General features: G+C 39.5%; 6 protein-coding genes across 9 annotated transcripts; 3 read left to right on the top strand and 3 right to left on the bottom strand.

Annotated features, from left to right (window-relative positions):
* Positions 1-18101: 18101 nt before the first annotated feature.
* On the bottom strand, positions 18102-52748 carry LOC120731113 (sacsin-like). Of its 3 annotated transcripts, XM_040027927.1 has the most exons (10): positions 52487-52746; positions 50077-50122; positions 47874-47961; positions 42686-42797; positions 42323-42469; positions 40801-42232; positions 40529-40617; positions 40238-40418; positions 23050-25443; positions 18102-22797 (listed from the first exon to the last, which is right to left on the bottom strand). In XM_040027927.1, exons 2-9 carry the CDS (start codon positions 50103-50105, stop codon positions 25377-25379), a joined length of 2145 nt encoding a protein of 714 aa, XP_039883861.1. In that variant the 5' UTR covers positions 50106-50122; positions 52487-52746; the 3' UTR covers positions 18102-22797; positions 23050-25376. The 3 variants fall into 3 exon arrangements, with proteins under 3 accessions (XP_039883861.1, XP_039883862.1, XP_039883860.1); XM_040027928.1 differs by lacking the exons at positions 40238-40418; positions 40529-40617; XM_040027926.1 differs by lacking the exons at positions 18102-22797; positions 23050-25443 and having other exon boundaries at positions 33054-40418; positions 52487-52748.
* Positions 52749-52783: 35 nt separating this feature from the next.
* Positions 52784-54834, top strand: LOC120731120 (zinc finger protein 525-like). 2 transcript variants are annotated; one of them, XM_040027947.1, is made up of 2 exons: positions 52784-52943; positions 53283-54834. In XM_040027947.1, exon 2 carries the CDS (start codon positions 53347-53349, stop codon positions 54376-54378), a length of 1032 nt encoding a protein of 343 aa, XP_039883881.1. In that variant the 5' UTR covers positions 52784-52943; positions 53283-53346; the 3' UTR covers positions 54379-54834. The 2 variants fall into 2 exon arrangements, with proteins under 2 accessions (XP_039883881.1, XP_039883883.1); XM_040027949.1 differs by lacking the exon at positions 52784-52943 and adding an exon at positions 52953-53200.
* On the bottom strand, positions 54763-60646 carry prmt2 (protein arginine methyltransferase 2). The gene is made up of 9 exons (XM_040027945.1): positions 59599-60646; positions 59301-59498; positions 58385-58546; positions 57875-58039; positions 57555-57730; positions 55885-56014; positions 55655-55791; positions 55394-55568; positions 54763-55189 (listed from the first exon to the last, which is right to left on the bottom strand). The coding sequence occupies exons 1-9, from the start codon at positions 59683-59685 to the stop codon at positions 55157-55159; spliced, it is 1263 nt and encodes a 420-aa protein (XP_039883879.1). The 5' UTR covers positions 59686-60646; the 3' UTR covers positions 54763-55156.
* Positions 60647-61060: 414 nt separating this feature from the next.
* ercc1 (excision repair cross-complementation group 1) lies at positions 61061-66981 on the bottom strand. Its single transcript, XM_040027946.1, has 9 exons — positions 66798-66981; positions 66134-66547; positions 65367-65470; positions 65009-65108; positions 62079-62155; positions 61823-61922; positions 61541-61612; positions 61251-61319; positions 61061-61162 (listed from the first exon to the last, which is right to left on the bottom strand). The coding sequence occupies exons 1-9, from the start codon at positions 66855-66857 to the stop codon at positions 61100-61102; spliced, it is 1059 nt and encodes a 352-aa protein (XP_039883880.1). The 5' UTR covers positions 66858-66981; the 3' UTR covers positions 61061-61099.
* Positions 66982-67826: 845 nt separating this feature from the next.
* On the top strand, positions 67827-81922 carry LOC120731121 (serine/arginine repetitive matrix protein 2-like). Its single transcript, XM_040027950.1, is given in 11 exon segments — positions 67827-67994; positions 70154-70249; positions 72077-72284; positions 73472-73545; positions 73674-74544; positions 74546-75486; positions 75704-76091; positions 76246-76769; positions 76948-77435; positions 77898-77989; positions 80026-81922. Coding segments are annotated over 9 exon segments (3597 nt in total). The 5' UTR covers positions 67827-67994; positions 70154-70221; the 3' UTR covers positions 77973-77989; positions 80026-81922.
* A 25513-nt stretch (positions 81923-107435) lies between these two features.
* On the top strand, positions 107436-129890 carry LOC120731111 (neuroligin-4, X-linked-like). Its single transcript, XM_040027923.1, has 9 exons — positions 107436-107855; positions 109128-110091; positions 110849-110998; positions 113710-113895; positions 115012-115462; positions 119364-119577; positions 120782-120906; positions 123563-124172; positions 127843-129890. Exons 2-9 carry the CDS (start codon positions 109617-109619, stop codon positions 128248-128250), a joined length of 2619 nt encoding a protein of 872 aa, XP_039883857.1. The 5' UTR covers positions 107436-107855; positions 109128-109616; the 3' UTR covers positions 128251-129890.
* Positions 129891-139604: the final 9714 nt, after the last annotated feature.

Below are 139604 nucleotides of genomic sequence, written 5' to 3'. Positions count from 1 at the left end.
TGGCTATGGTGTCTTCTGTTGATCTGTTCTTCATGATGCAAATTGGTGGGAATCGAATGTGGCTGGGAGTCCTCGAATGATCTGAGTTCTGACCAGTTCTCGAGACACTTCAAGATGACTGGAGTAAGAGCCTCTGGCCGGAAATCGTTTAGGCACTGGATGGTAGTTTTCTTTAGATGTGGATGATGGTAGAGGACTTCTGGCAGGGTGGAACGGTGGCCTGTGTTAGGACAGGTTGATATTTTTAGTAAAGACTCCTGTGAATGTCAGATGTGACTTACTGAAAGGAAGTATGGCCTCTAGAAATTAAGGGGATTTGGGAACTCTGTCCCTCATTTTATTATTACATTCACTGCCCACACTTAAAACAGAAAAACACGTATACAGTGCAGTTTGTTTAGAGGTTATGTGAACATAATGAAAAAAAACCCCTCCAAATTATAATTCTTGTGAGTTTTAAAGTCTTACCAGTTTCAGAAGAGGTTTTGGCTTCTTCTTCCTCAAAATCCTCTAATTCAAACTCCCAAAGCCTTCAAAAGAAAACAACAGCATTTAAACTCCATTACAAACAGCTTTCAGGTGTGAGGTGGATGGTCTGAAAAGCTGACATTAAAGTTATTAAAAACTGCTCTTCCTCAAATGACCAATTAAGCTTACTCCGAAATCAAGTCATTTCTCCTTGTACTTCTGGGAAATATGCACAATATGACAACAGAAGTTGTCATGATTCTGGGTCTTTCACCCGTGTTTTCAGTTTTGGGCTTTCAAAATTCTGTTTGACATTCTCTGTCTAGAATATTTAGGTTATGTTCTTGACCTTTGTTGCTTTGTATTTATTCCCTTATTTCAGGTTATCAGCCTTCCCCTGTGTTCCCCTTTCCTTGTCAAGTTTCCATCCCTGTTTGTGATTTTGTTACTTTTTTTATTTTGCTAAGTCTCTTGCCTTTTGTATGTCATTTTCACTTTAACTCCCTTTTTCTAGTTAACCTTGATTTGTTCCTCTCATGTTTCCCACCTGTTCTCCCTTAGCCTCATCATGTGCTATGTATATGGGTTGAGTCCCAATCCAGCGATCTGTGTATTTAAGCCCTGTGTTTCTCTGTGTCCGTGTCGCGATCTACCATCATATATGCTGTGTGTTCTGTATGCCCGTTGTAATTAGTTATTGGAATTCTTAATTTTGTTCTGTTTGAGTTCACGTTGTCTCCGGAGTCTGCACTTGGGTCCTTTTCCTGCCTGCACACAGCCTTCACATGACACACACTGGCCTTCTGTTCTTCCTATGTCTGAGTAGGGATGGATATTAATAATAATGAATAATAATAGTAAATTCTTTTTCAATACTTACAGCGCAGGAAAGAAGATTTGCAAGTGAGCTATGTAGAAGCTTTTGTTTTGTGATTAGTTTTTTACAAATATCTACATACATAATTCAGCTTTTTGTAACCAGATACCTATTTCAACCAGCACTGCAAAATTTAAAATACACATTTATACCAGTCATCATCTATCATCGAAATTACGTCATTGATTTTTCGTGTGTACAATATACTTGTGAATATTACATCTCGGAATGAAGTCATTTATTTTATGACGATGTATGAGCTCAAATGACAGCTATGTCAAAAAAAACCCACAAACCCTTTATAGCTAAGCATGAAAACATACATTTTTGTTGACCTTATCCTTGCCATCATCACTTCATCAGCCACTTACCTCGTGTATTTGAATTTTAACCCCAGTTTAATTTTTTTCTGTTTAACTTGCTGTTTTGTTTAGTTTTTTTTTTTTTTGGAGCAACGGCGCCACCCTCATGACTACCTGAAAAATATTCTACGTCGATACCCAGACGGTGAACACATTTTAAAAGTTGTTATAATGGTCTGTAAAAACTCATTATAACAACTACTTTTATAAATGCTTCATCTTTTTTTAAATAGTTTTTTTTATACTCTCATTAATGTTGTCAATATATGGAGATTGTTCTTTTCATATGGCTTAAAAAATTTCCTGCTGCATATATAAAACTACACTCTGAGGTGACTATTTTGCCTCGATGTTATTCCTGTCCAAATGATTCCGGTTATATTTTCAAATAGGGTGATGAAGGGTCTGAATGCCTGAGCTTTTTTATTGGTGCAAAGTAGGCCAAAACTTAAGATGGCTCACCTGATGGGGCGCAAATAACTTGCGCTGTAGCTGGTTGGGAACTGAAACTTCCCTTTCAAAGTATCCACAGTGAAAGAAAAGAGAAAGAAAAAACCAACGAGAATGGTATGCGACAAAAAAGAAAAAGAAAAAAAAAAAAAAATACCTGAAACGTTCCAATTAACAATGACGGAGTGTGACAGTGTTATATCTGCTATGACATCATTGGTATTGCTAGATTAAACACTGTTAATGCAAGAGAGTGTGGGTGGATAAGAAAAGAGTGTAGTGGATTCTTATCTGGAGTTGAGTCAATCAACCACGGAGTGATGCCGGGGGTCGTGCTAGAGCTGTCCGTCCATGTAGAGTCGGTCCACAGCGATGACAGCGCGGGAGCCTTTCTGGATGAAGCTACGTCGGACTGGGAACAGGACCTTGCGTCGTTCCAGGATCTCTTTGGGGTGGTCGTTTACGCTGAAGTCCGTCCTTTCGCTCTCTGCCGCGGACTCTTCACCTGTTCCTTCTGTTTTGAAGTGCCGAATTTGGTCGCAATGGACGTGGTCTCCCAGTCGCCAACCTCATGGCCCTGATACGATGCCACTCTTCAAACGCGATGTTCTTCACGGTGTCCTCCAGGCAGCGTTCAGTGTTTTTAATGAAGCTTTTCCACCGCTATTCCGTGTCCTCCCAGCAGATCTGGAATACAAGAGAGCACAGGTATCTCTCTGCTACGGGCTTGTAAATGATAACAGTCTCTCTTTTTTTCTTCTTCCCGTTTAGCTGGGTCACATTTTCGGTATAAAAGATCTGACCGACTCCGTAGCGTGGCGTTTTCAGCGTCTCCAGGGATTCTCTCAGCGATTTAAATTCCCGGTGTGAAATCTCCACAGGGACATCCTCGCATCAAAACTGGACAATCGTTGTCGATTGACTCCAGGATGTCGCAAAGTCATTGCCGGTGTTGTGCCGAAAAGTGATTGTCTGCCAGAAAGTGATTGCAGCTGCTTAAAGCTGTGAACCCAGCATTACTTACGTAGGACAGCTACTTTCTTGCAACTGATATAAAAGTGCAAAAAAAATAATAAAACAAACATTTAAAAAAAACGTTCATGCATTTTCGTTATTAGGCCAGCTATGGCATTATGGAACTTCTTCTTGTAACCCAATATGGCACTTGTCACAGTTGTTTGCAGTTGTTCTTAGCACCTCACGAATAAATACGGCAGCATGATGTAATAATTATGAATACAGGTTTAGTATATCTACTCTCTGTTGTTTATATTTGTATATGCGACTGCAGTATAGTAGTTAAAAACAATAAAGAACGATTGTGCCAAATATCCCCATGACTCATGGGCACATATTGCTCTTGTGGACAATTGTTCCACTTCAGCAGCTCTTCCTCAGGAAATGGGCTGCAGTTTTTTCTACAGGAAAACGGAGCTGATTATTTCATTCCGATAATATGGTGTTGCACGGTAAGTAACATATTTCTCAGTACGAAGGAAGACTAATTAAATACTATGTTTATCCATGTCTGATCTTTCCTCCTGTTAGTGGAAGCTCCACATTGTTTAAAGTGAAGTACAGCTTACAGTAATTCATAGGTCGTTCCCATTTGACTAATTTTACATGTCATGGCGACTGTATTTGATACCGTAACAAAGCTGATTTGTCCATAAGCTGGAGAGATTGATTTAGCTATATCATCTATGTCAGTCCTAAAAGCTGTATCGCTCTCAAGTAAAACACAAGTCTAGTTATGTTTCTCTGAGATTTCTCCTCAGCTCTCTGTATTTATGCCTTCTTCTAGTAAATAAGTGCTGAACTTTCTGTTAATACCACCCCTATACTGAAATCAACAACAAAATTTGTAAGACTCATTGTAAACATGTGTTTCAAAAACAAATGACGACTATATGAGTGAATATATGAATCGCTAAAGCAACATCTCGTACTACTGCATGGATCTTCTACTTGTACAGGCCAAGAGATGTTGGAATCAAATGTTAGGTGACAGTAAATCCATTCATTTATCAAAGGCTATGACAGACACTGGAAATATGGAACACATATTGCTCTTGTGGACAATTGTCCCCTCAGCAGCTTTTCATCAAGAAATGGGCTGCAGTTTTTTTTGCAGGAAACGGAGCTGCTTATTTCATTCCGATAATATGGTGTTGCACAAGGTAAATAGCATTTTCTCAGGAAGAAAGAGGGCGTAGTAAAAGTAAAATCTATTTTTATCCATTCTAGTGTCCTTCCTTCCCGTGGGAATGTGGAAGCTCCCATTGTTTAAAATGACGTACAGCTTACAGTAATTCCCATTTGGCATTTTTACATGTCATGGTGACTTTATTTTATACAGTAACAAAGCTGAATTGGCCATTAGCGGGGAGATGTGATTTAGCTATATCATGTTATATCCGTCCTAAAAGCTGCATCACTCTTGAATAAACAAAGTTTTCTGAGGATGTTTCTATAGCTCTGTGTATTTTTGTTCTCTTCTAGTAAATAGGTGCTGAACTTTCTGTTTAATACCCACCTGGCAACAGAAAAGTTGCCACGGTGGGTTTCTAGTATAATACATGGTGTTCTAGCTAAACCGGTTTCATGTTGCCTCGTGATCAGCTATTAACAAAACTGCAGAGCTCGTTGATTCACATTTATAACACTCTGATGTGTCCACCTCAACCTTCACAACTAGAACCTAAGCTCCAAAACCCAAAACATGTCTTTGCGTTATGATGCGTCTCTTCAACACAAAATATACCAATGAGAGAATGTACCTATTGCAGTTCCCTCCAGGCTTGGATTGGTGTCCTTAAGGCAAGTGTCTATTGCTTGTAACACCTTGAGCTCCATTTGTATCGCACTAAACTTTGTAACAATCCTTACTTCTTTTTCTATCTTCACATCCTTCAGTTACAGGCCCCACCCTGCTGTATGTTGAGATTTAGTGTAAATTATCAGTGAAGGAGAGAAGACAGGAGGCAAAAACACACGGACCAAATCTGATATATATGTGAACTTTTTCCTACAAACCATATATGGAAACATGTATCTGCAGATATGTTGTTAAGGTGTGTCATTATATTCATAAAGACTTTACAATGAATAAAAAAATGCTTTTACTTTAACTCGTGCTTCTCTGTCACTGACACACTGAACATCTAAATGGGGTCCAATGACATTTTTTAGATTTGGTTTCATTATCTGCTAACACCCAATTAGAATTCCTTTGTGAAAACAAGATTCTCAGTGGAGACCATATGACAATGTTAGGTAGTTGGGTTGATTATACCACTTGTTGGCTTGAAGGTGGTTGGAGGTACACTTGGAATTCTAATTCAGCAAACTCCATTTACTAATAGGATGATAAGATTCACACAGACAATTTTAGAGCAATTAAGTACATTTAATGATTGGTACCATCGTTTCTTATTCCCGTCTCACTTATGTTTCTTGAGTTCAGTATATGTAAACGTAAGCTTTAAGTGAGCATCACTGTCTTTAAACTGCTCCAAAACACTTTGATTCAAGGTTTGTTCTATCATCTTGTGCGGCTGACTCTCTCTAGCATAGATGTCTTTGTATGTTCATCTCAGCCGCAGCTCCATGAATTGCAGCGCTCAAGTAATCCTGAATTGGGCAATCTTTCATTCTACATTGCCATAGATGGTGGTTTAAACTTTCAGGAGAGCGTCAAAGTAGCAAACTTCAGAGATTTTTTTGCTGTCCGATTTTACTGTATTAGTGGTACCAGTTTTATGTCACACTGGCCACTGACACATTAACATTAAATGACTACAGCGAAAAGTGACATCACATTAAACAGGACCCAGTTAAAGTAGGTAATCTTTCTTCCTTTAAGAACTCCTGAATACCAGTAATGAACAGGAATGAATGAAGTATAATCTAAACTTATTATCTACTTAACTTTTTAATTATAGTCATTTAGCTAACCCTGACCCCTTTTAGAATATGCAGGGCATTGCCATTTCTTTTCTTTCATAAGAAAACTTTATTAAATGATAATAATAGGTTGCGAGAGATTTCGCCAATTCTCTTTTGCATTTGGCACTTCCTTCCATAAATATCTCTGCAGTGCCTTTCGTCACCAAAATTTATGGTGTCAATAGTAATAACTGTCTTAAAATGTAAGAAAAATTAAGTAAGAATCTTCTACAGTAGTTGCGCTCGTTCACTCAGTAAAGTAGTCTTCACATTTTGCCTTTTCATAAATGTTATATTACAAGTAAGTATTATTGCTTCCCAGCCGGCATTTACCCCAAACAACAATGAGCGGTCCAATGACCTCCCCCAAGAGTAGTCAAACACCTCCCAACTCCAGTTGCTTACCAAAAAATACATTGATACCGGCATTTTTAAAATCAAAACAAAACACACATAATCTATCAATATCAAATGCGCACTTCACAATGAAAGCAAAGCAAAACAAGTCTATTCTAGTGATACATCTGTTCCTAGTGTAATATTCATGAAGTGCACAAAAACCTTTGTTGTTTGTACCTCCTACTAACATCTCAGTGATCATTAGCTCAACAAAAAAAAGAAAAGAAAAAATACAACTTAAATTCCTTTTCGGTTGTGAGCTAATAATTATTTCATGTTTGCACTGTGGATAAATCCTTTAAATTAGGAAAAACAGTTACACTGACCATACCATGTTTAAATCCTAATCACATATGCCTTCTTTTTATTAAGGCGCTCTGATGCCTTGTTCCGTGCCACCAGCATTTCATTCTCTGCTTGATCGTCCTGTTCGTACTTGTTGAGGAATGGATGGCACGTTGCGATATGAGTCTTTTTAGGATCCACCCCGAGTGTTGCGTATGTTTTCACATCTCGGCCATCCTCAGTTGGAGGCTTTAGCAGGGAACTTGTGCAGCCAGTGGCTGAAAGAGCTGCGTTGGGCGCGTTGTTCCTTCTTTTATAGCATGCTGCTATGACGCGACTTTTCTCCACTGCCTTGATGGACTTAAACAGACACCCACTCTGTGCTCCTCACCAGTTTGTCTTTGTGAGCTCCTGAGACTCGCCGCGGCAGCCTGTCTAACCAGCGCCTGGCCTCTTCTCTGTTCTGGCCTTGGTAACATTTTTATTGTGGGTCCAGCATGTTGTAGAATGGCAACCTCTCTAGCCTCTAGAGAACCTCTCTCGACTATTTTGTGATACCTCGCCTCTGATTCCATGTTGATAGACGCCTCTGAAATTTGTGTTTCTGCTTGAAAGGTCGAGGCCTCTGCATGTTTTGTCCTTTGCTCAGCCTCATCAATTCGATTCTCTATGGTAAATATGTTGAATGCCTCATTGGCAAGAGACTGGCAATCCAGATTTTTGTCAGGGTGCCACCTCGAGTAACAGTCTCTTGCTGGCTTTGGGCCGCTCCTCCTCAGGAAGCCTCCAGATCTTGCCACAAACATTATTCAATTTCCCTTTCAGGCTTCCTCAACCGAGGCTTGTAAAGAATTTGTTGATGATTCAGAACGAATTTGCACAGACCCGGTCAGTGGTTCCCGCTTTCCATGCAAGATTGTTTTCTTCTGTTTTTACCCTTCTTTTCTCGTTTAAACTGATGAAACAAGTATCAACCCCAAGCTGACTCAATGGGCTCATCTTCTCCTACTTCTATTTGTATTCCCATGAATATCGTTCATTGTGGACAAGGCACCCCTGTCTTCAAACAAAACAACCCCAAACACACAAAAAAAAACTTTTTGCATAAAGTACTTGTCACATGCTGTTAGCCAACATATCCCCCTCTTCAAAGTTGTTTGACGACATTCAGATCAAACACTCATGCATTCTTCTGGCGATCTCTGTCCAGGGGTGCTGGACCTTAAAAGCAGGAACTTTCAGTTCAGCACTGTCACGGATCTGATTTTTGGTACAAAAAGTTTTCCGAACATCTGCAGATCATCACACATGAGGAGTTGTCCCAGCACTGGAACGGTGACCCCAATGCCAATTCTGTTTCCTAAAGAACATTACCATACTCCTTTGTCCCGCCCCGCATCATGTCACCTGACTCACCCTAGTACCTTGTGAGCCATGTCATTCATGTTGCTTTAAGTAAAAGGTGCCTCCTTGTTGCCCTCTGTTCCCCCGATACATCTGTTTCTTCATCAGTTTTGGGAAGTGGTTGTTTATTGAGCCAGAGAGCTGTTTCCAAAGTTTTGCCCGCAGATAATCGTTTCACGCCAAAAGTCTGGCCTCACCAGTGTTAGAAGGCCCTCTTTCTTCGTGTTATTTTTTGCCTTGAGCATTCTTCTTAATAAGACAAATTAATTCCATATTAAAGGCTCCTGAGGAGAGCTGTTTAGCACCCCATCACTCACTTCACAGCCAGTCCCAAGTTCACAACGCTGCAATCTTTGATTACACACACTCTTGCCTCTGTGAACTCAGCCAGCACTCTTTGGCTGAAATTCTGAGGCAGCAGTTGCAACCCGCTGATGATGCATGTTATTGTCGTTGCACAACTAAACCTTCATGAGTTTCTGACCAGCGCAGGAACTGTTCTCCAGCGCTTCTTCCAACTTTTGGTCTCCAACACTGTGTCTTTGCTATCGAGGTGGATGATGGGTATACTTTACCATCTACTGCAGGAAGATACAGAGTCTCAACATTTTCACGAACGCGTCTGTTTCCCTGAGCACTGATTATACTTAAAACAAACTGCCTCAACACTCGTTTCCAGTTTCTCAGTGGTTCGAATGTAGTTCCTTTTATCACAGGAATCAGCGGTAAATGCTGCCCCCAAAACATTACAATATTGCTCTGCAGTAGATTCGTTCTTCACACCAATTTTCGAAAGACCGGTGCATTCCACTGCATTTCTTTTTGGAGTTTAATCTTGTACAGATATGTCTGAAGCCAGATCATACGAGAGTGACAGACCACACGTCATCAGGCCTATAACGTTTGTGTTCTTTTTTCAACCAACCCAACAGGGGAAGACCTAGCCAGCTGGTTTCCTAAATCTTTTGCTTGCAGTTAAGCGTACGCATTCTGAACCCTTAGCTCGGTTTGATCAGCTGGTCAGTTCACATGCCTTGCCTAGACAGATTGTTTCATGTACTGGTTACCACAGTTTGGAAGGTGCGTTCTTCATGAGCTCCTGCATTTTTCACTCATCCTGCATAAGTTTCTGTGCTTATTAAACTGGCAAGTGAATAATTGGCCATTGAGGTCCAATATCAATCCTGATTCCTGGATTTTTTTCAATCAACTAGCCTCTATTTTAACAGTAGTCCCTCAGAGCAAATGGTTGGTGGTAGATGGGACATTCTTTTCCGAACTATTTTAATGGAAACAATGAATTTGATGTCAGCATGCTTTCCAGCAACCTTTCGTTGTTGTCTTTGGCATCACATGCTTTTCTTCAAGGGCCTTCACTGACAGTAATGATGAATTTCCGTTCTCAGTCTTCATTCTTCCTTTCTCTTTTGCTTCTTGATTCCAGATGGTCCGCAAACATTTCTTATCTCATCGTTTTGACAACACACATGCCTTCCCTTCCAAGTTCTCTGACAAGCTTGGTTGCCTTTTCTGCGTAATCATTTCCTTTGACACCAGCTCAGTCCAAACTCTCTCAGGACCAATTCTTTGGGGCATAACACTTCGTTTGTTACAGCTCCTACCTCTCATCAAAAGAGTATGAGCATGCTCCATGTCTGACCTTGAAGAATGCCGAGATCAGTTTTCACTAAGTCTCAGTGAGGAAGAAGAATAGTATTTCTGTTTCCTTTCAAGAGTAAATAGTGACAGCAACAGATTTGAGGCTGTGAGAAGCTTTGATCGGTGTCTGTGGAGTTGGGTTGGGACAGCAGGTAGAATGAACTTCATGAAATAAGCAAATCATCCATGGAGCCGCTGAATGTTGGATGTTTCTGACAGCTGTAGTCTGTAGAGTTGTTTGGAAATTGTCAAACGGCTGTTTGGCAGAGTATTTGAACAAAATCTGGAAATATTGACTGAATAAATAGTGTTGATTTGCGTAAACACTGTTAGTGTGACATCCCCTCATCGTTCACAACTGTGTTGTTTCAAATATTGGTACAGGATGGTTGAAGTTTCCATCACTACTGATGTCTTTGCGACTTTGGACGGATAATGTCCTGGATTGCAGGCAACATACTGAAACTCTGTTTTCATATCATCTTTGAAACTGGGAAAACTCTGAATATAGATTAAAGGTTGTAAACACTGTATCCCAACACTCGACCTGATCACTCAAAATCGAGAAGTCTCTTGATCTGTAACTACTGAGATACCATATCGGGAGAGAGTCCATCAGAGCAGGATACTGATCAAAACTCATAAAACCAAGTTTATAAGGGCTATGGCCTGGATATGTCTTATTTGTGTTTTCGTGAGGCCAAACACAACCACTTGACATGGGTATGTCATTGTTTTGTCAGACAGGCTTGTCGTTCCCAACCTTTGGACACACACAGGCAAGGAATGTAGCAAGTCACTGAAGATTTCTCCCATCACTGATAAGACTGGACTGTCAGTCTCTAGATGTTGGTAGTTCAAATTTCACCTATTTTGAAACCTTCCAAAGTGAATTGTCAGGCACAAGTCATTTTTCCATGTTGGGACAGAAGACCACTTTGCGGCAATCCAAGTTCTAGGGCTCACAAGTTCCTATGACCGGGAATGTCTTTGGAGAGGGGATTTACTTTGAAGAAGTTAATGTGTTCAGATATGTGCTTGAGAGCTAGCCCAAGTATGTTGTTCTCTTACACCCTAAAGTTGTTTTATGTTAAACCCATGAGGAGAGTCAATGTCCATATTCCTGACGTATCACTTATGAAATCATGCCTGTTCAAGAAGATTGCACACTGATACCAATTGTGATTGTGACTAAAACATCTTTCGTTAGAGAAGCCGGAGCGCTTATTCGAGCCAAACTGGCATGTCACGGGGTGACCTTTTCGAGGCGAGAATCTTTAAGACAAAAACTCAAGAGCTCTGAACATCTTTTCTCATCCTTTAGATCAAAGGAGCACTTTATGGGTAAAGGTCAAATCCCTCATCTGTTGGCGTTGGATCATGTAGAGGATTTTGGCTGTGCAAAGAGTCGTGTCACAGTGAGGTGAACCTGACCTCTTTCACCTTCCAACCCAGAAGTCATGAACACTTTGAGCCAAATCTCTCTCATGTTGTGGAGATAAGGCACCAGCTTCATTCCCACGATCTTCCAAAATGTTGATTCAGCTGGAATTTCCCAGGTTTGTCAGATAAGAGTGACTCAGGTAGAGTCTGTTTACACATGACATTCGACCAGTCATAAGAGTGGTGTAATTCTTTAATGTATTTTGAATTCGTGTTATGGTCTTCATACAGGGGAATTACATCAGGACCTTTTTCTTTCAAGTTGAGCTGTATACTTTCATGGTGATCATTTCCGTGCCAGTCTGGGAAACACCTTGCACACAGTTGGCAAAACACAATATATTCTGTACTTGAAACTGCTAGTTTTCATAAGTAAGTCTTGCGTTCAGAGAAAACTTTTACTTGCTGCATGCTGCGACCTGATTAATGCATGAGATCTGCATAAAGCGGCTAGCATGAGGTGTGTTTCAAAAAGACTCATTTCCAGTCCTGACTTTCTTAATCTTCCCATCTTCTTTCCAAAGGCTGTCCGGCAGAATCAACCTCAAAGTTTCCATTGAATGTAGCTGGCCAGGTCCAGTTTTCCATGGCAAGGATGTGAACACAACAGGCTTCTCCTGTAAAATACAAGACGTTGGATTCCTTTGTTGTTCACACGTTGGCAGCTCATGATGCTTGGTGAGTTTTCTGATAGTTTTAAATTCGCAGCGTGTCTTGAAGGGCCAAATTGTTCTCGCAATCACATCCATACTTTTGTCTTTTATCTGAGGTGGAAATCACAGTTTCATAGAAAGTTCTTGTGTTGCGTAATTTGTCTGATTGCGTGCTTTTGTTAGATGTTTCACAAAGCATTCTTTTGTCTCCGAACTCTCCTGTGGGCAGATTTTTTCAACCTCAAAGTGGTTTAAGTTCTTGTGAATCTCTTATTGATGTTCATTGGACTTGATTTGCAGCATGTTTTTCAGAAATGAAATTAGGCCTCCTCAGGATCTATCGACAGAGGGCAGGAGCACCAGTTCTTTCCATGTCGCGGGTCAGTGACTCCTTTGCTGCTGATATTTTGGAGGTTTTGCATTTGTCCATTCCAGAGGTAAGTCTGGAAGCATGGGTGCCGGTTTTAGAGAACAATTGTCTGGAAGGAAGATTTGTAGCATCCGACATTCTTAAGTTCAGCGTACGCACTTTTTTTTTTTTTCTTTGAATGTCCTTGCTAGTTTTGCCCAATTACCATATCGTTTTTGGATTCTATTTGGAAGGTGATTTGTAATTATTTTTGTGGTGGTCAGAATGCAAAAGTACTGCGTCTCACTGTAGAGGATACGCAAGTGGCAGTCACGCAGATGGTAACATGAGCTGAATCCAACTCCGGTACTTGCCTATCTTCCTGGGGGTGTTGTGCTGTTCCTCCCTCTCCCAGCTGTTGAATCCTTAATGTCAGCATCAGAAACACCTTTGTGTGTGAACACACAAGAGTGCGGACCCTGGAGATTGTTCCATTTCATACCCAATGTTTTTTCTTTTCCAGTTGTCCTGGTTGTGTCCCAGGATGAAGTTGAATTTCTGTTGCTTCTGGCATCACGCATTCTGATGGCCTCTTTAAGGATATCCTTCTTTGATGGATAGGCTGAAATTATGTTTTTACATACGACAGCAGTGCTTCATGCTGTTCAAACGTCAAAGCCTAATGGTGAAATGTCATCCAGCTAGTGTGGTTTTCCAGAGCTATGAGACCGTTGTTGTTTGCTTCCAAGGTGGTGAACCATAACTGGGATTCGTTTGCGGATCAATGTGACCCTGAAATGGTGAGTGGCACCATGGGGCTGTCATTGTAAATCAGCTCACTATTGGCACGTTGCAAGACTCCATGCTCATGGAGGGTATCAAACAGTCATCCGTGCCAGAATTTTCGACAATTTGGCCCAAAATCCCTTGTTTAAAATTGTGAGACACACTAGAGATCAGCTCTTTGGAGGGGCTGGTTTCCATGTGGAACTTTTATATTCTGCAAAACAGCTTAGGAAACTGCCAGTGTTTCGTGAATTGTTTTTCAACACCTTATACATGTCCAGAGGTTCCTGAAGCTTGTGAAGGCAGCTGGGAAGACGGAAGCTAAGGGCTTTGTTCAAATTGCCGGTTCTCACTAGCCGTCAACAATTCCACAAATGTAATCCACCATCAGGAAAGGAATGAATGGAAATAACTCGCTTGTTGTGTAAATGTAACGTGGTATTATCCGAGTCCAAAAGAGCCACTGATCCTAGCACTTAGCACCAAAATGCTTTTGTAAAGTCAAGGATCGTCATGGAGTGTGCTTGTTTATGCTTCCTTCATCATAGCCTGATGGAGCACCAACCTCGTTCGCGAGTGTGTTTCACGCCCAAGATCTTTAGACTGTGACACGTGGTTTATATATGATCGATGACTTTGTTCCAAGAAGTGTCCCATCTCTCCAGTGAATCAGCATACCAAACACTGAGAGTGACTCATCTAAATGAGATCTAGCCCTGTTTTTATTAGAAATTTAGAATTCCCACATTAACATCAAAATATCTAGAGTGAAAGGAGTTTCAGATTCTGTTGTTAATATTTATCTGCTGTGTATAGTTGCACATTATTTCTTATTCTTTATTCTCCAACAATGACAACCAAAAGTGTTTTATGCTTTGTCACATGTTCATTATGTGTATTGATTTAAATCACTGGTAATAATGAAGGCTACATATATTTTATTGTTGAACTCTACTGCATTATATTTTTTCATATTTCACCTACCTGAGTGACATATGAAGGATATCTGATAAAATGTCAGCTCAGTGTGGTCAAATACTTAAGAGTATACATATTAGTATAGTACAGTATTATGTTTTTATTTACAGTCAACATCTAAGTTTCCATTTAGCTCACCAAGTCAAGTATCTAAGGAATGTTGCTTGCAATACATATGATGAAGTGCCTTGATGCAAATTTTGGGTTTGCCATTATTTTCTATATAAATAAAAAGGTATTTGTCTGGACACTGTTATAGTTTTTAAGATCTCTGAAACCAGTGCTAATGTCACTAACAAATCATTTTTGACACGTTTTTCTTTTTTCTTTTTTTTTCTTATCAACAAGCTGTTTTGCCTGATGAGAACAAGATGATGTCTAAATAAAAACTAATACATGAGGACAAAACCAATCCATCCAATCAGAAGTAAAGTAAAATGTCAACATTTGAGAGCAAGAGAAGAGTAGACATATAGACACATTTTGAATTTGATGGCAAGGAAAACAAGGTGCTTTGTAAATCATGTAGAGTAACTTTTAGAGGTGAAAACATAACAAACTTTTATACTTTTTTGTTTTACTCACCTTGATCAACTTTAGATTTATATACACCTAAACTCTCTTAGTTTTAGTCAAGACTAAAACTAAGAGAGTTTAGGTGTCTAAATGATCACAACCTAAATGAGGTTTTAGTCAAATGACTATGACTAAAACGAAATTCAAAAATCAAATCAAAATTTGCTGTCAACATGAACAAATTGAAACAATAAAAAAAGCATGTCACTTGTGCTCACATAACAGAACACAAATTTGTAGCCTCAACAGAAGACAGAGCTTCAAATATGAATGTTACTGCAAAATGTTTTTGTCACTGTAAACTACATATTTTGTTTTCTGTTCTCATGCTGACCTCCCATAAGGAACCCAGTATGAGTAGAGGTCTCTTTTTTTCCCTCTTCCACTTGCCCATTGTATTGTACATTCATTGTTTTTTCCAAATTACTACCTGTCTCTGACCTGTCTTCCCACATCATGTCTTTGCTATATATGTATGGTCCGGGGGGTCCAATTTCACTGCAGGTGTAAACATTGCATGTGACAAATAAAAGGCTTGATTGATTGATCGTTTGACTGATTGATTGATATTTGATCCTTTCATTATGAAATGTCGCTTCTTTTTAAAACTGACCAAAATTAGTTTATGAATTAAGGAGTTAAAAACATGAACATTATAACATTACTCACTGAAGTCCATCATGAGGCCTTGAGCTAAGCATATTTTGCTATCCTCATTTTGATGTTTTTTAGAAACCGCAAATGGTGGATCTCAGTAGGAAACCACACAGCTAACATTTTTTTAAACACAAGTCATTAGCCAGTTTCCACACCCGAGCCAATCATCATTTATAAAAGTTAGAATGATTATGTTTACAAAATACTTTTTAGTTAGTGTGGTCCAAAATGCTAATTAAGATCATAAACCTATAAGCATTTACTGAGGTCAGGACCAAGGGTCTGGTTCCCGCAAATTTCTAAAGAATAAGAAGTTTTTCTGCAACCCAATGAAGTATTTTGTGAAGTGGCTGATATGATGGGCTTTTGGCAGAACATTACACCAACCTTCAAAATTTGTCCACCATCTGGATATCGACGTAGAATATCTTTCAGGTAGTCAATGAAGGGTGGTGCTGTGGCCCCAAAAGAAGTCCTAAAAAAAAGCAAAATTGATGGTAAGAAACTAAAGAACATATAGTTTGAACTAAAAGTAACCCAAAATGAGTCCTCATACATTATAGGTGTAGATAATATTGTATTACTATACAAGTATGTAATTACTACCTAGTATTTAGTATTTTAGGGAATTGGTTACAAATATACTATTTCATGGAGATCATTGAAGTTGTGCACTCAAAGACTAATAAAAAACATTTCATATAGGGGTTTGAATATTTACACACTGAGCAGTAATTCACACTGTGTGGGAAAACAATTCCATGTTCAATTACAGAGATAAGACTGGAAGTGTAGGGTGTAACCATGCCCCTCCCTATAAACAGGCACACAGTCATTATCAATTGCTTTCACCACGCAATTTCAATAATACTGTCAGTCAAACACTAGAAAACCTCCATGCTTATAATTTCCTTTTACCAATACTGACATGTTTTTGTCAGACACTTTTGCATCACAGAACAATTGTCTCACATTCATGTAATGCAGCTACACTGAGTTTACATTAGGAGGTAATAAAATGTTGCAACATTGGTGAAAGCCTTTTTTTTTTTAATTACAGAAAACAAACCAGTCACCAGTAAGGCAACTGATAAATAATCTGACCTACAAGCAAACTAAAAAATAACATTAGTGACAAAATCATATCAATATCCATCACTGTTCAAGATGCAGGAAGTGCTGCATACCACATCGTCCACTTTATCTGTGAAGCACTTTTAAAACCAACAGTAATAGGGCAAACCAAAGTGCTGTACAATACCACCAAATATAAAAGACAAACACAGGCCGGAAGGTAAAAGATATAGAAACATGAAAGACCGGTAGCAGTTAAACAAACATATACATAACATTAAAATACACGAGACTTTAAGATCGCAACTGTCCCTGAAGGGCAAGGCTATACTAAAATATTGATGTTTTATCATTTTTATTTGTTTTTTTTATTACAGCTTGCTTATATCAGCCTGTTTTTTTAAACAATAAACTGATGCCTGACCTTTGATCTGGCTTCTATGAGCTGTAACAACTTGACATTTTAGGATGTATTCATGAAGTGTGTGATTTAGCAAAGTTTTATCATTGTAATGTCAAAGGTCAACTTTGATCTTGGGCATAACAATAGAGGTCAGGTCAAGGTCAAATCCTTAGCCAACCTAGGTTGTCATGTCCCCCAAGGTATAGTACATTGTTAAGTTTTGAAGGCGATCCATAAAAAATTGTGGGTATTTTCACATTTGCTCCGATCTGATAGACTGCTAACAAACACACAGACAAACAAAAGAGACTTAATACACAATCACTCCCTTGAGGGTGGGGTGATTGTAAGGAAAACTCACCGAGCTTTCTTCTTTGCTTTCAGACTCATAATTCCTGCTTTGGTCCTTGTAATAACTTCGGGGTATTGTAACACATTCTAAAAAGTTTAAAACTTCTAAAACTTTTGCAATTACCTGCAAATATTTGCAATTATCAAAGGAAACGAAAACAAAATAATTTGAAAAATTTGCAGAGAGTAACTGTTATTTAAAATAAAGCAAGCAAAACTCTGCCAAGGATTAAATTCTGCAGACTTTTCAGTACTATCCCTGATAAGCAGCCAGCCTCCTGGAAGACAGAAAAACAATCAAATATTAATCACCTAAAAAAAGTCCAAGACTGAAAGCTTGAGATTTTTTTTATTTGTACTTTAAAATTGCTTTTAGACACAAAGAAATGCCACAAAAGCTACACAATTAAGAGCCATATATTTACTTGTACATCTTTTTAGGATTATATTGCACAGAGTGGGAAACTGCTATTTACTGATGACATTAAAATATTAAAATTATAGTACCTCGCTCGTGAAAGTGAACGGTCCCATCTGTTTCAGTGATGATAGTGATACTACATTATTCTGCTTTATATAAAGACTGCAAGTGCCCAATCACGACGTCGCACGTTGGCTCCAGTCAAGTTTGGTCCCGTTTTCTCCATTATTCATTTGGAAACGAAACTAAAGAAACAAAAGGAGCCACTGAGGTATTTTTTTCTCTAATGTTCCAGTGAAACGAAACTTTCTGAGCTCCAACAGGTTAACCTACTACCTGTTGTTGTCCCGCCGCTTGCTAGATGTTGCTGCAAACCCATTTTAAAAAAAAATGGGGGCGCTTTTTCAGCTTTATTGGACAGAAGAGACGGAGCAGACACGCGGCAAACGCGGACGCTCCACGCCATGCGGCATATGTTCGTCCGCTCATCCTAGTGAACTATACCGGGCCCTCTCCTGCTCCCCTTTTTATTATTATTTTTAGTTTTTCTTTTTTTTAAATCACAAAACGGGCTGCAGCATGTTCTTGCAGGAAAACTATCAAATGTAACATTCAATCCTGCGCCGTTATTTTATGGGTTTTTTTCTTACTGCGTTTGTAAGATAAGTACTTACATTCAGTATATGCACGACTCTGATATTCGCCTGTTAGACCCACTGAGAGCCAGCATCGGCGGTCCAAAGGCGTTACTAGGTTTTTGAAACATTGGGCGCTTAGCCCAGCCCTATAATCTTCTGGTTTTTCACTAACAATGTCATTCGTTAAGTAAATTATTGAAGATAGTTTATCTGAATTTTAGGATCACACCTTTATACATGCTCATCTGGTTCTTCCACAGAAGTGGGTCGGACTGTACTTAAGTAGTTTTCAGGTATCTATATTTTACTTGAGTACTTATTAACTTTTTACTTTTACTCCCTATATTTTAACACAAATATAATTACTTTCTACTTTTCACATTTTCATAACGGACTTGTTACTTTTGGTTAAGCGGTGTCATTTATAACGGAAATGTTTGGGAATTAAAGTGGGTTGAAAGTAGTTCATATGATGTGCTTTAAGAAATTACACATTTTAGTTAGTTTGCAGGACTGTGGTGAATTCACAGTAAAGATCTGTGTTAGACTGATACACAGTGGCTGTGGTTGTGATGGTCAGACTTATGTTACATCAAGTGTAGCAGGGATAAATTTGCATTTAAACTGGTGACGCTTCGATTCATTCACTGAATTCCAACTTTATACTGTCTAGTGTAAACACTGTAGTGTCAGTTTAGGAAATGGAAATCAGTGCATTTAGGCATGTAGACATGGCCAAGATGACCCAGCTAAGTTCAAAGTGAGCATCGGCTGATCTGAGTATTTCAGAAACTGCTGATCTACTGGGATTTTCCCAGACAACCATCTCTGGAAGGACAAAAGTAGAATTAGCAAGCCTGAAAGAACTCCTCTAAAGCAGAGGAAAGCTTACAGTCTTTACTTGACTGTGTACAGAAAAAGAAAAGATGGATTTTAAGCCTGGTTACCTCATTTACCTTTTTACTCTGTACATTTTTATGCCTCAACCTGCATAATTTGTGTCTACTACATTAATGTATTGTACTGACCTCTTGTGGTAAGATCTAATCATGTAACTGCTGTGCTGTCTTATTTGTCAGTTACTGCCTTATGATGGCTCTGAATGTCTCAATGTCAGCAACCTCTATCTCTGTATTTGATCACCACTCTACAAAGGCACTATATTTTTTTTGTACTATGATCAATTTACACATGTACTCTGCATACTGCAACAGAGCATTGGTCTTTTCAGCCATTTCAGAACTGCTGTGTTTGGAGTGCAATATATGATTTTCCATTTATAATATGTTCCATACTTAATCCTTTTGGAGCTTTTTAGCTTGTTAGGCAGGATAATGGTATCACATTGAATTTAAGGTGTTAAAAATACACAGTAACTGATGCTCATGTTAACAAATAAATAAAATTTTTAATGAGGAGCCACCAAATAAAGTATTTGGAGTAATGCTCAGCAGTTATTTAAACAGGTAATAGTTGGTAGACATGTTATTAACCTTGTGAGAAAATCTGTAGCTTTTTTTTTCGGTACAGAGCCATTATTAAGGTTCCCAAATCACTTTTTTTCCAAATACAATTTCTTATCAAAATGCCTGAAAAAAGATCTGTTGCAGTATGTGAGTGCTCAGGGGTAATAAAGATCAGGTGTAAAGAATAAATTAATAAGACCTATTTATGCTTTACTTACAGGGACATTTGACTAGAACAGAGCTGGAGGCAAATCCATGACGGATAGTGTTCCAGTCTGTGTTTTTCTATCCAGGTATGAATTTATTGCACTGTCAGTGTGTTTGGGATCATTGTAAGTCTGAAAAATGAAGCTGTTGCCAATCAGACCCTTACCAGATGATACTGCATGCTGGAACAAATCTGACGGTATTTTTCTGTGTTGTTAATTCCACCAATCCTGACAAGATTGGTGCCTTGTGAGTTGCCAAAGAGTTTTGAACAGTATTGTACACCCTCACATGAATTTAAGATTATTGTCACTATTTAACTGTTCTATATAAATATGCTGGCTTTTTGTTCGAGAATCTTAAGTTTAAACCTCTTTCAAACTCCACAATCACATAATACAATCATGCATGTTTAACGTATGTAAGTTACATCCAATATTTTTCTGGTCAGGTACGACAAACCCACCTGGGTAATCTGCAGTTTCCCTGGTGGGTTTTCCTTTTCTCATTTGTGAAAGATTAAATTGCTGATATCCACAGAAAGTTTAAGTTTGGATAAAATAAAAAATTATGAATAAATGAACCAAATTCTATAGTGACTCTATTTCACACATGCTTTAGTATAAGCAATTATTAATGAATTAAACTTTAAAGTTATAAAGACATTTTTTTAAATCTAAATAGTTATTTTTGTCATGCATTCATTTATGATGGACACATTTTGAATTTGATGGCAAGGAAAATAAGGTGCTTTGTAAACCGTGTAGAGTAACTTTTAGAGGTGAAAACACAAAAAACTTTTATTATACTTTTTTTTTACTCACCTTGATCAACTTTAGATTTATATACACCTAAACTCTTTTAGTTTAACAAAGATGTGGAGTAGTGTTAATATTTATTGCAAAGCTCTTTTCTTTCTTTTTTTTCTTCCTGATTTTATGGTCATCTGACTTCTCTGTTACACTGATAACAAATACAGCTGACGGTGTAACATGGTAGACTAATGTGCCTGTATTAATTCATCTCCATATTATTGTGTGAAGTTGCACTGGGTTGGGAGTGGTTGTGTGTGTGTCACATTTCAAGGTGTTATTTTGTCTCTCTGTGCAGGCCAGGGCCTATTATATGCCACAGCCTAAAGGCAGCTGAGTTGCAGAGGCTGGAGTGACCACTGGCTATCTACTTACAGGGTGGTGGGTCTCAGAGGACAACTCCTAACTCTGTTGAAGTCAACGTGTGGAGTGCAACTGGCATTGTGGCATAGCTTGCTCTGGCCTTGGACTGTGTGTTTTTACTTGATCTGCCCATGGGACACTGGGCTGTTTAATCCTTTACCTTTTTGATTGTGTTAATAAATTATCTTTTTGAATTTTATTGACTGTCATCTTTTTGCTCACGGCTGAGGAGGTTGGTCAGACCTAGAATCTTTTTGTGTGTGTTACAGACTGAGACATGGATGAAGTTTCAGAAGGAGGTTCCTCACATGGAACATCAGTGACTGGCACTGTGACTTTCACAAACGACTTTCTCACTGGGAAGAACATCAGGCATTGACAGACTTTCGGAAGAAGGTTCTTCACTGGGAAGAACATCAGAATCAGAATCTTTTGAATGCAACCCCGTTCAGTGCAAATGAAAAGAGCGTACCTTTAAGAGGGAAAAAAGTATACATGTACAATAAATTAAACAATAAATAAATAAATATAGTGTATACAAAAGTATATAAGAATGAACAAGTGAAAATGCAGTTGTCGTACAGTGATTAGTCCTTTAGAATATATTGCACAGTTAAAAAAAAGAAAATATTGCACAGTTAAAAGTTTGTATTTTCACAGTGGTTTATCCCTGAGTATATTTGTTAATGCAACAGTCCCGGTGTATGTGCTGTTTCTCAGTCTGTTTGTTTTGGCTTTTATTGTCGTGTACCGTGTAACGACGTGTCGTGTCGTTACCTGAGGGTAACAAGTGGAATAGGTGACAGGTGGGGTGGGATGTATCCTTCAGGATGCTGCAGGCTTTCCTGTGGCAGCGGGACCTGTACAGCTCCTCCAGAGAGTGAAGAGCATAACTGATGATTCTCTGTGCTACCTTTTCCTGAGCAGTACAAAACACACTGGGATGCAATATGTCAATGTGCTTTCAATGGAGTCGCTGCTGTGCCTTTTAAATCATAGCTGTAGTGTTTGTTTTCCAGGTTAGGTCATCACCCAGGTTCAGGCCCAGGAACATAAAGGCAGAGTCCCTCTCCACACAGTCCCCATTTATGTGTATGGGCTGAGGGTCAGATTTGTTCCTTCTGAGGTCAACAATTATTTCTTTGTTTTTTGTGGCTGCACCATGATGACAGTTTTTCCACTTCGTCCCTGTATGCAGACTTATTTCCCGCCGTGATAAGCCCAATAACAGTTGTGTTATCCACAAACTTCACAATAGTGTTGTACAGGTGGATGGTGTTGCAGTATATAGGGTGTACAGCAGAGGACTTTGCACACATCCCTGAAGGGGAGCCGGTCTTGAGGCTGAGTGCTGAGGATAGGCGGGGCCCTACTTGGACTCTCTATGGGCGGTCACTGAGAAAGTCCTTGATCCAGAGGCAGAGGTCGTGCAATTCGGTTACCAGCCTGGCAGGGATTATGGCGTTAAAAGCCGAGCTGAAATCAATAAAAAGAAGCCTGACGTCACTGTCCTTTTGTTCTAAATGCATTAGGGTTGTCAGGCTGTGGCTATGGTGTCTTCTGTTGATCTGTTCTTCATGTATGCAAATTGGTGGGAATCGAATGTGGCTGGGAGTCCTCGAATGATCTGAGTTCTGACCAGTTTCTCGAGACACTTCAAGATGACTGGAGTAAGAGCCTCTGGCCGGAAATCGTTTAGGCACTGGATGGTAGTTTTCTTTAGAATGTGGATGATGGTAGAGGACTTCTGGCAGGGTGGAACGGTGGCCTGTGTTAAGGACAGGTTGAATATTTTAGTAAAGACTCCTGTGAATGTCAGATGTGACTTACTGAAAGGAAGTATGGCCTCTAGAAATTTAAGGAGGATTTGGGAACTCTGTCCCTCATTTTATTAATTACATTCACTGCCCACACTTAAAACAGAAAACACGTATACAGTGCAGTTTTGTTTAGAGGTTATGTGAACATAATGAAAAAAAACCCCTCCAAATTATAATTCTTGTGAGTTTTAAAGTCTTACCAGTTTCAGAAGAGGTTTGGCTTCTTCTTCCTCAAAATCCTCTAATTCAAACTCCCAAAGCCTTCAAAAGAAAACAACAGCATTTAAACTCCATTACAAACAGACTTTCAGGTGTGAGGTGGATGGTCTGAAAAGCTGACATTAAAGTATAAAAAACTGCTCTTCCTCAAATGACCAATTAAAGCTTACTCCGAAATCAAGTCATTTCCCTTGTACTTCTGGGAAATATGCACAATATGACAACAGAAGTTGTCATGATCCTGGGTCTTCACCCAGTGTTTTCAGTTTTGGGCTTTCAAATTCTGTTTGACATTCTCTGTCTAGAATATTTAGGTTATGTTCTTGACCTTTGTTGCTTTGTATTTATTCCCTTATTTCAGGTATCAGCCTTCCCCTGTGTTCCCCTTTCCTTGTCAAGTTTCCATCCCTGTTTGTGATTTTGTTACTTTTTTTATTTTTGCTAAGTCTCTTGCCTTTTGTATGTCATTTTCACTTTAACTCCCTTTTTCTAGTTAACCTTGATTTGTTCCTGCCATGTTTCCCACCTGTTCTCCCTTAGCCTCATCATGTGCTATGTATATATGGGTTGAGTCCCAATCCAGCGATCTGTGTATTTAAGCCCTGTGTTTCTCTGTGTCCGTGTCGCGATCTACCATCATATATGCTGTGTGTTCTGTATGCCCGTGTAAGTTATTGGAATTCTTAATTTTGTTCTGTTTGAGTTCACGTTTGTCTCCGGAGTCTGCACTTTGGGTCCTTTTCCTGCCTGCACACAGCCTTCACATGACACACACTGGCCTTCACTGTTCTTCCTATGTCTTGAGTAGGGATGGATATTAATAATAATGAATAATAATAGTAATTCTTTTTCAATACTTACAGAGCAGGAAAGAAGATTTGCAAGTGAGCTATGTAGAAGCTTTTGTTTTGTGATTAGTTTTTGACAAATATATACATACATAAATTCAGCTTTTTGTAACCAGATACCTATTTTTCAACCAGCACTGCAAAATTTAAAATACACATTTATACCAGTCATCATCTATCATCGAAATTACGTCATTGATTTTTCGTGTGTACAATATACTTGTGAATATTACATCTCGGAATGAAGTCATTTAATTTTATGACGATGTATGAGCTCAAATGACAGCTATGTCAAAAAAAACCCAAAACCCTTTATAGCTAAGCATGAAAATCAAATACATTTTTGTTGACCTTATCCTTGCCATCATCACTTCATCAGCACTTACCTCGTGTATATATGAATTTTAACCCCAGTTTAATTTTTTTCTGTTTAATCTTGCTGTTTTGTTTAGTTTTTTTTTTTTTTGGAGCAACGGCGCCACCCTTCATGACTACCTGAAAAATATTCTACGTCGATACCCAGACGGTGAACACATTTTAAAAGTTGTTATAATGGTCTGTAAAAACTCATTATAACAACTACTTTATAAAATGCTTCATCTTTTTTTAAATAGTTTTTTTTATACTCTCATTAATGTTGTCAATATATGGAGATTGTTTCTTTTCATATGGCTTAAAAAATTTCCTGCTGCATTATATAAAACTACACTCGGGTGAATATTTTGCCTCGACTGTTATATCCTGTCCAAATGATTCCGGTTATATTTTCAAATAGGGTGATGAAGGGTCTGAATGCCTGAGCTTTTTTATATGGTGCAAACGTAGGCCAAAACTTAAGATGGCTACACTGATGGGGCGCAAATAACTTGCGCTGTAGCTGGTTGGGAACTGAAACTTCCCTTTCAAAGTATCCACAGTGAAAGAAAAGAGAAAGAAAAAAACCAACGAGAATGGTATGCGACAAAAAGAAAAAGAAAAAAGAAAAATAACCTGAAACGTTCCAATTAACAATGACGGAGGGTGACAGTGTTATATCTGCTATGACATCATACTGGTATTGCTAGATTAAACACATGTTAATGCAAGAGAGTGTGAGTGGATAAGAAAAGAGTGTAGTGGATTCTTATCTGGAGTGAAGTCAATACAACCACGGAGTGATGCCGGGGTCGTGCTAGAGCTGTCCGTCCATGTAGAGTCGGTCCACAGCGATGACAGCGCGGGAGCCTTTCTGGATGAAGCTACGTCGGACTGGGAACAGGACCTTGCGTCGTTCCAGGATCTCTTTGGGGTGGTCGTTTACGCTGAAGTCCGTTCCTTTCAGCTCTCTGCCGCGACTCTTCACCTGTTCCTTCTGTTTGAAGTGGCCGAATTTGGTCGCAATTGGACGTGGTCTCCCAGTCGCCAACCTCATGGCCCTGATACGATGCACTCTTTCAAACGCGATGTTCTTCACGGTGTCCTCAGGCAGCTTCAGGTGTTTTTAATGAAGCTTTTCCACCGCTATTTCCGTGTCCTCTCCAGCAGATTCTGGAATACAAGAGAGCACAAGGTTATCTCTCATGCTACGGGCTTGTAAATGATAACAGTCTCTCTTTTTTTCTTCTTCCATGTTTAGCTGGGTCACATTTTCGGTAAAAGATCTGACCGACTCCCGTAGCGTGGCGTTTTCAGCAGTCTCCAGGGATTCTCTCAGAGATTTAAATTCCCGGTGTGAAATCTCCACCAGGGACATCCTCGCATCAAAACTGGACAATCGCTTGTCGATTGACTCCAGGATGTCTGCAAAGTCATTGCCGGTGTTGTGCCGAAAAGTGATTGTCTGCCAGAAAGTGATTGCAGCTGCTTAAAGCTGTAGAACCCAGATTACTTACGTAGACAGCTACTTTCTTGCAACTGATATAAAGTGCAAAAAAAATAAATAAACAAAACATTTTAAAAAAACGTTCATGCATTTGTTATTAGGCAAAGCTATGGAATTATGGAACTTCTTCTTGTAACCAAATTATGGCACTTGTCACAGGTTTGTTTGCAGTGTATAGCACAGTCACGAATAAATACGGCAGCATGATGTAATAATTAATGAATACAGGTTTAGTATATCTACTCTCGTTGTTTATATTTGTTATGAGACTGCAGTATAGTAGTTAAAACAATAAAGAACGATTGTGCCAATATCCCCATGACTCTATGGGCACATATTGCTCTTGTGGACAATTGTTCCACTTCAGCAGCTCTTCATCAGGAAATGGGCTGCAGTTTTTTCTTACAGGAAAACGGAGCTGATTATTTCATTCCGATAATATGGTGTTGCACAAGGTAAGTAACATATTTTCTCAGTACGAAGGAAGACTAATTAAAATCTATGTTTATCCATGTCTAGTATCTTTCCTCCTGTGGAATGTGGAAGCTCCACATTGTTTAAAGTGAAGTACAGCTTACAGTAATTCATAGGCTGTTCCCCATTTGACTAATTTTACATGTCATGGCGACTGTATTTGATACAGTAACAAAGCTGATTTGTCCATAAGCTGGAGAGATGTGATTTAGCTATATCATCTATGTCAGTCCTAAAAGCTGTATCGCTCTCAAGTAAAACAAAGTCTATGTTATGTTTCTCTGAGATTTTCTCATCAGCTCTTCTGTATTTATGCTTTCTTCTAGATAAAATAAGTGCTGAACTTTCTGTTAATACCCACCCTATTACTGAATATAATACAACAAAATTTGTAAGACTCATTGTAAACATGTGTTTCATAAAACAAATGACGACTATATGAGTGAATATATGAGTCGCTAAAGCAACATCCTCGTACTACTGCATGGATCTTCTACTTGTACAGGCAAGAGATGTTGAATCAAATGTAGGTGACAGAAAATCCATTCATTTATCAAAGGCTATGACAGACACTGGAAATATGGACACATATTGCTCTTGTGGACAATTGTTCCACTTCAGCAGCTTTTCATCAAGAAATGGGCTGCAGTTTTTTCTTGCAGGAAAACGGAGCTGCTTATTTCATTCCGATAATATGGTGTTGCACAAGGTAAATAGCATATTTTCTCAGGAAGAAAGAGGAGTAGTAAAAGTAAAATCTATTTTTATCCACTTCTAGTGTCCTTCCTTCCCGTGGAATGTGGAAGCTCCACATTGTTTAAAATGAAGTACAGCTTACAGTAATTCCCATTTGGCTAATTTTACATGTCATGGTGACTTTATTTGATACAGTAACAAAGCTGAATTGGCCATTAGCAGGGGAGATGTGATTTAGCTATATCATGTATATCCGTCCTAAAAGCTGCATCACTCTTGAATAAAACAAAGTTTTTCTGAGAGATGTTCTCATAAGCTCTGATGTATTTTTGTTCTCTTCTAGCTAAAATAGGTGCTGAACTTTCTGTTAATACCCACCTGGCAACAGAAAAGTTGCCAGGTGGGTATTCAGTAATAATACATGGTGTTCTAGCTAAACCGGTTTTCATGTTGCCTCGTGATCAGCTATTAACAAACTGCAGAGCTCGTGATTCATCACATTTATAACAACTCTGATGTGTCCACCTCAACCTTCACAACTAGAACCTAAGCTCCAAAACCCAAAACATGTCTTTGCGTTAATGAGTTGAGTCTCTTCAACACAAAATATACCAATAGAAGAATGTACCTATTGCAGTTCCCTCCAGGCTTGGATTAGATGTGTCATTAAGGCAAGTGTCTAATATGCTTGTAACACCTTGAGCTCCCATTGTATCGCACTAACTTTGTAAAGATCCTTACTTCTTTTTTCTATCTTCACATCCCTTCAGTTACAGGCGCCACCCTGCTGTATGTAGAGATTTAGTGTAAATTATCAGTTGAAGGAGGAGAGAACAGGAGGCAAAACACAAGGACCAAATCTGATATATATGTGAACTTTTTCCTTACAAACAATATATGGAAACATGTATTGGCCAGATATGTTGTTAAGGTGTCATTATATTCATAACATGACTTTACAATGAATAAAAAAAATGCTTTTAACTTTAACTCGTGCTTCTCTGTCACTGACAACTGAACATCTAAATGGGGTCCAATGACATTTTTTAGATTTAGGTTCATTATCTGCTAACACCCAATTAGAATTTCCTTTGTGAAAACAAGATTCTCATGGAGACCATATAGACATGTTAGGTAGTTGGGTTGATTATACCACTTGTTGGCTTGAAGGTGGTTGGAGGTACACTTGGAATTCTAATTCAGCAAACTCCATTTACTAATATGGATGATTAAGATTCACACAGACAATTTTTGAGAAACTTAAGTACATTTAATGATTGTGTACAATCGTTTCTTATTCCCGTCTCTAATTATGTTTCTTTGAGTTCAGTATATGTAAACGTAAGCTTTAAGTGAGCATCACTGTCTTTAAACTGCTCAAAACACTTTGATTCAATGGTTTGTCTAATCTTGTGCAGGGCTGATCTCATCTTAGCATAGATGTCTTTTGTATGTTCATCTCAGCCGCAGCTCATGAATTGCAGAGCTCAAGTAATCCTGAATTTGTGCAATCTTAATTCTACATTGCCATAGATGGTGGTTTAACTTCAGGGAGAGAGTCAAAGTCAGCAAACTTCAGAGATTTTTTGCTGTCAGATTTTACTGGTATTAGTGGGTACAGTTTTTATGTCACACTGGCCACTGACACATTAACATTAAATGATACAGCGAAAAAGTGAAATCACATTAAACAGACACAGTTAAAGTAGGTAATCTTTATTCCTTTAAGAACTCCTGAATATACAGTAAATGAACAAGGAATGAAATGAAGTAATAATCTTAAACTTATTATATACTTATACTTAATTATAGTAATATTAGCTAACCCTTGACCCCTTTTTAGAAATATGACAGGCATTGCCATTTCTTTTCTTTCATAAGAAAACTTTTATTAAATGATAATAATAGGTTGCGACAGATTTCTGCCAATTTCTTTTGCATTTGCACTTAACATAACAAAATTACATGCTGAGTGTCTTCTGTCACCAAAATTTATGGATGTCAATAGTAATAACTGTTTAAAATGTAAGAAAAATAAGTAAGAATCTTCTACAGTAGTTGCAGCTTCACTCAGTAAGTAGTCTTCACATTTGCCTTTTCATAAATGTTATATTACAGTAAGTATATTGCTTCCCAGCAGGCATTTACCAAACAACAATGAAGCGGTCCAATGACCTCCCCCCAAGAGTAGTCAAAAATCCCAACTCAGTTGCTTACAAAAAAATACTTGATATACGCATTTTCAAAATAAAACAAAACACATAATATATCAATATCAGAAATGAGCAGCTTCAAAATGAAAGCAAAGCAAAACAAAGTCATATAGTGATTACATGTTTCCTAAGTGAATATTCATGAAAGTGCACAAAAACCTTTGTTGTTTATACTTCATACTAACATCATTCAGTGATCATTACTCAAAAAAAAAAAGAAAAGAAAAAAAGAATACAACTTAAATTCCTTTTGGTTGTGATGCTAAATAATATTTCAGTTTGCACTGTGGATATAATCCTTTTAAAATTTAGAAAAACAGTTACACTGACCAATACCATGTTTTAAATCCTTAATTCACATATGCTTCTATTTTATTAAGGAGCTCTGATGCCTTGTTCAGTGCCAGCATTTCATTCTCTGATCTGAATCGTCCGTTCGGTATGTGGGGATATGGATGGCAGTTGGGATATTGAGTCTTTTTAGGATCCACCCCGAGTGTCTGCAGGTTTTTCACAATCTCAGGCAGATCTCTCAGTTGGAGGCTGTAGCAGGAAACTTGTGCAGCAGTGGCTGAAATTGAGCTGCTGTTGGGGCGTTGTCCATTTCTTTTATAGCATGCTGCTATGAGAGACTTTTCCACTGCTTGATGGACCTTAAACAGACACCACTCTGTGCTCCCTCCACCAGTGTCTTTGTGAGCTGCATTGAGATCGCAGCGAGCCTGTCTACACCAGCGCCTGGCCTCTTCTCTGTCTGGCCTTGGGACATTTTTATTATGGGTCCAGAAGTTGTAGGAATGGAAACCTCTATAGCCTCTAGAGAACCTCTCTCGACTATTTCTGTGATACCTGGCCTCCTGATTCCACTGTTGATAGAAGCCTCTGAAATTTGTGTTTCTGCTTGAAAAGGTCGAGCCTGCAGGTTTGCCTTTGCTAAGCTCATCAATTCGATTCTGTAAATATTTGAATGCCTCATTGGCAAGAGACTGGCAATCCAGATTTTTGTCAGGGTGCCACCTGAGGTACAGTCTCTTGATGGCTTTGGGCCGCTCCTCCTCAGGAAGCCTCCAGATCTCTGCCAAACATTTATCAATTTCCCTTTCAGCTTCCTCAACAGAGGCTGGTAAAGAATTTGTTGATGATTCAGAAGAATTTGGCACAGCTCCGGTCAGTGGTTCCAGCTCCATGCAAGTGTTTTCTTCTGTTTTTACCTTCTTTTCTCGTTTAAACTGAAACAGATCAACACAGCTGACTTCAATGGGCTCATCTTCTCCTACTTCTATTTTGTATCTCCATGAATATCGTCCATTGTGACCAGGCAGTTCTTCAACAATAACTGCATAAATGTACTTGTCATCAATGCTGTAGCCAACATACTCCCCCTCTTCAAAGTTGTTGAGGACATTCATGTCCAAACAATCATGCCATTCTTCTGGAACCTCTGTCCCAGGGGCTGCTGGACTAAAAGAGGAACTTTCAGTTTCAGCACTGTCACGGATCTGATTTTTAGACAAAGTTTTCCGAACATCTTGCAGATCGTCACACATGAGGAGTTGTCCCAGCACTGGAAGGTGACCCAATGCAATTCTGTTTCCTAAAAGAACATTAATCTCCTTTGTCAGTGTCATGATGACTTCATTTATTACCTTGTGAGCCATGTCATCATTGTGCTTTAAGTAAAAGGTGCATCCTTGTTGCCCTCGTTCCACAGATACATCTGTTTCTTCATCAGTTTTGGGAAGTGGTTGTTTATTGAGCCAGAGAGCTGTTTCCAAAGTTTTGCAGCAGATAATCTGTATACTGCCAAAAGTCTGCTCACATATGTTAGAAGCATCTTCTTGTGTTATTTTGCCTTGCAACTGCTCTCTAATAAGACAAATGAATCCATATTTAAAGGCTCCTGAGGAGAGATGTTTAGCAAACCATCCACTAAATTCACAGCCAGTCCCAAGTTCACAACGCTGCATCTTTGATTCCACAACTCTTTCCTCTGTGAACTCAGACAGCATCTTTGGCTGAAATTTCTGAGGCAGCAGTTGCAACAGCTGATGATGCTTGTATTTGTCGTTGCCCAAATGACATTCACTGAGTTTCTGAAGCAGCAGGAACTTGTTCTCCAGCGCTTCTTCCAACCTTTTGGTCTCAAACACTGTGTCGTTGTAGCAGAGTGTGGATGATGGGTATAATTTACCATCTACTGCAGGAAGATACAGAGTCTCCACATTTTCAAGAAGCGTCTGGTTTCCCTGAGCACTGATTAACTTAAACAACTGCTCAACAGCTCGTTTCACAGTTATCAGCTGGTTTGAATGTAGTTTCTGTTTATCACAGGAATCAGCGTAAACTGCTGCCAAAACATTACAATATTGCTCTGCAGTAGCTTCGTTCTTCACACCAATTTTCTGAAAGAACGGTGCATACATTGCATCTTCTGGAGTAATCTTGTACAGATATGGTCTGAAGTCCAGATCATACAAGAGTGACAGACACATGTCATCAGGCCTCATAAGTTTTGTGTCTTTTTCAACCAACACAACAGGAAGACCAGCCAGCTGGTTTCCTTCAAATCTTTTTGCTTGCAGGTAAGCGTACGAATTTCTGAACACTTTAGCTCGTGTTTTGATCAGCTGGTCAGTTTCACATGGTGACTGACAGATGTTTCTTATGTTACTGGTTACACAGTTTGGAGGTGGTTCTTCATGAGCTCCTGCATTTTTCATCATCTGCATAAGTTTCTGTGTTGTATAAACTGGTAGGTCTATAATTGGCATTGAGGACCAAATCAAATCCTGATGTCCTGGATTTTTTTCAATCAACGAGCCTCTAATTTTAACAGTAGTTCCTTCAGCTGCAAATGGTTGGTGGTAGTTGGACAGTTCTTTTCGAATCATAACTGGAAAAATGAATTTGATGTCGGCAATGCTTTCCAGCAACCTTTCCTTGTTGTCTTTGGGATCACATGCTTTATTTAAGGCTTCACTGAAAAGTAATGATGATTTCAGTTTCAGGTCTTTAATTTTTCCTTTTCCTTTTGCTTCTGATTCCAGCTGGTACGCAAAATTTATTATCTCATCGTTTGACACAACATGCTTCATTCCAAGTTCTCTGACCAGCTGGTTTGCCTTTTCTGCGTAATCATTTCCTTTACACAGCTCAGTCCAAAATCTCTCAGGTACAAATTTCTCGTGGGGTAACATTTGTTTGTACAGCTCCACTCTCTCATCAAAGTAGTATGATGCAGGCTCCAGTCTACCTTGAGAACTGCGAATCAGTTTCACTGTCTTCAGTGAAGAGATGATAGTTGTCTTGTCCTCTGAAGAGTAATGTAGTGACAGCAACAGTTTGAGGCTGTGAAGAATCTGTGACTCTGTGAGTTGGTGCACAACAGGTAGAATGAACTTCATGAAATACTGCAAATCATCCAGGACCTGAATGTTGAGTGTTTGTGACAGTGTGTAGTTCTCAGAGCTGAACTTGAGAAAAATGCTGTTGCTGTTGGGCAGGTTGAACAAATCTGGAAATTTCACTGAATAAATGCTGTTGAGAACATAAACCTTTTTAGTTCCATCAATCCTCACTCGTTCACCATGTGTTGTTTCAAATATTGGTAAGGATTTGAGTTTCCTCACATACTCCTGATTGTCTTTGGACTTGGATAATCCCGATTGCAGGAACATCTGAAACTCATTCATATCATCATTTGAAAGCTGGGAAAACTCTGAGCGATTAATGTTGTACACTTGATCCAACACTGAGCTTTGATCATCTACATCAAGAAGTTCATCTTGTAGACATGAACGTACCTCTCGGTCCATCTCAGAGAAGAAAACATGATCAAACTTCATAAAACCAAGTTTGAAGAGGATGCCTGATATGTCTTTGTGTTTCTGTGAGGCAAACACAACACTTGACATGTGTTTCATTGTTTGCAGGAAGTGCTTGTTGTTCAACCTTGGACACACAACAGGTAAAATGTAGCAGTCACTGAAGAGTTTCCTCACATCACTTAGTGTCAGGCTTGACTTGTTCATCAACTCTAGAGGTTGGTAGTTTAATTTCACTTGTTATGAACATCCAAAGTGATTTCAGCCACTCCAACATTGTCTCATTTGGGACATGAAGACCACAGAGTGGATCAACATAGCAGTTCTTAAGAAGATGCTGAACAAATGGTTTCAGATATTTCTCTGAGCAGGTCAATGTCATTTTTTGGATGAGTTTTAAACTTTGAAGAAGTTTAATGTGGTCTTTGTTTGTCTGATAGTCTGCAAATTTGTTCTCGTAGTGAAAGAAGAGATCTTCATATCCTGATATCCACTTGAGTGACTGGGAGTTGAAAACTGTCAATACTTTATCTTTTGTGAGAAGAAGCGGAAGCTGTTCGAGCAAACTGGCATTGTCCTGGTTGACCTTTTCTGAGGAGAAATCTTTTAAACAAAAACTCAAGAGCTCCGAACATCTTTTCTCATCTTTGATCAAAGTGGCACTTATGGGTAAAGGTAAATCCTTATCTGTTTGGGTTGGATCATTGAGAGGCTTTGCTCGTAGGAAAGTCTGCACAGAGGAGGGACTGACCTCTTTCACTTCAACCCCAGCATCTGTGAAACTTTTCCAAATCCTCTGCATGTTTGTGGAATAAGGAACCAGCTTCATTCCAAGATCTTCCAAAATGTTGTTCAGCTTGAAATTTCCTGAGGTTGTCAGATAAGGTGACTCAGTAGAGTCTGTTTCACTGACATTACACCAGTCAAATGAGTATTCTTTAATTTTTTTATCTGCAATTTTCCGTGTTGAGCTCTTCATCACAGGGATTACATCAAGGCCTTTTTCTTTCAGTGATCTGTATACTCCATGTATCATTTCATGCCAGTCTGGGCAAACATCCTTGGACACAGTTGGCCAAAAACACAAGTATTCTGTACTGAAACATGAGTCAATAAATGCAAGGGAAACTTTCTTGACTGCAATGCTGCGCCTGATGTAATACAGGAGATCTGCATAAAGCGGAGCAATGATGTTCTGTTTCAAAATCTCATTCCAGTTTGATTTCTTACTCTCCCCATCTTCTTTCCAAAGGCTTCTCCTGGCAGAATCAACCTCAAAGTTTCCATTTACATGTACTGGCAGTCCAGTTTTCCCTGGCAAAGGAAGTGAACAAAAGGCTTCTCCTTTAAAATCCATGATGCTGGATCCTTTTGTGTTCACACGTGCAGCTAATGATGCTTGGGGAATTTTGTCTGATAGTTTTAATTCAAAGCTGTCTTTGAAGGAGCCAAACTGTTCTGCAACAATCCACTTACTTTGTCTTTTATCTGAGGTGGAAATTGTGGTTTCATAGAAAGTCTTTTGTGTTGCTAATTTGTCTGATTGCAGTGCATTTTGTAGATGTTTCACAAAAGCATCTTTCTCGTCCCGACTTTTCTGTGGCAGATTTTTTTCAACCTCAAAGATGGTTTTAAGTCCTCCTGAATCTTCACTGATTTCATGGACTTTGATTTTGCAGATGTTTTTCAGAAAGAGAATTAGTCCTTCAGGATCTTCAGACAGGGCAGAGCACAGTTCTTTCATGTCGCAGTCAGTGACTCCTTGCTGTGATATTTTGGAGGTATTTGCATTTGTACCCATCCTCAGAGGTAATCTGAACATGGTGCCCTCTTTAAGAGAAAATTTGTCTGGAAGAAAGGATTTGTAGACATCTACGTACATTTCTTTGAAAGTGTCAGCGAGTTTATAGCCAATGCCATATCGTTGGTTATTTGAGTGATTTTTAATGTATTTTTGATTGGGGTCAGAAATGCAAAGTACTTCATCTCCTGTAAGGATCGAAGGGCAGTCAGTCAGATGGTAAACAGAGTTGAATCCAACTCCGTACTTGCCTATCTTCCCTGGGGTGTTGTGCTTTCCTCCCTCTCCCAGCTGTTGAATTCCCTTAATGTCAGCATCAGAAAACACTTTGTTGTTGAACACACAAAGTGCTGGACCCTGGAGATTGTTCCATTTCTTCCCAAATGTTTTTACTTTCCCATGTTGTCTTTTGTCCCAGATGAAGTTAATTTCTGTTGCTTCTGCATCATCAGCATTTTGGATAAGCTCTTTAAGGATATCCTTCTTTGATGGATAGGCTGAAATTATGTTTTTAATACGAACAGTCAGCTGTTCCTGCTGTTCAAACTCAAAAGCTAATGGTGTCATTTCATCAACTATGTGGTTTTCCAGAGAATGATGCCTTGTTGTTTTGATTCCAAGGTGGCGAGCCATAACACGTGGGATATTCTCGTGACATAATGTGACACCTGAAGTGAGTGGCATCCATGGGCTGTCATTGTAAAATAGCTCACTAGCAAACTGCAAAACTCCATGCTCATTGGGTATCAGACAGTCATCCGTGATTTCGACTTTGGCCTCAAATATCCCTTTGTTTAAAATTGTGAGGCAAACTAAGAGATCCCTCTTTGGTAGGGGCTGGTTTCCATGTTGAACTTTTAATTCCTGCAAAACAGTTAGAAACTGAGTGATCGTGAATTGTTTTTCAACACCTATACATGTCCAGAGGTTCGTGAAGCTTGTGAAGGCAGCTGGAAGTACGTGGAGATAGGGCTTTGTTTCAAATTGCCCGTTCTCAGCTACACGGTCAACATTCACAAATGTATCACCAATGAGGATGAATGGAAATGAACTCGCTTGTTGTGAAATGTAAGTGGCATTTCCAGAGTCACAGATCCACTGATCCAGACACTTATAGCACTCAAATGCTATTTTGTAAAGCATGGATCTGTCAATGGAGTGTGCTTGTTTGCTTCCTTCATGAAGCTGCTGGAGCACCACCTCTGGCTTCGGAGTGCTGTTCACGCCCAAGATCTTTAGGACTGGATCACTGTGGTGTATTTTCAAATTACTATTATCCAACACTGGTTGTGTCATGTTAACGAGAAGGGAGCATTTGTCACTAAAAACATCAGTGGGCTTTTTAAGTGTTACATTTCCTTCCATTTTTGCATCACCAGGTGAATATGCTGGAAGAAATGCAGTTGTCCTCAGTGTTTTCCAGTGGTGAGAGTCTTCATCATAAATGTGATTCTTCATCATTTCAAATAGGCACTTCAAGTGGACAAATGCTTTCTTTTTGTCAATGCTCCAGGTTTTATTAATTGTGCCTGCTTTCTCTGTGATATCTTCCAATGGGAGATGGTCATCTGCCATACCGAGTTCCAACAAACGCTGAATCCTTTTTGCAGATCTGAAGTCATTTTTGGATCCACCAAGCAAGCGTCCCTCGTTTGGTTCAAAAAGACAGGCCACTTTCCCTGTAGGATTCACAAGTTTCCTGACATGTTGGAGCTGTCCACCCTTTGTGGGTATGCATGGATAGCAGAGCAGCAGATTGTCAATTTCTTTGATATGAAGATCAATAGCATGCAGCACAAGGGTATCTCTACTCTTCGAGTCCATTGTAGTTAGGTTACTGAACACTGCTTCTCTATAGAACTTCTCCCAGTTCCAGGTCCTGTTTTGTAAAACCTTTTCAAGGCCAGCCTGTTTGAAGCTATTTCTCAGCCACAGTGGAAGAGGAACAACATGATTGGGTCCGTTTGCATATTTCTGACAAACTTGAACTGCAAGGTCACCAATCTTTTTATTATTTTCAATGCCCTCATGAAGAAATATGGCATTGTTCATTGAGAACCATTGTTCTCCATCACTAAAGAGCTCTGGACCAACAGAGTCATCAACAATGGTTGAGTAAAGTGCATCCACTAAAGGCTTGAAAGTTTTACTCACTTTCTCTCTATCAGGCCAAAAGGTGTGATAACAGTAACTCACCAGCTCCTTATTTTCTGACATTTTCTTTAGTGCCTTGAGTACAGTAACATATGCTGTCACTACTGGATCCTGAAGGAGAGCTTTGTTCCAGTCATTTTTCACTCCAGTTTCCCACAGACCTTTTCGGTTGCTTGTCACCGCAAATGTGCCATTTACATTGACAGGAAGACCCGTGTGAATGGGAAGAGGAAGGAAGCAAAAGGCCTGTCCAACAAGATCTGTTTGTAATGTGGTGAATTTTCCAGTTTCTGGATCATTTTGCAAGGGCACAGCAATCCCTCCAATGGGCAAAGAGAAACTGGCCTGCTTGTTTTTGTGAATGGCCATTTTCAAAGACTTGTGTGTCCCAAAGCAGTTGTACAGGAGCCAGAGCTGAACTTCATTTTCATTAGACTGCTGACTGGATATTTGGATAATTCTGACTGTGCAAGATTCAATTAGTCCTTTGCATTTACCATCAAGTTTCATCAGTGATTTCTCAGCATTACGTTGCTTGGACACACTGGTGTCATCAGGAATCTCCATTGCACTCACAGTGGTTTTGGACACAGAGAAGATGGTCTCTATTTCGTTTTCTGTTGGTGGAGTTGATCCATTGTGTGGGATATTTTGGAGGGATAATGTAATGATGTTCTTTAAAAAAAGCAGATGGGTTTGTGAATTCTTAAAAAAGTGATGTTGAAAATCAAGGATATGGGGTTTTTGATACACATTTGTGCTTATTTCTGATTTGACAGCTTCTTCTTCACTTCGGAAAGGTAGTTTGATCAGAGTGCCTGGATAGGGTTCAGGAGGACTTTTTGTAGTGAAATTACAGTCAAAAATGTTTTCATATGATCCAAACTGACCAGGAAAACAATGAAAGAATCGCTGTTGAGAGAGATCCAGCTTGATTCCAGGATTTGATTTATGTTTGATATGTTTTGTGAGATGAGTAACATTTGGATCAAGTATGAGAAGAATGTTGCCACTAAGGATGGAGGGGACATCTGTCACATGATACACAGTGTTGAATCCAAGTCCAAACTTTCCAATTTTTTCCACTTTGTTTTCCTTCGAGGCTGAGCCAACTCTGACAATATTTTTCCAATCCTCTGCTGTGAACTGCTCATTATTGAAAGCCCAAAGACAAGGTCCCTGACAAAGAGCCATGTCAGGGTCAATCAGGCTTTCGGGGGCATCTCTGTGTACTCTGAAATCCACCAAGAACTTGCAAACATCTGCCCCAGCATCCTCTGCATTCTGGATGAGCTCTTTGAAGATGTCACTGTCTTCATCATACTCTTTAAGAATGTTTTTTATTCTCATTGTTATTGGTTCAGATTGTCCACACTGCTCTATTCCTATCTCCTCTGGATCAAGGATGTGGGTACTGAGAAAACGAATTTCCAGCCATTCAGCCGCTGCTTTTGGAATTTCCTCATGTATGACATAAATTTCCTCTTCTCTGCAGTTTAGTTCTTTCAGTCCATTTTTGCTTACATCACAGAAAAGAGCTGTTGATCGTGGTTTAAGGGTACATTTTCTTCCATCAGCAATAACTGGCACTGGAATGTCATCCTGAACTGTTTTCTTCTCTTTCCAGAGCCAGTTGAGAATTTCTATTGACACTTTGACTTCAGAGGAACTTGCAATCGGCTGTTGTCTTGCTTCAATTGTTTGCTGGATGGAGTACAGAATGCCTAAAATGTCTTCATTGGAAAGTACTTTTCTCAGGCCAAACCTCTGGAACAATGTTCTGTATGGCAAAAATTCCTTCGGCACCTTCCCAATGTAAGAACTCAGATCTAGATTATTTGGGTATTCAAGAACCAGATCCTGGGGTGCAACAAACTGGTTGTGAGTCCATAGACAGCATGTCTCCTTGTCCATCATTGTAACAAATACAGAGACATTGTCTTGCATGTGTTTGTAAATGCTGTGCAGCTGTCTTTTGAGGTCTACATCTGTGTCAGGATTAACCATTTCCAGTGCTTTTGATTTCAAGACTGACAGATTCTCAGTCACTTTTTCAGGTGGTGGTAGGTCTTTGAGACCAAGTCTGTTGCTAACTCTGTCACTGAGCTTCCCTGTTAGTGGCATTACATGTCCAACAATGTCCTTATACACAGAATGTCTTATTTCATTTGGGCAAAACAAACAATACTTCTGAGATTTATCACTGAATTGTTTCTCACTTCCAGGTTGTTCACATGGGATCCATTTCAGCATTTTGAGGCAATGAATCTGTTTGTGAGAAAACTTTGTCAGTAGATCATTACTTTCCAATATTTCCAGGAGAACCTGAGCTCTTCTTAGAGCCTCGATTTGTGAGTTCATGCATAGTTTGTCAGTCAGGGTGACAGCATGCACCAAATATTCAGGTGAGACATCCATCTCTTTATTCAGTAATCCGATTTCTGTTAAGCTTTCCAGCATCTGCAGTGAATGAGTGTATGAAGGCGGTGGAAAGAAGTCTGACTCAAAGATGACTTTAAAAGTCGGAATTCTTGGATCAAAAAAGTCAGATGCCTTTTTCAGCTGTCCATTCACCTCAATGAAGCTCAAGTCCTTACAGCTGCATTTCAGGGATTCGTTTTGTGAGAAAAGCACCTTACCATGCTGTAAAACCCAAGTCATTGTTTTTTTAGTGTCTTCATTGCCACAAGCGCCTTTGCTTATGCTGTCAACAAGAACATTGGCTGCTTCGGCGGTGTCCAAGAGATGAACTTTGAGCAGCTGTAACAGTCTGCGGTCAGTCTCAGTAGAACACTGGATTATGGAATCAGGCATAGGGAGCTCTGTTGGTACTGTTAGGCCTGAGATCAGAAGCACAGCTTGTTTCGATTGAGCTGCAACACTGAATCCTTTCATGGTTTGAAACAAAGGCAACTTCAAGAGAAAATCTTTCTCTGCTTTTGAGAGAGAATCCAGATGAGAGAGATAATCTTTCAGTTCTTCTCGTGCTGTGTGAGAGGCGGATTTGAGTTCTGTGACAAGATGCTGGAAATCTAAATTCATCAGGACCTTCAAAACACTCCTTGGAGATGGGCACAGCACATACGAGTCAACGTCTTCATGCTTGAGCCACTCATTTCCTCTCACCACTGTCCCACCAACTTTGTTCACCAGCTGAGCTATTCGGTCTGGCAAATTTAGCTGTTTACTTTTCTGAAAAATCAGAGTTGTGTTCTGCTGTAGTTTTGCTACTGATACAGTCTGACTGCCAGACAGAGGACTAACTGGTATTAGAGGTATGCCAGTGAAAGGACTTAACTCATTAAAATGACTGTTGAGAAACCTCCAGAATTCTTGAAACCAGTCTAAAGGTGGATGCTGACTGTTGTTGTTGTCCCATGTAACAAGGTTCTTCCCTGTCTGCTTCCAGTCTGGTGGCAAATACCTTCTTGTATATTCAGCCACATGGGATGCATCAATGTTGGTGACCTTGAAGAAATCTGAAGAGCAGATTAAAAAGATTTTTTTTAAAGTTAAGAATAAATGTGTGTACTAAAATGTGTAGCTGTGTACAAATGACTCTGCATTGTTTAAAATTACTTTGACTTACTTCTTCTGGCCAGTTCTTTCAGATGTGCACTGCAGGCTGGAGTCAGATCATTTGGGATGAAGAAGGGTTTACAGAATGGCAGCAAGACTCTATAAAAAAGTGCAATGGATTCTGTCAATCAAACTGTTAGGAGTACATTCAGTATAGAAACATTCCTGAACCTTCCAAATATTCAGTTACAATCAACATGTGAATAACACATAAAAATGGCAACTTTAGTCATGATAAATATAACATTATTTTAAATATTGATAGATGTATGGAAACCCTACCTTGGACATTCATGGCTGTCAATCAAAGCAGTGTCTTCTTCTTTGTATGTGAAATATCTGAAAGAGCCATCACTGAGTGGAAGGAGCTGAAGACCCTCAAGTTCTTTGTATTGTTCATCACCTAAAATGTACTCCAAAAGACTGAGTTTGTCGTCTTTAGTGATGTTATCCACACCGGTCCTGTGGAGAATGGCCCTGAGGAATGCTGGAGTCACATGTTTTAGGGTAGCAGGGTTTGGGCAGGCCTCATTTATGGCCCTCGCAACACTAGCTGATAAAGTGACAAGATTTTCTCCACACGACACTAAAGTCCTTTTAATGGCAGACAATATGTTGGTGCTTGTTGGGCCATTGCAGGGGAAAACAGCTTCTGATGGAGAGATAAACTGTCTTTCATCTTTAGCAAGAGAGAGGATGGCCACATTCTGTCTGAATAAGTGATGAAAAACATCCAGAGTGAGAGCATGCCATTTTTCTTTGTGTTGTATCTGAGTGAGATCTGGCCACAGATTGTACACAGAGGAAACAGGGAGGATAGATTTTTGGGCAAGTTTAATGGCATCTTGAATGATCTTGATGTATGCTTGTGGAAACACCTTCTTCATCAGCATTTCATTCCACAAAGCATGTTCATCATGTCTCTGGTCTTCCTCTTGCCATTTGATGTGTCTTCTATTGTCTGTGAGGCCAAAGCATGCATTGACATAAACTGGGAGTCCTGTCTTATTGGATTCATTGTTTGGAAGGGGGAGAAAGCAGCTCAGTCTGCTCTGGCTACAGTCTCTCTTCTCACCACAGGGGAATGCCAGGTCAACTTGAGGTAAAAAGCTCAACTTCTTTGTAAGCAAATCAAGATCTTCTGCAACGCCCTCTTTCATGGTACATGTTGTCAGAAGCCACTTTGTCTCTTTTTGGTCTTTTGAACTCACAGTTATAACTTTGAACCTTGTTAGACCCTCAATGACTGACTCCTCTTCTGGCTCTAAAACATCATCTGTGGGGACTGAGGATTTCACTTTAAGTCTGGTGTTAACAGCTCCATCTTCACTAATATGTAACAAGGACACGGAGGTGACATTTTTCAAGAAGAGGAGGCTCAAATCTGCATCTGCAATGAAGCTATCAAAAAGCTCAACCACTTTATCTGAGTCATACAGATTATCAGAAATTTCTGATGCTTCATTGCGTAAAGGAAATCTAAAAATTGTCCCATTGAAGTGCTGATCCTCCATGACAACTTTTGACCATCCATGTTCACACACAAGTGAGACTATATCTCTAAATGGTTGAAATTGATCACTCATATTCAACAGAACTTCTTGGTCTTCAGCATCATCCAAAGACCACCAAAATCCTCCATTTCTCTCTCCAAATATTTTTTCTTGGGGATCCATCATGCCAAGATGCTCTGAACTGAATATACTTGGTACATCTGTGGACAAAGTAAAGATATGCTACTGTCAATTGTTTATTTAAAAAAAACATTACTCTTATCAAGTATGATAACTATACATAGTTTCACCTGTTGTGTGATAAACGGAGTTGAAGCCGATTCCAAACCTCCCGACTTTGTTTGGGTCATCACGCTTGACACTCCTTCCAGCCATCTGAATTCCTCCCCAGTCGTCCTCAGTGAATGCGGCATTGTTGTAGGCATAGAGAGCAGGACCTTCGTAAAAATAAAACATTCTCATGGCTTGGTGATAATACATAAAAAAAGAAAAAGAAAGATTGAAAAAAAAGAGTTACCCCCCCCCAAAAAAATCTATTTTCCTTATTGTCTATTTTTGTTCTTTTTAACATTTTTTCATGTAAAAGTAAAAGAAACGTTAGAAACATATGTTTTAGAGAAAAGGTTTTTTATTTATTGTTAATCAATAAATACCTTGAAATTTTCCCAGTTCTTCAGTCCAAAGGCTCTCAGTCCCATAGCTTCGCTCATCATGGATGAAAACCACTTTTGTGGCTTGAGCATCATCTGCATTTTGAATCAGTTCCTGATTGACCAACAAAACCAACTATTAACATTAGACAGCCAATGGAAGCTAGTAGGGCTGCAAAAATTCATCAAGTAATTTAATTCTAAAAAACATTCGACACAAATTCTTCTATGCTGTGTTTAACGCACGGCTCTGTAGCGCGCTCATTTGCCAAACAACGTAAATGCTAGCTTTTCAAAAACACTGATAACACAATAGCAGCAGTGATGTTGATGCTGGCACAGTTTAATGTGGAGCCAGAGTCTGTTTACACAGAACAAAGAGTCAGAGCCATTACCAAGAACGGTGAGGTCAGGATGAGCGTCCAAAACAGCAGGGCTGTTCCTGTAATTACCATTAGAACCTTTACTGGAAAAAAGCTCCTGGGAGTTTAGTCTGACACCAGACTGGTAAAATCATCATTTAATTTCATAAAAGCGATACCTTCAGCAAACAGGGGTGAGGCTAAAGGGGGAGATGGGGTGTACCTGACCTGAGGGTTTTTAAACTTACCTTTTAATGATGTCAGAAAATCTTACAACAAGACAGAGAAAAGGTACATTTTTATTCCTTAGTTTAGTTTGTGATTGAGATTTGAGATTTTTATATATCTTTTGCATTTAAGAAACTGTTTTCTTTAAAAGCTAAAATTTCAATATAGATTTTATTTTATTTATTTATTTTTTTACAGATCTTGTATGCAGTTAAACTTTAAAACATTGCAGTATGTAAAATTGAAACCAATGCACTGCTGGTTCTTTCTCTTTTGATTATTTATTATTGCTCATTAATAAGACAAAAGTATTTCTTATCAATTACTCGAATAATCAATTGAATAATCGATAGATTACTTGATCCCTAAAATAATTGATAGCCGCACCCCTACAAGCAATTTTTCCTTACTTTAGCAGGAGAGGTGATGTGAACAATGGTTTTGTTCCAAGAAGCGTCCCATCTTTCCTGTGAACCAGCATACTAAACCCTGAAAGTGACTCGTTTAAATGGGATCTAGCCCTGCTTTAATTAGCCATTTAGGTTTCCTACTGTAACATCATATATTTTGAATTATTTAAAAAACAAGAATTGGATGCACAAGGTTGAATTTATTTTAGATTTTCTCTAATCCACAGAAGGCCAAAATATAACATATAATATATATATTATATACATACAGTAACTTAAATCTTTTAAGTGCTACTGAAGGTTCTACAGTGTCTTTTACAATGCCAAGGCCTATTAAATTCTTATCATCATTATTAAATCATGACTGGCTACAACTGAAAGTTTACAGGATTTACATTTATTTCTTACAGACCTTGGTCTGTGAGAAGACCCAAAGACCCATTTTTGCCTCGCCCTGGACTTAGAGGGTGCTAACAAAGAAAAAAAGCACCTGCTCCAAAATTGGCACCTTCTGCGCAACTAAAATTTGCAGCTTCCCACAAGGACAAGCCAAATACATTCAGGAGAAAAGTTTTATAGTCAGACGAAAACAAAGATTCTGGTATTTGGCCACAATGAAAAGCAGTCAAGCTGAGTCTTTCAAACCTAAGAACAGTGTGCCAGTTTGTCAAGCATGATGTCAATAGCATCATGCTTTGGGGCTGTTTTGCTATGGTACTGGTACATTACACGAAGGGGATGGAATATTGAAAATTGACTACTTTAAAAATTCTTCAACTTTACATCCAATCAACAGTCAGACAGTTACAATTTAAACACCATTGAGTGTTCTAACATGACAATGATCCTAAACGCACATCAAAACCGGTTTTGAGATGGATAAAGAAGGCTAACTTAATATATATCTTTGACCCTTGGTGGATTAGGGGAAATCCAAAATAAATCCAAACTTGTGCATACAATTCTTAGTTTTCAAAGAAAAAATTATCCTGACATTCATGCCCCTGTGTATGTAAACTTCTGAACACAACTGTATACTATTAGTGTTGAATTGTACTGTATTATATTTTCACATTTTCTTCCAACATTAAAGCACACAAAAAAGGCAACTGAGTATGCAGAAGAACCCTAATGTACATGGTGCTTATGTGGTGCAAGTGGTGCAAAACCTCAGAAAAAACAGAATTATAGTAATGCTTGCAGTCAGTTTGCAGTTTACATCCATGTTTCCAATAATCCACTAATTTGATCCCTATCCAAGTCAAGCATCTAGGATAGAGAATGTTGTTTGCGGTACAGATCTTGAAGCTCAAAAAACATGTGCTCACGTTTGACCTGTAAAGCTGATTCCACACACAAGTTTATAGCTATGATAGCCAAAAGAGTTTTAAATATATTTGTGACTACAAAGAAACTGTATCCAAGCAGCAAAAAAGATCAAATAGTCAGACAATACTCACAAGGTACACATCCAGGATTAGTGTTGCAGTATTAAACAATGGCCAGAAAAGTGTTTTTTATAAAATATTATGTTACTGTAAACCAGAAATTTGACCCTTTAGATATAAAATATCATCATTTCCTAAAACGTATCCATTTGTGTAAAATTTGGTCAAAATTAGTTTATGAGTTCTTCACACTATGAAAGTTGGACACAAGGGCGTAAATTTGGTTTTGGCATTGGTGGGGACGGATGATTCAACCGCCGAACACTGCCCTGTTTCTTTTTTTTTTCCTTTTTGTTTTTGCTTCTTAATAAAAAGAGGAGAAATATACTTGCCTACATATGCTATTCTATGTGCTTTTAAACCATTTAAAATCACAATTCATAGTTTTATATGTGAATTATATAATGTTAAATTACTATTAAACAAATGACTGACTAAGTATTTTAGGCTTTAGTTTACTTCAGCCATAATCATATAAATCAGGTATCATACAAAAATAAAAATAGCTTCAAATACAGTCATGACAATAAAAGAATATGACTTTAAGGACTTATCATTAGTTCAGTTATAGTACACCAACATCTCTGATACATTAGCACTAAGGGAACACTGAATGACCTGGTGGTTTTTGTCCATAAAACTACTCATCTAAGATTACCACAAAGTAAAAGATCTCTCAGCAAAATTATGCAACAGTTTAGGCACTATTGCCCCGATCAAATCAGTGAGCTGAGATTTTCTATTCTAAACATGAGCTACTGTTACAGCAACAGACATGGACTACTGGTGCCCCACACAACAACTCAATGTCCACTATGTGAAGGAGCCAAACACATGCCTTCTCCTCTCGTTAACTGAGATAAACTGCTGGCATATTGGTTTTACATCTATACTGTCCAGTCTCTCCTGGTGGACATGGCATACAGCAGCATTGTTTAATCTCATTTGAGTCATTGTTGACCTTAGCCATCTTTTTAGTCTTCTGAGAGCACTGAAGCTTCTTTCAGCCTCAGTACATGTGTTTTATCCTCAGATTACAATTATTATTCTGTGCTTGACATGCCTCATGTTTGGCCCTGGCTCTTCCCCTCTGACTGCACCAGGACATATTGCCACCTGATAAAATAACACATTGATTCGTGCCATATAAAAAGTGAGACATGTCAATTCAGATTCTTTGCCAAATATACACTAATGAAACAATTTACATCAGCAGCCTAACAACTGTCATGATAATAAATACTAGTTAATCTATAGCACCAAAACATCAGTCAGTCACCTGTGACCTCGCCTCTTCACCTCTGTCTGAGCTACAACATGGCAGAGCTGCCTCTGTCACCTGATAAATAACAGCGAGACATTCCAAATACATGCAGTCACACATGTGCTTCAAATACAGTAATGAACCAACAAGTCATCATCCAATTTCACCTGTGATCTTGTATCACAAATAGGACATACATGACAATAAGAATAAAATGTGGAGCTGCTTCAGTGTTTCTGTCACTTTGTGCAGATCTTGACTCATCAGTAATGTTTGTAGGATGAGTGCATTTTTTTAAAACAATTTGTGCAAACTGCACTACAAGGTGGATATTTGCAAAATCATGACTACCTCATGACATTTTGTCTCAAAAATTAACCTATGAATATGTCAGTACCATTAGGATGAAATTATTGTGTCACCAACATTTTAACGTTAGACATATAATTTTAACAGCCTCTATAAACTAATATCCTGGCTTGCTCAAAGCTGCCATTTTCTCTGACAGTTTCAATCAAAATTAGAAATGCTGCTCTGAGACCGAGATAACTGATAGTGCTGCCTGTTGTGCAGTTAGTTTCCAAAACACGTTATTCATGGTTACATACAATTTTTGACTGATGTGAGCCAAAGCCTGTAACGTTATTATGACGGACACATTTTATGAGTTAATTTGGCTTTAAGCGACTTACAGGTTTCTTTGAAAAATACTTATATCCAGGTTCTTCCTTTTTGCTGCCAGCCTCCTCTCCTCCTCGCAGCGCAGGCTTGCCGCTGCTAAAACTAAACAGATCTCCCTGAAAGGCACAGCCAATCACATTGGCCATATTTGTCACATGAGGTAGGACTCCAGTAGAGGACGTAATTTAACTCTTTCTGCACTGCTGGGTGAATGAGACGCTGACAGATCGGTTTTTTTTTTTCTATCGGGTTTGATTTTCTTTACTCGAATAGATCAAATTATTGGTGGGGACAATTCAATAATCGCTGAATATTGGTGGGGACATGTCCCTTCCGTCCATGCCAAATCTACGCCCTTGGTTGGACAGAACCACGGTGACATTAGTCATTGAAGTCTGTTATGAGGCCACAATCTTAGTGGGTTTTTTTTGCTGTCATTTGTCTTGTTATTTTTTGGAAACCGGGTGCACAATGGTGTATCTTAGTGTGAAGATAGTGTTTTTTAATAACAAGGAGTTAGCCCGTTAGCACAGATAACCCTCCTTTGTGACAATCACATAATGATTTATTTAAAAGTTATTTACAAAATGGACTTAATGTTTTTTTTTTATCAGCAAGGTACAAAATGCCAAAATAAGTAACTGAGACCATTTATTCATTAGGAAAGCATTTACTGATCAGAGCCAAGGGACAGTTTTGAAACCGGATTTCTAAAGGACTGAAAATCCTTTTGCAACCCCATGAAGTACTTTAAGAAGTAACTGATGAAATGGGCTTTTGGCAAAACATTACACCAACCTTCAAAATTTGTCCGCCATCTGGATATCGACGTAGAATATCTTTCAAGTAGTCAATGAAGGGCGGTGCTGTGGCCCCGAAAGAAGTCCTATAAAAAAGCAACAGTATCAGCAGAGAAATTAAAAAGCACCGAGTTTGAATTTTATTTAAACCAAAGTGAGTCCTCCTGATACACTGATTATAGGAAAGAGCTATTAAACAAGCTTGTGTATTTTACTTGTATTCTTAGCCATAAAGTTCTCAACTTTCAATCAGATAACAGCTTGTGATGAAATCAGAAGATACTTTATGGGACAATAAATTTAAAAGGGGCAGGTACTTGATGTAATTTGGATGATAAAACGTTGAATACGAACTTTGCATTTAGTATGTAATTTTAGGGAACTGGGGCCCGTTCTTCGTACGTCGCTTACTACATCCAAGATCAAATCATCGCGCTAACTCTGAGCTCGCTATTCCGGTTCCCCGAACACACCTGCTGTTGACGATTAGTACAGCTGGATGAAGTGATGTGAGATCACTGGGTGTCGTAAAAGGGGCTACGCATCGATAGTAGAAACATTGATCGGCAACCCTCTGATTGGTCGGCGAAAATGTCGAAGGAGAGCGCTCGGTATTTTTCGGCAGCAGAGCAAGAACTCCTGAGTGAGGGATTTCAGGAGCTTCAGAGTTTAATCAGAACGCAAGGCTGCAAGGAGAGAGGGCTGGCAGAAAGTTGCTGACAAATTAAACTCGTAAGTAATTTAATAATAACAATAATAATGGAGTGGATTGATATAGCGCTTTTCAAGGCACCCAAAGCGCATGACAATACCACTATTCAGTCACTCTCACATTCACACACTGGTGGAGGCAGCTACAGTTGTAGCCACAGCTGCCCTGGGGCAGACTGACAGAAGCCAGGCTGCCATATCGCGCCATCGGCCCCTCTGGCCAAAACCAGTAGGCGGTAGGGTAAATTTATTATATTACACTACATTATCCAATATTATATTACATTATATTATGTTATATTATATCCCCTTTCACATTAGAGCCACAACAGGACCCACTAGAACATGGGAACAGGTAAAAGTGAAATATAAGAATATTCTACAGAATGGTAATATTTATCACTTATATTGCTTTTAGTCTCTTGGACAGAGACCCTGAAATAATCTGTTTGTTTGTTCATAACAGCAACCAAGAAAAGGGCAGAGCAACAAAAGACAGGTGGTGGTCCTGCACCCCCTCGTCAAAAAGTTGATTAAGTAAATAATACCCTCACGGGAAAATCGATATCTCTCAATGAGCACACTGTCGCGCTGAGCTAAAGGATCCTGTCTGTCCCGCAATATACGCTGGATTCTGAGAACTCTCCTTATCAATCTTGCACCTTCCGCAATGGGTTGCTCGCGTATACGGACAGGACATGGCTGCGACAGGCTTCCCAAATCCACCTTCGCTTTTACAGCCGTGGTCTCCCATCTTGATTACACGAAGTAATTTGCAATTACTACTCTGAAATATGAATTACATCTGTAATAATCACATACATGTAATAGAATGTTAATAGTACATTTCCCTTTTTAGGAAATGACCTGTATGTATCTGTGTGACATCAATAACAGGATCAAGTGCTGCATTATCTTTAGTTACATTGATGCTATTTATTTATGGTGAAACAGTGGTGGAATATCGCTGTTGCTTATATACATGAAGCGGACATACCTGCGTGGCCGCGATCTAATCTTGTTTACATAAAGTAAACCTGCTCCCGAGCAGGTTTACGCTTACGGCTCTGTTGCTATGGCAGCAAGTCCCGGATGAGCTTCGGGGAACCGAACGATCCAAGATCACGCGAAATCGTCAACAATCTAATCCAGCTAACTTACTTAGCGAGGTACGAAGAACGGGCCCCTGGTTACAAATTTTTGAACTCATTCATGTGCACTCAAAGACTAATAAAAACATTTCATATAGTGATTCAAATAATTACACACTGAGCAGTAATTCAATTCAATAAATAATTTGACCTACAAGTAAAATGAGAAAATAACATTGGCGCCAAAAATCATATTAATATGTATCAGCACTTCCTACAGTACAGTACTTCCTACAGAAATACTGTTCTGTAGGAAGTGCATAGCAGTATTTCCTATTGTTTTATATACAGTAGGAAGAACTGTATACATAACATTAAAGTAAAATCAAAGTAACTCACCGAGCTTTCTTTTTTGCTTTCAGACTCATTGTTCCAGGGTTGGTTCCTGTAAGAAATTCAGGGTATTGTGAGCAGAACAAAGTCATATAACATATCCTCTTGAGAACCAGCCTATTCGTTTATGTCCTCTGTAATAGACATTTGTTTTTTGGTCTATATCTTTTGACTTATTTGAGATATCCCACTAAGTCCTGGGCCCTATTTCAGGAAGCCGGTTTAGAAAACTCAGAGTGAAAAACGATACTCAGGGTTGAGTAACCCCGAACTGTCCAACTCGGAATATTCGGTTTCAGAAAGGCTGATAACAATTAGTTCAGTCAACGCGGAGTTGCTTTAACCCCAAGTTAAGCGCGCGCACGAGGATACATAAAGCCCTGATTAGTGGAGCACAGATTAAGCGAGTCACCATGGAGACGGAGGGAAAGAAGGCGCGGTCAATGTATTTTACAGCGCTTGGGGCCGAAATTCTGATGGCAGCATATGCCGATAACATGCAAATTTTGCGGAAAAAAAGTAACACAGCCTCAGCTGCAAAAGAAAGGGAGCATGCATGGCAAAACATAGCCGACAGAGTCAATGCGTGAGTGTTAATTTAAACATTGATCTAGGGATTTCCACCCATATAACACGTTATGTCATTATATATTATTTTATTTTGTATTTTATACATTTTATTTTGTGATGTGATTTGAGCGCAGGTGCAACCCAACAGGCCCCAAACGTTCCTGGCAGCAAGTAAAAATGAAATATAAAAATATAGTCCAAACAGGTAAGGTGTAATTGTATTATGAGCCATAGTGCTTGGTCTGTTTGTCCGATGTAAATCAATTGCAGTTAGAGGCTACATTAATTTTCTTTCTGTAAGCACTTATTGAAATTATCTGAGCACATTACAAGTACATATTTGCTTACTCTGTATGCTCAAATGTGACCCGTTATAGCCAACAGAAAAAAAAGCGGAGGCCCGAAAAACAGGTGGGGGTCCTCCACCACCACCACTCACAGAGGCTGAGCAGTTGGCTTCCACATTTGTGATAATGTTGGCAGCATCACATATGATCTTCACAGTGCAGAGAACACAAATTAGCATCCATTATTATAATGAAATAATTTGTTAGTGTGAAATGCTACAGGGAACTATGTACCTGTACATTAATGCTGTGGAAAGACTTCCTGTTCACATAGTCTCCTTCATTTACTGAAGGAGCAATGATTGGAATGTGAGTGCCATCTATACAGCCAATCACGCCTAGGAACCGTGAACGTAAATGTGAAATTTAAGTAGTAGTTCAAGTATCACCACATCATAAATTAAGTTTCGTTCATCCTGATACCTGCAATTTTGTGGCATCCCTCTTTGATAAATCTTGTGGGTCTATGACCGGGGAACACCACAAACGAGTACAGGAGACGTTTCAGTGCAACTGTAACATTCCTGACTGCCCGACAGACGGTAGCCTTGGAAACGTGCTCAGCGTCACCAATATTATACAGAAAGCTCCCGTTTGCAAAAAACCGAAGTGCAATACAAATAATATGTACAGAACTGAGAGAATGTCCGCGATGTGTCACATGAGCAATATTAGGCCTGAGGATGTTATTCAAATGAATTATAGATTGTGCTGAAAAACGGTAACGTTCACACAGAAAATCATCAGGAAATGATAAAATGTCCAAACGCGCTCTGATCACTCTCTCCCGGCGGAGAGCTCTGCGGAGAATTTGGGCTTCAACATCTACTGGCTCTTCAAGGAAGGAGCACCCCATGTCTGACACTTCCTACAGTCAGGTTTCTGACAAAGAGGCGGAGAAAGTCAGGGTTAGTTGAAGTAAACCTGCTAGGGGGCAGGTTAGCTTCACGGGGTGTGTCGTCATAGTAACTCACTCAGAATTAATCTAAACTCGCTTTGTGAAACCGAAAACCCAGAGTTTTCGTTAACTCAGGGTATACTTACTCAGAGTTTGCACTAAACCGGCTTCCTGAAATAGGGCCCTGATGTACTAAATAGAGGACATTCTGGGCTTTTTATTGATATCTCATGTGTTTGGGTGGCCTCTAAGAGGAAGGAAATATACACGATCGCTGAATAGCAGCCAACTTCCTGTTAATCAGCTTGAATTTAAAAAAATCAAATATCAGCTACCTACACGCTGCACTGTTTTTAGATACAATGCAATACTATGCAAACTAAACTATGAATACTCTAAGTTGTTTTATTATGTATGTTGCATTCTTGTACAGCACTTTGGTCAACGCTTCTGTTGTAATTAAATGTGCTATATAAATAATTAAACTATTAAACTATTAAAGAGCCACACTTTGTACATATTTGTACATCCTTTAAGGAGTACATTATACTAAGTAGGTAACTGCAATACCAATGATATTAAAAGATTAAAATCATAGTACCTCGCTTATGAAAGTGAGTGGTCCCATCTGGTCCAGTTAAAGTAATGATCCTACGTCAGTCTGATTTATATAAAGGCTGCTGATGGCCAATCACAGCGTGGCACGTAGACTTCTGCTCAGGTTTTGTCTCATTTTCGCCCTTATTCTGTTAGAAACGAAACCGAAATAAACAAAAACAGCCACATTCTTCAAATGTTCTGAGTGAAACGAAACTTTCAGAGCATCTCGTGAAACTCATTCAGTGCTTCCCAGTGAGGACAGTTGTCCCGCCGCTCGCTAGATGATGCTGCAGCCCGTTTTTATCAGAAAACGGGCTGCAGCATCATCTCAAAGGAAAACGATAAAATGTAGACGACAGTGTTCCGCCGTTATTTAACTCTGGTTAATATGGTGTTTTTACCGCGTTCGCACGAAAAGTACTTACATTCAAGCACATTGCTTAGGAAGGATGAGAACGGTATGTGAAAATTGTTGTTTGTGTGCTGCTTGCGTCCTCAAATATCTTCCGTATTGTTTAAAACCAACCACGGCCTACAATAGTTGGTAGGCTGCTAAGTAAGCTAGTGCACATACTTGTTATATTCGCACAGGTCTTGTTGTCGCCTATTTGGCCGACAAGGAGCGCTAATGCGATCATAACCTATACAATATGCCCAAAAACCGATGAAGGATATGCGGCTTATATTTCACCTGAAACAGCGATAAAACTGTTTGGTCAGTAAGCAGGGGGGCATCGATTAAACAGTGCGTCTCCCCCACAAAAAATAACAATAATTATGTCATGTTTGTCTCTCAGATGCTCCCATCATCTGTAGGACCGTGAAAACCCCTCCCCTGCTGCTGTGGGCGTAGATGGCACCATGCTGGATAACACCGGTGATCAAGTGGAGCAGCAGTCTGGGCGCTGCTCAGACTGTGGGTGCAGTTTTAATCTTTCACATCCTGACTCTGAGCCTGATTCCGATGACACTCCAGCCGATCCTAAACAGCAAAATAAAACAGACAGTTCTTCCAAATGCCCATCCTGCCAGGCAGGCAGCAGCCCCCAGAATGGACGCCGGCCACACCGGCGCATCCGCCTGGACCCTCACAGCTGCAGCCTGTGCTCCAAAACCTTCATCTCTTCCGCTCACCTGACCCTTCACCTTGCTTCTCACAATAAGGAAAGGAAGTTCAAATGTAACACCTGTGGCAAGTTCTTCCATCAGTCCTCCCACCTAATGGCACACAAGATAATCCACAGCGGAGACAGGCCGTTTAAATGCCCAGATTGTGGTAAGACCTTTGGGCGCGCTTCACACCTGAAGACCCACCGTCGACTCCACACAGGCGAAAAACCTTTTAAATGCACTTACTGTGACAAGTCCTTCACCCAGAAGGCTGGGCTCCTGGCACACGTTCGTCTGCACACCGGGGAGAGACCATACAAGTGCGAGCAGTGTGGCGAGGGCTTTCGCTCTTTGTCACTGCTGCTCTCTCACAAGGCTCAAGAGGCTTCCGGACAGGCCAAGTCACTGTCTCCACCACCGCTCAGCCAGCCTCAGAAAACACAAACCAACGGCGAAGATCTGAAATGCGGTGTCTGCTGTCGCACTTTTGTCAGGTCATCTTATATCAGGCTGCACATTCGCCTCAACAAAGGACAGCGACCTTATCACTGCAAAGTGTGCAACAAGACTTTTGTCAAACTGGAAACATTTGTGAACCACTGTGACAAACACCTGAGACAGAAAAAGGATAAAAATAAGGGGGCGGAAGACAAAGTCGTCAAACCTCCCCTGTTTGTTCCGCTCTCCAGGCCTTCTTCTCCTGAGTCCTTACCTGCTCAGCAGCTATCCCAGGAGGTCAACACACGCTCCAGAGCAAAAGCAAAGATTAAAACAGAGCCATAGCCAGAAGGAGAGCGTCAGCTGAGACAGAGATGGTGGCAGTAGTGTAATGTTGGTGTTTTAAAAGGTTAAATGTTTACAGATGATGGTAAGAAAGGGACAAACACCAGATTGGTAGTTGAAACAGTTCCAATTTTTATTTAATTTATATCAATGTGAGTTCACTAATTGTTATTTTAAGATGGTGATTTCCATTGTGAGCAGTTATCTTTAAGCACTATAATATTTTTTATTGAGGTATCTTTTAGGCTAATGTTTGTAACATTTCAGAGGCGTACATTGTTCTGATCTTACAATGTTAAAATGAAAAAAAGGTCATATCTTAAACCATTGTAATTTATGGTTTTCATTAATCTGTTCTTCTAAATGCATAAAAGCCTAGTGGCATGTATGTACAAACAATAAAAAATGTAAGTTAAATGCTTATTGTAAAACAATATGCCATTTGATGAAAAGTAACCTAGTGTGACTCAACCTTGTCTTTTTTTTGCACCTCAGTAAACAAAAAAAAACAACTGATGTTCCAGCTGTGCGACACAGCGCTGCTTTATGTAAAGTACTTTTGCCCTTCAATAAAAATGAGCAGTAAACGTGCTCTTAGGGTGGTGTGATTGCAGCAATCGGGCTCATCACTATGATAGCAGGCATTCCTCTGGCACATTCATTGCAACATGTGAGCAACACACCAGTCCGCTTCAGCAGCAGTCTCACAGCCGAACAGTTTAATTTTATTAGACTGTTTTTCTATTTTAGATCTCCACCGGTGATGAGCGAATATGTGTCACCTCCACATGGGGAAACTCTTTGTTCCAGCCTAAGGACAGAGGGGAGGGGGAAACAGCAAGTGAACAACTTTATGGGCAGGGTTAAGTTAGGAGGTTGTGCAACAACAATGCAAAAGACAAACAAAAGACCCTTCCAAAGAACACTCATATAAAAAGTAATAAAGAAACCTTCTAATTCCTTATAATCAATACATATCTCAGATAAAGTGCATATAGTAAATGAAGATGTTTGCCTGGGAGTTGTCTGGATTGTCTGTGCTCCCTTTAATGGTCCAGTGCAGGGTAACGGTCATGTGGCGCCTCCAGACAGGATTTCTCTGGAGGACAATGGTTCCACTGATCGAGTCTTCTGCGCATACACTTACTGGCCTGTCTAGCATGAACAATGTCTGCTTCCAGTGTGTTGGCCTGTAGGGAAAAGGGACTAGTTAGTATAAAATCATATTTAACTATTTACGCATCAGATTTTTTTTTTGTGCTTTTCATGTTTTCACCCAGAGTTGGGGCCGGTGTTTAGCTCCACAGTTGCGCCTCCTGCCTCCAGGCTCTCGAAGCAAACAGTGAACCAGGCGGTGAATCCATGGAAAACTGCAGACTTCTCCACACAAAAATGAAACTGACCCTTCATTTCCTGAGAAACGAAACAGTCAAGCATTAGTAACAAAATCCAAGTTGGCTCATTTATAACTTTCCCATAAAAAAAAAAAAAAAATTAAAAAATGACCTCGAGGTCTCCCACTTGTAAAGTGTACATGTCGAGGGAGATGACATCACAAGGAGCAGCGAGGCAGTCACATGGTTCAATGATGTGGCTGAACTTGGGCTTGGTGAAGAACTCCTGCTGTGCCAAAGGCCTCCAGAAACAAAAGTATTTAGCACAAGGGTAAAATGAATTATCAGTGTACTCGTAAATTATTCTAACCTTATATATTTCTAGCCAATATGTGATGAACTCTGATATATAAAAATGTTAAATGCAGGAGCATCTTAACCTCCAAGTGCATTGTATTTAGTCAGCTAAACAAAATATTATTGTAAATACTGATGAACAAAAAACAAGTCCCCAGATGAAAAAGTTTCACGTTAGATTTCAATTGCAACATTAAAGATAAGTCACTTATCCCTATTTCTGTACTGTAAAGCGCTATATAAGTAAACCTTATTTACTTGTTACAGAAATTTGTGGTAAAAAACCTGGCTATGTTACATTGGAATTGTAATTTACATGCATAAAACTGATGATGCCAAATTTTGTGTTATTATTTCAAAATTACAACTTACAAGATAATAACCTGAAAATCTGACATATCACTTTTCAGTAATGGACACAAGCTTTCATAGTTTGGTCCTAATACTGCCAGGTTTTTTTTTTTTTACACTAGTGGAAATGTAGTAATGGGAACACACATTAAAAGAGCGATCACTTACATTTTGGGGCTATTTATCACCAACCTATCAATATTCAATCAATAAAAGTAATTTCACTTTGTACTGGTGACAAACTACAGCAATTCCTACGTTTAATTGATCGGGCAGCGGGACAGAACAAGAGCTGAAACTGACTCTTCATTTCCTGAGAAGTTTAAAGTTCTAGAGCTCTAACGTGCTGCTGACATGGTAGAAACAGCAACACAGACAGCTCACTGAGCAGTAATACAGAAATATATTTATTGTACTGCTCTGTGTGCTTGTGATGATCAAATCACCAGAGTAGAGTTTTTGAAGAAATAATCTCATATTATTTGCAGCTCCAGTGCTGCATTTTGCTCTCATCGTTTTATAATCTTTACATATTGAGGTTAGATGCTCTTATATTGTTGATATTGTCCCTGATTGCACCATGCTGTCCACAGCTGATTTTGTGTGGAAAAAGAATGATGTGTAAAAGACTTTTTGTGTGAACGTGCACAGAGCCTGAAGCAGAAAGACTGGCTGTTGATAGCACAGCATCATGAAGCCTCTTATCTCAGACTGGGGTTTTAGTTTCTATCAAGCCAGCTAAATCAAGAAAGCCTGGATGTGTTGAACTTGCTTTGCAATATAAGTGTTTAAGGCAACGCATGAACTGGCACAAGGCTGTCTCTCAGATATGAATCAGAGAGGATGATTCATTCAAAGCTGGCCATCTAGTGGTAAAACAGATTTTAACACAAGCACATAAAGTAAGAAATCAGCCATTACTGGACTTAACAAAACACACACACACACACACACACACACACACACACACACACACATCTAGATAGATAGATAGATAGATAGATAGATAGATAGATACATACATACATACATACATACATACATACATACATACATATACACACACACAAACACACACATATCTGTAAGTGACAGGACATTCCTCACTGTCAACTGTGAACTAATGGCTCTTACTGAAGAGGAGTGAAGTCGAGGCCATATGGCCGCTCCCAGAAGGCCATTTTCTCGGCATAATAGCTGTCGGCCTGACATGGCACAAAGGTGAGGGCCGCAGAGGAGGGCCACATCGTACCACCATCTCTAAGCCAGCGGTCCCTGGCCAGCAGAACTGACTCCACCATGAACTCAAACTAGAGCACGGGGAAAAGGCAAAAAAAACAACAACGAAAGAAGCAATGTGGTATAGTAAAACCTGAACATGGGTAAGAGCAGAAAAGGATGTCCCAGAACAATGTATTTTTTTAAAGTAGCAGGACAGGAAGTGTTATAATTACCAGAAGGCAGTTACCCATCCACTCAGAAACCAGGACGTCCACCTGTTCAGGCAGCTCGATCTCCTCAGCCCGCCCCTGAAGCACCGTGACCACCTCATCATAGCCGTTCTGCTTCACCAGCTGCCTGGTGTACTCTGCCATTGAGCTCGCCTCCACAGCATACACCTACAACACCACAGATAATCTCCTTCTGTGCACTCTATACATCATGCTGTTTCCTAAATGCAGCAACACTCTTTGTCCAGCAGATGGAAGTAGAAGTACACCAATGTTCAATACTTAACTGGTGATTTTGCTCCTCTAAGTAACCACATGAAAGATTTTACTTTTGGACTCTTAGATTCTAATTCGTTTTTGTTATTTGGCAGGAAACTTAAACTTAACTCACAATATATGCAGATTTTTCCTCATTATTTAAAAATGAATGCAATCTCATTTCATTTCAATCTGATTTCATTTCAATCTGATTTCATTTCTCCTTATAACACAAAATCCAAGATTCAACATTACCATTGAGGGGCGTGCCAACTGAGCGCAGAACAGACTGATGATGCCAGTCCCACAGCCGAGGTCCATTACCCTCTTGCTGCTGAGAGAAGCACTGTTGCTGAGAATAACCTGCCGGTATGCCTCAGTGCGGCTCTTGTCTGACAGCATCTCCAGGTGAAGCCTCTGTGTCGTAAAACATGACTAAATGAAACACAGTGCCTAAAAAAATGTATGTACAGCAAACTGGCAGGTAGCCACTGGCAGTTTATTTAATGCTCAAAAGTTAGACATTTTTTTAACTATAATAAAATACTGATCAAAGCAGTGATCAGTCGCATAACTGTGCCCCTAACTCTTTATAATGAAAAGTGGCTTCATGAAATAAAACGTTAATTTCTAAATGGCAATATGAAATAAAATCAGACATATAAAATTTGCTTGAATTAAACAAGAGTTTTTGATAATTAATCGACTGATAAATAAACGACTCCAAATGGGATCCAAATAAATTCCCAAAACACAGCAGGGTCTAGTTACATGCTTTCCCCCCCTTGTTTATCAGGGGTAATGCATTCAAGAAAAGGCTTACATGTGTATATTTGGAAATCAGGGTCTAAAAGCAATCTTTTATCTATTCTGAGCATGGTTTCCCAGCATCTCAGGAGTAAATATATCACTGGAAACTCTGAATCATGCACCACTGAGGACCATCATCTTAAACCAGCACAGCTACATTGCAGGGTAGTGTCGACAAAAGACGATGCTTACTTAAAGTCTTAGTCGTTGCATGCTATAGTTACAATGTAAGACGCATGGCTGCTTAACGCGCTGGGAAACAGTTTATACTCGCATATATGATTCAAATCATCATTATCTTCAAGTTCATGATAATAATCTGGACATATGCAAAGCAATACACTTCTTTAAAATGTCCAACCAGCGTTCCATAATTGCCAAAGTATTCTTCATCTTGCCACGGGTCTTCTATTGAGGGGTCCTCCTCCTCCTCCCCTGCAGCATCCTGGCTCATGTAGCTGGCAGGGACATAACCTATGACCCCCTGCAGCTCTGCCCACCACCACTCTGAGGAGGGCTTGGCGTGCACGAGCAGTCTGTCCCCTCTGCTGAAACTAAGCTGTGAGACAAAAAAAAAAAAAAAAGTCACACGGTTATTGCTGATACCCCCACCTCCCATTTTAAGGCTAGGATCTCGGAGGTCTGCGGGTCTCTCTGACCTGATCGGTGCTACTTCCAGTGAAATCTGACCGGGCAACGTACTCCTCACAGGACGCCTCATCCTCATCCTCCTTCTCCGTCTGCATATTTGCTTTTGACACTTTCGCTGGTTGTTTTTCTCTAACAAACAAGCCAAACCATTTCACGTGCAGAGCAACTAAAAAAAACTACAAAAAAACCCCACTGTGTGTTTAGAGTGAATCGAGCGGCGAAACTCCTACTTTCAGCTACAGCGCGCACCGCAAACACTTCCTGTTTCGACGTAAGGTTGCGTTATCAAGCCTTCACGTGCTGTCGGAAGTTTCGAAACTGTAAGTTCATCTCAAACGAAATAACACGACATTTAACCCTATCAGAAAACGTTTACTGCATTGTGCACCAAATATTATTAAGCTTCATTATGAGATACGTTGGTCTTCATATTCGGTTTGTTTCACAGTTGCATTTTCGTCCTTCTTCTGGTGTCATATTCACTTCTATTTCCAAATGGCCTCTATGTTAATATCACGTTAAGTAACTGGCCGACTTGAAGCTTGTGTAAAGCGACCCTTCACTGAAAGTTTCCTGAAAGACCAAAGAACAGAATTTCACAATTTCCTGGACAAAATGTTTGACTTAAAAGAAAATGACTTGAGGGTATGAAAAATTTATTTTTGATCTGCACGCTTTTCCCGTTGCCTCAAATTTAAACATTAGGTTCTTGATTAAAAATAACCCTGAACCATTCATGCAAATACATTAAAAAATTTTTTGCAAGAAGATAAAACAGATGTAATATACTGCTGGACATCTCAAAGAATTTTAGATATCCTTCCATCCACTTTCTCAAAAACTTAGATCATAAAAGCTATAAAAAGGAAAGCATCCCGGACAAGTCGCCAGTTTATCCATACCTCTATATCAGACTTTAATTTTTTTTGCCTTATTTATTCCTTTTTTGAATGAGTTTTTTTTTAAAGCACTAGTTTTTTTTCTAGTGCACTTTCTGCAGAGATTCAAGCAAAATCATTGTTGTCTTGTGTGTCTGCCATGAAATATTAAGATATATTATACAGTTAAAAATAAAATAATGTAAAAACCAAAATATAACAAAAATATTTATTAACAAATTATACAAATTAATAACACACACGCACACACACAGAAATAAAAAACAAAAAAAACAAAATACATAAGTTTGAAGCTTAAACAGTTCACAACTTAAATTCCTAAAACACATCCACTGATTCCAGCGAGGAAGAAGGTACATTTTAAACATGGGCCACTTCAAACTAACCAGTTCATGTCAAGAATCCACAAAAGAAAAGCCATGGCATGAAGTTTGAGGTCTAGTTGAGTTTGTATTGGATAAACATGTTTCTCCCTTAACTCTGTAAATCGATAGACTTTGTAGTATTCAGTCCTCCTGAGTGTTTTAGTTTGATGTTCAACATGATGATCAAACATGTAGAACTGTTTTCAGAAGCATATCACATTCTTGGTAAAAAAAAAAAAAAAGTCTCAGCTGTCTTTTGTCTTTGCCTTGAGAAAGGGCTTATGGAGGACGTCAAAGAGTCGTCTTGCCTGTAAACACAAAATGTCAACATGTTAAGTCATCAAACACTTCATCTACGCCGTGTATATTTATACTCAGCACATGTGTTTTCCTCACTTTTTGTGGTCCAAGTCCTGGGCAGACAACCAAATCTTCCTTAGAGGCACTGACGATTCCTTCTACAGACTGAAGAATACATCATGTCTGTTTATTGATTGGATCATATCCACTGACAACATGACTGAACTACAATTACACACTCGCAGTTGTTCATGAACCAATCAAGTTGCACATCTCCCTTTAGGCTTTGCAGACTCTTGTGGTATATATAGTGAGTCTTTAAAGAAATTTAATAAACATGATTAATTAATACTTGAAGTGAAAATTGTGAAAAATGAGGCACTCACAGAGAACGCAGACAGCAAAGTAATGGCATCAGTTTTGTTGATAGACTTCACAGTTGTCAGGCAATCTGTAACCTTGAAGTAAGCAGAGATCCAATCAGCATTTTCAGTGTTCATGGTCTTAAAGCTACTGCAACATTTTGGCAAATACTGTACATTCCCATGTTATCATATCTTCCATGACATTTCTATAACATCTATTTCTTTTATTAAATGGGCACAAGTAGGCGAAAAGACAAAAAAAGCACCAAGAGCTCACATAGAAAACAGTGACTCTACACACACCTTTGACAGGTAGTCTTTTTCGACTTGCTCCTTCAGCATGTCAGCTGGCTTCTTTTCATACGACTTATACGTTTCCAGGTAGCGACCTGCCTCTTCTGGACTGGCAGTTCAAAATGAAAACGACAGAAAACAACAAAACACATTTAAAAAGACAAGAAGTGTTTGACTTTGTCTTTGAGCTATAGTTTTTAGATGTTGGAGCCAGAATCACACTGATTATTTATTTTATATATGTGTCTTGTAGCAAGCTGCTTACCTCCAAGCCAAGATGAGAGTGCAGTCAGCCATGATGCACATGCGAGCCAGCTCTTTTAATGCATGATGAGGATCTTTCTGTAGTTGAACAGATGTTAGGGTTAAAACAAAATACAACAACAATTCATTCTTAAAGACTTCATGAAGTCACATTAGGGCTTTACATTTGCTACAAATTGAGATGTTGTAACATTTTTTCATTTTGACCCAAATCTGAGTCTTCTTACACAGTATCTATTATTTGGCAGCTCTGAGATCTTTATTTTCCTACACACAGTGCCAAAAATAGTCTCCAGCTGCACCTCTTCACACTTCATTTACACCACTGTTAGCGAAACTAATTCAGCTGAGGCAAGATATACTTCACAAATGAGTAGATCTACATTGATCACTTACATTAAGCTGCTAAAGGAGAGCTGTAATGTCCTGAAAAGATTGTTGTCTTGTTAATATATAAAACTTTTGGATGTTTACATTTTTGTCAGCAATTCATAAGGCCAGCTGACGTTACCGACCTGACAGCTGTTATCGTTAGATAATCCACAGTTTCATAGAGGTAATTTGTTTCCCTGTTTCTGTTGTTCACTCACTTAAAAGCCTCAAATTTTGTTTCTAGTATTACCCAGATGTCCCAAAGCGGCCCTGGAGACACGAACACTTGCAGAACTATCACAAATTTACTTTTGAGTTCTGTGGCAGATGTTTACACAGTATTTAACAAAGGTGAGTATAATCCTTTGAAACAGTGTTTAAATGATAAATGATGTAAATTATATCACCTTATGGCACTTGCATTCTCCTGAGCTGACATTTAGAGTAGTGATTCTTATGAAAAGTAACACTCTTTGCTGGACTTTCTCAATTTTGGACCTGTGGGTTTTGTCTGATCTGTATGTCTGCCTCATGGTTCCACATAGAAAAGAACTGTCAGAGGAACTGAATAATCTCAACACGAAGCTCCACAAAGATGGAAAAAACATAAAGAAAGATTGATTTCCACCTAAAAATCAGTGGAAGCACAGCTGCTGCAGCAGTAATCAGGAGGTACAAAATGAGCCATATTGCCACTCATCAGAGCTGCAGTGGCTGTCCTCCTAAAATGATGCCACCAACAGTGCACTGCTTGCACAATCCAGCTCTGAGAAACAGTTGGGTAAGTGCTTAAGACTTGGCACAGGGGTTATAAATGGAAATCAGAGTTTTTGTGACAGCTGTGAAGGACAATGCATAACATTAAGCTCAGTGGATGGCGTCCAAGTAAAAGAACTTGCTTGTTCTTCAGTACAAAACTGTAATATTAAGCTTAGAGGAGAAAAAAAAAAGGACATGGAAAAAAAAAACCCAAAACAAACAGATGAATATTGGGAGCACGTTCTTTGGGCAGTTGAGAACAATATAAATATGTTCAGTTCAAATGGGATCAAACATGTTTGATGAGGTGTGGATACATTGGTGCAAAAGGTGCTGGGGAGATGACCTTTATAGTTTGCACTATGAATGTACCAAAATACTGTCTGACACCATGACTCCTAATCTCCAGAAGCCGGCAGAAGAGGGATATTCCAGCATAATAATGATCCAAGGCACACTGCCCACATCACAATAGAGTTTCTAAAGTAGAGGGAAAAAACACTATGACCTGGCCTTTTCAGGTCAGACCAAGTATGCTGCCTGACTTGAATCCAACTGAACACATTTGAACCAGTTTAAAGAGAAAGGATAGAGCAATACAAACCATCCACCTAATAAGAAAAAGAAAAAGTATACTCCATGAGGAGGAGGACTGAGTCTGACGTGAAAAATAAAGATGGACACAAAGTATTAAAGTATAAAAAGATCTAAAATGCAGTAGCTGCACTGATTCTGCTTTTATTATAGTCGATCTAAACAGGATCTAAAATGAGTTACTTTAAGAGCAAATTCTGTTCAGCATAGATGTAATCCAGTTATAAGAAAATGACACAATTTTAAAACCAAGTGATACTGCACAGGTGTGTACCCACGTCTGCTGTCTGTGTGCAAATCTTCTGAATGTAATACCACACAGCTGTGCAAAATGCAGTCATTATATTTCACAGATGTGTAGTGCACAACAAAAGAAAATGAAGCATGAGCGCAAATTAATTTGCATCACCACTGTTTTGATCCTGTCACAAGACGGCTTCTGGTTGCTTGGAGGAAGTGTAAAAGATTTAGATGAAAACAAAGAGAATAAGTAGATGGTATCAGTCTTGAAATCCTGTAGCAGGAAACTTTGTACAGCCTCCTCCTTTCCTGATATGTACAAACTGAAGCTATTCAGATATAGATTTCACAAGAGTAATGTTCAACAACTTCTGAGGTACTGAATGATTAAAAAAGATGCAGGAGCTGCATTTGAAATAGAAAAAAAGTGCCTTAATGCATTATTTATGTGACTACAGTTTCAAATCACTTTGACGCATTTCTCACATCAGGAACACCATTCTCACCGCTCTTCTCAAATTAATAACACGCTTCCCCACCAACCTTAGCATTTCCCATTGCGTCTGTACAAACTGCTGTTGTTTCTGCACATACACTCCTTTACATTCCTTTTTTAGAATCTGAACACTTAACATTAGGCTCACGTTTTTGCAGTCAGTAAGGTTTTGATAAAAGTAGAACAATAAACACATTAAGACAATTGAGAAAAACTCTAAACTGGACTGTATATCATAAGCATGTGCTATTTTTACTTTATCAGAGGAAATGACACCTTAGAATAGCTGCTGCAGCCATTCAAAGATCTTAATTTGATTAGATTTGACAATGATTGACACAGAGCATCCCCTAACGATTTGATAAATAGTAATAATCTCCAAGTTACCACAAAGAAGTCAGGCCACTGAATGTTGAGAATACTTTAAATAATCAGTATCAAGGTTAATGCTAAAGAGCATCTTTACTTACCACATCTACTTGAACCAGTAGCACTCGTAGTGTGAATGTGTGTCCAAGCTGTTTCAGACGGTCGTGGATATAGTTTGGGTTGAGATTGTGATACCTCAGACTTTATGTCGAGTCAAAAAACAAACAAACAGAAAGAACATAAACCAACATCAAAGCAAAGCAAAATACACAATAGAAATAAAGCAAAGGAAAAAAGCATATTTTTTTCAACAAATATAAGCATAGAAACCTTTTTTTTTATAACAACATGATATTACAGTAACAGAAAAAAGTAAAACAAAAATGTTCCAGTGTGTGTGCAGTGACAACAACTCTTTCTTGCTCACATAAACAGAGTTTGTGAAGCACAAAAACCCACCTGAGGAAGAGAGCACAGGTTGTCTGTCCCAAGACATAATCTGGCACAACATCTCCAAACTCCCATGGGACACTCCTAACAAACTTCAGGATGGGGTTTCCTCTCTGTAGTGTTAGAAATAAGTTTTGGGGTTTTTGGGTGTCTTTTCAACATTGACTGCAATATATGCTCATAATAGAGTTGACACACTCCTCATTAAAAGCATTAACCCCATGTTGTAAAGGATGAACTAAGCGAGATAGAAAGAGTTGGGTGTAGAAGGTAAGGTAAATTGCTACACACTTACAGAACACAGTATCAGACAAGAAAGGTTACTTGACCTTGAGTGAATAATAACAGGGTGCTATAGCCAACAAGAAATAGAGACTTCATTGTGTCAATTAAAGCTGACTTCAGAATTAAAATAAACCATTCCTGGTAACAACTGTAAGGTAGGGAGCGGTTTTCTCACAAGATCCCTGACTAGAGGTTAATGACCGTTGCCATGCGGAAGGACCCCGAGCAGAACAAATCAGGGAGCACTAAGTCTAAACCACGGCATCTCCCCATCAATAGCCAGTCACAATTATTTCCTGTTTTCATGTGTCTAATATATATTTTGAATTTTGAACTGTACTTCACTTCTCTGTGTGCAGACTGCCTGACATTGAGAAGTCCACACCTGTGCAAGCCAAATCTGGGACACTAATAGGAATGCATGAAAGGACGCTACGGTTTTCTGTAAACCATAACCTGTTGGATCAAAGCTATATAGTTTTAATACATACCTGTCGAGGACTGACAATAATGCTGCTCCCAGATCCCACTGGTTTAGGACCGGAGCTGATGCCCGGTTCTGACCTTTGGCCGCTTCCCTCTATTTGACCCGTTGTAGCCTCCTGTGCCTCTTCACTCAGTTTGACATGGGGCCCTTTAGCCAAGTCCTGCACTGTTTTACATTTTTCTGTGCTGGAGGACACTGTAGATGGTTCACTTTGCCTCACACAGGTAACTTCAGCATTATCGCTCCTGGGCAACTTGGAGGCAGCATCTCTACGTGAAGCAGCAGCCGCATTGCTTTTACTCTGGACGATGTATTCTGCGTAGGAGACCGGCTGGGTCACTGACTGAGCGGGCTTTGTGGTAGCTGAAGCTGAAGTGCTTTGTCCAACTTTGGAAGCGAGTTGAAACTGTGGCTTTGGCTGAAACGCAATCACAATGATCAATCACAATCAACTCTCTGAGAACCGATAATTTAACTATGAATTAAATCATATCAAACCACCATTCACGAGTCTGGAAATCCACCTGACGAAACCCCTTTATAGATACGTTTTTATAGCTCATTTTTAAACGAATCTTACGTTAAAAATTTAAATTGTATGCTTGAAGACTCGTTTGCTAGCAAGCCTGCTACGTAACCGTGAACTTATTTTTTAGCAAAATACAGACCGGTGTTCTTTCTTTAGTGAAAGCAGAATCGTCCAGGTTGATGTTAAATCTCTTCTTCATGTCTGTTGACAGCTGGAGAATTCTCAAGTAAAAACATTAAGTTGAACTTGCAAGAACTCGCTTTCTGACACACAATGCAAGGTTGCAACGGCACTTCCGGGCCAATCCTTTCAGAATAAAAGCACAAACACACAGCCTTTTCAGTTCCTTCTGTCACAGGATAAAAACAAGCGTTATTACGCGATAATTATGCACTAAACTAGACTGTTGGCATGACATGCAAGTAAGTTAAAACAACTTTATCAACACGACCTTAATTTGTCTTGATATTTCCGAATAATTAGTCCACGTTCACACAGACCCGCAACTGATTTGAAGGTTTTTTTTAACATTCATTTTAAGGACATTTTTAATGGGTGTCATTCCTCATTAGTGGGATTAGGTGTCCCACTTTATCATTCGTTCCTCATGTCAAAGCATTGCCCCTAATTCTGTCTGGCTCTGATTTTCAAAGTGAATACATGTCTCAAAGAAACGTGTCTGTGATAAACCACCTATGCATCCCTGTTGAATTCCAAAGGGGATTCAAAGAGAGAACGGTGGCTTAAATATATGTTTTAACAGTTTTTTGCCCCTAAATTGAATGGATACAAGAGTCTATGAAGACTATTTATTAAAAATCTTAAAAATAAATCTAGCTTTCTATTCATACCAAATTCTGGAAAAATTATGAAAAACACTTCAGGCCGAAAATATTTCTAAACAAATATCAGCAGAAGTGCATCAAAACCAAAATCCAAGTTTGTTGAGTAAATAGCGTTCAAGAGAGTAGCTTAAACTACATGCCTAAACTATGTGTGCAGTGGACTAAATTTCCACACCACCACTTATGTACACGATATGGTTATAGAGGGTTTTTTGCATTGTAAGCTAAAGTAATTAATAAATAGGAAAACACCGAGATATAAACATGTCAAGTTTTAATGCATTTGGCTGCGCTTGGAGTTGCCTAGGAGACAGTGACGCCGCCATTCAAACCCGCGGAGCATGGCATGTTGGGATACCTTCCCCATCATGGCGGGGCATCTAGTTGGCTAACGACTACGGTTAGCATATTCAGTGACTTCTTAGCTTCGGGCAATTTGCATTCATTTGGCATCCTCTACGCGGGAAGCGCAGCCATCCAACATTAACTCAGTAAGTTTGCGTCATTGAAAGGGCTGTATGATGAACGAACGAACTAATCTGTTTTGTTGAAAGAAGTAGCAGCCAAGTGATTAGCAAACTAGCTAACGAGCATGCTATGGCTAGCGGTAATGTCCTCGCTGGAGAGCAAGCGGGCAATGAGCCGACATTGAGGCCGAGGTGTGCAGGCAGTATAGTTGTCTTTTACTGCTTTCGTGTTGCCTAGCTGGTAAGCTTTTAGGTTAAAGGGAATAATAGTTTGACAAACATCGGAATTATTGTTCTTTAAAAGTAAGCTAACGTTAACTAGCAGCAACCAGCTGCAGTCATCTGTGAATGAACGTTAACATTAGCAGGCCCGACAGCGGCTTATCTAACGTGTTAACGAACTGTCGCAGTTTGAAACTTTGTGTCCCTTGTTTTCGCCATTCATTTAGCTTTTGGTCTGCGAGTACAGGAGGGTTGTATTTCGCAGTTAATCAAAACTGTAGTATAATCTATCTGTTGCTGAAAGGCCAGCTAAACTAGCTCGAGGTAACTGAATCCAAAAATAATGTGTTCTCTGGCGTTAGCCTTAGCTTTAATAGAGAAACGTAATGTCCACTAAACGTGTTAGCTATTTAACACCGTGTGCATCTTAGCGTAGTATCGTCTTTGTTTTCGTTGAAGTAACCAGTTCTGAATTTATCCTTAAGTGAAGCCTTTACGTCCCGAAATTGGCGTTATTAATAATGTTTGTGAGCATTGGTGCTTTTCGCAGGTTATGTATCCATGCTGGCAAGGACTACTGATGGCTTTGTTAAAGCTTTAGCGTTACAAAACCACTTCGTCCGTGAGTAATGTGCAGAGTTTAATGGAAAGAAAAAACCGAATTAAAATCCTCAAATAAGCAATTGGGACCTGATTGTAAAAGATTTATAGAATCGTTTTTTAGATGTTACTTAAGATGTCCGTTGATCTTAGATTTTGGCTAACGAAGCATTATTGCTTAAAACTACGTGGCTAAGTTACACTGTTGAATACTTTTGAAATATGTTTGCCTTCACATTTCAGATTCACCTTTGTGTGGTAGACGGCAAGGGTAAACTACCTGATTCTGGTTATTATGTGCTAAATGGGTTATGATATTGGCTTATAGTAGACATATTACTGGAAGTGCTAGAAAACTACTTTCTTCAGTAGCGGAATAAAAGAGCGGTGTTTTGTTCTTTGGACATGTAAATATTAAAGGATACTCATCTGCTAAATCTGTGTTATCTATGTTGATTTTTCTGGTTGATACTTCATTGTTTATTTCCAGAGTAATCTTGAAAAGTGTTAATTGATAATTTTCCAGAAATATACCAGTTTTAATATGGAAGTTGCTGCTTAAGACAAGGGACTTAAATGTTAATCGTCAGTCTTTTTAAAAATTAGAGAAATGTAGGAAGATGGCCGTTTGATGGTCTGTTGTTGTTTCACGGTAAAACTTGTGGTTAAATATAGGCCAAGCTATTCTGTTTTTCTTTCAGAATATTGTCTGATTTTGATGTACTGGTTTATATCCTTTTTCATAGATGAGCTACCTTAGTTTCCTAGTAGAAGGCTATTCTCAAATAATTCATTTGTTTTGGTAAAATCAAAATCAGTATTTATCGCACCATGGCTATATTATTTGTGAGGGAGCATTAAGTTGGCTTGCCATGGGGACTGGGTAGAGTACACTGTGTCTTTTTTTTCTTTCTTTTGTTTTAGAAAAACAGAGCAGCTTTAATCACAGCCCTACTGATTACTTTGGGGCAGTTTTTGTACCTTTGGATAATTGCAGGGGCAAATAAAACACAAGTGTAGTAAAACAAATTTTTCTTCAGACTCATGTTAGGCATTAAGAATATTTCTCCCACGACATTTAAAACCAATTAGATCGGGCTGTTTTTTTTATTAGATACGTGAATACCACTTAAATGGTATTAAATGGTATTTAGTCATCAACAGTGGTTGACTCATAACAACCAATGATTACTGTTTTGCTCCAAATCAGTAGAAAGTTTTCATCCTTACATGTAGTTTGAGGAAATATTAGCAGTTTCAGTAGCGTTACCAAAATGTATACTAAAGTATGGTGAATCTATACTTCTGTTGGTATGGCATCCATTTGTTGCTCAAGTTAAATTACCTTTTTCTCTCCCTAGAGTTGAGAGAGGGAACAGCACACCAGTGACATTGAAAGAATCTTTTACAAGATCAGCATAACAGCATAATGGAGTGTGCAGTGGACATCCCCTCGGGTAAGCGATGCACAAGCCCCAAAGAGGTCCGAATCTGTTCAGATTTGACCCATTTTGTTTAAGTTTGTTTTTGCCCCACAGATTTCAGTGTTAAAGTGTAAGTATGTGCCTCAGTAAATTTATGTGAAATGAATAAAATATAACTTATATTTATTGTTATCTCTAATTTATGTGAGATTTAAAATAAATTTACAAAAAAATATCAAGTTGCTTTTAATTTCTGTAAAGCTCCATGCTGAACTGGTCTCACTGCATGATTGAGGATGCCTTTTAGTCTTCATTTTTGGGATGGATAAACCACAGTATTTGTGCTAGTTTCTCTCCTCTGGTCTTCGTTTCACCTTGTGTTTTTCTGTTTCACCATATGCTCCTCTCTTTGTGTAAAGCTCTTTACTTCCCTTTGCACATAGCAAGCCCATTGACATGAAGATAACTAAATGATTAATTAGTCTGTTTACAGTTAATTAGTTATTTTTCCCAACAAATAATGATCTGTTCAGAACGAGAGTGACTCACTGGAAACACTGCTTGTTATTAGGCATGGACACAAATACGATCATTGTTGAATATTTGAATAGTGATTAAATTATTAAAATACAAAAAAAAAAAAAATGTAATGGTTTACATGACTGTTCCGTCTGAAAATATTGTTCTTTTGCAATGCTGTGTAAGATGTAATGTCCTATTAGTGCCAGGTGGTGGTAGTATTGATCCGAGCTGTTTGCCTATCACTAATAAACAATAAGCAGGCATCTGATTAGTAAAAATGTGTTTACATTGTACAAACAGGAAAATGTAGAACCAAACGCCACTGCAGCTGCCAAAAAGTCGTTTTTTTTATCTTGGGTAAAATAATTACCAATAATTAGATCTAGTATTCTCTCAAACAGGTAAAGCTACTATCTAGGTATGCACTGTAATTTGATAGTTGTTTGGGTGGGCTGTGATTGCCAGTGAAAACTAAATTGTGAATGAGATGTCAATCCTTGTATTCCAAGTGTATGGGAAACACAACCTTAAAGCCTGTTGGGAATGATGTAGTTGTTTGGGCACAGGTTTTGCTGCCTGCTGTTCTGTCAGTATCATTGATCAGCTGCTCATCCCATCTACTAGATGCTTGAAACTGGCTGAAGAAGGTTATCAAAACAGACTGAACATTCAGAATATCTCATGCTTCATTATGTTTGACCAGCGCTCTTGAACACCATCTGGCATTCCCCAGAACCATGTACAGAGTTGGTTACAGTTATCCCTCTCTCTAGATGGTTCTGGTTTTCTCTTGGTTTTCTCTTGAACTGTTTTCACCCAGTGTTGGATTTGATATTGAACAGGATATTCAGGATACCAGCTCCGTGGACACAAAGTCCAGTTTGGAGCACAAATTCTGTGTGATGTTTTGTTACAAAAGTGTTCGAATTACGCAGGTAATTGTTGAGTGAATTCACAGAGTGTGTGGCCATCACCCTTCCTACTGGGTGCTCTTGCCTTAAAAAAACAAAAAAACCAACTATACATGAAAAGTGGTAAATTACCCAACATGGTTCTCTGGGTATTGTCAGTAAGTTTTACCCATATTCTATTGCAATATTTCATTTTCTTATCGTTGCCTGACATTATACCGGTATTACCGTGAACGGTATGATATGACCCAACCCTAATGCTGGTGCTAACCAATATCTGTAAACTATCTCATAACAGTTTGCTCACAGCATTACACTATAAACTAGATGAACCGTACAGAACTAAATGGTATCTGCTTGCTGTAGATTTTTCATTTTCTGTTTGTCAAAGACTTGTGTAATTTGAAATATTGGATTCCCTGTGCAGGTGAGGGGGAGGCACCTGAGAAAGATGACATGAATGCCAAGGAAGAGCTTGAGCCTTCCCACAAGAAAAACAAGAAACACAGAAAACACAAGAGCAAGAAGAAGAAGAGGCGGAGGAAGGGCGAGAAGGAGAGTAGTTCAGAATCTGGTGCAGAGTCTGATGTTGAGCCTCCACCTCCACCGAGACCTGTCAGGACCACCAGAGCCAGGTTGGAAAAATTTAAAATTCTAAACTAAATGTGAGACTTGGCACAGTAAAAATTGTACATTACTTAATATTTAGGATTTTTTTTTCTTGCATACAAAAGCAATTGATTAATAAAAGTTTTATTTTCCAAAACAAAATAATCAGTTTTGTTATTCAGAAGTGCTTAGATTTCTGTAGCTGTAGTTGACTCTTTGCCGTTACTGTACATGGACTGATTCATGCTTACTCTTGTGCCTTGAAGGCCTACATTTGACCAGGGAAAATCCTGTATTCAAACCATTGGAAATTATTTGCAATCTTAAATTTTAATAAGAATATTTTCTTCTTCCTGCTCCTTTTCACACATGGTTGTAGTGCTTTATTGATAGAAAGTGTGGTTGATTTGTTTGATCTGTTGTACCAAGTGTGAAATAAATAAATAAATGAAGATGTGATTGTTCATTATGTAAGTCATAATTGTAGACAAATGTAATCTGACTAAAACAACACATAGACGTTGCATTTTTCTTTTTTCTTTTTAATGTAAGTAGAAATAACTGAAATTGTAAACCACTAAAATAAGATAAAAGTTGAAGTTGTTTTAAAAAAGGCCTATATTAAATAGGAAGCTTTTCTAAGAAAAGTCACAAGGTGCCTTTTTTGTTGGGCACAGACTGCACGAATTATAAAGATTTTTGATGGATCTGTTCTCTTTTGATGAGCAGTTTGAGAGGAATCACAACATTTAATCAGCTACCTCAACAACCAATGATCTGTGTCCTCTCTAAACCGTGGTGCAGAACAGACATGTGCACATTATCTGAATTTTCTAAAGGTCTATATCTACATGTTGTATCTTTCTTTTGTTGGTACCATTCATTCAATTGAAATTGCATGACTGTCTGCATCTCTTTTAAAACACTCATGACAAATCAATTTTGTCTAAATGAGCCCATGGTTGCAATTAGGCTGACCTCCACTTCAAAGCCAGTTAACAGATCTATACATCTGCGCATAAAATTAGCAGGTTTTGCCTTTGACTAAAGACTTAATGAATTCTGAATCAACCCAGTGTGCTATTTCAATAAATTTTCACTGTCTGTGAACCTTTTTTGATTAGCTGAATTTTTTTGTTTCAAGTGTGTTAATTTTTTTTTAACAGATTAACAAAGAAAAATCTCTTTAACTTAGTTTTTGTTGTATTTTTAGTGCCAGACTGGCAGCAGCTGCAGGAGTTGGAGACCAAGGAATCAAGGAAGAAAGCAAAAAGGATCCAATTACAGGTAGGAGAAAGTCAGACATGGCTATAATTGATGATTGCTTAAAAAGCAATGGTTTAATGTCAACTCTTTTTTTTTTTTTTTTTTTTTTTTTTGTCTTCTTTTTCTTTCTAAATTGTGATTTTCTTCAGATCGTATTGATACAGAGGGAGAGACAAAATCCAAAAAACAAAAAAGGCATGCAGCTAAAAAGAAGAAAAAAAAGAGAAAGAAAGATGAAAAGCAGGAAAGGAAATCCCCATCTCGCTCCCCTTCTGAAAGCAGCTCTGCCTCAGGTTCAGACTCTGAAGGTGAAGGAGGCAAAGCATCTGGTGGTGGTAAATACTCTCCAGCTGTGGCATCTGACCTCAAAGAACCAGTATCCAGACTGGTTCCAAAAGGCAAACGAGGGGAGGAGAAACCCCTTCCCATCATTGAGCAGAAATCTGAATTGCTTGGAGTCAAAAAAGAAGAGACATCAGATATCGATGTGCCCACAACTGAAGCGCAGGACAGTAACATTAATGAATTGGAGGAGAAGCCTATGAGATCACCCCCTGTAGACCAGGAAGAGGCAGTCCAGATGGCAACAGTTAAAACAGAGTGCAGTCAGGGAGATGGTACATTCAGCCATGCCCAGGAATTGCCTGACATAATCCCAAAACAGGAAGGTGCTGCTCAAAGAGATGACCCAGTACTGAAAGATCAGACAAATTCAATTCAAAGGGCGAAAGTCACGGAGGATGAATTGCGTAATTCTCCTTCACCTTCCAGAACCGTAGAAATAAAGAAGTCTGAGTCAGGCCCAAGTCGGTCACCATCACGTAGTCCCAGCAGGCAGGAGTCTCAGACAACATCATTAGTGAAAGAACGGTCTAGAACCCATTCCAGGTCAACCTCAAAGGGAAAACGATCTGCAAGTCCTATAAAGCACGCCCGTTCTCGGTCCCGCTCCGAGACCCCTAAATCCCAGACGAAGTCACTGTCTCCCCCCCCGCAAGTCTCCGAAAAGAGTAAGCCGTCGGTCCCGATCTACTTCTCACTCTGTCACCCCTAAAAAGAAAGTGTCAAAGTCTCCAAGGAAGTCCAGGTCTCCGAAACGGCGGAGGAGTTCCCTATCTGTTTCCCCAAAGCGTCGTCATCCTTCTCCGTCTCCAAAAAGAAAGATATCACGGTCCCCTAAACGTGACAGGCGGAGGTCACCATCTCTGTCTCGGTCTCCGAGGAGAAGTCGAAGGTCAAAGTCTCGTTCCCGTGGAGGCACGCGGCACTCCAGGACCCGCTCACCTCGCCGTGGGGGTGGAGTTGGCAGACGTTCGCTGTCACGTTCAATCACTAGACCACGCCGCTCCCACTCTAGATCCAGACGTCCCTTTGGCCGCTCCAGATCACGATCACCAGCAAGACGTACTGGAGGGAGACGCTCCAGGAGTCGATCCTTGTCTCGGCGCAAGCGATCACCACTCCCCAGATCCCGTCGTTCAAGATCTCGGTCGGTCCGCAGGAGCAGACGAACTCGGTCACGTTCTATTGTAGTGCTTAAGCGCAGTCGTCGCTCCAGATCCAGGAGTCCCCGCAAACGAACAAAATCCAGGACCCCTCCCTCCAGACGGCGGTCTAAATCCCGATCTCCAGTCAGAAGGCGCTCTCGTTCCCCTGCTAAGAGAAACCGTTCACCACCACGGTCTAGTAGACGGTCTAGGTCTCGCTCATTGACTCGAAGACACCGGTTAAAGTCACATTCACCACCGCCTAGCAAAAGGAGGTCCAAAACTCCAAGGAAGAGTGGAAGAAGATCAAAGTCTAAATCTGAGTCTGCTGACTGCAGGTCTAGGTCTGAGTCAAGTGGTGGGCTTTCTGACAGCTCATCTCCAGCCAGATCCACATCTCCTTCCCCAGTTAAACAGAAGAAGCCCCCCTTGCTTAAGGTTGCTGGGGAAAATGGAGGACTTGCAGCTACAGAAGGTGAGACCTTTTCCCTTCAAAATATTTAAGTAAGCCATGAAAACCAATGTTTTTCTCCAGATGTTTTTATCTTCATATAAGTGTCCCAATTCATGTATTGCCCCTACTTATCATTAGATTCAAGTAATTCAAGTAATCAATCATTTAATTGATTGATTGATTGGTTTAGTTTATGCAAATGTGCATATCTTCATATGATATGTCATTGACGTTGCAGGTGCTTGGAAGCCGGTACTCCCAGCAACATCTTCCAGCTCTGAAATTGGGAATTCTTCAGAAAAGTTGCAGGATGAACTTGTTAATCAGACAAGTTCAGATTCTCCTCAAAAAGGGGGAGATGTTTCCAGGTCCAGGTCTGTTTCTCAAGAGCCTGGCACTGGCACGGATGGGTCAGATTGTTCGGAAGGCTCAGATGAGGAAGTGGAATCTCCAGTTAAAACGGGATCCAAAAGCCAGAGAAGCTCCTCACGTTCAGCATCTCCAGAAGTACAGAAAAAGCAGCTTTCCCCATCTCCCTCACCTGCGGAGCACAGAAAACTTTCTCGTTCAACTTCATCACCTCGGCGTTCAGCATCAAAGTCTACATCCAGAAGAAAACTGTCCAGGTTTGTTTTGTGGTATTACATGATACCAAAATAGTAAAAGAGAGAAATCTCTCCCTCTTGCTTGTTCTGTAGTTGTTAAACTGTTGGACTGTGTACAGATATTAAATGTGAGTACAGTGTACGGTTATCAGTCTTATCATTTACCTTCCCTTAGGTCCAAGTCTCCAGTGAAGAAAAGAGAATCTGTTTCTCCATCAGAGAGGAAGAAGCGGCGGTCCAAATCTCGGAGCCCTGCACGTCGTCGGAGATCAAGGTCACGGTCTGCCACGCGACGCAAGCGCTCACGGTCCAAGTCACGAACCAAAACGCGCCGGTCCAAGTCCCGTTCTGCAACCCGCAGGAGGCGATCTCGTTCACACTCACCAAATCCCAGAGGAAGGAGGAAGTCCACAGAAAGGAGTAAGCGCTCTAAGAGTCGCTCCACTGGCCGCAGAAAAAGGTCCAGATCAGGCGATAGAAGCAGGCGATCCAGATCTCGTTCACCGGATCGTAGACGCAGGTCAAGGTCGAGGGGTCGAGGGAGGCGCCCAGTATTTCGCAGTCGATCCTTTGACAGACGAGACAGGTGGAAGAGGGAACCTAGCCACTCTCCAGTTCTCATCCTCCGCAAACAACGTCGCTCAGGTTCCCGGACACGACGCAGCACCAGCAAGACTCCTCCACGGCTGACTGATCTGGGTAAGACATTTTGATGTCATATTTCTAAACATTTATGCAACGTGTTTACGTGATTTTTCTTTTTGTGCTCCACATATGCAAGAGGTTTTGTTACTTAATTCCATTTGCTTTATCTAAGCTTCCTTTGCCCTAATGTGTTTCCCCTCATTCTGTCAATCTTTTACCCTCCTTTCCTCAGATAAGGATCAGTTGCTCGAGATAGCCAAGGCTAATGCTGCTGCCATGTGTGCCAAGGCCGGGGTTCCAATTCCTGAGAGTCTTCGACCAAAAGCCATCCTTCAACTCCCTCTGCCTACTCCATCTCCTTCCCCCATCTCCTTACCTTTACCTTTGCCCCTTCCAATGGGCATGGGAATGCCAAACATGCCGAATATGCCCAACATGGGTCCAATGGGGTTACCAAATATTCCGGGAATACCCAGCATGTCAAATATCACTATGAGTGCTGCTGTGGCAAGTATGACAGCAGCTACTATGACCGCTGCCTTGACCAACATGGGTGCCCTGGCGGCCATGCCTCCCCTTGCTCCACTTCCTACAATAACTAACAAGCCTCCCCCGTGCCTTGTCCCACCAACACCATCTCTTAACCTGGACCACATCGAGGAAGCCAAGAGGAAAGTCACTCAGCAGGCTAACATACATACCATCAAAGAGCTTACTGAGGTAAACGTGTGGTTTTGCTTCAGATTTTGATTGACGTTGCTGTTTTTCTGAAATCATGTGGAACAGAAAATATTGTAGTGCAGTGTTTTTTTTTGTTTTTGTTTTTATTTATTAATTTTTTTTTTTTTTAAATCGTTCAAGGCTTTAGTACATTTATCTTTTTATTTGAGTAGGTTTATGTCTATTGAAAGAATAATGTGTTGGATATAGCCATCTAAAACAAATCACAGTAAGTGCAAATTGAAAGCAGTTAGAATATTAAATATTTGACATAGTGACATAATGTTTTTCAGGGTTCAGTTATATTGAGGTGAAGTTGTTTGTCACAATGCAAAGAACACAATGGAATTTCTTTTGCTTGTGTTTTCTACTTTTGAACCCCCATAACATTTCTGTAATGGTTCATATATGTAAAGTATGGACCATTCTTTACCTGATGTTTTTTGTTTTTGTTTTTTGTAGAAGTGTAAGATGATAGCAAATAGCAAGGAGGAGATGGCCACTGCTAAACCACATGTCTCAGATGATGAAAGCTAAACACCCCAACCCTCAAGGTAAATGTCTGTCTTTATTTCATTTCTATATTAGTCTGTACCGTCGTCTTTATTAGGGCTGCCACAAACGATTATTTTGATAGTCGACTAGTCACCGATTATTTTTGCGATTAGTCGACTAATCAGATCATGCATCCATTGAACGTAAAACGTACAGCTTATTGCACCAGCATGCATCTGCTCTTATATAACAATCATTAGCTTACAGCTTTAAGTGTTTAAGGTATGTGCTAACTAAAAATAAAGTCAAGATGATAGTTTATTAAATTTTAATGAAGTTTGCAGATTGTTTCGGTGGAGTTTAATAAACTCAGCCGTCTGCTCCTTGCTATCTAAAATATAACAGGACACCGGAGTATATTCTCGAGCGTCTCACACTTCTGATAATCAGTTGTCTGCTTGACGTTTATTCAGCTGTGTAAAAACTATAACTTTAATCTCAGCCTCAGATTTACTCAGGGACAAATAAAATACTGAAAAAAGCCAAACAATAACATTTTTAAGTTATCTAAGTGACTTATATATGTTTAACCTGAGTGGCGAAAGACGGCGGTGGGTTTGAAAACAATTTGCCAGGAGTCTGGTGTTCTCACCGGCTCTAGTGAGCCTTGAACTTCGGCTAGCTAACGAGCTAGTGGGTAACAGACGTCTCCGAAAACGGAGCGCTTTTGAAAATATGTGGTGTCTGATAAACTGAGCAGATGTTTGAAGTTTACACAGCTACATTCTCGTCTGAAAATATGTTAAACATTTATTTTGTGACCCAGAAAGAATAATAAGAGTAATATTAAAACTAACTAGCTGCTGCCATTGTTGGAAACTGAGCAGGGCTGCGATGGGCCGCGCTATGAATTCTGGGACACAGTTTCTTCTTCTTCTTCAGCGTTTAATGGCAGCTGGCATCCTTGTACATGCAATGCTGCCATCTTCTGTTTCAGTCCGTTATTACACTCTTAAATCCTACTACTTATTCCTGCGTCTTTTGGGATCTTACAAAGCTTCAAACGACACGTCGACTATTAAATTAGTCGTCGACGATTTTGATAGCAATCGTGACTAATCGTGGCAGCCCTAGTCTTTATATTAATTTCATAAATTATACATTATTCTCCTGTAGGTTCCTCATTCTGCTATGTGCTGCAACACCTTTCAGCAGCTTAGTCATTAGGCTCCATCAAATAAACTTTTTAAATTTAATTTTTATATAATTGAATGACACAAAGTTATAGCCCATCAAATGTGAAGTGTCCGTGTTGTACATTCAGAAAGGTGTAGCATTCATTATTTTCTAAGGAATGACTTGTAAACTCTTTGAAATTATAAACATTTTAAAAGTGATTATGAATAATGTGTCTGATTTTTATCTGACTGTTTGCTGTGATTAGTGTGGGCTGATTGTTTGTCCATAATTGTGACGAAGTCAGGCCTCATTTACAAGTAATCAGTTTAAAATCTTGGCAATTCCAAAGAGTTCACAAGTTCTTTGTTTTAACTACATTACTAAATCACTAAAGCCAACTATGCAATTTCAGCTTTAAAATTGCACATTTACTATTATAGCTGCTCATCTGACAGTTGAAAATATAAATTTTACTTTTGTTCTTGTAAATGACACTATTTGTGTTCCCCATAGCAACGGAGACCTCTAAATATGTTATTTTTGTTCATGCAAATATTTAGGCACTAGGTCATACATTAGCCTGGAAAGGCATGCAGCTTTTAGTCTATAGCTGGTGGACAACAACTTGTGCACTGCCAAAACGCCTCAAGTGGAGCGCCCACCTCTAATTTTAGTACTAATTTAGAACACAAGTACGTCAACATCAGTAGATCTATTATAGTTTAAGCTCACAGGGTATACGGACCTGAGAACAGTTATACCAAACCAAATAATTCAGAAAAAATAAATGCACATTACAGCCCTGTTTTTGTGCATAGATGGTGATTATTTAATCAGTTTTGTGATTTTTGTCGATTATTCAAACTAGACAAAATACCATACATTTATATTTTCCTCTGTCTTTGTCTCTATACAGCCTCTTCCCTCGAAGGACTGAAGGAAAACATTTTTTGTCTTTTCCCCCCCCCAAAGGACTTTTCTCTCTGTTAGACAGATGACTTGGTTGAGTGGAGGAGCACTGTAGTTGTCATACACAACATAGGAGTACTGGCCACTGCCCACTCTGCTCCCCGGTTTGTAGGAGTGAGATACAACCAGACTTCCACCTGTGATGCCACTGAGAAAACTGGGGACTCTGGGGCGTGCAACAGTTGGACGACTGTACTGTGTGTGTGCGTGTGTGTTTGTACATAGTGACTTACACCACCAACACCTCAGTGTTTCTGCTTATGCAAGCAGTCACTGTTGTAAAGACTGAAGAGGAAACAAACCAAACTAGTGGCGCAAGTGTTTTTGTAAACTGCCTCCAAGTTTCTCTACATTTGTTTTACCTTCATGCTTTCTTAAGAATTGTGTTCAGTGGAGACTGTTTTCTTGTTCTGCTGTATTTTTCCCTCGGTTATCTCTAGTCCCTGATTTTATAAATAAATAATGCATATTAAGGTAGAGATAGTAGATCCTCACGTGTTTTAATAAGCTTGGATCTCCAGGGTGAGAGAGTAACCACAGGTTCTTTTGAAGGAAAGAGTCATTTGAATATATAGGTTGCCAAAAAAAAAAAAAAGAGTGCTTGAATTGTGGCAATGAAAAAAGAATTTCATTTCACTAAACATGACTAATTCAGTTTGTACTGCCCTGGGTGTGAGTCTCCCCCTCCCCACCCCCCCTGTTTTTATAGCACCAAGCTGATCTTTGATTCTGTCCTGGTCTTTCATTTGGGCTTTGTTGGGATGTTTTGAACTTAGGAACATGTTTTGCTTCAAATTTTGAAAGGGGAGTTTATTTTTCCATCAGTATGGCAACAAGTGCCATTTGTCAGGCATGACAAGCAGTCGAGATTGATGGGCTGTCTTAGAGGTACTTAAGACAAGTGGTGAATATCCTATATTTAGATCACAGGCAGAAACGGTTGAGAAGGTTTCCTGATGAGAAAAAAGAGGGGTGCATATTTATAGAGTTCATCAGTACAGGTTTATCAGGTTTTTAGTTTACACATTTAAATGTCAGTTGTTTGTGTTTATGGGCCTTTTTTTAAGAGGCAGACATGGCATGTCGGTACCAAGAAAGGTATGGTTGTATTGTACTGAGCTGGGGTTAGCGCATGGTTAATACTGTAGAATGAGTTGACGATGCTCTGTTTTTGTGTATTTGACAATCAGGTTATTTCTCTCAATATGCTTGTTTTGAAGAAAGAACTGTAGCTGCTTGAAATGTACACGTCTTGTACTCAGGTGGCAAATACGAGTGAATTGATATCAAGAAAAGTGTATCGTGCAAACATGAAACGCCCAACAAACCCTTTTGATTTAATTTCATCACATTTAATATTTGCTTTCCATGTAAATGCTATTACATTATCCTGTATTATGTGGGCCGGGAAAACATGTTTCATAGAATTAATTTGTCCCTAACTGAAGAACAAAGACAAACTTGGTGCTCTTGGGAAAACTGACAGGGACGAGCTTCTTCTTCTTTTTTCTTTTTTTTTTGTTTTTCTTTTTTTTTGCTGGTTTTACAAAAATCTTGCACTCATAATTCATTTGTTTTCATTAGAGGGAGGAATATTTCTGAATCCATCTGGCTTTGTCTTCCTCCCATGCCCAGGGCTGTTTAACTGTTGGAGGGAATCTGAAAGTTTTAACAAGACTTATTCGGTTGACTTGATCCCTGAGGTAGCTATTTTAATGAAAGGAAAAAAAACAAGGTGATGCATTTTAGGAATTTTTTTTTTTCTTTTTTGGTCATTTGAATATTACATCGCTTGCTTTGTACATAAATGTGTTGATGATTATTAAAAACCTCAATGATATGTACTTCTGATCTCCTGTGCTTTGTTGACTTGAGTCATTTTTATGTGGATCTTAATTTCTGGAGAAATTTCCAGTGACATCATCATCATTACAAAACATTATTTTGAATATTACAAGAATTAGTATAAATATTAACTAGTAAAGCTTCCCATAGAGGGTGCGTGCATTTTCAGCTGCAAGCTGTGCTGTACTAACATGCATCGCAATAAATTAAAAAAAAAAATTATCCACAGTTTATAGTGTTTGTGTGAAGAAATTTTCCGTTGTGATTTTAAAGGTGTGTGGCGATACACTGGCATGATGGGTGATTTGAAGTGGATTTAACACATCTTGTTCATACTTAAGCTAGAGGTTTTGGGTATGTAGAAAAGCGAATGGATACTAGTATTACTATTTGGCAAAGCGATGTGAACACTTGGATGCATAAGTAGATGACATTGTTTAAAGAAATTGATTTTGTGTTTTGTATTGCATGGTAAGAACCACCCTTAATGAATTAAATTCTCCAAACTCTGAAACAATGCACTGCTCAATATTCCATCAAATGTCTCTTGGTTCTGTCTAGTGGAGTCAAAGACTTCTCTCTAAATTTACCAGTTTGCGGGGGTGTTTTTAAATATATATATTTTTAAGGGAACAGCATGGTTTAAATGATCTCTACTGAATTTGTAGAGTCATATTAAATTGTGGTGGCGATGTAATTGTGTGGGTGATGTTTTCTTGGCACCCTTTTTAGCCCTTTCGTATAAACTGAGCATAATTTAAACATCACAGAATCAGAATCCTTGTTACTGATAAAGTATCTGTACACATACAAGGAAGAGGGCTCCGGTTATTTCTTTGGTCTCAGTGTACTACATAATAAACAACAGCAACTAAGTGTTGTTGCTGACCATGTCCATCCCTCTGTGACCACAGTGCACCCATTTTTGGTGGAAACATATTGAAAATAATAACACCTTCCTAAAATGTGGGCATGACACTTTTTAAAGAAAAATGCAATTACATTAAAGTGATAAAATTCAAGAGAAATTGCCAAGTTATATGAAAAGAAATATCAAATTTATATGGTGTGAAGCCGGTGCTGACACATCAGTGCTGTGTTGATGGCAGAAACCTCCATAACAGGCTACGCTATGTCCAGATGAACAGAATCAACTTTTTGGGATTTCCTTACCCTGATGATTGAGCATGGTTTAAGACACTTCATAATAGGCATACGTAGGATACGTAGCGATGGAGCTCAACTGCACAGTCTATACAAGTTATTGATTTGGAAGAGTGTTTGTTGGTGTGTGAGCAGTTTGTATTTTCTCTGTTTAAAAAAAAAAGATAATGATAGATAGAAATAATGATAATGTTTGAACTGGGCTTGTGCTACTATATCCTCAATGCTTAGATAATTAAAATGCCCTTTCAGAAAATGATTTAGGGCAGAAAAAAGCAGTAGTTATAAATCTCTCCTATAAGTGGTGCACTTTCTCTTTATTTCCACTGTACTTTCATCGTGGAAGTTTTGACACTTAAATCAAGAAACATGAAGTCTGTGAAATCACGCACTCCGTGATTTGCAACAAATGCCCTTAAAACACTAATGTGAATCCCTAAATATTGTGTAGGAACTGCATTAACAGAAGTATGTTTGGGAAGTGACACTTGAAATATTATTTTTAGTATGCAAGCCTTTTGTGTTACTCAGAACGAGCTACACAGGAGAGCCTTCATGGAGAGAGTTTGAAAGCCTTTAATCTGTGGATTTTCTTGGTGAATTAAATAAAAAGCTTAACACTCCACAGTGAGAGTTTCTACCTAAGTCTTTATCTGCAACCTGGTCATGGATTAAAGGCTTTGGACTGACAGTGGATCGTTTTCATTTATTTCATCTTCAGTCTCTCATGAGTGAAGTGACTTTTTTATTTGTTGGTTTGCTGTCAAAAGTTATCCGATTTTTCTCTTTGAATTTTAAGCTTGATAACACATTTGTTTCTCGGCATTGCCTTAAAATCTCTCCATTGAGATGGACATTCAACGCCCTGTCGAATCAATACACGGGCCATTAAAAAATGGTGTCATATTGAAGGGAAAGCCTGAACCTTTGACCCTAGAGTGAGGAAATCCAGTGGCTCTGTTTTTGCTGTGGAGGGAATCTCTCTGGCATTTTTAGGTCCACTTGTCCTCTTGGACAGAATCAATACAAAGTTGCTCTGAGTGACCTTTATCCTTTGTTCAAACATTTCGGTCTTATTTCTCCTTACTGCCGGACAGAAATGCATTGGGCTGAAATTTATGTGAACAAGCTCTGACCTCTACAGTCACCAGGTATAAAAACAAATCAAATCATCATTTCTGGATGGAGAGCTTGGACCTGTTATTGGAATGCTCTTTGCCACCATCATCAAATCACCAAATGAGGAAAAATCCTTCGGAAGAATACTGTCACATCCCTCCATAACAATGACACAGACTTGTATAGTTAATGCCAAAGCAGACTGAAGGTTCTTTGGCAGTTTGTGATGACCTGACACCTTACAAAGACACGTTATGTTGCTTTTCCCTTTAATTTGTTACCTGCCTGCATTTCTTCATTTACAGTATGATGTAACACTTTGTAAGTATCTGCACACCCACGTGAACGACTTGTGCCTGCATGTCTGAAACCTTAATTGGGCAACCTTACATAAAAAAGATATCGAGGGAATATTGCAGTATTTTTCTAAACACAAATGAAAGACAGCATGAAAATTCCATTTACCCTACATGTATTCATTCTCATTGCTAATTTAATTGAATTATTTTTAAGTCCTGTAACACTAGATTTTAAAAAATGACTGTATAGTCACCCCTTTATTAGGTACACATTGATAGAGCTTGGTTTGATTTCCTTTTATGTTCAGAGCTGTCTCAGTTCTTCATATCATAGATTCAACAAGGTGCTGAAAACATTCTCCAGAGTTTTTGCCCCACATTGACATAATAGCATCCCAGAGTTACTGTAGATTTGTCTACACATCCCTGATGAGAATCTCCTTTCCCACCATGTTCCAAAGGTGCTCTACTGGATTCAGAACTGGTGACTGTGGAGGCCACAGATAACTTACTGTCATGTTCAAGAAAACAGTTCTCGAACTGTTTGAGCTTTTGCACATGATACAATTTCCTGTTGACAGAAGCCATCAAAAAATGGGTATGCTGTAGTCATAAAGGGACAGGCATGCCTTATACCCCAGGCAACATTATTCAGGTATGCTGTGAAATTTAAACAATATTCAGTTGGTACTGAGTGTCCCTAGATGTGCCAAGGAAATATCCCCCTCATCATTACACCATCACCTTAATTGTCAATGCAAGACATGACGGATCCGTCCTTTCGTGTTGTTTGTGCTGAATTCTGACCCTACCATCCAAATGTTGCAGCAGAAACCGAGACTCGTCAGATGAGACAACGTCGATTTTGGTAAGTCTGATTCAAGATTGTATTGTATTGTTTGTTCAGAAGATGCTCTTCTGCATACTTTGGTTGTAATAATTTTTTTTTTGAGTTACTGTCATCTTTCTATGAGCTGCTCTCCTCTAACTTTTGGCATGAAAAGGTATTTACACCCAGAAAACTGCTGCTCACTGGATATTTTCTCTGTTTCAGAGTATTCTCTGTAATCCAATATGTAGTAAAATCCCTGCAGATCATAAACACTTGTGCCAGCCTGTCTGGCAACAACCATGCCACATTCAAATTGACATTAATTACTTTTCTTCCTCATTCTGATGCTCAGTTTGAACTTTGGTATCTTTATGAGTTGCTACCTTGTGATTGGCTGATTAAGTATTTGCATTTATGAGCATATGCACTGGTGTTCCTAATAAAGTGGCACGTGACTCAATTTTAAGGCAAAAATAACACATAGAAAAAAGTATTGCATTAAAAGAAAACGTGCACCCCACCCTGTTTCTGGTCCCCCGTTTTAGATTTTTGCATAGTTTTGAAAACAAAAAAACAAAACAAAAAACCCCACAAGGACTACCTTACTTAGAAATGCAAAGGCAGTATTTCAATTCCACCTTTAGATTCCAATGTCATTTTCTTAATTACTATGTGTGGGCTGGGGTTTGTAATCTCAGTTAACTGCAATCTCCAAAAGAACGACTCTGTCTAAATAGTCTGGTCCAATTATAGTCATTTAATTTGTGGACTGTAATTACATTAATCAGTCAGTGTCTTCATGTGTGCTTGTTTACTAACACAACAGTCGCGTCTGCATGTATATGAATGTGGGTTGCATTCAGAGTAGCTAGTGAGTCATTGGATTTTGCAGATCAATGGCCGCCGGTCGATGGATGGCTGAGTGCTTTGCTACGACCACCCATTCCAAGCACCCTACCCATTTTGTTAGGCAGCCAGGAAAGGAGGTCGCGTACACAAATTTCTACGCTCCAACCCTTGCTTTCAATTTTCAGAACACGCTTTTCTCCTACAATGCTGCTTCACACTGTAGCCATAGACACAAGCCGGTGCGCACAAACACACTGGATAAGCTGATGAATTCAGCCCGTGGTGAAGTTCTGGATAAGAGTGAAAGTTGTTTCACTATAGTGTGAGGCAGACTAACGAAGACAACAGAGACAGCCAAGACAAAAAGGAGAAAAGAGGATTTGAGAGAAATGAGAGGCTCGACGAGATAAAAGCTGACGAGAGCGAAGAGAAAAGAGGCGAAAAACTGAGAACAAAAGAGAAAATATGATGCCTGTTCTTTTCTTTTTTCTGAGAGGGATTTGGAGTACTGTCTGCAGAAGCAAGTGAGCTGCGTCTGGAACTGTGCGGGTCCATGTACTGGTCAGACGAGTAAAACAAAGGCTGTGACTTTGACTGTACTTGTCGGTTCGTTGTACTGTCAAAACTGTGTGTGTGCACATTTTAGTTCAAATGTATTTGCGACTGTCCTCAAAAGGACAGACTTCACCCAACACTGTACTAAAGAGCTCGGCAGCAACAATAAAAAATGAAAATGTACGCCTGCATGACTGAAGTCGCACGTGTTGCGTCCATGTGTGAATATTTCATGAGGGCACTGGAAAGGAGCAACTATCGATTTTAATTTATGGATGAGGTTTAAACTAATTCAATTATTCATGTGGAAAAATGCAATACCAAAATATTATCATTTTTCATTTTATTATCCTATATTTGCGTCAAATTAAAATATGCATATGCGTTAACATATTTTTATTTTTATTTTGAACTACTATAATCATTTAAAAGTTAGTGAAGCATTCGAGGTAATCATGTTTATTCAGCAACCGTAGCTGGAAAACATTATTTTATATGCATGTGTGATTGTGTTTGCACGCCCACCTACACATGCTCATGTGTATTTACATTTAGACAAATGAGATGAGAAACAAGTGCTTGAGGTATTTTCAACATCTGAAATCCTCTCAGTTTAAGATGCACCGCATCATTTGCAGCAGACTTACATGTTTAAGTTGGTTGACAAACCTCTTATTTGGAAGAAATCCTGTTGAAATACTTGTGAAAAGAAGAAATATTTAGGTATCAAGTCACACAGTTGCCCTAAAATGTCAAGTTCAAATCATGTACATGTAGTGTGTATGTTGGTTCAAAACTCCAGGACCAGCAAACAGCAGCAACACTGTGCAAATAGAATTTAAAAGAGGACATATGCAAATTAGTTTAACCCCGTATTTCATTTTAAAAACATTGCAGCGACAACATATTAAATATTAAAACTGAGAAGTGTTGTCTTTTGGGGGGAAAAGCTATGCTCACTGAATTTTTATACACAGCACAGTTGACAAAGGATGCAAAACAGCTGCAAAAGAGTGTGAAAGTTGTGTAATGATGCTAAGTAAAAGGTAAGTAATGTGATTGACTAATTAAAAAGGTATCACAGAGTTTTTAAATGTGGTATCTAGTCATCAAATTTAATGAGTTTAGAAGAGATGCTGGCTACTGTCTATAACATTAGATGGATGCTACCTGAATGTAGCATGTTTCAGTAATGAGCACTGGGATAGCATAGTGTCATTTGTTCGTACGTATCTGTCTGGCTGCATTGATGTAAGGTCCTGGTGATTCATTTCTATAGGAAGAGAGCATGGGGTTTGTATACATGAGACATCATAGAATCTGTGTGCTTTCAAGGCTGTGCTTTTCTGCGTTCAACAAACAAAGTTGCGTTGCGTGCATGTATGTGTGCATGTGTCCTCTTCGCCTCTCTGCCTGTGTGTGTGAGACAGCCGCAGGAATGTGTATATTAGTTCCAGCCCATTGCTTGAGAGTGAGAGCAGAGGCAGCACTGTGTGTATGTGTGTGTGTGTGCGCACACGTTTTTTTTTGTCACAGGAATGTGGCGATGATGATGTTGTCCACAAAAGATCAAGGTAGATCAAGGTTATGTGTGCTTATGTCTGTGAGTGTGTGTGTGTTTGCTGCAGGGAATGAAAGATTCTCTTGTGTCTACAGAGATTAACATTGCATGTGTTCAAGCATCAAAGGTGAGGCTCGGTGTGAAAGGGTCAGTGGGAACACATATATATTCATCTGTTGGTCAGACACTTAGGGTGTGCGTGTGTGAATGTCATATCTACCAAAGGTTACAACCCAGTGCTCACACCTAAACCCCGAACGTCACTGTCAAGATGAGTGCGTTAGAGAGCCATGGACGTTCCGGTCTAACGCCCATGCTGGGGGTCACAGTGAGAACATTAAGATAGTGATACAGGCACAAAACAATGTAAGGTCGAGCTACAAGGAGGCAGAGTGGAGCCGTTGTGTTTCATTTGTGCTTGTACTAAAGAAAGATCTAGTTCATCACTCATGCTTGACATGTACAACAAAAGCACCGAGGAATAGTGGTGCTGTTTTGTGTGCGAGTATGACTTTTCATCAGTAGAAACAGCCTCCACAGTAAACTTAAGAGTAGCTATTGGTGTTCTCTTATGTGTGTAGGTGTGCGTGTGTGTGTGTGTTTGTGTACTTTACCTGCATGTGTTTCCTTCCTAGAGAATTCACTGTTACATTTACACTGGAAACAGGCAGGTAATCTATTCAGTGTGACCATGTTTATTCATGCACGAAGAACATTCAGGGGGCTCAGATGTCTTATGCAGTAACACTCACTGCAGCAAGCTTATCAAGGAGAACAAAGATGACCACATGTGTTGACAGGATGTATTATCGCCCACTTCTGAAGGCTGTTGAGGGTATTTTTATACTACAAGTCTATGGTTTGTCCTTCCAGATAAGGCTAGCACAGCTCTTCATCTGCAGTCTAAAAGAAGGAGAAGGATGCATGGATGCAAGGTTACTAAAATTAGAAAGGAGAGATTAAATTAAGGGAGACTAATCTCAGAGGCCTTTGGGTCATTATGACCTTTGAAACCTTACCAAGTAGAGTGACCTGCTTTGGGGGCTACTGACTGTACTCACAATTACCTAAGGTGAAACGTAAAAGCTGAAATTACTATTATTACAATATCTATCTATCTGCACTATTTTCTAACGAAATATGCATATATGTATATATATATATATATATATGTATATATATGTATATATATCCAATCCAATCCAATCCAACTTTATTTATATAGCACTTTTAAAAACAACAAAGTTGACCAAAGTGCTTTCCAATAATAAAACAGAGATAGCAGTTAAAACCATACTTTAAGCATACAATGAAATCAATAAACAAAACAAATATATAATTGAAAAAGAAGATAAAAATAAATCAACATGAGTAGAATAAACAATAAGATATACAATGAATAAGATTAACAAAGTAAAAAGATTAAGAATGACCAACAGCTGACTAAAAACTGACTACAAACTGGCTCTGATAACACTCCTAGAAGGCCTTTGAAAAAAAGTGTGTTTTTAAAAGTGATTTAAACATTTCAAGTGTTGGGGCCAGCCTAATATGGAGGGGCAGTTTGTTCCATATATATATATATATATATATATATATATATAGTTCCTTAAAAATAGTGCACAGTGTGTAAAAGAGTACTCTTCCCTGTGTGATTTAAATATCCAGGTTTGACATTCTGCCCAACCGCAGCTGGCAGATAAAATATGTATACTTGCCACAGGGCTGTGAAATACTCACATTAGATGAGTGGTCCCCCTGACTTACCTAGAGATCAAAAGTTGAAACCTGGATAAACTAATGTAATCCTCAATAATAAACTGAATCCTTTTGGCTTTGTTATTCCTTCACAGAAATCTTCTTTTTTATTACACTGATTGCTTAAAAATTTTTTTGGGTGGGGATTCATTCATTTTGAAAAAAAAAAAAAGCCTTAGTACTGATCACTTATTTGCTGAGAATAAAAACATTTCTTTGTACCCCAGCCTCATTAGCTTTTTTAAAGCTGGAAGAAAAAAGGACAGAGAAGACAAGCGGACTGAGGCAATTAGCCAGACTTGGACCAATCTAATAAGTCTGTAGTGACTTCATATGCTATTTAAATGGTCATTATATTTGAAATCATGTAAAAATTTTCTCCACCTATTATATTCTTTTCAGCCCTATCATATTTCATTTTATTTGCTACTTTACTCATACTGTCCTATTCCTTCACATCATATCATCCTATCATCCATCATTTCATTCAGTCACTTCACATTGAACAGCATTGTGTCGCATTGCATTGTCGCATGTCGTATTATTTTGTGTGTTTTGGTGAGACCTTGCTGGGTGAAATCGGTCACAATGTGGGTGTTGCACTGAATACCTCCTTGCGATCGCTACCGTCCCTAGTAGATTGCTGCAGTCATCCATAGTTTGCTTGGAAGACACTGAATTTTGTCTTCAAACACTTCACCAAGTGGTAGTGAAGCTTGAAAAAAATAAACTGGAAACAGACTGTACACCTATGTGGTGAAAGCTGTGCGATACTGCGATACTCAAAAGGTGGAGCTTTTATTTTGACGGGGAATGGCCTCCCTTTCCGGTCTGAGTCACACTCTTTGCAGTTTCCGAACTACTTAGTGAGCAGTTGGCGATTGTTTGCAGACAAGTGGGCAGAAACGTATACTTCTTAGTAACTGATTTTACATAATATCTGCAGGGCAGCCATGTGCAGCTGGTCGGGCAATGCTCATTTTGCCAGGCAGTCACTAGGCGATCTTAAGACCTAAGCCTAAAGACAAAGCAGGCAGAGCATCACTGAATCCTCCTGTAGGAATACATTTTACTGAAGGTATTTTGCTGTCATATACCACAAAAAACAATGATGATTATATTGACTAACTAATAAACTCTTACTCAGACCAATCATAATAGTTTTTTTTTTCTTACAAATAGTCTACATCTATTTGAGTATGACTTTTTAATTGTTTTTTTTAATCGGTGATTGTAAATTGGCTGTAGGTGTGAGTGTGATAGGGTTAGTCTCCAGCTTATCCAACTGGATAAGTGGATGAAGATGGATGGATGGATGGATTTTAATAGGACCTGAATGACTCTTTAATTTGCAGGTAGAGAACTCACATTTCAATACCCCCTAACAATCCAAAACGCCACGTGGTTCTCGTTTGCTGTAATTTCTCAGATAGCACTTACTTTAACCATAAATTTAGTCTAATAAAATGCGTTATAAGAATATATCTGGTGGCAAAATGATGTGAAACATTTTCCATCCCAAGTCAAATTTTTCCTTCAATGCCCCCCTCCCGCCCTTTTTTTTCAAAGACATTACACTTTGAACATTTTATTCATGAAAAGTGTTAAATGCTGGCTCACTTTCACCAACAACGACAAACGTTTTCACTCTGCTGCTGTCCCGGGACTTTTACCTTTGACTGTACTTGTACACATTTTTATACATTACAGCTCTTTTAAAGTTAACTCACTGTTCCCTGACATAGCAAAGCAGCCAAGAAATGTATGTTTTTGCCCGCTGCCGCATGCATTAATTATGGCTTCCATGCAAAATAAATTAGATCTGCAACTTCACTGAGTGGCCAAGGAGTTCAGAGCTCACATGGCTCAGCTTCCTGTTCCTCCTTAACTAAATGGAGTCTACCCAGTCTGAGGGGGGGAAAAATAGGCAATTTATGACATTACGCCCCTTATTTTTGTTGCTTTGGTAAGTGGATATTACATTCCTTATCTTTGGGGTGTTGCTAAGACATGGCTACCATTTAATTTGAAATGAATTACGTGGAATAAGCAGCTTTGTAATTGTATTCTGTTTTAATAAAGGAGAACAGCTATTATGTTAATTTTCATGGCCATTAAATCACATTTTTACCGTGCAACTGTTTCCTGCAACATTGTGCTGTATTACAGAGGACAGGAAGCCTGATGTGTCATTATTTTTGTCATTCTTCTGTTTTCCTGCAGGACATTTTTGACTTTGAGGATACAAGGGCTTGCCTGTTAGCCTGTCTCTTGTTGTCTCCTACTGTTTCCCGTTTTTGAATGCTTGTATGACAACACTGACCTGTGTTTGTTTTTCCTAGATGAAAACTTTCCTTTTTCACCCCAGTTTCTTTCATAGTCATTTGCCAGAAAACATTAATTAATATGCATCGTGGTTGAGGTTCCTGGAGTAGATGGGTTATTAAAATGTAATAGGATGTTTGGATCCAACGCTGTTATTTTTATTGGGTGCAAACTTGTAGGACAGTAGAGACTTATTGCTGCTAGGACTTCACAGGAAACCTTTCTATATTTTATCATATTCATGTATTATATAGTAAAAAAAACACACAATTTACCCAAGTTACTCATGTAAATATAATCCCACCTCTAATGTGGCAAATACAGAGCTGCATTTTTTGACAGCAGAGTTTGCCCACAAGTAGAAATGTTTAGTCCCGGGCTTTTAATTTGAGAGCTCTTATCTGTATCTGTGAAAAGAGTACTTTTACTTTAGTGGTTGCTATCGACCTTCTTAGCCCCTAAAGTGTTGTTCTTATTAGCCAGCTGACAAACAATCTATGCCAAATGGACTCAGACTTCAGATGGGTGCAGCATGTACAGTACCTGTGGGAAACCTTTTAAGTTTTGTTATTTTACTTTTATTTGCTGTGTCCTTTCCGTGTCCTTTTCTGCATCTCCTCTTTCTTTGAGGGCACTTGTGCCTTAGTGGATTTATACACGCTGAAATATTTGCCATCCCCCTCTCTCTCTGTCTGTTGTATTTCACTCTCTCTGTCTCTCAGTCCATTAGTTCAGGTCAATTTAAAGAGGCTTAATTGGCATGAATTTGGATGATGTATTATTGCTAAAATACATTATGTTGATTCATTCCTTTCTGCTTGCCTATTGTTTCTTCACTAACTCTCCTGTTCTTTCAGACTTAGAACTCCCACTTGCCCTTCTCTTCCACCAATATGATGGCCTTTAACTTCTTACTCACTTACATTACCTTGCATTGTTAGTTCAGTATATATATATATCAGTAATTCACAATCCATCCACTCCTAGATTGCCCTTTAAGCATATGCCAGTGCATTTGTCATCATAGCCTGTTTGCTTTTTGCTCTTTTTAGACTCTAACCTGCACCTCGATCATTGTCTACCCACTTCTTTTTGTTTGCATGCCTGGTTTGTTACAAAACAAAAGTTTTTTCTTTGTCCTCACCTTTTTTCTTTTTTTTTTTTTTAGGTCTATTAACTCTAACAAGCTTGAGAACTAGAGGTCATAATGAAACCTGACCACTGCATCAGTTATTCCTTCGATTCTTGAACCTCTTATTTTGCAGAAAACCCCTAATGGCCCTGATCAAGGGGTGACCGAGTGGTTGACCTTCCAGTACATTGCTTTTGGCAAGCAGAGCTGGTGCTGCAGGATGAACCATGATAACAACCGAATCACAAAGGCATAACCACAAATGACATATATTTTCAGAGCTAAAATATTCTATCTCAAATTCAGACCACAAGTATACTTTATTTTATGGTTTCACTTCAGAGATTGTAAGTCTACAAAAAGCTTGTGACAAAGAAGGTGCGACTTTATGATTTACTTTCATCTCATTTTTTTTTTCCTTTTACACTATGCCTGCACTTTAAGCACTGACTATAGCAGTGGGCTTCACTGAATCATCTATAAACAAATAAAACCCATCCATGACCCGCTTTTGTACTGAGATATTAAATGATATCAATCAATCATACCAGCTTACTCTTGGTAAGACTAATCATTCCTCTCAAGACTGTTTTTCCTCGTTACTTTGTTCGAGCTATGTGACATAAATGGGCATATTGATACAAAGTGACATGAATATTTTCATGGAGTAATGTAGTCTTAGAAACTCAGCTTCTCTCTTCTGCTTTAGACCGAGAGGATTATCCAGCAGGGGCTTAGTTTTAGCCCCTCATAGGACAGGAGGAATATACAATAACAGTTGATTAATCTTTAAATTATAGCCATTTCAGCTCATTCATTCTTTTATTTATTTATTTTTAAAATCATCTATTTCTGGGAGCAGGATGGCTTCTTTGCAGTTATCAGCCTGTTTAGGGATGTTTCTCACAAATTGAAACGCGGCCTCGCGAGTCATAGTTCGCTTGGGTCTGTAGAGCTCAATTAAAGAAAATAAGGGAATGGAGAGAGTAAAAAAACTCAATTACATGGTGAAAATCCAACCTCACTGTAATTTTGCAGATAAATTTGTACTCTATGTGCATTTCATGCAAACTTTGTTTTACCGTAATGCCTCATCATTTACCTAAGCAGCTGCTTTAGTGGCTAAAAGTGATGGAATATATTTTAAATGTTGAATCTTAGGAATTAGTATTTCAATAAACATGTTCTGCATTACTATGAAACCTGTTGAGCTCCACTTAGTGCATTTTTTTTTTAAATTTTTTAATTTTCTTCGACTAAAAATATATGTACTTCAGGAGTACAGGCTACATGAATGAGCCTTTTACCTCCGCAATTCCACACAGAAAACTTACAAAAGTGCAGAAAGCGACTTTGCAAGCTTGTAGTACATGCACATACATATTACATATTTTAAACCTGGTTACTTAGTATCCTTGTGCTCATTTGCATTTGTGTGTCTGCATGTGAGAGTACATTGTGTGATGTTTTCCCGAATATATATGTATATATATATATATGTCACCCTCAGTGGGAGTACACACACACACACACGCACACACACACACAACAGCAACATCAATCATTTTAATTCCTCTGTCTTGAAAGGTTCTGAAAAAACAAACAAACCTATTGTTCATCATCATTCTAGAAGAGCAGTTCTCTGTTTTGTGAAGATTTCTTTTTTTTTTGCATAATTTTAACAATGCGCAAACATAGATACGGAACCTTTATTGTTTCATTTTATGTAACATTGCCATGAAATGTGGCAGTGATTGAGATGATGGCAGGTACCAATCAGAGAAGCAGCACACTATTGTGAACGGCCTCGTTGAAGGGAAGTCTTTTTCTCAACGAGAATCAAAATTCTGACAGTAATTTTGTTGGAACACTGCTTAAGTAAACACAGCAGGAGGTGTGTTGCCGCTGCATAAATTCATACTGATGTGACAAATTGGATTTGATACACAGTTTTCTGCACAGGGAGTTTAAACAGAAGCTCATGCACAACCCCGACAAGAGCTGACAGAGAGAAAGAGAGAATGATGTTTGAGTCTAGCAACAGGATTTCACCGACACTTCAGAAGTCTCTTTTGCCCAGCAGTGCCTGCAGGTCACACGACTGAACAGCTGCCGTATCAATTCAGTGGGCAGTGCAGTGGCTATTTGTGGCTCACCGGCACCTTCAGCAATAAATTACGTGACACAAGCACACAGCCGTGAACACATCCCTCTCACGCCGCGTGCACTCCTCAATCCAGTGTTGTTGTTGGACGGAATGGAGCTTTATCTCATGCGCTCATGTGATTCACAAATATTTAGAAACAGAGAAGCTCCAGCCCCTGAGCAGTGAGACTTTCTTATTCTATTTGATGTGAGATGACAACAGGAACCCCCTTTAGGCTGCGATACGTGGACATCAATTTCAGGCACGGTGATTTTAAAAATTCAGTACTTGCTATATGCTGAGATAAAAACAAAATGATTATCACAAGGTATAAATATCACAACAAATATATAAGTTGCAGGTGTAGCTATAATATGACATTTAACTTAAGAAGATGTACACATTAGAACTTTCAGTATTTTGGGTAAAAGCTTCATTGTCATCATTAATCATCAGTGTGATTTTTTCTCCCTTAAAACCTGTGAACAAAAATTCAGACCACTAAACCAAACACCAGTCCAACAGTCAATTTAACCAGCAAATCAATCAGCAAATCAATCAACCGATTATTCCTTCCCAGTTTTGGAAAACCACTCAAGATAACCCAGTGTGAGAATTTGACCTGAAAGGGACACGACACATGATTATGACATTAAGGATGCTGAAATATTGCTGTTTTTCTGGAAAAATAAATCCATTAGTACTGCAAACTTCATGCTTAAATGATAACATATTAGAAAAAAAAAAATCTCTTGACTGATCCGGACCAATGAACAATCAATATAAACATTGTTTTCTGGTAGATTTATTTGCTCTAACCTCTGCCTGTAACAGTCCATAGAGTATGATCAATTATCGGACTTATATTTTCATGGTACACAAGCATGGCCCATACGTATCTATATTTCAGCACAGCCTCTGGATTTATGTGCACTCTCGTGTTCGGGGTCAATCAATATTAAGTCCTCAGCTGTGTAAAATCCTCATCCCATAAAGTCTGTTCTCAGGAGACTCAAAAGTGCGAATTTAAGAGATTGATACAAAGTTTCCTCTCTGTAACATTGTATCATTTTCTCTGTCTGAATTGCTCTCACCCCTTCTAATTGCTTCTAACAGTTTTCACACTGTCAGCCTCGTTCATTACCTCTCCTCCTGTTTTCTCTTTTTCCCTTAGCTGCCACAGTTTCTCCTTTGTTTCCTAATAATCTTCTTTCTCCTGCGTTGTCATCACGCCTCCTCTTTTTTCCTTTAATCCTTGTTTCTGTCTCATTCACCCCTACATTGCTTGCCCTTTCACCCCATGTCTTCATTTGAAATGTGACAGCCTTTACTTCCCACTCTCGTCCTCTCCTCCTACTTTGAGGCTGGGAGATATTTCAGTAATAATTGCCTCTGTGTGCAGTCTCAGAATGCCTCGAGAGTGCCAGCCATTGTTACGTGCATGCTCATGCAACCTGCAGGATTCCAGCACCGCTACCAAATAGGGCCGTGCTGCACGTAAAACTAGGTACTGGATAAATAAACCATGAAAACACACACACAAAAGGAAATGTGGCCTACCAGTTGGATCTTTTATTTTACCGGGGACAACAGTTTCTGCATGGATTGTGAGTAATTAATGAGTGATTACTTTCTGTTTTGTTATCAGTAAGAGTACTCATAGGTGTCACTCAGTACAAAGTTGTGAATTCATTCTAGCAGCTAAGAAAGAGAGCTAAGGAGGGTGAGTCTTCAGCCAATCTAAAGAAATGGTTAAGAGGCCATAACTTGAGCCAAGAGCAAATTAGACACCCTTTAGTCTAACTTTCATTACACACTTTTCTATAACAGTTACAACCAATTTAATGTTATCGTAACTTATGAGACATTTACAGTTATCGTAACTGCTGAACATTTAAAATGACCCAAAATCAAAGTTTTTAAATACCTATGACTTTTTTAGTGGATTGTTATGTGAGATCTATCAACATTCACTGGCTGTTCTGCTGGTTACGCCTGTGTAACTGCTTGTTAACATGTGTGCATGGTCAAGACGACCTGCTGAAGTTCAAACCAAGCATCAGAATGGGGAAGAAAGGTGATTTAAGTTCCTTGGAGCGCAGCATGGTTGTTGGTGCCAGACAGGCTGTTCTGAGTATTTTAGAAACTGCTGATCTACTGGGATTTTCTCACACAACCATCTCTAGGGTTTACAGAGAATGGTCTGAAAAAGAGAAATTGTTCAGTGAGCGGCATTTCTTTGGATCAATATGCTTTGTCAATGACAGAGGTCATAGGAGAATGCCCGGACGGCTTCAAGATGACAGGAAGGTAAAAGGTAGGGTCAGAATTTGGTTCAGGTTGTTGGTGGTGTAATGGTGTGGAGGATGTTTTCTTAGCACACCTTGGGACCTGTTGTACGAACTGAGCATCATTTAACCTCCTAGGACCTGGCGTCCACATATGTGGACATCACATTTTGGGTTATTTAGTCCAAAATACTCAATTTTGCTTTACAAGGGCCTGATATCCATTTACGAGGACATTATACTGCTGCTGTTCTATCAAAATTTTAAATGAATATGCTCATATGTGGCTCTTATTTTCCTTAAAAACAAAAATAAGGTAAAAAAAAAAATCTGGTAATTCTTTGTTTTTACATTCATCGGGCCCCAATATGTCCAAATATCAAAGAGAAACTAAAAATGCATGCCGTGGAAGAGTTCAGGTCTTGGGAGGTTAAACACTCCAGCCTACTCGAGTATTGTTGCTTAGCAAGCTCAATAAACACCAGATCTCAAATCCAACAGAATACTTTTGGGATGTGGTGGAAGAAGAGATTTTCATGGATTTAATTTGATGGATGTGTGGACTACAAGCAACTGCTAAAACTGTGTGATACCATCGTGTCAATATGGACCAAAATCTCTGAGGAATGTACAGCAGCTCGTCTAATTTGAAGTCGAGCTGAGGGGCCAACCCATACTAGCAAAGTGTTTTTAATGAAGTGGCCGGTGAGTGGGTGAGTGCATGTATGAAATGACTGCTGCCATTTGTTGCCTTTTCTTACGGGATGTATGTTTGTGGATATCTTCTTTCTGTTTACTTTACTTTAGTGTACGAGTGATTATAAAATATATATATATCTGCATTTGTAGGATATAATACTTCTTCTACAATGGACACTTAGATCATTTGCCATTTACAATGTTCAGGATTTTTCTCTGTTCCCTTTCACCTTTATCGCTATGGTTTTAAGCTGTTACATAATACTACAATATTTTCCATCACAGTATTCATATTCCCATGCCGCTCCACCCATTTCATTACTTCAGACAATATGTGAAACGTTGCTCAAGGCTAGATGCCAATTAAGTAAAAAAGTGAAGTAAAAAGTTCCTTATCTTATAGCCTGTATCTTCCAGACTGTGTGCTTCCATATGTTGTCACTAAAGCCACAAATTCAACAGAAGCTCTGAAGTTTGGGCTTGGTTTTGTTTTTTATTGGCCCTTCTTTTAATATCTGTTTGCATGTCCTTTATTTTCTTTGGAGCACTTTGTGACAAAGCACTTTGTGACAAGTGCTTTATAAATAAATTGAACTTGATTTGACTGCTCAGCCATATAATATGATGGCAGAGATGAAAAATACTCCTACAGCGCCACTACATCAGTGAACCATGGTCAAGGAAATGGGCATGAGGAGAGAAGCTCTCAGACACCATTATGCAGGTTGACTGAAATACAATTTGAACATTTAATGAGATAAATTGAGATCTCATGTCAAGACGGTACATACGAAATGCAGCTCAGAAAGTGGTGGAGCGCTTCTTTTTATCCCATCTGTGTTGTCTGAACAAGATAAAACAATAACTCCCCCCATTTGTGCGCTGTATTTTTTTTGTGTCTGGTTACATTTTTTGTACGCAGGCAGAAATAAGAAAAGATTTTCTTTGATGGCAGTAATAAGCTGCTTATACTGAACACAGACTTTACTGTCGTTTAAATGGAACAATTTTTACGAGACAAGCAACAGGTTTAGGTATTTCAAGAAAATGCAGCTGTGAGTTCTGGAGCTCAGACGCTCATTTATTTCTCATTATTTTTCAGACCCAGTGTAGCACAAGCTGAAATAACAAACACAAGAGACACAGTGCCAGTAACTTGTTAACTTTTAAAGAAAAGCATCCTATGAGGAAACATCACTAACTGCTATGGGAGGCTTGTGGGCGCAGACCAAAAAGCTGTGCAGCTCGTTGGTGTGATGAGCCGAGCCCAAAAGACACGAAAAGACAATACCAAGCTCAAACACAGCCAGCTCACTCCTCTACCATCTTTCAAGTGATAGAGTAATACAGTAACTCTGCTGCTTCACCATCAGACTGCTAAACTCCTCCTTCACACTTTTAAAAAGATTTAAGTAATTTATTTATTATACAAGTTTGTGTTATGCAGTGATAATTAAGACTATCTTTAATGTTAAATCAGTGTTCCAATAAGAAACAAGCTGAGAAAGTTGTGACTCACGGGTTTGTTGGGTATAACACATGCAGTATGTTCCATAAAACTATAGCTAATAGTAAAACATCTCACCAGAAAGCTATACTAAATAACAGCACCTATAGTAGTTCCAGTAAAGCAAAGAATTATATGTATATTTGTAAATTAATTTACTTGCGATGTTGTGTATGGGGATTATAGGGAGCAATAAAAGATTTAAGAGTTAGTAGTGTGTCAAAGAGACAGAAAAAGTGTTTAAGGCATCAATGAATATTTTAAGAGAGAGTGGGAGCTGTGGGAAGGATGTACAAGCTGAAAGAGAGTTGGTCTGCTGAGAGACGGAGAGATAATTTAATAGACGGGCAGAGCAAATGTGTTGGAGGGGAGATAAAAAAGCTGGAGGGATGGGAGATGAATGAATGGTGGACTAATCTGGACTAAGCAATGGAGAGAAGAAGCGACATTAATTTAATAAGATAGATGAATGAGCAAATAGATGTATTGTGCAATGTTAAAAAAGACCCTAAACTTGGACTGGCTTTGTGACAAATAATAAAAAAAAAAGGTGTGTGAAATAAAAAATAAAATATAAATGAGAGTAAATCTAGGCATAGACTCAAATAAGGTTTAGACTCATGAGGTCAGAAACCCGTACTATAAAGCTGGATCTGAGGTTAGTGTGGTAACTGGATGTGTTCTCATTCCAGAGCATCAAATGTGGCTGGTATCAGACCCAATACACACAAGGCATCTCTTTGAAGCATCTTCTGTGGCCTTACTAGATGTGAAGGAAATGAAGAAGTTTGCATTTTCAGACGAAAGGAAGGCGGTGATGGAGTAAGTCATCGGTTTGTCAACTAGGAGCTGATTACAGTTTATTTGCAAATCTGAAGGTCTGTGTTTTACAATTTCCTTTTCCCTTGTTCTTTTTTCTGTTTTTGTTTCCTTTGGTTGGTTAGGTTTAGGCAATAAAAACTATGTAATATTTTCCTGAAACTGAGACTGATGAAATCATCAAAGCTTTGTACATGTTGACCTTAAAGGCCTGACCTATTATTGTTAATCATCTCTAGGGCCGCAGTAGAAAGAATAAGCTGTAATACATCCAACCAACACATTTAATTAGTTCCATTTTTAGCACAAACGCAGCCACAAAGAGGCAGAAAATACACTAAATTTATGATTTGTCAGCTGCTCTGGTTTCATCTGATTACAAGCTTGACACCTTCAGCAAAAATTAGACATGGAGCGTCACAGAGGTGAGGCAAAAACAGACCTTTTAATGAAAGCTGTGACACAGTGGACTTGTTATCTCCGCAGTGATTTGTCTTACATGTTGAACAGTATTATCCTTCTTTGAATCGGGGGTTCGGTATACCTCAGGATTAATTCTGAAGTGCAGTTTTATTTTCACTAGCCCACTTGTCAAAATGACACTCTGCTCCACTGCAATGCTGATGATGGTGCGCTGTATTTGTTAGATGTAAGTCTTGCTTTAAATGAGAGTTGTAACCAGAGAATGAGCTGGACCACCACCAACGAGAGATGAATTGAACTCCACTTTTCTACATCCACATTACTTACTGTTAACAGCACACTTCCGGCTTCCAGCTGTAATGACATAATGACTAAAAAAGACTGTCTTTTAAAGATAAAGATAAAAGTGGTACTCTTTACAGGAGTGTTGCATTCATGTGAACATGCAACAGAATCGAACATGGTGTTAAAACATTTCCTGTGTTTCTACAGTCTGCACAAGTCCTGTTAGTATGTTTAGCTATTAAAAAAGCAGCTTCAAAGTATATACAGTGTCTCTTATCAAAGAAAGTAAAAGTATTAATTTAACAACAAATTTAATCCTGCACTTCTTGTTAGACTTCAGTTTTTATCACCATTTTCCCACACACTAGGAGGCAGCTTTCACCTGCCACTTTACTGCCAGTTTTGCCATTTTGTGCATTTCAGCTTTTGACTGTGCCCATTAAGATTAATAGTGGTAAGCATTTAGGTTCTTAACATGCATCATGCATGATTGGCATTGAATTGAGAAAGTGCTTTAAAGCGGTAGGAAACACCGACACAATTTTCCAGTACAGCACTTGTAATCTTGGCAAGAAGCAAATTGCAGGCAAATATATTCCATCCTTTTTGAAGTTCTTTATCTACTTTTTGTACCAATCGACCAATCGAGGCAGATACAGAGCTGTCTTGATATAGCTCATGCGTCTGATGTGATTTGAAAGGTGGTGGGAAATACGTCAATACTTCCGTATGGATATACCACATAACACATTTAAGCAATAACACCAATCTCATGCTTGGTGATTTCTATGAATTGTTTCACAACGTGTTAGTCAAAGATATGAGTAAAACTTGTGAGAGGCAACTTAGGAAATACATGATTATTAATGAGGAGTTCCTGAATAAATGTGAAGTAGATGAGTAGACAAGGAACAAAAGGAATTGTATGAATGAGATTTTGAAACGGGGATCATTACAGGAGTAATACTACAGAGATATCATTAAAAAGAAGCTTTGGTTGACAGCACACAGTGCTTGCGCATTAGAGTGGTAAGTAAGGAAACATAGGAGATAAACTCCTCCTTACGTAACTGAGAATGTTAACGCGGGACTATTATTGCAGAACTCCTCATCACACAACAGGTCCATGCCCTGCAGAAGAGACAGATGTTAGGCATGTGAAGGAAGATTATTTACCCTCCAGTGTTGTTGCAAACCACTCCAAAAATACATATTTTCTGTGATTTGAAAAGTCTCTGTTTTTGGTTTGGTTAGGTTTTGGAACAAATCTTAAATATGATCTCTTTGCTTGCGCTGTAATATCCACTTCAAAACAAACTTAGGTGTCTGTTTTGATCCTTTATTTATGACTTCTTCTATCATCTTTTTCCAGGTTGACCCCATGCAAACTCTCCCAAATCATCCTGTTTACTTCATGTGTACAAATATATTTTAGTGTAATTTAAAACAGAGACCCGAGTATGTTTCCACAACTTTCAAATGAAATTATGAAAACTCACAGAATAAATATGACATAAATTAATCTAATTCAATTACAGAAACAAACAAATGTTTAATGTTATGATTAAAATGTGAAAAAGTTTAATCAAACACGCCTTAAATACTGTTATTTGTAAGGGACCGTGCACAATTTTAAACACGTGGTACCATTTGATGCATTTTACCACAGTCTGCGTGAGACTAATTTCTATCTGCAGTCCCCTGACAGGTCATAATTAAAACTTTCACAAAGTGACAAAACAATAACAAGCTAACTATAAAAATGAGACAAAACATACAACATTTATAAAATACAAAATTACACACCTAAATTACAAAAAACACACACATAAAACAAATATATGTCCAATACCACACAAAATTAATAGAATGCAGAATCATTCTATTAATTTTAATATAATTATATAGAGACATGGTGCATGTTAAGAACTAATGACTCTGTCAATCGAGGCACATGTTAGATATGAGACATATGCAACACCACATTAAGTCAGATTAAGATCTGCAGCTCAGACTGTATTAGAGAAGAAGCGTACTGTGATTGCTAATTCGTGTACATCTTTCTTTTTGGTTCACTAACGGCATTGCAAAGTGAACTGCTGCAGTCAAGAGCACTTACGTAAACTTCTCACCTGCATTACGTGGGATAAGTTGGTTATTTTTGTTTTGCTAACTTCTCAAAGCTACCTTGCCAACCTTAGGTATCTGTAAAACTCATAATATTTTCCCTCCAGGGTCAGTTCTTTATATGAGCTGTTTATGAATTCAATTTTAAGACAGTGCTCAAACATACAAAATCAGGCAGTTGAGTACTAGAGAAAGCTCATAATGATACAAAAAACACCCAATAATTGGATAGACTGCTGTATCATTTGTTAGCTAACCAGTACTTTGTCATTCCTTGAAGTATGAGAACCCGATCTGATGGTGTTGGTTTTTAATAAATGATCACAGGACACTCACAGAATCAAAAGAAAAGTGGCATATACAGTACATTAGTAATGACATATATTGTTGACAGTGTAGAGTAGTCTTTACATAGCCTCAAAAATATGAAACACTCAGAAATAAAATACATTTTGGTTTAATCCTCTCTGTTCACCAAAAAGACTGAGTGGAACTATACACATTTGTTAAAATTAATTTCAATGAACTTCAAAACTTTAGAGCCAATGTAGTAATTTTTAATTTTTAAGAGGCACTTACAAATGTAATTTATTTTAGGGCCCGTGCAGCCATTTCATCCCAGAACTTCGTGTATCTGTTATAAAAACGCAACCAGTGCCATTTTCCATGCATGTCATGCATCTAGTTCGTGCATTCATTATTTCAATGCTGGACTTTTGCAATTCATTGTTATCAGGCTGTCCCCAAAACTCCCTGAATAGCCTTCAGTTGATCTAAAATGCTGACCCAAGAGTACAGACAGGGACTACAGATCTAATAGTACCATGGTGCCATACTAATGGGTTGGTTGTGGTTCTTATGGTATTTAAAAGTAGAATGGGAGACAGAGCCTTCAGCTTTCAGGCCCCTCATCTGTGTTGAATTTGGGAGACAGACACTCTGTATTTGTAAGGTTTGGCTAAAACTGCAAAAGTTTTAGGCTGCTGGAAACTTCCGATGATGCACTGTGTTTCTTCTTCACTCACCTTTTCTTTACTCTCTATGTGTTTATACATCACTCTGCATTCAATCATTAATTATTATTAAACTCTGGCTCTCTTCCACAGTGTGTCTTTTGTCCTGTCTACCTCCGCTCACCCCTAACTGGTCGCAACAGTCGGAGCCCCTCCCTGAGCCTGGTTCTGATGGAGGTTTCTTCCTGTTAAAAAGGAGTTTTTCATTCCCACTTTCACCAAGTGCTTGCTCATAGGTGGTAGTCTGATTGCTTGAGTTTTCTCTATATTATTGCAGGGTCTTTACCTTACAATGTAAAGCTCCTTTTGGTGAATGTTGTTGTAATTTGGCGCTATATAAATAAAACTGAATTGAATTTTGAAAGTTTATCATACATAAACTGAAGAGGCTGCATATTATTACTATGACTTAAATGTAAGTAATATTGGCTGTATTTTATTTATCTGTTGCATTAAATTTAATAGAGTCAGTGAGAGTTTTTAGGACTGGTTCAATAACATCAGTGTTGTGGCTGTTTTACAGTATTATTTACAATTTTTTTGGAATGAAAATAAAACTAAAGATCTGAAAAAACAAACTCTGGACTGATAACAAGCAAAAATGGACTGATTGTTTTTTGTTTTCATAGAAATTTCACCAAAGTGTCTTCCATCCATAAAGCCCACAGTTGTTAATTTGACCTTACAGTTTTGGCTGTTACTTAGCAAATTCTTCTTCTTATTATTTATCAATAATATCATTTATTCATTTTTTAAAAGACATTTCAAACAGTAGTTTAGGGTTTATGGGTTAGGAAACATACAGTACATTTCACCTTTAAAACATATTTATTTGTTTATTTACCTTGGGTAGTGTCTGAGACAATGAACACTATAACAATATAGAGGTAATAGAATATAAATTTAAGTAACATAACAGGTATAAAGACTTGGATGTTACACGAATATATTTCATTTCCCTTTTGCATAATGGCAGGAAGTGTTGATATAATTTCTGTCTTTACATACAGTCTATGGAACGCTCATTTCCCCGAGACAGTTTACTTTCCCCGGTGCTAATCTGAGTCTACAGAAAGCCTCACGCGTTTTAGGAAAACTAATCAGTCACGTAGTGTACACGCTCTGACTGACAAATGAAATCACTGTGAGAAAAAGTGGTAGTATAAAATAAAATGGAAAAATGCATGTATAGATGTAAAAACTAAAGGAATTAAAATAAATGTATTGGGTAGACAATTAAATTTCTGTAAACACAAGACTAAAGTAACTTTCATAACATGAAATATTGCTTACTTTTGTTACATTTTGAACCCTTCTGACCTCAGTACCAGTTGCTCTATAGTCTTACTTAATAGGCTGCCAGTTTTAGAGTTGTTACTGGGATTTTATGGATAGCTTCTTTGGATCGTCCTAGTCTAACCTCTAGCTCATCTCTAACCTTTTAAGCCGAAATGACTCTCGGCACAGTTTTAGATATAGGATATTTTTTGGATAAGTCTGAGTTAAAAGAGAATAAGTGACAGGGCTTTTTCTTATTGGAACTATAGCTTTGTAAAGCTTATGTCAGTATCCATCCACCCAGCAATTTTCTTAACCGCTTATCCATCTTAGGCTTGCAGGGGGGGCGGGAGCCTGGGGAAGAAAAGCAGAGCAAGCAGGGGAAGATAAAGATGAAGAAAGGACCCTGGACAGGTCTCCACTTATGTCAGGATCATTCTTCTAAATCACTTATCAAAACCCCATCTGTTCAAATTAACATGCACAAGCTTGTTTTTGCCTTATTGGATATGTAAACAGCATGTTTCTGAAAGGGGACAAGGGAAAGGGAGGGTGGAGGGAGGGGTTAAGTGAGTAGAGGGCGACACAGAGAAATAAGCAAACAAGTGCACAGGCAGACAGAGAGGTAGATAGGCAGACAAAGAGATGGATGGGTGGATGGAAGCTTGTTGAGGAGAGGAATAGAAAGTCCTGAATGCTGTTGCGGCGGGCTGTGCTGACGTGAGGAGTGTTCCCAAACACAGTTAGTAGCGACTGCAGACCAACTGCATTACCATACACACACACACACACACACACACACACACACACACACACACACACACACACACACACACACTCCTGACACGCAGTGCCCGAGGGAGAAAGCTGCTTGCAGGCATAGCTAAATAGAATGGGGACAGACTCTCCTGTTCTGGTCCCGAGGAGGTTACTGTGCAGCTACTCCAGTAAATTTGTAAATTTGTCAAGGTGTGATTGTGGCCATGCAAGAGTATGCGGTTGAGTCGGAATATGCATTAATGCTTTTTGTGTGTTTCTAGGCTTTGAGGGACTTTCCACAGGTGTGTGTGTGCATTTATGCACTTATTGTGTAATGGTGTCCACCTCTCTGTATGTGTGTGAGTGTGTGTGTGTATTCCCATGAACAGGTCGGTCCTCTCCTCTCCTCTCCTGTCCTGTCCTCTCCTCCACCCCCTTCTTCTTTCCATGTCTGCGCTTCCTCGCGGAGCTAGGTGCGTATCATTGGATCAGTAGCTGTTGGCTGCCACACTGTCCAATCGCATCTAGGAAGAGAAAATAGAGAGAAAGAGGGGGAGAGAGAGAGGGGGGGAAAGCGAGGAAGCGAGGGGGAGATGGGGGAGGAGAAAGAAAGGAAGAGAGGGAGAGAAGGAGATTGATCACTTGAACGTCCTGGGCCCTGTATTCCTCGGAGAAACATTAAAATTTCTACTATAGCTCCAAACAAATCTTTTTTTTCCTCCTTCTTCTTCTTCCCACCTTTCTCAGGCGGAAGGCTTGCAGGTTGTTTTGTTTTTTTTCTTCTTGTTTCTTTTTTGGGTTATTCCCACCCCGGAGACGTGCCACCACCACCACCATCACCAGCAGCAGTAGCAGCAGCAGCAGAGGAATATCTCCCAATATCCCATCCCGGGCACGTCGGATAAGCTGCAGCAGCGAAAGCACGCGGCAAATATTGCGGTGGAAGGGAAAGGAGAGCAGGTCCATGGGATTTCACACCTCTCACCCAGCCTGGGTACGGTATATCCTACATTTTTGTCATTTGAGGATTTTTTTCCCCTTCTACTGCAGCGGGGATGCAGGTTGAGGCTTTGCATTTGAGTGTGTGTGTGAGTGTGTGTGTGAGTGAGTGAGCGTGTTTTGCCGTAGTCAGCTTCAGAGCCGATAGAGATTTAGACAGGGAATTCTACCTCACAGGCAAGCATTTTTCCACACTTATTTGTTTTTTATTCTTCTTCATCGCACACGCTTTCCCTCTCGTTCGTTATAATAAGAAAGCAGCCTAGCTTTTATCTGTTCTTTCTATATGAAAATACACAAGGGGAGGGTGGCAGGCGGGTTTGCCTTGATAAATGGAGCGTTATTCATCAGCGTGTGTGTGATCACCACTGGAATGTTAACTAGCACCTTGGACAGCCGACACCAATACAATCTAACATAAGAGGAGCGACAGCGCGCTGATCCTTTTACACTCTAATATCTTTGCAGCTTACAGTGGGTCGGCGTGTGTGTGCGCGCGCGCGCGGATGTGTGTGTGATTATACAGAGAATTGATGTTTCTCTCTCTTTGTGCGCGTATGTGGACGCGTGTGTTAATATTCTGCCCTCAGGCCCTCGGAGGGAGAGAGAGAGAGAGAGAGAGAGAGAGAGAGAGAGAGAGAGAGAAAGCAGTGTCGGCTGGGAAGCAGCTGTGAGTGTGTGTGTGAGTGTGTGTGTGAGAGTGTGTGTGTGTGCGCTTGAGATGGAGAGGGAAAAAGACTGAGCATGTAAGGTGACAAAGAAAGTGTGTGTGAGACATTTTTTAAAAAAAAGGTGTATTGCACGCATCTTAGGTGGTGGGATAGAGAGCAAAGTATACGTGTGCGTGGTCGTGCGCGCGTCACAGGCTTCCTACCTTATGCTACATGCAGGTCAGGAGCCCTACGGTGTATTCGGGGTTTAATTAAGCGTGTGACGTGACACCCTCCCATCCCCCCATCGGGGTCCTGTGATCTGTGAAACAGTGTGTAGTGAGGATGTGACACAGCAGCCCTGACAGTCTGACACCGAGTTAAGCTGAGCGGACAACATCTCGTTTGCCCTATCTATCACTCCCATATCTATTTTTATCATGAAAAGAAAGCAAGGTGCACAAGCTGTCATATGTGTGTCTCCTGTGTGTTTGTGTGACATTTTATTTATTTATTTTTTGTTGCCCTGTGATTATTCTAATCAGGACTAATTAAATCCATTCTTTCTCTTTTTTTCCCCTCCTCCGCTTTTCTCTGCCTCTCTTTCTCTTATCCAGGCGGCAGTTTGGGCTTGTTATGGGGGTGACCCGAAGGAGAAAGTGACAGCGGAACAGTGATGCCACTGTTTACATAACAGGAGAGACTCGCACACACATACATGCACAAACATATACACACAGACATGCAAGCAGGCTCAAATCGCCAGTCCAAGACATACACACTCACTTAAACAGTTCCACACATGCATACACTCTGAGACGGCGTATTGAACGGAGTCACTGACTGAGTCACTGCACACTCAGAGGAACAGAATCACTGACTCACACACAGGAACACACACAGACAGACAGACACATACACAAGGGGAAAAGGTTGTTTGCAGGAGCCAGGACTGTGTTGTGTGTGCTATGGGCCAAGCTGAGCAGCAGCTGTGTGTGAGTGTTGGATACCTCTGAAGGGTCAAAGCAGCCGGAACCCTCTGCCTCCCCCAGTTCCTCCCCTTACCCCTCCTATCCCTCCTCTTCCAGCTATCCCCAAAACACATCATGTCCGAGCTGAGGACCAGCAGACTTTTATCCCCCCCTTCATCCTTCTCCTTCCACCTCAGGTTTCTATCCCTCCTCCTCTCCCTCTGTCTTTCCCTTTCTCTCTATCCAACCTCCTTATTGGCACAACAGACTGTGCCGGTCATTTCTACGGCACAGGGCCGTATCCGTGGCATCTTGACCCCGCTGCCCTCAGACCTCCTTGGGCCTGTCATTCAGTACCTTGGAGTACCCTATGCCAGGCCTCCAACGGGGGATCGGCGCTTCCAGCCGCCTGAGCCGCCCTTACCTTGGCCAGGAATACGAAACGTGACGCAGTTCGCTCCTGTGTGCCCACAGTCATTGGATGAGAGGAGCATACTGGGAGACATGATGCCATCCTGGCTCACTGCTAACTTGGATATAGCAGCGACGTACCTCACTCACCAGAGCGAGGACTGTCTCTACCTCAATATCTATGTGCCAACTGAGGAAGGTAAGTGAACCTAGTGGTGTGCAGTGAAATCTGGGGGCAGGGAAGGAAAACAAGCGTGCAGGATTGGGATTAGGATTACATGGTTAGGTTCATTTTGCTCTACACTGGCTAAGAGGATGATACTTGATTGTGGGAATATTTTGGGCATGACAAATGATTAAATCATGAGTGTCCTGTCAGAGCACAGACATAACCTTGACAAACAAATAAATCTTTTTTTTTTTAAACTATGCCTTGCTCCCTCAACCCCCTCTGCACACTGCTGGTTGAACCAACACTTAATATGCAGACACCTGCGTCAGTCGCCATGGGGTTTACGCCTTTACTTGTGGAGGAAAGTGGGAAGGACACAGACTCACTCATGCATACATATTGGTTCATACACATGCATGTGACCCTACGCACATGCATACACACATACACACGCCATGGCATTGAACGCTCCCGCCACTTCAATTTATACCCACCAACTGAAAAATGAAGGCAGGGGAGCAAATAAACCCGAAGAGTGATCAAAGGCTGAGATACATAAAAATGGACACATGGACATTCACACACACACAGCCACAGATGCACACACAAACAGAATAAAGGTGGAGATGGTGGATGGAGCTGTGCAAAAAGTTATGCAAAAAAAAAAGAAAAATTTGATGCCATGTGATGCTAATATCTATCTATCTATCTATCTATCTATCTATCTATCTATCTATCTATCTATCTATCTATCTTAACCCATCTCTATCTTTCTCTTGCCCAGACATCCATGAGGAGGGGCAAAGGCCAGTGATGGTCTACGTCCACGGTGGCTCCTACACAGAAGGCACCGGTAACATGATGGATGGCAGTGTGCTTGCAAGTTATGGCAATGTCATCGTCATAACTCTCAACTACCGCCTAGGAGTATTAGGTAAAAATTATCTACATTTCATACCCATCCTGTCTCCAGTATGTATACAATTTGGCTGTATTAGGTGTATATGCTCATGGTTTATTTTTATATTGCCTTTATTTTTAAGTTTAAGTCTCCAAAATCCAAGCAGCCACAAGCAGGTTTTTAGTGAATCGCTTCTAAAATGGCTGAATTTGAGCTTCAAAACTGTGCTCCACCCTTCGAGAGAGAACAATAGCAGAGCAATTACTGCCAAGGTGCTCTGGGTATCACTGCAGTGTCATACACCTACTGTATGGTAATTTCCATTATGAAGCGGTAGTCTAAAGGGTGATGGATGGATAATAATTTGAAATGCGTTGTCCACATCTCAGTGGCACTTATTTAATCTGGGAATTTAGTCTTTTCCAGAAAAATTAAATTGCATAGGAAGAGATGGATATTTTACCCCATGATAGAAGCAGATGAAGGTGGGAATGCATAAATCAAAAGGTCCACCGATGGCAGTGGTCACCGCAGTGGTGAGATTTATCAGAATGATCTTACACCAGGAAAAAAAATGCATTCGTTTGGAGAAAACGGCATTTTACATTGTTGCTTTACACTAATTCAGTTTTAGTTTTCCCGTGGGTTGTTGTATTGTTTATTAGATATTATGAGCTATAATTGAGAGTTCAGGGTTGATGCAGTGTGTACTTTGTAAATGAATTTTTTTACATGTAATATTTCTGCTTTTTCTCATTATGTGGGAACTTTCTTTTATAAGATACAACAGTTTCGTTTAAAACAAAATTCAGTTTTTACGTCTCAACACAGAAGTCAAATCTAGAGTATACTTACCATCTGGATTGTTTAATCCTTCAACGAGCTATAAAATGTGAAAACCATTAGTGAGCTGTTTTTACCCAGAGTGCCATTTCCGTTTATTTTTTAAATTTTTTTCTTTAAGTGGAAACATGTTGAGTATGGGGGTCCCTGGTGGAAAAAAAACCCCCTGAAGCCACCCCCCCCCCCACCACTACTAGCATCGACTCAAATCTGATCCTTTTTACCTCCATGACTCTCTGACTCATTGCTCTCTGAACAGCAAAAATCTGATTCCCTGTGGTTTTTCTAATTTTAGGCAGCTATGCCTAAAACTCACAGGTTGGATAATCAGAATGTCTTAAAATCCTGGTATTAAGCCTTCTTGTGGTTGTAATTATTAAAATTACAAAGAGCTGAGTAGGGCCACAGGAGGGTTAAAAATAAATGCGAGGCCTCATTTACTGTATTACACTAAGGGCATGAACATTTAGTTGTTTGTGTGAGGCCCGTATATTGATTCAATCAATATACGGGCAACACATCCCACTGACTGGGTAAAAGCATTCTAATAAGAAGGTGCCCACTATTTAGCAGTGAGAGTGATGAAAATATGAAAATAATATGTAAGTTAGAAACATGTGGATACTGTATCTTTTCTACTTTAATGCCTGATTTAGCTTATACAGCTAAAAAAATGACATCCCTTATTATAATCTGCATGATTATGTAAATTAGTAATAGAAAAACTAGACTGGTGTTTTGTATTAATTAATAGGTGGCTTTTAATTAAATTTTATCGGTTTATATATCTTTTACTTGCACATGCAAATCATTTTCAGGCTGTTTGAGAGACATTTCTCTCCCAAAAGTAAGGACACATCTGGGTACCTCCTTAATTAGGCAGAGAATGTTTTTTGAAAATTGGGTTTGAATACATGCTAAAAGGTTAATACGTTTTTAAATGCTAATTTCCAAGGCTTTCATTAGACATTGATTTTATAAGATGGAATAAATCTGCATGTGGTTAGTGGGTGAGAAGAAATTCCATTTAATTCTGACCTTGGGGAAAATATAGCAGCTACTGCTGTAATCATCATTCAGAGCCAAATAAAGACCATCCTACATGCTTCTTTGTGTCTTCACTCCATCCCCTGTGTTTACACCACCTGCGCCTTCTCCATCATCATCACCATCACCATCAAGCTACATCTCGAGTACATCTTCTTCCTTCTCCTCGCCATTGTCACCATAAGTTGGATGCATGAGGTGAGCCCATTTATTAAAAGCGATGTACAATTATGCACACGAGCATAAATGAAATAAATAAACGATTGACTCAAATTTTTTTTTTCCCAGAATATGAAAGCACATTATGCAGTTATAATAATCACAGAGCTCTTCTAAACGAATATAATCCTTACAGTGTCCTTCTTTTTGCTTCAGAGAAATTTCTGACAAATGCACATAAGTGGTGAAATGTATTTTAGCATTGCTTTTCTTGCTCATTATACTCTTATGTGCTTGAGGTTCACAGAAATGAGCTTTTGCAGTAATGAGATAGAGGAGTGAGCCGTTAGGATCCTTGTGTTTAGTTAACATCAGTAGTAAAGGGAATAAGGGATCGCTGCAGTTGTAACTGCATGCACATGTAGATTTATGCGTTTATGTCCGTGTGTAATTGATATTTACTGACATGAATATGGATGTAACTTGTTGATTTGATTCAGTTTGAGGAATTGCAGGAGAGGCACATCACTTTTCATGAATTTTAAACTTCAATGTATCATAAAAACAACTTGTGAATAATTAACAGTATGAATGCCGCAATCTTGTGCCCAACTTTGTGTTTTCTTTTGAGTTTCTTTTTGTTATTGTGAGATAAAGATGCACCACTTCTTCCTTCTCTCTCTGCCTACCTATAGGATTCCTTAGTACAGGTGACCAGGCAGCAAAAGGGAACTACGGCTTGCTTGACCAGATCCAGGCCCTGCGCTGGGTGAAGGAAAATATCGCAGCCTTTGGCGGGGATCCAAACAGGGTCACGGTGTTTGGATCAGGGGCTGGAGCATCCTGCGTGAGCCTCCTCACCTTGTCGCACTACTCGGAGGGTGAGCGAGAATCAAAGATAAAAAGTGTATTGATGTACTGTGTTTTATTCAGTTCAACCTTTAAAGATGGGTGACAAATGAAAAGAAAAAACAACTGTCAAGCCACAACATGCCATCAGCGCAACTTTAGGGTAGTGGTGGACTATCAAGGTTTCCCCCTTTTTTGGTCTTTTGATGATGGCGGTTAAGAGCCCTGGTTAGCATGTCAATCCAGAATTTCCCATAGGTGTTTTCATTGGAGTCGACATCCAAAAACTCTGATGACCACAATGTATGACTTAAGTAATTTCATACTTATTACATCATTAAGTGAGTCCACTATCCCTATGGGTGGAGGCACTGTCATCCTGGGAGAGAGCATGGTGATCAAGACAAAAAATAAATAAATGCCTCATCGTAGGATAAAGGTGATCAGTCAGAATAACAATGTATTGATTTGCAGTGACCCACCTCCAAGAATCTCCAAGGGGAGAACCAAATCATGGCAGAAAAAATGCCCCCTCCATCCCCCACCAGTCACTTGATCTCCTCGCCATAGATTTCAAGAATTCAGCGATCATTATCACCCATCTGTATGTTAAACTTTTTTTTCATTTAAAAATATATAAAGAGAATGGACAGATTGTGATGGCGGCTGGTAGGTAGGTGGCTGCTTTGTAAGCTCTGACATTTACCATTATGAATCTTTTCAAGGTCTCCAGTGAACCGTTGCAGCTTTCATTTAGTGGTCTTAATGCCTGAAAAAGCCTTTGAATTCTGTGAATAATACAGCCTGCCCGTGACTCATATAGCCTAGGGCTGTTATTATTTTTAACTTTTAACATTTAACTCTTACTTCAACTTAGTATGCCAGATATAACCTGTCATACTTTAAATCAGAATAATGCAGATCTCCGATGCCAATTTTTTTTCCCTTGCCGTGGGAATGATTGCTTCTGGATCTATTTATGTGTGCAAATGTGTTGTGCAACCTTCCGGTGTGCAATCAAGTGGCTGTGCATCCATGCACACATGTGTGGGTGCATGTGCACCCATATATATGTGCCTCAGTGTATACAGGCTACATCTACACCCAGATTTGTATTTACAGTATGTTTGTGTGTTCATGTGTATCAGACCTGTTCCACAGAGCCATCATCCAGAGCGGCAGTGCTTTAGCCAGCTGGGCTGTCAACTACCAGCCAAGCAAGTATGCCCGGCAGCTCGGTGAAAGAGTGGGCTGCGGCATCGATGACAGCACGCAACTGGTTGCCTGCCTCCAGGGCCGGAGTTACCGTGAACTTGTGGAGCAGAACATAACACCAGCCAAATATCATACAGCTTTTGCCCCGGTGATTGATGGTGATGTTATACCTGATGACCCCCAGATTCTGATGGAGCAGGGAGAGTTTCTGAACTACGACGTGATGCTGGGGGTTAATCAGGGCGAGGGCGTGAAGTTTGTGGAGGGCATAGTGGACTCAGAGGACGGTGTCAGTGCTGAGGACTTTGACTTCGCAGTGTCGGACTTTGTGGATAGTTTGTATGGATACCCAGAGGGCCGAGACACATTGAGAGAAAGCATAAGGTGAGTTGCATTTCTGAATATACTTAAAAAATGAGTAATAAGTGAGGGGATAATAATGTGACATTCCAAATAATATAATTATCAGATTTCTTTTAGAAAGTTAGATGAGATCATTGATACGAAGCTAATAAATGTGACCCTGCAGTCAGAAGTGTGTCAGCTAGCTGTGATGTAATAGTGTGAACAGCTTGATGTTCTGTCCTAAAGAAACAGACTCCAGCATGTCTAAACTTTATGAAAAAATATCTGTCATGGCTGTGGCCAGGGATGGAAGAAGCACTTTACAACAGTACTTAGTAAAAATCAGACAGTTTAATGTCACCCATTGGTTTTGATCTTCACATTTTAAAGTATCAGTGTTAGTGTTTTCCCCAGCACCATGTTGTTTTCTTGGAGCCAGAAGTTAGCTTATATGGATGGAAAAGTGGAGTGCTAATTCATTAGCTAATACTAGCTAAGCTGCATTCATAAACTGTTCCGGTGCAATACATAGACACACATATCAGCTAAGTAGCGCTAGGTAACATGCAAATAACACAGTGACAATTTTACTCACCAAAACTGAAGGAGAAATGTCTTGGATGGCTGCAAAAGAAGCCACAATATTAATCAGATAATCCATTAAAAATGCTCCACAGGGCCCCAATAGCACATAGAAGAAAAAAAGGTCCAGTTTTTATCTTCTATTGCAGCAGTGAAGGTGAGGCCTAGCAGACACCAGTTAGCGCCATCTGCCTATGATGGGTTAGTCAATCAATGTGGTTATGCCCATAATTCAATTACCCAGTGGTTAAGAGGAGGGAAACTATCCGCAGAGCCCAAAATTGTTTTTGATCCATGCTGTGAATATGCTTTTTGATGCTGCAAAGTTGGACATTTTACCACTATGAAGATTGACTCTCTTTTGCAGCCAGCCTAAAGTGGCACCTGGAGGAATTGCAGTTGGCTTCATTTTTCAGCTCTGGAGGTTGCTCCTTCGTAAAAAGAAAAAAAAAACAAAAAAGTATCCCTTCCCTTAAAGAGATTTTATGCTAAAATAAAAAGAGTTTCCTTCAAATGTAGTCACTAAAATGTGAGTAAAATTAACATGGCAACTGTCAATAGAGTATTTTGCAGGTGGTGGCCTTTGCAGAATTTAGAAGAAAATAGAACCGAACAACCAGAGTGGGTGTCCTCAGACTCTGTGTAGCAATATTAAGCTACATAAATCAAATAATCAGCCTCAGCTGATGAGGCATCAGTACAGCCGACAACACTGAAATCTCTAAACAATATAAGCTAATTACACACAGCAGCTGCAGCCCACTAACACACATAGATTACATAGGCACTAACTGTGGTGCTCACAGTTAGTTTGTTGTAGTTCCTTCCTGACTCTGATTTTGCTCCAGGTTCAGCTTTTCTGTTTTTCACTTCTCAGTTTAATCTGCCTCTAAGCCTTCAAACACTGAGCTGAATGAGACTTTTGAAGTTACAACATTTGTGCAATAAGTTATGGGGCTTTCAGACACAAAATGACATTGCCTGTCCCATGGGATCCCTGTATGATCATTACATCCCCTTTACATTATTTACATTTTTTAATAGATCTGCAGTTATAGGTTAAAGCAGATTACAAACCTGAGCTATTTTTACATTTATTGCCTACTGACAATGAACTTGCTGACATGCCTACCTGTTTTAAAGATAACTCTTTACTCCTCGGCCTTAAAGCAAACCTGTTTCTAAAAATTCAGGAAATTAAAAAAAATCAGTCTCAGCTTTTCCTCTATTTTGCCTTCTTTGTCTGGCTGGATGTTTCATTTCAAGTGGCCATACTGGGATATTTGTCATAGTAGTCAAAATTTAGATTATCTGAACGTGCAAACTACCAACATTCAAACCCAACCCCTTTGTTCCTGAGTGAGAGAAAGAGAGAGAGAGAAATGGGGAGAGCAGCTGTGGCCAAGCAGGCTAGAAAGTGGATGATGAGGAGAGCAGTGCGAGCAAGAAAAACATTATTTTCTGATCGTTACATGGCGGTCGCGTTCTGAAGCACAAATAAGCACACCCACACTGTCGTCCTGTCTACTGTTGCCTCAGTCCCACTGTTGGTCAAACAGACACACAGACCTGCGGCTCTAAAGACATCCATGACACAGACAGAGATCAGAGGAGAGAGATGGCCTGTGTTCCAATATTCTTACTACCATGCTGCTTATTATATAAGATAAAGATTTAGTATGTCACAATACAGTATGTCCAAAACAGTATGCCAAAATGACAAGGATGTCCCACAGCATCCAGTCACTATTTGAAGCATGCAAACCAACATGCTTTTCTGGCTATTATGACTCACAATCCTCTGTGTGGTAGAAGATATGAGCCGTGCATCACAAGACGGATGATTTAAGTAACCTTCCAAATCGCATATTTTTTTCTTAAATTTTTGCCTCACAGACTTCACACTATATTAAAGTACTATGTCCAAATCTAAGGCATACTTCATACTAGGAGACATAGCTTGTAAGGGCGGCTGCAGCCTTGAACACAACAGAATAATAAGAATATACAAGCAGGCCATGGGTCTGAGAAAACCAACCGCCCACATGCGGGTCATAGGTGATGAAGGGATAGCAAACCCCCCCCCCCCACACAAGTGTTTTAGCATTGAACCCGAAACAGCGTGAACAAGCAGTGCAACAACTATATTCATGAGGTAAAGTTCACGGAGAACATGTGTGCTTCGCAGTAAACAAGCTGGTTTTTATGTCAGCTACAGCTTCTTGTTCCGTTCTCACGTGTTTATTATCCCCATTTCATGTGACATTTGTTTTGACTCTGCAGCATATACCAATGTAGCCAAAGTTTGGACTCATAAAAAACTAGTGGCACTGTAATGAGAATAAATGTAATTTGTTACTTCCTCCCTTCAGACTGTCAGTGTCTTGCCTCCAGGCAGTGATTCCTAGAATAAAGGAAACCAGCAGGAGACTTAGTGGAAAAAGATACAGCATATTAGTGAGTGTTTAGAGGTGTTGGTTAGCAATTATTTTAACACGGACAAAATGAGTTGTTTTCTCCAACTGCTAGAACAAAAGGCTACTTCTACTGCTCCCTTAATCACAGAGGGGTCAATACAGTGGGTTGCTCTGCATATTTGATTTGGCAGATTTTTTATACCGGATGACTTTCCTGACACATCGCCCAAGGGATTTGAGTCTCCTCCTGGGACTGAGCCGGGGATCATTTGCTTGTTAGGCAAATGTGTAAACCACTACACTGTAGTATCTGCATGCTAAGCTAAGTTAACTGATCCCTCATTGTAGCTTCAAATATATCAAACTGACATGCAAGTGGGAACAATCTTCTGGTCAAAGGCATGGCAAAAAGCATAGTTAGCAAAATCTAAAAGCCATAGACAACTGTAGACATAGTGTGGTGTCTTAAAATTGAAGCAGTGCAGAGGGACCTTAAACCTGAATTCTTTATGATGCGCTGCATAGGGTGACTGCTCTGGTTGCAAAAAGAACTGACCATAGTTTCCAATGATGAGTTTATGGTCTCTAGTTTTGCAGGAGGTATTATTTAGTTATTATTTCATGCAATTTACTGTTAATTTGATACATTATGAGTTAGCTATGTAGTGTAAAATAAATAATGCTTGCATGCTTTAGGGCTGGTTTACTTTGTGACTGTTGAATCACCACTGTATAAGCATGCGGATCCATCTCTTCCTCTCGACATCTGGATTCAAGGTGCAAGACCTTTATTGTCATTGTGCAAGGACAACAGAATTTGAATCCTTGGTATATAAATATCCGTTCGCTGTGAAATCTTGTTGCTCTGTAATGCATATAATAGATTTGCTGAAAGATGAGATGATCGATTGACTAAATTTCAAATGTATTTATGATTTAAGGTTCATGTACACAGACTGGGCGGATCGGGACAATGCAGAAACCCGCAGGAAGACACTAGTGGCGCTTTTTACAGACCATCAGTGGGTGGCACCAGCAATAGCAACAGCTGATCTCCACGCTCAGTATGGGTCTCCTACCTACTTCTACTCATTTTACCACCACTGCCAGAGTGACGCCACGCCACCTTGGGCCGACTCTGCCCACGGTGATGAGGTGAGATCAAAGTACATGAGCAGTATCTGTTGCATGGGAAGAGTTATTAAGCACTAGGCTCAAGAAATGAGACTAAATATCAAAGAGGATAGAAGAAAGACTTCGCAAAGGACGGTGACTAATCTGAGTAATTAACTCTAAAGCAAATTTGACAAAATGACTTATTTCTCAAAGAATCTTGAAATATTTATACAATGAATGAGGAGCTTTGGGGTTTGTTACTGCTTCACATTGATCTGTTCAAAATACTTGATTAAGGAATTCGTTAGAGCATTAAATATCAGAAATGTTCATGAAATAACTTGTGCTACAGGCCTTTTAGGTGGTTAAGTAGTTATATGCTGTGTATGTGTATTTTTCCTGACTATTTATATGAAACAGCTCTTTGTTCATGCATGTGATGACTGAATTATGATGGTAACAATATGGCTATAACAGGACACAAAATTCACATTTTAGTCTAATTTCGACTACAGAGTCATTGTTGGTTGTGTATTTGTTTGTGCACACCAACAACAACATTTCTTTTTCAAAATAATGAAATAAATGTAAAATGCATAATTGGCTATAATTCACAAGGTTTTCAAATGTTGTGCATTAAGTAAGAAAGTACTTTGATCTTTTCACCCTTGCATAAAAAATGTCCACTAAGACAAGTGAAATACATTTACAATTAACTTAAATTACCCATTAAAGCCAGCAGTGCAATTTCAGTAATGTTGCCCATCTCACTTTTTGCCACTCCGCATGTGATTGAACATTGTAACGAAGCTAAGACCCTTTTAATAAATAATTGAAGCTGGGCTCTGCTGCCAGTGCATATGGGTGCACAGGCGAAAAGCCTGTTCTTTGTTTGTCCCACCCCTGGCGCTGATTGGCTAATCGTAAGTGCTTTCCTTGGCTCAAGTATGTAATAGCTGAAGGGCGAAAGCGATATGCTGGTGTAGAGCTCTACTGTAGTCCTCTGTTAGTCAACATAAGATAACGTAACATGAAAAAGCATAAAAAATATTGCACTATCCCTGCTACAAAGTAAGATCACAAACAAAACATGTAACATGAAAATGATTAGAGACCAGAGTATGGAAATATGATCAAATTAAATGTACAGGATCTGACTCAGTAGTGCTTCAGTCATGCTTATGGTTGGAGTCCAGAGAACAAATGTATTGACTCTAACATGAATATGTGTGTATATGTGTAGGTGCCTTATGTGTTTGGCGTGCCCATGGTGGGACCCACCGATCTGTTCAACTGTAACTTCTCCAAAAACGATGTGATGCTGAGTGCGGTCGTTATGACCTACTGGACCAACTTTGCCAAGACTGGGTGAGTTAATAAAATGTCCACTGCAATGTGAGATGTTGTTCTGTTGGAAAATCCCGCGGAGAATTAAGCAAACACAAGCAAAAGTCCATAAAAAAGACAAAAAACAGAGGATGGCTTCGGCGTCATTCAGTCTTTTCAAACGGAGAAACCCGTTTCTAATTTCTGCTATTAATACATAATCCCCTCCCACATGTGTAAAATGTCTCATGACTGAGAATGAAAGCCAAGACACTTAATCACATTTTACAAGTGCAAAAGAAAATGCACAGCTGTCAAAGTCAAAGATCAGTCGTTCCTTGTCCTTTTTTTAAATTGACTATGCAAAGACAAGGTTTTGGCAACGCAAAGTGTTGTTTCTGAAAGTGTGGACATTTCAGTCTTGATTTTACTGGAATAAATCTCCTCCAGGCTTGAAATAGGACAGCCAAGTTTCAAGTCTATAATGTTATCAAGATAAACAGCCTCTCCACTTTGCAGCGCTTGATATCCTTTCCATGTGCTTAATTTTTGGACAGATTAATAATAAAGATTAACACAGGCACCGAGCTATCTGTCAATGTTTACACACAGAGAGTTCAGTCAAAGAGGGAACAAAGAGGAGAATGTAAAAGTTTTGATTGTTAGCATTGAGTTGTAGGCATTGGCATGAGTTTATCGAAAACAGGCAGGAGTAATAAGCTTAATCGCTCAGCTTCTTTATTAAATTAAGCAATATTTAACATAGCAAATAATGGCACGAGAACCACATTTCTCCAGAAAAATTTGATTGCAATTGTCGTAGAAGTTGAATTTTAATGTAGCATTAGATGAAAACATCGCACTTTTAGAGCAACAAAAATAATGAGCTCACAGGCAAAGGATATGTTATTGTAATGCCTTTTCCTTCAAGAGCTCTCTGATGTCTGACGAGAAGACGGCGCTGTAGACACAATAATGAAAGCAGCACCGCAGACTAATTTTGGCAAAGTGGGCATACAGGTTGTCTGTCATGTCAATGTCTTGACAGGCATTTCTTCTGGGACCTTGGCGGAAATAGTTAAAGAGCTCCTGCTCTTGAAAAAAAGTCCTTGAGGACAGCCAAGGTGATGTCCTAAAAGAGGAATCAATTGATTAATTTGCTGTTGCTTGACAAATGTCTTCTCTTCTCTTCTCTTCTCTTCTCTTCTCTTCTCTGACGCAATGAGAAATATAGTTTATTCAGTATGTTGAATTAAAACTAAGTAGCAAAGAGCAATCCAAATTATTAAAGCAGACTGAAGTGGTCTGCCCATAGCTTTGAAAAATATTGCTGCCACAGAAAAAGCCTGCATTAAAACTTTACAAACCTGACAATCCACACTGATAAGAGTGCCTTTTATCTTTCCACGCTGACATTATATACAAGATAAAAGTAATTGTTGAAGATGGACCTTCTTTCTGCAGTGCTTGAAGTGAGTAATTACCAGTAATTAATCCAATTGAGGCTCAATCCACTGAGACCTCTTCAGATTAACAGAAACATCTGTGGTCTAAACCTTGATCTAAATCACCGCAGAGCCTCGCTGTTTCACAGCGTAAAGAACCAGGACAGTGCGCTCACATAATTTGACTGTGGCATGAAATAAAGATATCTTTAATGTGAATGCATTAAGGCAGTCACATTGCATTAAGTTAGCTGTTTCTAGCCCATAGTCTGTATTGTCATTACCGTCGCAGCAAGCCGCAGCGCAAAATCACCAAGTAGGCATGTGAAGATTTCAGTATACACTTCAATTATCAAAGGGGAACTTTCTCTGAAGAAAGATTTCTCTCGGCTCTGAGTGCCTCGGATGGTGATGGAACTCTGCGACAGCTCAATTTAACGGGGGAGATGTGATGCTCCCTGATGTATATTTTGCACGCCTCTGTGTGGGCGTATAAATCCTCAGCTTGTGTGCATTTGTGTGTCGGTGGGTCTTTAAGCTAGCAGCCTTTTTGTGCTGTTCATAAGGTGTTGATTGACAAGCGAGCACATAGCACGTAACTGGCAAGTCTGTGAAGATGCGCTGCCGTTTGACTCCCAACATTTTAGCTGCTGACACAAATAAGTCGGTAAATCGACAAATAAATGCCTGTCGGCATGTGTCAGAGAAGTGATTTTTCAAGCTATTTCCACTGTACCACGCACACATTCATCTCTAATGTAGATATCTGACAGGTTTGCACGCAGTTCAAACTGCAGGAGTTTGAACTGTGCATTAACAGGAATGTTCTGTAAGAGGCATATAAACTGCACAAAAATCAATGAACTAAAACGAAACCACCTCGCAGCTATGTTTACAGGAAAATAAATCTTGTTTTGCGTTGTAGCAAATATTTTTTGCCTCTGGTTTGTCTTATGTCACTTTAATATTGATTAGAAATTCTGATGAAACTGTTGTGCCAGCTTGAGCGAAACTCGGCATCCTCGGAGGATGATTGCCAGCACAGAAGGAGCTGAGAACTCCCTGACATTTGAGAAGCAAGGGAAAAAAAAGTCATTGATATTTGTACGTCAAATGAATATCTGAGCCACACGTGGTGCAACATGAGATCATTTGCTAAATGTGTTTAATTTCTTTGTTTCTTTTAGTATTATTTTCTTTAAGGTTACAGTTATTTGTTAGCAACAAATAAATCCTTCTCTCGCATTTTTCAGTGATCCAAACCAGCCAGTTCCTCAAGATACCAAGTTTATCCACACAAAGCCTAATCGCTTCGAGGAAGTGGCTTGGTCTAAATACACCCCCAAGGAGCAGCTGTATCTCCACATTGGCCTCAAGCCCCGTGTCAGAGACCACTACCGTGCTACCAAAATCTCCTTCTGGCTCCAGCTGGTCCCACACTTGCATCATGTCAACGAGCTCCTCCAGTCGGTGTCGTCTTTCACTCACAGTCCCTCTCCACAGGATGACACCCCTTACTCTTACACTAAGCGTCTATCCAAAGGTTGGCCTCCTAGCAGTACACGCCACCCGGGTTCCCCAGGAGGTACTCCACAACCACCCGAGCCCGCGTTAGGACAAGGTGGAGAAGAAAATGGGGTCCGTGTCCCTAATGAGGACTACTCCACTGAGCTCTCAGTGACTATTGCAGTAGGAGCGTCACTGTTGTTTCTTAACATACTTGCATTTGCGGCTCTTCTTTACAAAAAAGACAAAAGGCGTCTGGAGCATCGTAGGCCACGTCCGCTTCCCCCACCGAGGAGAGACATCACGCCAGCAGACGTTGCAGCCCACCTACAGGGGGAGGGACTGATGTCATTACAGGTAAGTCACAGTGTGGGTGGCTGCACATGCTTTGCACATGTGATGAAGTCTAGATTGCGGTGAGTCATGGTGTGCTTGTGTAGCCACAGAAATCCTCTTCAAAGATCTTTGTTTAGCTTGGCGGTTTGTCTGTTTGTTTGTTTGTTTGTCACCAAGATTAGCTGTAATTCTGTAGCAAAAGTTATAGAATTACATCAACCTTCTTGGAGAGGTGGAGCATGGGCAAAGTAAGACCCCATTCCATTTTTGTGTGCACAATCAGAGCGCTTTCTTTGAATCCTGCAAAATTGGGGATCGGTCTTGGCAGAGGTCTGTGCTCCCTGAGTGCCCTTTCAGATTCAAGCTATATGGAAAATAATCACGCTCATTGTCAGCGAGTCAGTTGAGGTTTTGTGTGACGACGTAATTAAACTCTTGTCAGTGTAGCAGCTGCCAGTAGAGCACTCTTGCAAAACACAGCCCGTCATCAGCAGACATTATCAGTGTGAGGATCCGTGTGTATCTGTGAGTGTTGATGCATGTGCAGGTGTTGGCTGTGTACAATTGCCTGAATTGCTTTCATTTGCCTCGAGTTCATTCACTATCTGGCCTCTTTGGAGCATTGTTAGCCGCTTGTCGCTTTTAAATCTCACACAGCGAGTGCTAAATGTTAGATATGTTTTATAGCTGACAAATCTTAATTGGCAATTGAACTACAGTAATCAAGTTCAGCGCAACAGCCGCCAGATTTATGTTTTAAGTCCGTATTTTCAATGCTGTGTTTCTTTAAATATAAAAATCTAACATTTTATTAGAACGTATTCTTGGGTTTTACATTATTCTGGCTAAGAAAAACATATGATTGTAGAACAGGAGGCAAAACTTGGACTGTTGAGGAGGGCCGCACCAATAAGCTTATTTATAAAGAAATAAAATTAACTGACCAAAACTAAGTTCAACTTATTCGTGTGGCCCTCCGCAAAGGTCCCAGTTTTCCTTGGGAAAATTAATTACCCACCGCTGATGTAGAGTAATACCTAAAAATCAGTCAAATAAAGGCAGGAGGGGTTTATATGACAAATAGCATGAGGTAGTTAGAATTTGATTTGATTTGTTTTATGGATTCAAGTCCTAACTCTGTGTGGAGGTGCTCAAAGCTGGCTCTGAATCAGGTGCAATGAAATCCCAGTTTACCAAGACGTTTGACTCTTTAAAGGCGATCTCACTAATGTGAATGTCTCACATCGGTGTGCAGGTGCATCTAGGATTTTTAAAAATGGGGTGGCATAGGGGGACCCGAGTACCAGTCTGGGGCTGTGGAATGGAATATCAGAAAATTGGGCCAATAATCAGTGTTATATTGATTTTAATTGCAGACAGACCTCTTGCTTCCATAAACATGCATTAAGAGACATGCTTGCCCTGTAACAATATAGTGGCTTCACTGAAGCACAAGATTCAATCGCAGGGTAATGGAGCTAACAAAAGGCGGTCTGGTTAGAGCCTTAAATATGTTTTATTCAATTGAGTTGTAGAACAATGACTCATACATCGTTGCACCATTTCAAGGTAAAGGAGTTCGAGAATGGTTGGAAATATATATGCAATTAACACACAAGCTTTCAGTAATATTATTTTATTATTTATCATGTTTTTTGCCCTTGTTCCCCCATAATTTTCTTCCACGATTGACAGAGGACATAACTAACAACACTAAGATGCAGAGTGGCTGCCAATCTTTACCATTCATCATGACTTTCATACAGTGCAAATTACTGTAGTATATATGAAAGATCAGATGCAAATACCTCTAAGCCCATCTGACACATTTTGTTTTAAGCATTTTTTAAAATCAGGTTCCTGATTAGAAATTATAGTAAAATTTCATTTGAGACTGAATTAAATGCCTTATTTTCAAAAACTCTAGTCAGTTCTTGGGTTTTCAACAAATTCAATTGTCTTCTGCAGCCAAACCCCTGTTGTCCATCTGTGCTGGTTTTGCAGATTCCTTTTTGTACAAGATGTAGGAAAGGCTTGCAAAATCACTAAAGATTCAACTGGAAATAAATGATTCAAAATGAATAACCGAACAATAGCCACACAGTACAACAAAATAATCAATAAATAATAAATAGAAGAGATTACACAATCACTATGCCCTGTGCTGTTGTTATAATAAATAAAAAATAAAAACAGAATTATGATATATCAAATAAATAAATAACTCTAAAACCAGTGAATACTTGTCGTGTCGAGCAAGCTAACCCTCCATGGCACGGTGTTGCCCTCAGGCAACAAACCACACTTTTGCTTATTAAACCGTCCCTTTAACCGTTTAAAGCCTGAACCATGAAATAATTGCCAGAAAATTCTTTTTTTAAAAAAAAAATGGAGAGTTGGAACTATTAGACACATTTGTTTAAAAAATGAATTTAATAATAATTTCTGTTTTTTCATTTGTGTCATATTTGCTGCATCAGGCTTAAAATTGTATTGTGTCATTTTTAAGTTATTCAGGGGGAAAAATCACACTGATGATGTAGAAGTTTCAACAATGAATAAAATACTGTGTTTCAAATATGATACACAGGCATTAATGGGTCAATTTAAGGGTTTATTCTTATTTTTCTATTTTTATTTCATGACACATGTCACAAATGTGTGACACGGTGCCCAGACTACCGTCCTTTATATGTTGAAATCGCTACATTCAAAAATATGTTCCTATGCCTGAACATGTGAAGAAATATATTTGGGTGTTTAAATGCAGATTTTGCAAAATTTAATAGCATTACTGCTCAAAAAGACTCATGAAGGATTATGTTGTCATTTACTGCCCATCATTTGAATCACATGTGTATATTTGATATATCAAAGTTCTCAAAAATTAGGGTTAAATATAATATTTTCTCCAAAAAATAAAAAACCATGCCATGTCTAAAATATCAAGTAGTGCCTGAAACAACATCATGATAATAGTCTGACCACATTGATAAATGGAACTTGACCTGATTAAATGTCAGATGATCTTATTCACATCTTATTCACATCATGCTGTGAACATGGAGGCTTTTCCCGACAAAGGAAAGCGGTGCTTATTTTGGAGGAGGCTCAGTGTCTGGTTTAGCCAGGTTTGAAGTGAAAGCCTTCTATTATCATATGCTACCCACTGAGAGCTTTCACTTGATATCGCTTTCTCATTTTAGATCGAGGTGGCATTTAGAGGCTTGTGCATTCATTATATATTTATATAAACCAGTGATATTTTATGCTGGTCTCGGATAGCACCTGCTAAATGGTATTTAAAGGGAAGAAAATTGCCCACTGAAGTAGGTATAATGATTAATTGTTTATTTTACTGAACTGTGGCTTTATACATAATTGTGCTGATGTTGGCCATGTGGGGATTTGGTGTTTTTCTCAGATTTATTTCACTGTGAATTCAATATTTTTTCAGTTTTTGGACTGTTTGCTGGGTAAAACATGGAATCCAAACCCATTAAACTAGTTTCTCATGTTATCTTTTATTCAGGAGTAATGATAAATTAATTACTTGATTAAATACCCAGTAGATTAATTTATCATAGAAACAATACTCAGTTGCTGCCCTAGATGTGGTTATTTAATAATGCATTTTTTTGTTTTGTTTTGACCTCCTTGTTTTCTCTCGTCCAACTTTCCAAACCTGTAGGTGAAGCAGCTGGAGTGTGACGCTGCCTCAGCAGATGAACGGAACAACGCTCACCATCATCACACCCTGGATACTCTAGATGCGTTGGATGGGTTGGACACCCAGGACATCTACAGCACACTGGACACTGTGCGCCTCACCTGCCCACCTGATTACACCCTCACGTTGCGCCGCTCACCCGACGATGTCCCCCTCATGACCTCTCTGACCCCGGGATCGCTGCCCGTGACCCCGGGGTCTCACCCCGTTACTCCTGCGACGCCAATGACCCCAATGACGCCTGGATCGGTGGCCGGGATGAGGATGGGGCATCCTCACCAGGGATACACACACCATAGCCCATATAGTAATACACACTTGCCACACACACACATCTCCACGCACACACACTCCACCACGCGTGTATAACCGCAGCAAGATACCGCAGCACATAGATACAACACACACCCTTACTTAAACACACACACACACACACACTGAACAAAAGACTTAAATACCTCTACTAATTACCCTGCAGGATTGTTACAGAAGGAATGACAGAGAGACATTTTTCAGTAACAGGATGTAAAGACAAACAGCTGTGTGTTGCATGTCTGGGGAACTGAAACCTAAAACTGGATCAGACGAGATACTCATTTGCTCATAACCCGATGAGCCAGGACAGCCATCAAATGTCTGAAAACCTGCTTTGGATTTTAAATCTGCTTTTTCTACAACTGAGGAGGAGGATGAGGAGCACTGTGGCAAAGGGGTCAGTTACTTTACATCTCTTACTGCACCTGAGCTGCGCAGTGCAAACCGTGCTGAGGCTGAAGAGAGCAGATGTAGATGCAGAACTGAGTTATGAAGTACCACACACACAGACTGCTGATGTCAACTTGAACAACCTGTGAAATGTGAATGTAGCATTTTTTTTTTCATTAAAAGATCAAAGGCCCTATCTGCCAAGGATCAAACTAAGCTGAGGAGAAAATAACAAATTTCAGCGAGAGATGGATGTAAAAAAAAAAACAAAAAAGGAAAAAGCAGAGAAAGCGGAAGAGGGGGATTGAAAAGACAACATAAGCTGAAGGAAAAAGTTTGCGCGATGGTGGGAAAGAGATTAAGATTTCATTGAGAGGGATTTAACAGCTGTGAGAGTGAGGAAGACAAAGGGAGATAGAGTGATATGAAGAAAAAAAACACACACACAGAAATGGAAAGTGTGCCAAGAGAAAGAAATTAGCTTCAGAAGAAGAAGGGGCCTCTGAAGTGTTGCCAGACTTACTGAAGAATCACTCTAACCAGCTATGTGTTAAACTCTTGTAAATAGAATGGAAAGATACAGATGATATATTATGATTTACAGCATTTACCTGCTCTTGCATTAAAACATGACTTATTTAACCACATTATTGCTTTCATTTCAGATATTACTATATTATTGTATAGATGTCCTAAAGCAAGGCTGGTTGTCTTTCTATCTCAACCCACTGTAATATGTACACAGTACCTTTATTTACAGACTATATTTGCTATGCACAGTCATTTGAGTAATTCTTAACAATGTGAGCATTTAGGTACTTGTTTAGTCGTTGAAATATAGGACATTTTTCACTCCATCCTGTCTTTTTTTTGATCATTGGGAAGATGAGCTAGTACTGTGTAGATAATGCAATATTGGTTTGATGATTGAGCACCAGCCAAAAACCACGAACCCTTTGAACCTTTCCTGCTCTCCTTCCCTTCGCATTCCTAAAATTCTTCGTCAAGGCCTTACCCGTATTACCTAAAAAACCAAAATGTAATCTGAAGATTTACAGACAGATGGTGATTGTTCAGGAGTTCAAAAATCACCGCATGTCTCCCCAAACATTCAAAGAACAAAAGGCTTAAATACCTCTACTAATAACCCTGCGGGGTTGTTACAGAAGGCATGAGGGAAAGACTTTTTTTTTTGGGACACATGCTGTCGAAAATCACAGCATGTCCCTCAAAATTCAAGGATTCGTTCTGTTGTTTTTTTCAAGCCCCACTGTTTTACGAACCCACGACTGAATTGCACCCATTAAAATATAAAAGCCGCCATCACGCCTGCCAACCCCTCCTAAATAAAACAAAGAAGTCTTGTTGCTTAGACTCTCTTGACGCTGTCACCCACAGTCTGTAGAGAAATGTGGCGGTGTCACCAACGATTTATCGGTAGTAAGCCCGATGTTTGGCTTACTACCTGCCACCATGGTGCCAATTGTTTGCCAGATTTGATAAATGAGGTGGAGTCTGGGTGGAGCAGAAGAGGGGACAATCACAGTTGCTTTGTGTTACAGTGTGAGGAAAACATGCTGCTTTTTACGCCTTAACATCCTCTTAATGGAGCAATATTTTTTCCAAATTTCTATCAAGACACACCGGGAAAGCAGTTAAATTAATTATCACTCCCCCCCTCCCCACCCAGACTACATCATGTGGAAATAATGGCTGATTTTAGCGTGAGTACTTGCTGCTTTGGTCATCATAATAAGATATGAAGCATTTATGAAATCATAGTCTTATCTGGTTGCTACTGTGAAGCTAAAAACTTTTTTTTCTTTGCTCCAACTAAAAACCCCGATTCCAGGAACTTCACCAAAAGCCATAACGATGGCGCAGAGAAGCTCCCATTTTACTCCCTTTTATTTCTGCCTTCCTTGTCCTGATCTGTGTCCTATCCAACCCCTTCCTTTCCCACTCCCAGCCTCATTTGTGCAGCTACATTGCAGCTTTGACAGCGAGGCCTATTTAACCTCCTCTCATCCTAAGTAACTTCTTCATGAGAGATTTTAGTTACCTGTCAACAGAATACATGAAAAATGAAAGCTGAAAAAAAAAAATTGTGGATGGTAAGCAAAGACCTTTTACAAAGAGATATAAAAATAACATTTAACAAATGTTTGATTGACTGAATATTTTTTTCATATATGGGTTTACTGACTCAGCGGATGGCTGGATTGTGTCAAGCATAAAACATTTCTGCTGCATTTTTGAAAAATAAAAATATCAGTATTTTACAATTATGAGCATTTTAAATGCCTTGTATGTCTTCATTTTTAAAACAATTAGAGTGAAATAGGAGGATTCCAGTAATGTCATCTCTGTTTTGATTAGATAAAGTGGTTGTTTTCCGTTGGATATTATGGGCGATATGCTGCATTCCTTTTACATCGGAAGTCTGATGTCAGAGGTGGGAGTGACTTCATTCCAGAGTTGACTGCTTTCCAGTATTGGTAGCTTTGAATGCAAGGGAAATCCGCATTTGTTTTGCTCCCTAGACATGTGATGCTGTTCATCCATCACTAGCAATACACAACACAATGCTTATTTTTCTGTGCTTAATACAGCTGTGCAGGGCGTTTACAGATAGCGTGTGGACTCTATGTGTGGCTTATTTAGCCATTAAGAAATACACAACAGAGGTAGTACACATTACAAGTGTTATAGTCTTAATGCTGTTTACACTCACTGCTGCCATGTTGGATTGTACTGTCAAGATTGGTGGGGATTTTCAAGCGGGAAATCCAACTTCAAGGAGCGCTCCAGCTGAAAATTTGGACTCAGACTTGAGATTTCCTACTTCCCACTTGAAACTAAATATATGTCAGCGCCCGTATTAGTCATAGCAGTAAATAAATATGATATGTCATTTATTATTTTAAGCCAGTTTTAAGTGTGGGAAATGCTGTGGAAGAATGGAGTCTTTCAGAAACAGCTACTAATAGGAGACTAGCTTATCTCAGCTTAGTTTAGCATAAAGAGTAGGAGCCTGCTACCTTCCCTGAAGTTCCCCATTACTGGTGCATATCTGATTTGTGCCTAAATAAGAATGTATGGCTTCAGGGTCTAGTTATGTGTCTCTTTCTTGGCTGGGAACAGTGACTTCCTGGAGCCTCTGCTTAGGACTTGCTCGGCCAAGAAATGGTTTCAGCCAAATTATTTTCAGCTCCTGGTAAAACTACAGCTTGCTGTTATCCCACTTAGTTTTTCGTAAGAAAAAAGAAGAAAGTTATGTGTAATAGAGTTTATAAATCTAAAGTATCTTGATTCTAATCTATATGCTAAGCTACATATCTGTGTGAGAACAAATGAGAGTGTGCTATACATTGTCCTGAAGGAATACAGGGTGTTTCCCAAAATGTGGAACTATTCCATTAGATTTCAAAGCCATGTAAAAAGAATCATATATTGATTATGTTTAGCTTTACTCTATAGTGCATATATGGCGCAATTACTGAAGCCACCACTGCAGCAAGGAGACATTACTGTAAATCATCATGGACTAACAGCCCCTGCCAGCTGGCCACAGAGACCCTGTAAGATGTGAAAGAACCAAATTCATGGCTGACTTCCAAACCAGATTGATGTCTCCTACATTGTGTCCCTGCTCTAATCCCATTAACTAGATATAACTGCGGTTAATTTGATTTATGGAAGGCAACACACCAGAAAGCATGAGTTCAAGTCATGACCAGGTTGTTTTTCCTTTTTTTAAAATTTTGGTTTGACGTCAACATGTGCATGAACGAGCCCTGAGAAGCTGCTGCAAACTGCACCGTCAGTTTGACAGTTCGGGAGAGGGGTGCTTTTTAATGAATCAAAAGCCATTTGGACACTGAAACGCTTCCTTTGTAACGTCTTTAATCTTGGCTTTCACTTCAGTGGTTCCAACTGGATTAATGTCATTTCATCAGGAATTTTTGAACAAGTGCACTCAGGCTTTATGCGTGCTAATGTGTAGAGATGGTGAGGCTTTGATTATTTTTCAGTTACCTGGCTGAATTTATATCTAACAGTGAGATCTGCCTGAATGTAACTAACTCTATGAGGCTTACTGCTTTAAATTTGTCCCTTTAATGCTGTTGTTTTTTATTCAAATGCCGTTCTTCAGCATGTTACAGTTCGCTGTCCTATGTGTGATATGTTGTGAGCATCGTGTTTCCATATGGAGAATATATGTCATTTAGTAGACATATTCTTAATGGGGTGTTTTATCCACTTGCTTTAACGGAGACTGCACTAAGGAGCTGTTTAACTAAGACTATGGGTCTACAGAAGTGCAAGCAGCTCTGTGTGCATTTATGCCCAACGAGGCTTTGAGTTAAATACTGACATCAGCATGCTAACATGCTAATTGGCTCTAACACAAAGTGCTGCTGAAGCAGAAGGACAGCACAAGTTAATTTTGCATCTATTTAGTCATAAGTCAAAGGACCACCAAGCTCATTAACCTTCCTCAGAGAAACATGAATGTACAATATTTCATAGTAGTTCATTCAAAAGTTGCTTTCTGGCTGGACCAAAGTAGTAAAGCTACACCGATTTTTTTGTATCGTTTGATCATATAGTTTATGTCAGACTTCTAATTTGGCTCGTATCTGTTGAGATTCTAAAAACACAAGAGTGTCACTTCTATCTCCTCCTTTGTTTCTTTCTTGGAAAATTAAAAGGATGAATAAAAAAAGAGGGAGGAGAAATGAAGATAAGACTAAAAAAGCTGTTGAGCTAGAAAATATTAAAAGAGGAGCATAAGTGGAGGATGCAAGACGAATGATAATGGGACATATGGTAGGGAATGTGAAGGAGGTAATGGAAAGAGAGATTAAATAAAGGATGCGTAGAAGGAGGAGAGGAGAACTGATAAGGGTAACTCATTAAGGAATGGAACACAGCCTGCCTGGTTGTTTATTGGCGTGAAGGTTCGCAGTACTTAATCACTCCTGCCAGAAAGCATGCACCCAGCATGCACACGTAACCACACACACTCCTGCATGCAAGCTCACACATTTTTGCATGTTTCCAGAATACCGATGCATACACCATGCGCATGTTCACGCATGCATGCCTCTACACTTGCAAACACACTACTGCATGCCTGATGGCAACTTGAGTCATTGAATCATTTTCTCTGTGGTCTTTATCACTCTCTCTCACTATCGCTTTATCTCTTCACGGTTCCCCGTGCCTCCCTCCAATCCTTCTCTCCTGCTTTTTTTTACTTCGTACTTCTTGTCTTCATCTCCCCCTTCTTACTTCCTGTCTCCTGTTGGTCTTCTCGCTTCCACAGTCCCCCCTTTCCCCATTCCTTTGTCACCCTCCTCCCCCTGTCTGGATGTGTTCCCTCTTATCTACAACCTTGAAATGATCTTCAAAGAGTTATTGCAGCCGAGCATGTGAGGTCACAGCGTCTCCAGTCTCTGGTCTTCTCATTTCTCATTTGCCCGCTGCTCGTCTTTCGTTCCACTCCTCTCTCCTCTCCACTGCACTTCACTACACTTATTTTTTTTTTTTGCCTCTCCTTCTTCCATCTAATCTGCCCTCCTCCTCCACTCTCTCCCCAAGCATCATTCTCCTTTTTTTTCATCTCACACTCCATTTCTCTCCTTCTCTGCTACCATCTATCTCTACCTCATCTGGTCTCATCGCCTCTCATCTGATCTTCGCTTCATCTCTGCCTCCCTTTGACTCTTCTCTCTCTCTCTTTCTTTTCTTTTTGCCCAACTTGTGCACTTCCCTCCTTATGTTATTCATCCCTGCTTTCACTCTCGCTGTGTCTCCTCTAAAATACTGTTGAAAAAGAGGTCAGACGGGGTTCCTTTGTTGTGCGTTTCCATGCGTGTTTTTGCACGTGTCTGGGGTTTTGAGTGTGGGTGTGTGTTGTGAGGCTGTTATACGCCTAACTCTCTTTCAAGCAGCCGAGAGCCCCGCAGTGTGTTCACTCTCTAATTAATTAAGCGTAGGATGCTTTAGTCTGAATATTGCTCATCCGTCTCGCTTGCTTTTTCTCTGTTGACTGTCTCTCACCTCTTTCTCACCATTATGGCACCATCTACCTACCTGTTAGGACATCTTCTCCTCACCTCTCTCTCTGTCTTTGGTTTCTCTATTCTTTGCCTTGCATTTTCCATTTTGTCTGTCTTTTCCCCCTGATATGCTCTGTTAGACTGTCTCTGCGGGTGAACTGCTACATGATTCAGTTTTCTCTGATGCCCACTGCTTTTCATAAAGGAGGGTAAACAACAGCAGTAACTCACTTGGTCCAGCTGAGGTCAGCATTGTTCCTGATAATTAAGAGAAAACATAAGCGAGAGCTTATTGCAAAGTTTCATTTTTTAAAAACCTGCAAAACTTCAAATAATTTATTTTTTATAAAGCAGTCACATCTGCTAATATAGACCTAAACCAGTGTTAAAGTCAGATACAAAATACATATATAGATATATTAGCCAGTAACAACAGGGTATATAACAAAAACAGCAAAAAAAAAAACCCAAAAACATTCCTGCTCCCTGCATGTGTGCCATTTCCAGGCAGTCCTGCTGCTTGACATGATTGTTTGTGAGTGTGTGTATTTATGCATGTGTTTACCATTCACTTGGGCCATCCCTGTCTGATCTGTGTACTCTGCTGTCAGGCAGACACAGAGAGAAAGATAAAATAGAGAGAAAATGTGTGTTATTGTTGGCCTGTGATGCCTGTCAGACAGGAAGGAAGCTCGGCTCTTCAGAATTGACTTTCCTTACTGCAAAAGCTCTTACCAAAAACACACACTAACACACTGAAGGGCACTGCAGTCTCAATCACATGAAAGGAATTGTGCTGACTTACATGCATATCCATGTCAGTGCATATCGATATTAGGACTTGTTTGCCCCCAAAAGGTAGTCGAGTTGCAAAAATGATGCACTAATCACGTTAATGTCCTTACAAAATGAGTAATACACAATTGAAAATGCAGCTGTGTTTGTTAGGATTTTGCATTGACTTTCATTCCTTGTGGAAAATCAACCCAAGCTTTAAGCTAACCTCAGCTCACACCAAAACCTTAACCCTTAGCAGGGCCCCAGACATTTTATCTTTCTTCATTAGCACTGAGCTTTGGTCTCTCTCTCTCTCACACACACACGCACACACACACACACACACACACACACACACACACACACACACACACACACACAGGGGTGTGAACTCTCTGTGATCCTTAGAGGATAAAATCTGGTCATCTCACACCCTGCAACCTTGGTAGCTGCAGGCAAAGAAAACTAAAGTCATTTCGAGTTATTCTCAAATTCCTTACAAGTTCTTGTGCTTTATGCCCCAATGTCCCCTCAAATAGCTTAGAAGTTAGGCTAATTGGTATTGCAATGTGACCCTCAGTGTCACACTGAAACCCACTGTGCTCTGAGTTTATCTGGCTGCTTGTGTTGTTTAAGACTGGAGTGCATCTCCGTGTTCCCACTGGGCCTCATTTAATAATTTTTTCTGCATGTTTGCCACATTAAAATGAGCTGAGCAACTGAGTGTGATAAATTAATGCAGAAAATATCTCATTGTTATTGCTCATGTTATACGTTATTGCGTATTCTGTTTTAGCCTGCCATATTTTGCTGCTTCGGCCATATGATTTGTGACTAGTTCTATCCAAGACTCCTACTCTGTTTTTAATTTATTTCTTTTAACAGCAGCCTGCTGTGGTATCTGGCACCGAGATAGCAACAGATCCTTTAAGTCCTATAAGTTGCAAGGTGAGGGCTCGATGGTTTAGAGTTGCTTGTCCAGCACATCCCACAGCTGCTTGATTGGTTTGAGATCTGGCCAATTTGGAGTCCAAGTTAACACCTCAAAATCATTGTTCTGCTCCTCAACCATTTTTTTTGTGACAGAGCACATTATCCAGCTGAAAGAGGTCACAGCAATCACAGAATGCTGCTTCCATAAAATGGTGTAGATGGTCTGCAACAATGCTTAGGTAGGTGGTACATGTCAAAGTAACATCCACACGGATGGCAGGACCCAAGGTTTACCAGCAGAACATTGCGCGAAGCATCACAGCACCACTGTCAGCTTACCTTTTTCCCATAGTACATTGTGGTGCAGGTTTTCCCTGTGTAAGTGACCCACGCCGTTATCCACATGATGTAAAAGAAAATGTGTTTCATCAGACCAGACCGGTTTCTTCCATTGTTCTGGGATCCAGTTCTGATTCTCACATGCACATTGTTGGCTTTTAGCAGTGAAAAATTATCAGCACGGACACCCTGAGACAATGCAACCACATATGCGACCAACTGTGATGCACTGTGTATTCTGACACCTTTTTATTTACCAGAACCAGCATGGAATATTTAAGCAATTTGAGCTATAGTAACTCATATGTTGGATCAGACCACATGGCCCAGCCTTCACTCCCCACACCCATCAATGAGCCTAGGTTGCCAATGACCCTGTTGCTGGTTCCCCACTGTTTCTTTCTTGGAGCATTTTTGATTAATAATGACCACAGCACACTGGGAACACCTGACAAGAGCTGCAGTTTTGGAGATCCTCATACCCAGTCATCTAGCCATCACAATCTGGCATTTTGTTCAACTTTCTCAAATCCTTACACTTGCTTGTTTTTCATGCTTCTAACAACTCAACTTTGAGGGCAACATGTTCTCTTGTTCCCAAATAACAGGTGCCAAGAGATGATTAGCAACAGAATACGAAGATACTGAAATGCTGCTGTGCAAGCTATTCCAGCAGAAGGGTTTACATGAAGACAAAGTGGGACTTATGGATAGTTCATCCAAGGTCTAAATGAATGGTTAAACAGTAGCTCAGTGTCCCAACATCTGGAACCATGAACAGCCACAAGTAGTAGTAACCTCTCTGAAGAAGGCGATTAGAGGCCAAGATAAAGGTAACACAGAGGGAAGTTAGCCAACTGTTCGATCTGCAGAAAGGAGTGATGAAAAAGGGATTCCTAAGAAGTACAGCAAGATGCCCATACGTCAGACCTTAGAAACTGCCAAGCAAAAACTCACAGTCTTTTCTAGCTGCTTGAAGAGGTATAACATAGAGATAGAACCCAGGAGGATAAACCAACTGTACTATACTGAACCATCCAAGGTGTATTCTCAGTGACAGGGGAACAATATAAGAACACAAACACCCAGGCTAAAGCTGGAGCAATGCTGGAAGACCATATGGAAAAAGGACATAACCCATAACATGTGGCTGGTGGAGCTAAGAGCTGACCACAGCAACCTACCTGAACAGGATCCAGTAACCATCATAGTAACAGACATCCAAAACAGAATCTCCAGCATGGAGAGTTGGACAGCACCAGGCCTTGACATGATAAAGAAGCTAACTGCAGTTTATGAGCATCTGGCAACACAAAGGAATCAGCTTCTAATGAATGAGACACACCCAGAGTGACTGGACAGTCGTAATCCCTAAGAATCTCCAGATGGGAGCAGTTCCATGCAACTACTGGCCAATATCCGTCCTCAGCACTACAGGGAAGAGGTCAGGAATAGGCACAAACACCAGAGGGGCAAAACACTACTGGTAGACCAGCAGAGCAATCACTCAAGACTGCAAGACCAGACTGACCAACCTGTGCACTGCCTGGATGACAAGAAAGAGTCAGACTCAGTGCCTTATTAATGAATCCTGGAATGCCTGGAAATGTACAACTGTACACCCTGAGACTGAATGCTAAGTTGAAGGAAAGAGGCCTAGTGAGTATCAGAACCACAGGCCGATAGAAGAAGTGTCTTTCAGAGATGCCCCTGAAACAATCCAGGACATAACAGCAGAGTGCAAGATGCTAGCAAGCAGGACATACATGGTTCACCATAATCAAGCGGCTGGTGTAGTATACAGGAACATCTGTATGGTCTTAAAGTCTTGAAGTCATAATGGGATACTCCCCTTAGTTTGGGTGCGATTGACCAAGCTAATATCCTGTGGGACTTCCAGATGTCTAACCTACCAGACATAGTAGTAGTGGACAAGCAATCAATGGCTGTAGTGATAGATGCAGTGATAGAGGCTGTTATTTGTATACCAACATCAGGAAGAAGGAACATAAGGAACATAAGAGGCCCAAGAAACACAAAGGGATGAGAGAAGAACTCGAGAGGATGTGATGAGTGAAGGCAACAGTGGTCCCCATGGCAGTTGGAGCACTTGGGGTAGTGACCGCCAAGCTATGCTAGTGGCTCCAGCAGATCCCAGGAACAACATCAGAGATCTCTGTTCAGAAGAGCACAATCTTAGGAACAGCAAAAACACTGTGCAGGACGCTCAAGCTCCCAGGCCTCTGGTAGATTACCCCAGTTTGAAGGTTAAAGACCACTCACAGGAGCAGGGTGGGAATTTTGATCTCTTTGGACCAAATCACATTTGACACATTCAGAGAACAGAATTAAGTCTCTGAATTGCATTTTCTTTTAAATTCACAGTCTACTCTCTATGTATTGGCTAGAATAGAATAGAAAACAATAGAATGGAATAGGACATTTTTATTGTCATTTACAAGTACAAGAAAATTAAGTGCAGTGTTAAAAGGAAATGTGAGAGGTGAGACCCGAGACTTGGAACCAACCCTGTTGTTTTCCCCTTTATAAGGTGCAGGTAACTAGTCGATCTCTTGGTTTAAATAGACAGTTCAAAGCTGTGCACTGTTCTTATTATTGTGGTTGTTTTGTTTTTTGTTTATTTGGCTGTATGTTATTATATTGGATCAGAAAGCAGCAATTAATGTACTGATTGTGCTTCAGAGTGGTTTAAACATTTCTTGTCATTGCAGACAGTGAAGGCGCGGCGTGGAAACTGTGTGATTTTTCTTGCACTTTCTCCATGCACCACATAGAGCTTGAGTGATGATGGGCATTAAGGATTTTCTCTTATATATTTTTGTCCTTTTGGGTTAAAATGTAGATCGTTGTGCAAACAGCGTGTGACACATGATGTTTGTT

This window comes from Simochromis diagramma, unplaced genomic scaffold (genome assembly GCF_900408965.1).
Source record: "Simochromis diagramma unplaced genomic scaffold, fSimDia1.1 OVJJ01000343.1, whole genome shotgun sequence".
Classification (NCBI taxonomy): Eukaryota; Metazoa; Chordata; class Actinopteri; order Cichliformes; family Cichlidae; genus Simochromis; species Simochromis diagramma.
This window is presented reverse-complemented; position numbering and strand designations above follow the sequence as displayed.

Bases quoted from the DNA above. Each gene is read 5' to 3' on its own strand.
- LOC120731120 (XM_040027947.1), top strand. From the start codon at position 53,347: ATGCTGGATAACACCGGTGATCAAGTGGAGCAGCAGTCTGGGCGCTGC.
- ercc1 (XM_040027946.1), bottom strand. From the start codon at position 66,857: ATGAAGAAGAGATTTAACATCAACCTGGACGATTCTGCTTTCACTAAA. The intron at 61,923-62,078 runs GTAAGCAGCTTG...TTGAACTGCCAG, and splicing joins ACTCTCATCTTGGCTTGGAG to TCCAGAAGAGGCAGGTCGCT. The intron at 61,163-61,250 runs GTGAGGAAAACA...TTGTGTTTACAG, and splicing joins CAGGACTTGGACCACAAAAA to GCAAGACGACTCTTTGACGT.
- LOC120731111 (XM_040027923.1), top strand. From the start codon at position 109,617: ATGTCCGAGCTGAGGACCAGCAGACTTTTATCCCCCCCTTCATCCTTC. The intron at 110,999-113,709 runs GTAAAAATTATC...GCCTACCTATAG, and splicing joins CTACCGCCTAGGAGTATTAG to GATTCCTTAGTACAGGTGAC. The intron at 113,896-115,011 runs GTGAGCGAGAAT...CATGTGTATCAG, and splicing joins CTTGTCGCACTACTCGGAGG to ACCTGTTCCACAGAGCCATC.
- LOC120731113 (XM_040027926.1), bottom strand. From the start codon at position 50,105: ATGAGTCTGAAAGCAAAAAAGAAAGCTCG. The intron at 42,798-47,873 runs GTTGGTGTAATG...TTGGTCAATCAG, and splicing joins ATGGCGGACAAATTTTGAAG to GAACTGATTCAAAATGCAGA. The intron at 40,419-40,528 runs GTAAGTCAAAGT...TCTGCTCTTCAG, and splicing joins GAAAGAACTGGCCAGAAGAA to ATTTCTTCAAGGTCACCAAC.
- prmt2 (XM_040027945.1), bottom strand. From the start codon at position 59,685: ATGCAGACGGAGAAGGAGGATGAGGATGAGGCGTCCTGTGAGGAGTAC. The intron at 58,547-59,300 runs GTTGGACATTTT...TTTACGACACAG, and splicing joins TTGGCAATTATGGAACGCTG to AGGCTTCACCTGGAGATGCT. The intron at 55,190-55,393 runs GCAAACATCTTC...CTCTGTCCTTAG, and splicing joins ACAATCCAGACAACTCCCAG to GCTGGAACAAAGAGTTTCCC.